The 144,179-nt window shown below is 41.8% G+C and overlaps 1 protein-coding gene across 1 annotated transcript; it reads right to left on the reverse strand.

The window, feature by feature from the left end:
- Positions 1-40,702: 40,702 nt before the first annotated feature.
- COTL1 (coactosin like F-actin binding protein 1) lies at positions 40,703-105,013 on the reverse strand. Its single transcript, XM_043989544.1, has 4 exons — positions 104,635-105,013; positions 104,138-104,220; positions 78,076-78,233; positions 40,703-42,055 (listed from the first exon to the last, which is right to left on the reverse strand). The coding sequence occupies exons 1-4, from the start codon at positions 104,709-104,711 to the stop codon at positions 41,945-41,947; spliced, it is 429 nt and encodes a 142-aa protein (XP_043845479.1). The 5' UTR covers positions 104,712-105,013; the 3' UTR covers positions 40,703-41,944.
- Positions 105,014-144,179: the final 39,166 nt, after the last annotated feature.

A 144,179-nucleotide genomic window follows, 5' to 3' on the forward strand; every position in this document is an offset into this window, starting at 1 on the left:
TAGCTGTCTCTTGGTCTCTAGACCCAAAAGGTTACTGTCAAGGGCAGAAAAATTACTTTCTCTGTCACATTAGTCAATGACCTGTGTGCAGAGAAGAAAATAGCAAGGTGGAAGAACACTGTCAGAGAATGGGCTCACTCAGGAAAGCACGTATTCCTGCTACCATGTGCTTATAGCCTCCTTACTTCCAGCCAAGGGGGAGAAAGTATTGAGAGACTTGTCAGAGAAAAGCCTAAAAGAAAGTCCAGAAGGGTGATGTCATTGTAATATTCCTGCTGGCTGTGGCTGTGCAATGTCTTGATTGTGAAGCCTCTCTCTGTTATGAGCTTCTGGGCTATCTTCCTAGACTGCTAAGAGAAGGAGGCTCCTGGACAAGAGTCCATCTACCCTAACACTCAAGAGACAATAATCTTTGACACAACCCCAGCAGATAGAACTTCAGTCACTGGGGACCAATGAGGAGTTACTGTCATTTACTGGCACCTAGGTGGCACGGGGGATGGATGACTGGGCCTAGTGTCAGAAAGACCTGAGTTGAAATTCAGCTTCAGACACTTACTAGCCATGTGACCCTAGGCAACAAGTCATTTAACCTCTATCTGCCTCAGTTTTCTCAACTGAAAAATGAGAGTAACCACAGTACCTACCTACCTTCCAGGTTTGTTGTGAAGATCAAATTATATATATATATATAGCTTAGCACAGTGTCTGGCACATAATAGGTGTATAATAAATGCTTGATCCCTTCCCTTCTTCCCCTTTCCCCTTCTCTTCATTGTAGAAAGGCATATAACACTAAACAGGAGTCCAAGTGAACACACACATACACACATTCAGCTCCATGGAAAATGACAACCCCTGCTATATATATATATATTTTTTGCCATTTGCCAATCCATGTGTACCTATGTTGTTTCCAATTCTTTGCTTCCACAAAAAAAAAAAAAATGCTGCTATGGATACTTTGCTATGTGTGAGGCTTTTCTCTCTGTCTTTGTCCTCCTAGAGGTCATTGCTTTGCTGTGAAACTTCTGTGGCAAATAGAAATTTTAGTCACTTGTTAGCATGGTTCCAAACTGCTTTCCAGGATGATTATATCAATTTACAGTTCTGCCAACTGTATATTAGTATACCCCAAATCACTTTTTAAATTTTTTTTTTTGCAGGGCAATGAGGGTTATGTGACTTGCCCAGGGTCACACAGCTAGTTAAGTGTCAAGTGTCTGAGGCTGAATTTGAACTCAGGTACTCCTGAATCCAGGGCCAGTGCTTTATCCACTGCGCCACCTAGCTGCCCCCTTCAAAATCACTTTTTTTTTTTTTTTTTAGTGAGGCAATTGGGGTTAAGTGACTTGCCCAGGGTCACACAGCTGGTAAGTTTTAAGTGTCTGAGACCGGATTTGAACTCAGGTACTCCTGAATCCAGGGCTGGTGCTCTATCCATTGCGCCACCTAGCTGCCCCCAAAATCACTTTTAAAGGCTACCTTTTCTCATGCAGCCAAAGATTCTCTGGGTCTCAGGGGCTCACTGCTTTTCCCAGAGTTCCCTGCCCATGTCCCACTGTGACTCTTTGAATTTTTCATGCAAATTAAAAGAAGGAAGATGGCAAGAACAAAAACCCAGGTGAAATCACAAGAATATAATATTGTCCATGTCAGTTCTCTGTTCCACATTCTTGTCTTTATTATCTATATGTGACCAACAATAAACATCCCAGGCTTTGGTCCCCAATAAATACACATTAGAAAATTGTGACCCTAAGAAAGATATGACTTGCTTAAGGTTGCACAGGTAGGAAGTGTCCAGAAGTGTGCTGGAGGCAGGTCTTACCAACTCACAAGCCAAGAGCCTATTGCTAAATTTCCATTATGTTTGTACTTTGAGACTCAGTGAATGCTATGAAGCAGGTCTTGACTTATTGTTTTGATTGCCTAGGCTTAAATGACTGATAGAGGTCAATAATGCAGATTAAACTTAAAAGTGTGTTATGAGGATAGAGCACTGGCCTTGGAGTCAGGAGGACCTGAGTTCAAATCTGGCCTCAGACACTTAACACTTACTAGCTGTGTGACCCTGGGCAAGTCACTTAACCCCAACTGCCTCACTAAAAAAAAAAAAAGTGTGTTATGAGTATAGTTGGTTTTTTTTCTTTTTCTGAGAACCATTTGTCAAACTATTTGTCAACGAGTTGCGGTATATGATTATGATGGAATGTTAGTGTACTGTAAGGAGTGGTGAGCTTGATGATCTAAGAAAAACAGATAGACAAGCACAAAATAGTGAAGATCAAAATGAGCAGAACCAAGAGAAAAGAGCAATATTATTTTAAGAGCAACATTGAGTGACTAGCTCATTTTGACTATTATAAACGACCAGTTTAACTACAAAGGACATATGAAGACATATGAAGGTTTCTGCATCCAGGTAAAGAATTGAGAAATAGAAGCATGTATAGAATGATTTTACATATATATACCTATTTGTGTCTAATGGTAGCCATCTCTAGGGTAGGGACAGGAAGGGAAGAAAAAAGGGCAAAAAAGAAATTTACGTGATAACTTTATCATATATCTAAAAGGAATAGAAAAAATACCCCCCAAAAGCATCACCCTTTCCATGAAGACCATATTTCCTTTCCAGGGGGAATTATTCCTGCCCAGCCCAACCCAACCCAACCCCTCCCAGGTCAGCCTGCCTGCTTCAGGGAATTATTGTGAAATACAATGAGACTATATGTGTGGAACCCCTCAAAAAATCATCACCACCACCACCACCACCATCATCTTCTCCCCTACCCCCTTCTCCTCTTTTTCTTTTGCAATCGAGACATGAGGACTTATCATTCTCCATGTTTGGAATATAATATTATACACTTGTACAACCCTTTGCAAATCTTGGGAGATTCTGTGAGGAGCAGAGTACTACCTTTAAATAGACAAGAGGAAGAAAAATAAATAAATAAAAATAAATAGGCAAGAGGAACCATAGTAAAGAGGAACCTGGGGAAGGCCAACTCAACTTGAAAGAGAAAGACAAGAGAGAAGATAGTCGAGGCTTCTCCTTCCTGTGAGTAAGAATATGTGCCCTATTGTGAAATGAACCTCATATTTGTAATATCCTCCTACTCCCAATGGCATGACTTTGCTCAGGAACTTCCCCTTTAACTGAATTTCTGGTATTGGTTTAAAGGAGACATTCATGAACTCATCCACTTGCTGACTAGACTGCTGAACTGGCTCATTATGAGACAAAAATACTCTGAAGCACAGGCTTGCTGAAGGTTCCAAAAAGAATTTCCCAGAGTTCCAAGCAAGTAAATTTTGAAAAGACAGGGCTTGTCCTCCAGAGTGGACAGTGATTATTTTCAGTGCCATCAGCCTCTATTTCCAGGCCTCTTTGTCCCTTCTTAGTGGCACGGCCTTCCATATCTATTCCTTCTGCCCATCCCAGGGATTGTATAGACATCAGTTATATAACTAATCTCTTCCCCTGTTTTCACACAATCATAGAATCTCAAAGTTGGAAGAGATCTCTAATCCTTTTTAAAAATTTAATTTATAAAATAACACAAGCATTTCCATAACAAAGTAGAATTTAAAAAATAATTGCCCAGTGGATAAAGCACTGGCCTTGGATTCAGAAGTACCTGAGTTCAAATCCAGCCTCAGACACTTGGCACTTACTAGCTGTGTGACCCTGGGCAAGTCACTTAACCCCCGTTGCCCCACAAAAAAAGAAAGAAAGAAAGAAAAAATAATAATTGCCCATGAAACTGCAAGTCTATTATGTACAACTTGCTATTCCTTTTAAATACATAATAAAATTATCACGTAACTCTTTTTTTCCTTCCCTCCCCCACCCTGCCCTAGAGATGGCTACCATTAGACATAAATATGTGTGTGTGTGTGTATATATATATGTGTGTGTATGTGTAAACTTATTCTATATATACTTCTAATTATCAGTTCTTTTTCTGGATGCAGATAGTGTCTTCCTTTATGGGTCCTTTGTAGGTAATTTGGGTATTTATAATAGTCAAAATGACTTAGTCGCTCAAAGTCGTTTTTAAAAAACAATATTGTTATTATTGTATACAGCATTTTCTTGGTTTTGCTCATTTCACTCTTCATTATTTTGTGCAAGTCTATCCATGTTTTTCTACAATCAATGAGCTCATCGTTTTTTATAGCACAGTAGTATTTTAATCCAAACCATCCTTAAACAATAATCCTCTCTGAATCATACCAGAAAAGTGATCATCCAGCCTTTGCAGGGAGAACCCACTCTCTCCTGAGGCAGTGCACCCTATGTTTGAATAATCTCATTATAGTATATCAAGGCTAAATGTGTGCCTTTGCCACTTTCTGGTCATTATACCTAATTGTGCTGTCTGGGATCAAAGAGAACAAATCTAATCTTTCTTCCATGTGATAGCCTTCTAAATACTTCAGAATAGCTATTATGTTCTCCCTAAATCTTCCTTTTTCAAGGCTAGACCCAGAATTTCTTCAATCCAAGGGTTCTTAACCTTTTTTGTGTGTTATGCCCCTTTGGCAATCTAGGGAAGTCCATGGATTCCTTCTCAGAAATCAGGTTTTTAAATGCATAAATGAATAATACATAGGATTATAAAGGTAACTAATTATATTGAAATAAAAATATATTTTTCCTATACAAGTTTACAGACCACCGAGATCTAAGAACCCTTACTTCAAGCCATCTTTATAAGACAATATTAATTCTTTTCATCATTTTCATCGTCCTTCTTTGGAGATGCCATAGGTAATGAAAGTCCTTCCTAAAATTGGCTCTCAGAACTGTAAACAATACTCCAAATATAGTTTGACCAGGGTAAAGTACAGCCTAGAGTGTTATCTTCACCACCTGAGACACTGTTAATTTTGCCAGAGATTGCATTAGGTTTCTGGGCTTCCATATCACACTGTTGAGACATACTGAGCTATCCATGGTACCTTCTTTTTTTCCCCCTCCTCTTTCAATTTGAGGTCATGGAAAAAAACCAAAACATTAGATTGGGAAAATTAGATTTGGATGTCAATCCCAAGCATGTTACAAACTAGCTGTCTGACTTTTGGCTGTCCCTTTCCCTCTATGGACTTCAGTTTCTTCATCTGTAAAATGAGTATATTGGACTAGGTGGTGAAACCCTGGATTCACAGAGTTAAGAGCCAAAGATCCAAGAGACTAGGTGGTGTTGGGATGACTTGTGAGTGAATCAGATTTAAGCGAGGCAGAGTTACACAGTCATCAGCCTCACTCTCTCTTCCAGAGTCACTGAAGTCCAGTGGCAGGATAAAAGTCAGGACAACTGGGAATGGCTTGGGATACAGTAGCTGACATTTTCAGTGTCTGACCAAGCTCCACAGAAGTGGTTTGCCATTTTCTTCTCCAAGTGTCATTTGTACCTTTTCTTTAAGCACATCTGGGACTGCGATGGTAAAGCAAAAGTGGTAGTACTACTCTCCTTGAAGAAGACAGTTGGTGATAATGATTTTGACATCTTTTCCATTTTTTTTCTCCTTGTAGTCCTCTTTTCATTTTTATCCTTGAGTGCTCTTGGGGTGACTTTACTTAGATAGCTTGCCAAGATTTCTTTGAATTGGTTTTATCCTTCACTGCTTCTATTTTATAAGATAATATTAGTCATAATCCCACACTGGTCACACAGATAGCATTTTTATAATGCTTTAAGGTTTCTGAGGGGCAGCTAGGTGGTACAGTAGATAATGTGTTGAGCCTGGTGTCAGGAAGACTCCTCCTGTTCTTAGACACTTAACAACTGTGTGACCCTGGGCAAATCATTTAATCCCTGTTTGCCTCAGTTTCCTCATCTGTAAGATGAGCCAGAGAAGGAAATGGAAAACCATTACAGTATCTTTGTCCAGAAAACCTCAAAAAAGGATCATAAAGAATTGTACATGACTGAACAACCTAAGATTTCCAAAGTGGTAGAGAATTATGATTTAAGTTAATAGAATTATAAATAAGACATAGTCCCTGCCCTCATGTAACTTAGACTTTGGAAAAGGCATATGAGACACGTAGAAATAACTGTAACATGAAATATAATGTGATTTGTTGTTTGTTTGTTTTTCAATCAAGTCTTCCTCTTTGTGACCCTGTTTGGCTTTTTGAGGGGGGGTGGAATTCTTGGCAAAGATACTGGAGTGGTTTTCCATTTCCTTCTCCCGATTATTTTACACATGCAGAAACTGAGGCAAAATGGAGTTAAGTGACTTGCCCAGGGTCATACAGCTAGTAAGTATCTGAGGCCAGGTTTGAATTCAGGAAGATGAATTTTCCTGACTCCAGGGCCATTACTCTATCCACTGCACTACCTAGCTGCCCCCATAATATTATTAGCATATTAAAAATACTATGTGCAAACAGCAAGGGAAGGTCATCACTGATAAGAACAAGGGGAATGTCAGGGCAGGTTTCCTGGATTGAGTGTCAAAGAATAAGCAGGATTTTGACAGGTGAAGATGAGGATAAAGGGATTTCTAGGTATTATCATCCTCTTCAGCTTCATCACCATCATCTTCACTCATGTTTACAAGGTGCTTTAAGGTTTTCAGAGCAAAGGTACCAGAGCTATAAGGAATAATGTGAGCAAAGACAAGTAGGGGAGCAACTCCTGCACATGTTTAAGGAACAGAGAGTAACCCAATTTGGCTGAAAGGTAGAGAGTATGGGTGGGGAAATAAAGTAAAATGAAGTTGGAAAAGCACCACATTGCTGACTTACAATAATAGAACTTATATATTTTGTTTTGTTTTTTGCAGGGGGGGCAATGAGGGTTAAGTGACTTGCCCAGGGTCACACAGCTAGTAAGTGTCAAGTGTCTGAGGCCAAATTTGAACTCAGGTCCTCCTGAATCCAAGGCTGGTGCTTTATCCACTGTGCCACCTAGATGCCCCCACTCATATTATATTTTAAAGTTTGCAAAACACTTTACAAATATATCCCATTTTATCCTTATAGCAACTCTGTGAAGTAGGTACTATTATTATCCTCATTTTACACTACTGCCCCTTGGCTCTCCTAACATTTGAATTCTTCTACGTGCTCCCAGGTCTCTCAGCCATGTAGCCTCCCTGAGAATATAGAAGTAGGGAGAGGGACTGTATTTCATTAGTATAGGGAACTCCCAGGTGAGGGAACTCCCTCCATCAATTCAGGTAGCACCTCCCTCTCCATCTTTTCTTAGACAGCTACTTAGAGCACTGAGAGATTAACCCACTTGACCTGGACAAAGCCAGTATATGTCACAGGTAGGAAAAGGTCAGGGTTTAGAACAGGAATTCTTAACCTGGGATCTGTGAATGTTTAAAAATATTTGATAACTATTTAAAAGTAATTGGTTTCGGGGGCAGCTAGGGGGCACAGTGGATAGAGTACCGACCCTGGAGTCAGGAGGACCTGAGTTCAAATCCGGCCTCAGACACTTAACACTTACTGGCTATGTGACCCTGGGCAAGTCACTTAACCCCAATTGCCTCACTAAAAAAATTTTTTTTTTAAAAAGTGATTGGTTTCTTTTGTAATCCTATGTATTTTATTGTATGAATCTGAAAACCTTACCCTGAGGAGTCGCATAGGTTCCACCAGACTGACAAAGGGGTCTGTTATACACCCACACCCACCCCCCAACCCACACCCCACACCCACCCACAGAGTTAAGAACCTCTGATTTTAAAAGATGGCTTTTGTGTCAGGGAACAGTTTGAGATCAAGAGTTATCCTTCAATGCCTCGTTCATTTTAGCATGAAGAAGACCCTGGGTTCCTGAAGGCTAGACCAGCAGAACAGACACTAGCCTGTTCTTGCAGACTGGAATTGTTTTGAGTATGAGTTTGGAGACAAACTGTGTGCCATCCAAGGACCAACCTAATTCAGCATGGAGAGAGTCTGTGTCAGCAGGCTGCTGACTAAGTGGGGAATTCTTTGGCCAAAGTGACCTTTGAGGCATTGAACAGAAAAGATGCCCCCACGCCCACACCTCCCTCCCCCTTCCCTGCTTCCAGGCATACAGGCACACGGACAATGTCACCCACAAAACTGAACTCTCCTTCCTATTGTCCAAAAAGAGACCTGATGAAAAGCAGGTGGCCTGGAATCTTGCCAGTGAATCTTGCCTGGGTCACCAAGGAGAGATATAAGCCCTTAATCCCTCTCCTGTCTAAGGGCAGAGCCTGAACTCCAGAGATCTCAAGGCTGATTATACACACAGGGGAAGCTGTCACAGCCCGCACCACCTGTAAGCTGCTAGACACTTAGGGGATGATAGGATTTAGAGCGCCAAGGGTCCCTTAGAGATCATCTTTTCTAATCTCCTGGTACAGAAGAGGACACTGAGGCCCAGTGAAGGGAAGGGACTTGGCCAGGGTCACACAGCCATGTAAGTCAGTCACCTAGCATTATTATACCTAGCATTGTGCTAAGTGCTGGAGATACAAAGAAAGGCAAAAGACAGTTCTTGAGCTCAGTCTAATAAGGGAGACAAAATGCAAACCCTGGGACTGCTAGGTGGTAACACAGTGCACAGAGCACTGGGCCTGGAGTCAGGAAGACTAATCTTTGTGAGTTCAAATCTGGTTTCAGACATTTCCTGGCTGTGTGACCCTGTGCAAGTCGATTCACCCAGCTGGCCTCCATTTCCTCATCTGTAAAACGAGCTGGAGAAAGAAATGCTAAGCCACTTCACTATCTTTGCCATAAAAAAATCCAAATGGGATCACAAAGAATCAGATATCATTGAAGAACAACCGAACACACCCATACAAATAAGATTTTTTTTTTTAGTGAGGCAATTGGGGTTAAGTGACTTGCCCAGGGTCACACAGCTAGTAAGTGTTAAGTGTCTGAGGCCGGATTTGAACTCAGGTACTCCTGACTCCAGGGCCGGTGCTCTATCCACTGTGCCACCTAGCTGCCCCCAAATAAGATTTAGACAGAATAAATGGGAGATAATCAACAGAGAGAGGGCACCAAGATTTATAAAGATTGGGAAGGCTTCTTCTTGTTGTTGTTCAGTCATTTCAGTCCTGTCTGACTTTTCATGACCCCTTTTAGGGTTTTCGTGGCAAAGACATTGGAGTAGTTTGCCATTTCCTTCTCCAGCTTGTTTTACAGATGAAGAAACAGACAAACAGGATAAAGTGACTTGCCCAGGGCCACACAGCTAGGAAGTGTCAGAGGCCAGATTTAACTCACGAAGATGAGTCTTCCTGACTCTAGCCTTGGCACTCTATCTGCTGTGCCACCTAGTTGCGTCTTATAGAAGGTATAATTTTAGTTGGACCCTGAAGAAAGCCAGAGAAGCCAGGACCAGAGAGGAGGAAGAAGAGCACTCCAAGCATGGTGACTAGCCAGTGTAAATGCTGAGAGTCTGGAGATGGAGCGATTTGTGCAAGGGAGCCGGTGTCACAGGATCAAAAAGTATGCGGAGGTAACAGCCGCGTTGTATGATGATCAACTGCCATAGACTTGGCTTTTCTCAGCAGTGCAATGACTCAAGGCAATTCCAGAGGACTCATGATGGGAAATGTTCTCCACATCCAGAAAAAAGAACTGTAGATTCTGAATGCAGATTGAACCATACTGCTTCTACTTTTTTTGTTGTTTATTTTTTCTTCTCTTTTGAGCTTTTTTCCCTTTTGTTCTGATTCTTCTTTCACAACATGACTAATGCAGAAATGTGTTTAATGTGGTTGTACATATGTAACCTATATCAGATTGCTTTCTCTCTTGGGGAAGGGTGTGGGAAGGGAAGGAGGGAGAAAAATTTGGAACTCAAAGTCTTATAAAGGGGCAGCTAGGTGGCGCAGTGGGTAGAGCACTGACCCTGGATTCAGAAGGACCTGAGTTCAAATCCAGCCTCAGACACTTAACTATTACTAGCTGTGTGACCCTGGGCAAGTCACTTAACCCCAAATGCCTCACCCCCCCAAAAAATATTATAAAAACAAATGTTTAAAACTATCTTTAGGGGCAGGTAGATGGCGCAGTGGATAGAGCACCAGCCCTAGAGTCAGGAGTACTTGAGTTCAAATCCAGCCTCAGACACTTGACACTTAACTAGCTGTGTGACCCTGGGCAAGTCACTTAACCCCAATTGCCTCACTAAAAAACAAACAAAAAAACCTATCTTTACATGTAACTGGAAAATAATAAAATACTTTTATGATTAAAATTTTTTTAATTATGTAGAGGGATATAAAGCATAAGAAGACTGTAAAAGTAGGTCGGGGTCATGTTCACTAAGCAGGATTCATATTTGATAATGGAGGCAGTAAGTTGATGCTAGAATTTATTGAATAGGTGAATGGTTTGGCCAGACTTGTACTTTGGAGAGATCAATTTGGCAGCTGAATGGAGGGTGGGCTGGAGTGGGGAGAGACTTGAGGCAGGGAGACCCTCCCGAAGGCTGTTGCAATAGTCCAGGAGTGAGGTGATGAGGGTCGGCACCAGGGGAGGCAATGTTAGAGGAGATATGGGAGCCTATGGAGAAATATTACAAAGGTAACAATAACAAATCTTAGCATCTGCTTGGATATGGGGGTGAGAGAAAGTCAGGGGTGGAGAATGACATCTAGGTTGCAAACCTGGGTGACTGGAAGGATGGTGGTACCCTCAACAGTAGTGATAGGGAAGTTAGGAATAGGGGAAGGATTGGGGGAAAAGATGATGAGTTTAGTTTTAGACATGTTGAGTTTAAGACATCTATGGGATATTGAGTTCAAGATGTCCAATCAGCAGTTGGAAATGGGAGACTCTAAGTCAAGAGAGAGGTTAGGGCTGGACAATAGATCCGAGGGTCATCTGCATACAGACAAAAAGTCAATCCATGGGAGCTGATGAGAGCATCCAATTAAACATTAGGGAGGGAGAAGAGAAGAGGGCCCCAGACAGAGCCTGGGGACCTCCACAGCCCAGCAAAGGAGATCCAGAATAGAAGACAGAGAAGGAGTGGTCAGACAGGCAGGAGGAGAACCATGGTTCAGCAGTGCTGGGGAAAGTCTGTGGCAATCTTCCCAGATACTGAAAAGGAGCAATTCCCACAAAGTAAATCTGCTTAGAAGGCAAGCTATTTATAGAGCTAAAGGGAAGATTTGACTTGCCTCAGGTCAAAGAACCAAAAGACACATTGTAATAATTTTTAAACAATGCCTTATGACTGGTAGATGGAGGGAGAAAATGGTTTTGTCTCTTTTTCCTTTTTCCTTTTTTTATTTTTTCCTTTTCCTTTTCCTTTTCCCTTTCCCTTTCCCTTTCCCTTTCCCTTTCCCTTTCCCTTTCCCTTTCCCTTCCCTTTTCCCTTCCTCCCCTCCCCTCCCCTCCCTTCCCCTCCCCTCCCCTCCCCTCTCCTCTTCTCCTCTTCTCCTCTTCTCTTCTCTTTAAAAAACAAACAAACAAACAAAATGAAGCTATCCAGGAGCTGTCTTCAGTCCCTTGGAGTCTTTCCAAGTGACCCTGCTAGTCTCTCAATCATTTCCAACCACCAACGGCTTGAAAGTGGGAGGCATTGTATCTCCAGCTGCAAAAGGCTGGGATATAACCGCTGGTTTGCTCTGGCTTCCCTACTTCCAGACCTCAGAGACAGGCTCATGGAAAAGGCCTTAGAGTTCATCTAATCTGAACCCTTCATTTTACAAAGTTAAAGAATTAAGGGAGGCTCCCAGAGAGGAAATGACCTATCCAAGGGCACACACTCCAAAAGTTGTAAGTAGGTGAGTTGGGATTTGAACTCAGATTCCTTTCAAATCCAGGCCCAGGATATGCTGTCATCATAATCTTTCTCCATTTAGTGGAATGGGGGTTAAACTCAACCAATCAATAAGTATTTATCACCAAGTATCAATTCATCAATCAATTAAGCTCCTCTTATGTGCCAGGTTCTATGCTAGGTGCTAGAGATACAGAGAATGAAATAATTCCTGCCCTCAGGGAGTTTACAATCTATCTGGGGAGATATCATGTATATAAGTTGTTGTTCAGTCATGTCCTACTCTTTGTGACACCATGGACCATAACATGCCACTACTGTCCATGGGATTTTCTTGGCAAAGATACTCAAGGGGTTTGCAATTTCCTTCTCCAATGGATTAAGGCAAACAGAAGTGAAGTGACTTGCCCAGAGTCACACCTGTGACTGTCTGAGGTCGGACTAGAACTCAGGTATTCCTGATTCCAGGCCCAGCACTCTATGCACTATGATACTACCTAGCTGCTTCCATCTATATAAGTACATACATAATAAATACAAGGTAGCTAAAGACAAAATAGGTAGGGAGGGAGACCACCAGCAGTTGGATGGGGGGAGGGGATCAGGACAGAAGTCATGTAGAAAGGACAGTCAAGTCAACAAGCATTTAAGTGTTTATGCCTGGCATTATATGCCAGGTACTGCTGCTAAATTCTGGAAATAAAAATACAAGCAAAAAGAAAGCCTGCCCTCAGGAAGATTACATTCTAATGAGGGAAAACAGCATGTAAAAGAGCTGTAAAGGGGGAGGGAGAGAGAAGATACTATGAAGGAAGAGGTGGAGGAGACTGTAGAGAGGCAGGGGCTGAGTGAAGGAGTCAACATAGCCATACTGGGCACTTCCTCAAAATGGAGGTTCTAGGAAAAATTCACCAATTATAGGGAGCCACAGAGGGAGAGGTGAGGAGCGAGTGCATTCCAGGAATGGGAGATGGTAACTTCCAAATCATGGAAATGGGCCTGCCATGTTTTCAGAAAGACAAGAATAAATGGACCAACTAAATCAAACTCAGAGAAGAAACAAGGAGAAAGGCTCCATGTGTACTATCCCAAAGGTTGTTCTTGTTTGTCCTTTGTTACTGAAGAGGACCATGACATTGGGGTGATAACATGATTTGCAGTGAATTGGATTAAAGTGAAGGAGGGCTGTGCAAAGTCATTGGTCCCACTCTCTCCTCTGGAGCCGTCTGGATCCAGTGGCAAGATATAGATCAGGACAACTGGAGGTGGCCCTGGATGCAGTGGGAGACCTTGGTCTTTTAAGCAAAGGTCTTTCTCAGGCCACAGAGGTAAACAATAGCTGGAACAGGGTGTGGGGCAGCTGGAGAACTGGTTTCAGAGACCAAGCTCTGCAGCATAACCTTAACCTTTTGGAGACTCCTTTTCTTAAAAATCTTTTTTTTTTTAGTTCCAAACTCTCTCCCTCCATCTAGCTCCTCACTCAGTTCATCAATTCTCTCTCTGGAGGTAGATCTCATTTTTCATCATGGGTCCTCTGGAATTGTGGAGACTCCATTTTTTTTTTGTGGGGCAATGAGGGTTAAGTGACTTGCCCAGGGTCACACAGCTAGTAAGTGTCAAGTATCTGAGGTCAGATTTGAACTCAGGTCTTCATGAGTCCAGGACCAGTGCTTTATCCACTGCACCACCTAGCTGCCCCATATCTATCAAGATGTTTAAAGCAACTGGGGTTAAGTGCCCAGGGTCACACAGCTAATAAGTGTCTGAGATGAGATTTGAACTCAGGGCCTCTTGACTCCAGGACCAGTACTCTATCCACTGTGCCACCTAGCTGCCCCTCCATTTTCTAATCTGTAAAATCTTGCTCTATCCTTCTCATTGGATCATGGTGAAGAATAGAGAGTGAATGAATGAATGAATGAATGAATGAATGAATGAATGAATGAAGTCAATAAGTGAGTGAATGAAGGAAGGAAAAGAAAACCATTTATTTAGTTCTATGTGCCAAGTACTCTGTGCAGAGTTCCAGGAGAACACAAATGCAACTCCCTAACCCCCAAAGATCTTACATAAGGAGAAGCAACAGGTGTATAGGATTGGCCAAGCAGGGAAATTTTGGTTTGAAAAGTTACAGAGATGGCTAGTAGAGACAAAGGGGAGGCTATTGCTTGATGCACCCCTGCCAGGAATGAGGACAGTATTGATGTATGTTTCTAGAACTAGAAATGGGTTCGAAGAGAGAGCGACTCCTAGGGAGAAGTCGGGACAGTGAAATAAAGTGTAGCAAGAGCCCACTCAATTGTAGCAAGTGCCTGAGAAAGCTGCCACTCAGGATAGCGGTAGCCCCCGGGACAGGAATTCTGGACAGGAAAGAGTTAATCCCTCCAGGGCTTGTTTTCTGGCCCAGATGAGAAATCCAGGGAGTAAAGCATTGAAGTGATGGAGAAACTGCTTTATAAATGTAAACTCTTAGCATTAGATAAAAGTGAGGGAGTCATTATTGCTAAGAACTCCAGGTGGTCTGTCCCAACTCTCATCTGTTTTTCAAGGTCATGCTACATATCACTATGGCACATCATAAAGGTTTCATTTCTGCTGCATTAAGGCCATCATTGAGAAGCTGGGCTCTTTCAGGAAGACAGGAAGTAGCATCCCCTTGACCTGGCTGTTGTTATGGGGCTGACTTCATCTTTAGGCATTTACAAAAATGAATAGGACTCCCTGACGCTGGCTTCTCTGGCCTCTCTGTATTTTTAATCCCCTGGAACAATGTTAGGGGGTTCCTAGGAAGCCATGAGGCTTACTTCAAGATTTCAGTCCATGGGGATCTTTTAGGAGCTTAGACCCAGTCAATCAATCAAAGAATATTTATTAAATACCTACTGAAGAATGGTTAGCATTTATAACACTTTAAAGTTTTTAAGTTCTCCCCCCCAAAAAAAAGGCTGGTTAAGGAGGTAATTCACATGTCCTCCCCATTTGACAAATGAAGAAACTGAGGAAGAGAGAGAGAGAGAGAGAGAGAGAGAGAGAGAGAGAGAGAGAGAGAGAAGCTGTCATGGGGGAAATGTGGTAGGGGTCCTTAGGTATTTCTCAATAAAGAATTACACTCTTGAACACAGCCCAATTAGAATTAAAGTAGTTTTTAGGGGCAGTTAGGTAGCATAGTGGATAAAGCACTGGCCTTAGATTCAGGAGGACCTGAGTTCAAATTTGGCCTCAGACACTTGACACTTACTAGCTGTGTGACCCTGGACAACTCACTTAACCCTCATTGCCCTGCAAAACAAACAAAAAGTAGTTTTTATTCAGCACAAGGGGATCTGGCTGGGAGGGAAGTCTAGAACTTTAACCTCCTCAAAACAGATAAAGGGCAATGCTTTTATAGAAGATAGATGGGGTGACCACCTGTAAATGGAAAGTTCCCTTTTTGGGTGGGTTGGGGAAGGCCTGGATACTTGTCATATTCCTGAGAGTCAAGAGGGATTTTTTTTTTTTTGAAATGATGGTCCTGACCTTTGGGGTTATCTCTGTCTCCTAGCTCAGTTCAGGCAGTAGCCACACCTAATTGCCTTTCCTGCTGTAGAATTTTATCTCCCCTTACTTCCTAGGTGTTTCTGTCCTGATGCCTAGTTGGTCATTCTAAACTTTAATAGTCCCTTGATTGCTCCATATGTCTGTCCTGTTATCTGGTCATCTTTAGCTTTGCTTCTCACAGGAGAAACTTCTGATTCCCAGTTTCTTTCCAAGTTCAGCTCAATGATCACTGTGAGAAATGGGTAGTTGTCTCCTCTCAATGTGGATATAACAAGTCAGTCATACTCCTCCTGACCTGTTTGTAGGACAGAAGTCTCAGATCCCCTCCTCCCCCTCAGGTTAGCAAGGTCACATGGTTCAAGGAGCCCTGGTCTCAATTAGGTCCTCTCCAGAGTTCTGTCCATATAAGGAAGTATAAGGTCCACTCCTGAGTCATGCCCATACAAGGAAGAGGGGTGGGAACACTGCGTTGGATTAGCTAGTTTTTGCGCATAGATTGTAACCCCACCAGTGATGAAAAAGGGGAAGGTCCATTCGCGTTAGGGACTAGGATATAAAACAGGGCCTGCGAGCCCCCTTTCTGGGCACCCACTATCTGCACACTAGGGTGCCTCCTTCCCTCGCTGCTGAGTTCCTGAGAATTATTGAGAAGAGGATGGATTTTTCCCTCACAATCACCTATATCAGAGGTTCTTAACTATAGACTGCAAATTTTTAAAAATCAGTTAACCTTTAAAAATATTTTGATAGGGGCAGCTAGGTGGCAAAGTGGATAAAGTACCACCCCTGGATTCAGGAGAACCTGAGTTCAAATCCAGTCTCACACACTTGACACTAGCTGTGTGGTCCTGGGCAAGTCATTTAACCCTCATTGCCCTGAAAGAAAATATTTTGATAACTGGATTTCAGTAAAATTGATTTCCTTTATAATCCTATTTATTTTATTTTATTTTATTTTTGCATAGACTTCACTAGATTGCCAGAGGTGTACATGATACAAAGTTAAGCACCCCTGTTCTACTGTAGGATGTGACTCTGTTAAGGGCTAAAATTCTAGCTAGTCTGTCTAAAATATCTAATGAGTGGTCGCCAATAAATTATAAGCTTTAGCAAGAGTTAGACTTTTAAGCATTTATTAAGGAGAATAAGAGTTTGGTAAAGAGAGAGAAAAAGGCCTAGATTCCTATCTATTAAAGGGAGAGCACATTTCTAGCTCCCTTCTCCGCCAGCGTCCAAAGGAAAGAGCCCGAGACTGAGCGCCAGTCTCTTCCTTCCTCCTCCCACTAGCCCGCATCACTTCCTGACTCCTGGTCTTGCCCTCAAAGACCTTCGCTTCATGGGCAGAACTCTTCTACAGTAAGTCTCCAGCAGGTGGCGTCATTCCAATCGTTACAACTCACTGGAGGCCAGAATCTCTATTGTCTTCTTCCTACCCTTCTCTCCAAGAGAGACTTTCATTCCTGCGGTGAGGGGAAGCAGGAAGTTGGGACCAGAAGCTTCAGAGAGAATCGGAGGTCAGGCTGCAATTCTATCTGCCTGCTCCCTTAAATATTGTGAGTCTAGGGGATGTCATTTTGAGGTTCAAGGGAACTCCTGATCACTATTTCCTCAATGGGGAAAGCCAGGTTCCAAGGCCTAATCCTTTTCCTACCAGATGATAGTTCCACAAAGAACAATATTATAAGTAACCACAACAACAACAAAAATTTATCTAAGTCAATAACAAAAAAGAAATCAAAGAACATATACTTGGGAGCATATATGCCAGATAATACAGACTGAAAGAGCTCCCCCATTGGGAATGAGGTATTTCAGCTCAACCTAGAGAGAGTCCCAGATCTCACTCTAGGGAAATTTCCTGAAGTCTCCAGTGTAGAAAATAGAGAATAAGAACATGATGGAAGTTCTGCATGTTGGCTTTGTCTTCCTGGATTCTTAGCTCCTTCCTGGCCCTGAAGAACAGGTGGCATCCTTCACATCTTTTCTCTTTATGCTGGAGGCCAAAAGACAGTAAAGAGACTTTTCTATCTCCTGTTTTGCCAATTCCATCTGCCCCTCATGAGGGCATGGGGCACTGATCTACACCAATGAGGGAAAAGTCACACATAATTGGCCCCTCAAGCCAGAATTATGCTGCGAGAAGCATGCCCTTCTACCTACTAGTGCCCTCTTCCCCGACTCATTTTGTCTATACTTTGTACATATCTGTTTATGCACATGATATATGTCTTTCCCCCTGCCCATAGTTCTTTTTTTTTAAATTAATAAAGTATTTTATTTTTTTCCATTACACGTAAAGATAGTTCTCAACCTTTGTTTATACAAGCTTTACAATTTCAGATTTTTCTCCCTCCCTCCCCTCCCTCCCCCCTCCCCTAGTCAGCAGGTAATCTGATATAGGTTATATATATATATATATACAGACACAGACACACACATAATAACATTAATCCTATTTCTGCATTAGTCATGTTATAAGAGAAAAAAAAATCAGAGCAATGATGGAAAACCTCAAAATAGAAAAAAAAACAACAGCATCAAAAACAAAAGAAATAGTATGGTTCATTTAGCATCTATACTCCGCAGTTCTTTTTTTTTTTCTTCCTGGATTTGGAGATCCTCTTCCATCACGAGTTCCCTGGAACTCTTCTGTGCCATTGCATTGGTGAGAAGTGCCCATAGTTCTTTAAAAGCAAGGACTTTCATTTTTGTCTTTGTAGTTCCAGAATCTAATACAATGTCTAACATGCAGTAGGCACTTAATGATTGCCCAGGGCCAGAGCCAGAATGTGAGCCTAGGTCTTGCCTGAGCCAAAACTCTGGCCAGTGCTGCCACTCCAAATAAACAAATGAAGGGAAGGAGTGGAAGGGAACAAATACACACACACACACACACACACACACACACAGATAAATAAATGGATACATATATACATATATGTGTGTATATACATGTATATATGTATATATTTATGTGTGTATATATATCATTTATATATATACACATATACATATACACACATACACACCTACAAATATTATCTCATTTGATCAAATGACAACTAACCCTGTCTTTCTCTCTCTCTCTCTCTCTCTCTCTCTCTCACACACACACACACACACACACACACACACACACAATGCTCAAGTAAGTTAATACATCATAATAAGCCCTCAAAAGAAGAAACACCCAGGAGGCTGATAGAGGCATTGACATCAGAACAAAGTGACCCCTGTCTGTGGGAGATATGAAGAAACTTTCTCCCATTACCCATTCATTTTCTCTGCTCATTTTGGAATCATGCAGTCACTGGATCCCAAACTGGAAAGAATGTCTAGTGATCATCTAGCCCAACTCCCTCATTTTACAGAAAAGGAATCTGAGGCCCAGGGACGTAATGAGTCCCCAAGCCAGGATGTCAATGCACATCTTTTCCCTTCAAATCCAGGGGTCTTTTCATCACATCTGCCACATTCTTTGCTTCCCTCCCCCCATTCCCATACAATCAGATAACACCAGGCAGAGTGCAGAATGGACACAGGATGGGGTGCCCTCATTAAAGGCCTCTGTTCCAAATGTGAATCAGCCTCAGATTTTCTACAAAAGACCAGCAGAGCAAAATTTATGGCTATCTTTTGGTCGTCAGGCTCTGGGGAAAGTCAGACAATAAACTTCACGTGGCTAAGTCTCAGTAATTCATGGAGCTGGTGCAGCCTGATGGCAAGCTTAAGTCTCCACTCAAGCCAGAGTTCATAACAGTCATTTTTAAAGAGACTTTCAGGGAATCCAATTGTAGACAAGTCCTGGGAAGAAAGGTGGTTTCCAGAAAATGCTTAGGAAGTGAATCTGAGAAATACCCAAAGATTTACAGTATTGAGGCAAGTAGAGATAAGAGCAGGAGCCAAACAAAGCCTGGACTAGTCTGCCAAGACTCGCAGAGAGCTTAGTCTTTAAACCATTTGGTCACAAAAAAGGATGAAAATTAGAGGTCTATTCTGGTCGTCCGGAAATAGTGATCTCCTATATCAATCAACACACAGAACTATCTATAGCATGAAGAGAAATACTGTGGAAGAAGCAAGTTCAATTCAAGAAACCATTCAAGTAACAGGGAGTGAACCTGAGATTTGGGGTCAGAGGACTCCTAAGAGTCAAATGTGTTAAAATACCTGCTCTACTAATTAGTCCCCGCTCCCCCACTCTGTCAGGTAGATAGATAGATGATAGATAGATAGATAGATAGATAGATAGATAGATAGATAGATAGATAGATAGATAGATGGATGGATGGATGGAAAGAAAGAAAAGAGAAAGCAAGCAAGAGAGAAAACAGAATGGAGAAAGAAAAGGAAGGAAGGAAGGAAGGAAGGAAGGAAGGAAGGAAGGAAGGAAGGAAGGAAGGAAGGAAGGAAGGAAGGAAGGAAGGAAGGAAAAAAGAAAGAAAGAAAGATGGAAGGAAGGAAGGGGGAAGGAAAGGGAAAGAGAGAGTAGATAGAAGAATGGAGAAAGAAAAAGAATGTGTAGATAAAAGAATGGAAAGAGAAAAAAGAGTGAAGAAAGAGAGTGGGTAGATAGAAAAATGGAGAAATAAAGAAAGAGGGAGGAAGACCACTTACCATGTGCCCTGCATAAAATGACAGTTGCAGTCCATGTTGCCTAAGTTCCCTTCCAGTTCTAAATGCTACAATAAAGCCAATCACTAGGACTTGTCTATTTGTGGTAAGGCTTGTGTTAGGGCAGAAATTTGGTGTTACCAGAGACCTAGTATCAAATGAGGCCCCTAGCATAGAATAGCTGTGAGACCATGGATATGTTATTTAACCTCAAGTTTTAGTATGAAAAGGGATGATGATAGGCAGCTAGATGACAGAGTGTATAGAGTGCTAGAAGATCCAAGTCCAATTCCAGCCACAGACACTTACTGTGTGATCCTGGATGAGACATTTGTCAGCATCTGTTAACTCTCTTAAGTCTCTGAGAGACTTAACTTTTCTCAGCCTCAATTTGCTCATCTATTAAATGGAGATAATAATCGTACCTACCTCCCAGGGTTGTTGTGAAGATCAAATGAGATAATGTTCATACAATGTTTCCCTAATATTTAATTACTAGATAAATTCTGACCAAGACCAGAATGCTTCACTGAGTTGTCAGTGGCAAAAGCTCTGGATCTGGAGTCAGAATAACGAGGTTTAAATTGTAGCTCTGTTATCTGATACCTGTGTAACCTTAGGCTAGTTAATTCTCTGACTCACTTCCCTCATTTCTAAAATGAAAGAGGATGGACTAGAAGTTTTCTAAGGTATCTTCCAATTCTAACCCCATGGAAAGTACCTTTCTTTCCCCTCTCCTCCCCATTCCATCACCAAACACACTTAATACTTTCTTAAAAGCAGAGTAATAATCAGGGATGGGCAGTTGGATGACACAATGGAGAGAGAGCAGGTCCTGGAGTCAGGAAGACTTACTCATTTCAAATCTGGCTGTGTGGGGGCAGCCAGGTGGCACAGTGGATAGAGCACCGGCCCTGGAGTCAGGAGGACCTGAGTTCAAATCCAGCCTCAGACACTTAACACTTATTAGCTGTGTGACCCTAGGCAAGTCACTTAACCTCAATTGCCTCACCGGAAAAAAAAAGAAATAAAAAGAAATAAAGTAATAAACATTAAAAAAAATCTGGCTGTGTGATCCTGGGCAAGTCACTTCACCGTGTTTGCCTCAGTTTCCTCATCTGTCGAAAGAGCTGGAGGAGGAAATGGCAAAACACTCCAGTATCTCTGCCAAGAAAATCCCAGATGGGCTCATGAAGAGTCAGACATGCCTGAAAATGACTGAACAACAAAGAGAAAAGTAACCAGGGATATCTTAAACCTATGAAGTAAGTACCATTATTCCAAGAAGCAAGTGGTTCATTTCCCTTTTTGTTTATTTTATAAAATTGCTTTGAGATAGATTGGGGCAGGTAACACTGAACTGAAATGTAGAGAAGTCATGCCTTCCTACCAAAGATCTCCTATTGATACAGAGAAAATCATCACAGTTCCTGCACAAGGATGTCTCCTCAATTGATCAATATTGCATATTTTTAGGTGGGGCAGTGGAGAGGGTGATTGGCCTGGACTCAGGAAGACCTGAATTCAAATCTAGCCTCAGACACTTATCAGCAAATCATTTTTTTGTTTTGTTTTGATTTTTGTTTTTTTTTGGTGAGGCAATTGGGGTTAAGTGACTTGCCCAGGGTCACACAGCTAGTAAGTGTTAAGTGTCTGAGGCCGGATTTGAACTCAGGTACTCCTGATTCCAGGGCCGGTGCTCTATCCACTGCGCCACCTAGCTGCCCAATCAGCAAATCATTTAACTTGTCTGCCTCAGTGTCTTTATCTTTAAAAAGAAAAAAAGAAGAGATCATATGAGAGAGTTGAAAAGGACCTCAGAGACAACCTAGTCCCACCCCATATTTTTACAAACTGTCTCAGGTCCCATTCCAATCTAAAGTCCAGTGATGGGGCATTTATGGTCCTCCACCTACCTTTCCTACCTTTTACTTACACACTCTATCTTCTGGCCACACTCAGAAGCCAAGTTCTTCTCTGACTTCATACATGTACACAGGCCATTTCCCATGCCTGGCATACATACCTCCTGCCTTTCATATTCCTTATCTTTCTCCAGGACTTGACTCAGGGGCCACCTCCCCTGTTTATCCTTCTCTGATTCCCAACTTCCTTTCCCAACTGCTATCTCTCAGGACCCCCTCAAACATTCCTGGAGTTCTTTGAGTTTGACTTTCCCCGCCTTTGCTCCCCACCTCATAGTATGCATCTCTGTGTACATACTGCCTCTGCCCCACCCTCACAGAAGTACAATGCCATGCAAATAAGTTCATCCAATGTTCCTTGGATTAATTTCATCCTCAAATGAGTTTCAAGGAGAAACTGCAGGAAAACAGAGAATGGAACAATTAGGATGAGAAATATAGCTCACATTTTTATTTGGCTTTAAAATTTACAAAAAATTATTTACATTTTAGAGGCAGCTAGGTTGAACAGTGGATAGAACTCTGGGTCTGTTTATATCTGACCTCAGACACTTAATAACTTGTGTGACATTAGAGGAAATTGTTTAACCTCTGTCTTCAGTTTCTTCATCTATAAAATGGGGAATAATAGCACCTATCTACCAGTTGTGAGGATTAAATTTATAAAGCACTTAACCTAGTATCTGATACATAGTAAATCCCCCCCCCCTTTTTAAGGGCAATGAGGGTTAAGTGACTTGCCCAGGGTCACATAGTAAATGTCAAGTGTCTGAGGCCATATTTGAACTCAGGTCCTACTGAATCTAGGGCCGGTGCTCTATCTACTGCACCACCTAGTTGACCCCTACATAGTAAATTCTTAATATTTATTTTCTTGTTTCCTTTACTTTGCTTCCTTCATTGCTTTCTTCTTCCTTCCTTCCTTCATCTCTTCCTTCTTTCTCCATTTCTTCCTTCCTTCCTTCTCTCATCTCTTCCTTCCTTCTTTCTTTGCCCTCTTCCTCCCTCCCTTTCAATCTTCTCTTTCTTTTTTAGCTCTCCCTTCCCTCCTTCTTTCCCTCCTTCCTTCTCTTCTTCTTTCATCCCTTCCTTCCTTCCCTCCTTCTTTCCTTCCTTCCTTCCTTCTTTCCTTCCTTTTATCTGCAACTCTGATTCTTTGGTAATTGTGGTATTTTGTGCTTTGTTCCCATATAACATTACCAGAAGTGTATTGACATTAAAAAGATGGGGTTTGGGGTCACAAAGCTCTTATAGTCATTGAAAATGCCGCATAGTTTTTTTGGTTGTTGTTGTGTTGTTTTTTTTTTAATTTTAGTGAGGCAATTGGGGTTAAGTGACTTGCCCAGAGTCATACAGCTAGTAAGTGTTAATTGTCTGAGGCCGGATTTGAACTCAGGTCCTCCTGACTCCAGGGCTGTACTCTATCTACTGTGTCACCTAGCTGCCCCTGCATAGTTTTAAAAAGGTCATTTAGCCTTTTCTCCTTCTATGAATTCCATCTAGGCCAAGCTCATTGTCCGTTAGCAGTGCTGTCCTCCAAGAGATACTTACACGTGGTGTTTACTTTAGCAAATAGTTTGGAGTTTGTGTTCTGTTGGCCTTGTTATTAAATCGACAAGAAAAAAATTTTTTTAAAGAAAAGTAGCCCACAGATGAGGACAAGTGACATTGGAAACATGTGTTTGGGACAAGAGAGTTTCTTTCAGGGATCCGTGAGTGGATTATCTATCTGTATGTGAGCTTCAGGAATCTGAGAGGTTTTTGGTTTGCTTTGGTCTTGTTCTATTCCTAGCAGATAAAGGTGCTCCCATTTGTCTCTCCTGCAGGTCCAGCTGCCTTGTCTCTGTCTAACTGGTTAACAACAAAACTGGAATTAATCAAAATCTCTCATATATTTACAGCAGCACTTAGTTTTCCAAGTGTTTCAAATACATGGTTTCACTTGGTCTTCATCACGGTCTATAAGGTGAGCACCTCTGATCACAGACTGGGGACCTTTACAGGCCATGGAGTCCAACCCTGCTCATTTTACAGCAGAGAAAACCCCAGCCCAGAGAGGTGAGTGGGTCAGTCAATAAACATTTATTAAGCCTCTACTATGTACCAGGCATTGTGCTAAGTAAGCACAGGGGATAAAATGAAAGGTAAAAGACAGTCCATTCTTTTAGTCTAATGGGAGAGCCACGACATTCAAGCAATTGTGTACACAGGATAAGCTTGAAATAATCAAGAAGAAGGAAGGATCTAGAATTAAGGGAATTGAGAAAGACTTCTTATAGAAGGTAGGATTTGGGGTTTTGTTTTTTATTTTATTCTTAGAAGGTGAGATTTTAGCAAGGACTTGAAGCCAAGAATTCGGGTGGTAGAGATTAGGAAGGAGATAGCTCCAGCTAATGGAGACAGTACATGAAAATGCTCAGTTGGGAGACAGAGTGTCTTGTGCCAAGAACAGCAAGGAAGCCAGTGTCGCTTGATTCAAGAATATCTGGGGGAGATCTGGGTGTGCTTGTAGGCTACAGGGAAGCAGCCAGTAGTGGAAAGGGAGAGAATGAAGATTAGAGAGAGAATGGAGATGAGAATAGGGGATAATCTGCTGGAAAAGACTACAGTTAGACAGCACCAACAATGGAAAATACTTCAGACTTTAGAGAGTGTCACTGTCCCATGGTGCTTGGCAAATGACTTGATTTGGACACCTGAGCTGATCCATGAGACCAAGGTATGCTAAACCCATGTTCTGTTCCACAGCATTGTAGGCCCATAATTAGAGCTAGCAGAGATTTTAGAGTTTGTGTAGCTCAGGGCTCCTTCAACTTTTTCCACTCACAACCCCTTTTTGCCAGAGAAATTTTTACACAACTCCAGGTACATAAAATAGGTATAAATGACCTTTTACTGTTGTCAAATTCTTCACTACCCCCACATTCAGTTACACCACCCAATATGGTCATGACCCACAGTTTAAGAAACTTTGATCTAGACCAACCCCCTAATTTTACATGGGAAGGGACTGAGGCCCCTGGAGGTTGTTAAGTGACTTGCCCAAGGTCATACGGATAACAAATGGCAGAACCAGGATTTGATTTTACCTACAAATCTAATGCTCTTTCCATTGTCCTGCGCTCCCTCTCTAGGATCTCAAAGATGTATAATTCACAAAATTCTTAAGGATAATTTAAACCACTGGGGGAGGGATGGAATCACCAAAACTAACCCCAAAGGATACGATGTCCCAGTTCAGGGAAACATAGGGTTTCCTGAGCTAGTCCCTTTGGGCTAATACTGTATCTCTTTCAGATAGATGGAAAACTGCTCTTAGAAATCCCAAAGGACTGCCCTCTCTAAACACCGCCTGCTGGCAGTTTGGATCACATGGTACGTAATAAGTCTCCAGCTTCCCTAGCCTTAATACTCAGGTCCCCAAGACCTGACAAAGAGTGATTATGACATCACTCCAGGACTCCCTACTGTGAAACTGACTGACCAGCAGCTGCTGTAGTAATCCAGCGTTGAGTCTCCTTTGGCTCACTGACACACATTCGGAACAATTTTCACTCCTGAGTCATGGCCACATAAGGTTTTCAGGGTATAAAAGAGAATTTGCTTTGGTGAAACAATGTACTTTTTACAAAGTTTAATACCTTTGGGGGTTTCCCCCCAACATTTTCCAGTAGAAAGCATGTCCTTCTCTCCATCTCTATGCCCTTGGCATCTTAAACTCTACCTTGTAACAAAAAGTGAAGCAAAACCGATCAACAAAGCAGGTCTATTTGGTGTCCTACCCAAAGGAAAGAGACTTATTTGGTCATCTTTTTCTCCAGCACCAAGGCTGGCCACTGTATCTAATGAGCTGAGCTATATCGTAACATTGTTTACATCTGTATCATAGTTACTGTGTAAACTGTTCTGCTTTTTTCACTCTGCATCAATTCATACAAGTCATCCTGCAGTCTCCTGAATTCCTTATGTTTTGCATATGTCTTGGCACAAGAACTTTCTTCAGTGATGCTTGAATCATAAGTAGCCCCTATGTAGAAAACAGTAAACATAAGTACATGAGGTTTACACAATCTGTGTTATGAAGTAACCTATAGCTGGAACATCATGGTATCACAGACTGTTTGAGCTATAAGAGACTCTATTAGAATCTAAGTCCCTTAGAGGGTGCAATGGATAGAGCGCCCCATCTTGAGTAAAAAAGATCTGAGTTCAAATTTGACCTGAGACACTTCCTAGCTGTGTGAGCCTGGGCAAATCACTTCACCCTGCCAACCTCAGTTTCCTCATCTGTAAAATGAGTGGGAAAAAATTAAAAAAACAAAATGAGTGGGAGAAGAAAATGAAAAACCACTCCAGTATCATTGCCAAGAAAACCCTAAATGAGGTCACAAAGAGTTAGAAATGACTAAAACTATTCAACAACAACAACTTTTATTATAGAAATGAGAAATGTAAGCCCAAGGTCACAGTAAACTGCAAAGGTAGAATTTGAACCTATGTCTTCCAACTCCCCATCAAATGTTCTTTCTACTATACCATGCTAAGTAAAGTCTCTGTCATGTGACTTTTCTCCCCTTACTCCACTCAAATCCTGTCCCTGTGGAGCCATGAAGCATAAACTCCATCTAACAAGGGACCAAGTCACATACTGGCATCTGAAGCCATCGCCAGTCATCTTGACTCTTGTCTTGCCACTGGACTCCAATGACTCTGGATGAGAGATGGAGGCTGATAACTTTGCACAGCTCTGCCTCAATTAAATCCAATTCACTCACAAGTCAAGACATCCCCCTCATGATATCATTTGTCCTCTTTGAGAATGAAGGATGAACAAGTCTCATACTGAGAAAAGAGGTCAAAAAATAGAAATCCCCCTGAAGGAAACAGGCTGTCAATGACTAATGTCAAGGCGTTCCCAGGGATTACATTTTTGAGAAGGAGAAGAGAGTTAAGACATTGGATCCCTGAGGAGAGTGTGGTCTGGGGAGGTGGGAGGGGAATACACAATGTGTAAATATACATTAAAAAAAACCCTTAAGACTATCAGCAGTAATAATTACTGTTAAATTAAAAACCTTCATAGCATAAAGTATTTGGGGGTACTGTTGAATAGACAGTTTATATTTCCCCTTAGCTCTGAACTGTCCAAACAACTCCCTGCAGGTCCATGTCTTCTGGCAAGCCACACTAGGACTTGAGCTCACTCTTTTGTCTATGATTATCTTCTCTGATGAAGAAATTCTCCCTGTTTACATAGCTCCTGCTATGAATGTGGGACTTCCAATCTGTGGAACTCACAAGGTTCTACTAGGTCTATACCACAAAGAGATCAAAGAAAAGAGAAAAGGGGGCCGCTAGGTGGCACAGTAGATAGAGCACCAGCCCTGGAGTCAGGAGTACCTGAGTTCAAATCCGGCCTCAGACACTTAACACTTACTAGCTGTGTGACCCTGGGCAAGTCACTTAACCCCAATTGCCTCACCAAAAAAAAAAAAAAAAAAGAAAAGAGAAAAGGACCTTTTTGTACAAAAATACTTATAGTGGCTCTTTTTGTGGTGGCAAAGAATTGGAAATTGAGGGGATGCTTATCAATTGGGGATTGGCTGAACAAGTTGTATATGATCATGATGGAATATTATTGTGCTAAAAGAAATGACAAAAATAGTAATTTCAGAAAAACCTGGGAAGACAGGTGAGATGATGCAAAATAAAGTAAGCAGAACCGGTAACAGCCATATTGTAATGATGATCACCTGAAAAACTCAGCTACTCTGATTAAGACAATTCCAAAGAACCCATGATGAAAACTGCTATCCACCTTCAGAGAAAAAAAACCAATGAACTCTGAGTGCAGATTGAAGCTTACTTTTTAAACTTCATTTTTCTTGTTTGTGTTTGTTTTCTTTCTTTCTTTTTTTGAAGGGCAACGAGGATCAAGTGACTTGCCCAGGGTCACACAACTAGTATGTGTCAAGTGTCTGGTGCTGAATTTGAACTCAGGTCCTCCTTAATCCAGGGTCAGTGTTGTGTGTGTTTTCTTTTGCAACATGGCTAAATATGAAAGTGTTTTGGGGAGATGGAGCCAAGATGGTAGAGGAAAGGCTGTGACTCTCCCACACTCCCAACAAATCTGTCCACATAACTCCAAAAATGCCATAAGACAACTCCTGGAGCAGCACCCATAAAAGAACAGTGAGACTATTTTCCAGCCAAACATGGCTTAATTAGGCGACTGGGGTCATCTGCTGTTTGGGGTGATAGAGGAGCTCAGCACGTGGCACAGATTCAGCCCCAGGCAGGCTGCACCTCCAGAGCCTCAGAATCTTCAGTGGCTTCTTCTGAAACTTGGCTCATGGACAGGTGAGGGGGTCCAGTGGTTGGCCAGGGGGAAATAGCTATGGTCTCTGCTGGAGCTAAGTGGCAGCGGTCCAGTGCAGGAGGGGCACAGGCACGCCAAGCTTCAGACCATAGAGAATCAGATTTCAATCAGACTTCTGCTTCTGGGTTAAAGAGAAAGCAGGCCATGGTTATGTATAGGCCAGGTAGATTGAGAACGTACCTAATCACACCCCCTGGGATCCGCTGTAGCTTGGGTCAGTGCATCCTAGAAGCAGTGCTACATATTAAGAAGGACTTAAAAGCCAAGAAATAGGTGGTCAAGATGAGAAAGCAGTAGACCTTCGAAAGCTTCTTTGGTGGCAAGATAAATCAAAATACACCCTCAGAAGAAGATAACAAAGTCAAAGCTCCTACATCCAAAGCTTCCAAGAAAAATATGAATTAGTCTTAGGCCATGGAAGTGTTCAAAAAGGACTTTGAAGATAAAGTAAGAGAGGTTGAGGGAGGGGCAGCTAGGTGGCACAGTGGATAGAGCACCGGCCCTGGATTCAGGAGGACCTGAGTTCAAATCTGACCTCAGACACTTAACGCTTACTAGCTGTGTGACCCTGGGCAAGTCACTTAACCCCAATTGCCTCACAAAAAAAAAAAGAGAGGTTGAGGGAAAAGTTAAAGAGGTAGAGGAAAAAATGGAAAGAGAAATAAGAGTGATACAGGAGGGTCATGAAAAAAAAAGTTAACAGCTTGAAAAGCCAAATTGCCCAAATGGAAAAGGAGGTACATAAATTTTTTGAAGAAAATCATTGCTTAAGAATTAGGATAGAGCAATTAGAAGAAAATGTTTTCCATGCCTTCACATGTATAATCAAGATCATATTGCTTGCTTTTCTTAAGAGGTTCGAGATGGGCAGGAGGGAAAAAATTTGAAACTTAAATTTTTTTTTGTGGGGCAATGAAGGTTAAGTGACTTGCCCAGGATCACACAGCTAGTTAAGTTTCAAGTGTCTGAGTCCATATTTGAACTCAGGTTCTCCTGAATCTAGGGCCAGTACTTTATTCACTATGCCACCTGGATGCCCCGAAACTTAAAATTTTTTAAAGGAATGTTTAATATTTTATATGCAATTGGGAAATATTTAACAAATAAATAAAAAGATATTTTTACAAAAAGAACTCACAAAGTTGCCTGTTGTTCTGGGCTAGAGCTGAGTCCATCTGGCCCTGTGACTTAGGATTGTGATTGTGATGAAATGAGATATTCATGGACCATTTTAACAGAAAGAGATTTACTTAACCAGAGCATGGAAAAAATATTCAGGAGTTCTGGCTAAAGGGCTGCTTGAATAGAGGCAGGCAGCCCAACTCCCACATACCTTTTCCAGCAAAACACTAAAAATAGCATCAGACCAAATAACACTCAAAAAATCTAATTAGCAACTCAACAGCAAATGACTTTATTCACTCCAGAACAGCACAAAAAGGCCATGGACCATAAGAAAGGGGCCCACCAGCAAAGCCAGAGACAATGTAGGTAACTGAGTTCAGAAATGTCATAGCCAAAACAGAACTTTCAGATCAAAGGAAAAATACTGCAAGCAGCCAGAGGGGAAGAAAGGAGGTACAAGAACAAAGAAAACCCAGTCAGGATCACACAAGATCTGGAATTTTCAACTGGCACAAGGGGAGAATTCATGAGGTCCCATGGACACTCCCATCCTAGAATACTTATTCACCTAAGATTAGGAACGAATAAACCAAAGTCAGGGTCCGGCATCTTCTTATCACTGCTATGGCCAAGAGGAAGGCTGGGTCGTCTTCCTTCTTTATACCTGGCTCTCAGTGACAATTCAAAGCAGTCTTGCTTTCTTGTAGCCAAAAAGAAAGGTAATGATGGAGGGCAGGAGCCCCGCTTTTGTATACCCATCTGTCTCGGCAACCCCTAAGGCGTCAGCTCTCCTGGTTCATGGTAAAACATTTTTTCATCATTACACAACACAACCCCTTCAATCAGACATGGCTGGAAACAGGCTTCCCTTAAATTTCCTCATGGTTGTTTTAACTGTAACCAGACAACATGCTCCAAGGAATGGCCCCCATAGGGATAGTGGACCAGGGTTCAAATCTTACCACTGACATCTGCAAGCTTCCAGCTATATATGGGCCTCAAGGCATTTCACACGGCCTTCCCTGAGCCTCAGGTTCCTCATGTGGAAGATGACAATAATAACGCTTGTCCTACCTGTCTCACTGGGTTGCTATGCGAATCTGATGAGATAATGAATAGAAAGTGTTTTGCAAATATTAAGGTTCTCTATAAATGTCAGCTATTATCATGAGAAAATTTGAGTCAAGCAAGTTGGTGGTTTTCCCAGGGTAGCACGGCCAATACAAGTCACAGTTAGGAATGAAGCCCAGGTCTCCTGATTCTGCTTCACCTCGTTTTCTCTCTTTTGGAATTTGGGAGATTACTGATGGGAAAGTACTTAGGAGAGTTAACAGCACTGCCCAAAGGGAGGCATTCTCATCAGTGGTCACTTTGCAGGTAGGGGAATCCTTTTAGGAACAGGTGCTCAAAGATCCGGTTTTAAAAGCCGATTCTAAAGTATGTTAGAAGGAAATGCTCTCTCAGTGCACTTGTTTCAGCAAACAAAATGCAGGGCAAAGGCTTAATGTGGATAGAGCCTGGAAACACATGAAAGGATTTACTTGGTGCTGAATTGCTGAGTCCATCAGAGACTTGTAGAGAAGAGACTAAGCTCCTATCTTTGCTACCAATTCATGATGTAACTTTGAACAAGTCTGACCTTTTTCTCTTCTTGGGGCTTCTGTCTCCTTATCTGCACAATGAAGAGGTTGCATGTGGGTTGTTGTTCAGCCATTTTCAATCATGTCTGACTCTTCATGACCCCATTTGGGTTTTTCTTGGCAGAGATACTGGAGTGGTTCCTTCTCCAGCTCATTTTACAGATGAAGAAACTGAGGCAAAGAGGGTTAAGTGACTTGCCCGGGGTCACACAGCTAGTAAGTGTCTGAAGTTGGATTTGAATTCAGATCTTCCTGACTCAAGGCCCAGCACTCTATCCACTGTACCACCTAGCTGCCCCATTATTATATTGTTCAGGAAAAATTATTGTATGGTTTAAATCCAACCATATGTGATTAAAGATTGTCCACACTCAGAATGTCACCTGATCCCAGTAACTCTCTAGGAATGATGAAGATGGCTATAAGGGATTTGGGGTTCCCTTAGGTACTGAATCCACTCAAATCGTTTTGTTTTGGGTTACCACATCTAGCACTTGTGATGATTCACCTAAGCTTTTGTTTTGTGTTCTCTTGTGTTTTGGTCATTTCCCTCTCAGAAAAATTGTTTTATTGTCTACTTGTGGTTCCTGTGTGGGAAACCTTTGTTAAAATTCTATATAATGTAAATCTTCCACAAGCTGGGAAGAGAAAGTCACTCTATTTCCAACTCACTCTCCTCTACCAAATGACTTAATAAATTTCTTCCTAAAATGATTTCAGATTTTTTTGGGAGTATTCCCATAAACAGAAGTAGATAGACAGGCAGAGACAGCAACAACTGTAAATAATAAAATGATTATAACAATAGCAACAAAATCTACAAAAATACATAGAAGAAAAAAGCTATTTGTTTTTTCTGCTTGGTCCCAAAGGACAGAACCAGGAGCAATGAATGGGTAGATGGTGAAAAGCAGATTTAGGCTCATTGTAAGGAAAAACTAATTAGAGCTATTTAAAAGTGAATTTGGCTGGCTCAGGAAGACTTGTTGTTCAGTCCTGTCCAACTCTGTATAACACCATTTGGGGTTTTCTTGGCAAAGATATTGCAGTGGTTTGCCATTTCCTTCTCCAGCTCATTTGACAAATGAGGAAACTGAGTCAAACTGAGGTGAAGTGACTTGCCCAGGGTCACACAGCTGGTATGTGTCTGAGGCCAAATTTGAACTCAGGTCTTCTTGAGGCCAGAATCATGGAGTATGCTTTCCTTTGTTGCCATTATAATTTATATAACTGAACGCAAGCCATGAAGCAGCAAGGCTTGTTTACTGGAAAAGTCTTAGGAGCTTAAGACCTAGAAGGCTGGGAAGGAACTTAGAGGTCAAATCCAATCTTCTCATTTGACAGCTGAGGAAACTGAGGCAAAGAGAGTGCCATGATTCAGATAAGGTCAGAAGGATCCATATATCCAATCTTGTGGCAAAACTAACAAGGTGATCTTTGCTTCAGTCTCTTTCCTTAGACTTGAACTAAACAGTGATACTTTAATTTCTGAGTGTGCAAGGAGTTTTGAGACAATACACAGATGAAAAGTACTGTGGTAATCCAGAAAACTACTATGGTTTTCTGGGCCTAAACTTTCTCTCAGTTGACTTTCTCTGCTCTAGATATATTCTTCCCTTCTTTCCTGGACCCCACCACCAGCCCAACTTTCTTGATAAACCCAAGATAGACTCTCTCTCCTGACATAACCTAATAACCATTTTGCCTTCAGGCCCAAGGGCCTCTGGTCACATCCCTGTTTATATTCCTTCCTTCCTTGTCTATCTCTGTCCCATTTTGGAAGTGCTAGATACCATTCTAATCCTTCCTTTGTTGCCTAGCCTCCTCTTTTGTGCTTCTGCCCTTGGTGTCCCAAGTCAAACCACATGGCCTTCTCTTTTGTAAGTTACAATACTTAAATTGTTTTAATCATTGAAGAACTGCTTTCATTTTTCTACAAAGTCCCCTTTAAGTCCCAAGAACCATTGCAATGTACTGGGCCTGAGGATTTTTCACAGGGATCACTCCGTCCTTCACTGTATGGATTAGGAAGTCCTTCTCTGGAAGGGCCTTCAGAGTGTGTTTTATGAGGCACACAAGGAATCAATTGATTGCCTTATTTTTAGTCACATCTTTAAAAAATTTTTAATGTGCTTTTATTGATGTCTTTTTTTTACATCTTCATAGTTCTTCCCAGGGTCTCTTCTGTCTCCACTCCCAGAGTACCATCTGGTATAATAAATAATATTTTTAGAGACAAAAGAAAAAAGAGGAAAAAAATCAGCATTAGTGATCTATACTTTGAATGAGTCCAAAAACATATAACATCATTTAAAAATTTTTCTTTGTGGGGTTGTTCTTTCCATTTACACTGTTGCAGTTATTGGTATGTTATTTTCGTGATTCTACTTACTTCATTCTACATCAGTTCATGTAAGTCTCTCCATGCTTCTCTGAATTCATCATTTTTTATAGTCCAGTAATACTCTATGACATACATAAACAACGAAATTGTTTAGCCATTTCCCAATTGAAGGGATCTTTTTAAAAAACCAATAGTGATGTGCTAGTCTAATTGTGGACCTTACTGTACTTAGCTTTAAAAGAGTTTGGAGAGTTTCTGGATGTGAGGTTATGAGACAAAACCCCTTTCAAATTTTTTCCATTTTTTATGTCTTAAGTGGCATCTTTTACATATTAAAAGACCAGGAATTCACTGAGCAGTTACCTGACACTCCGATTTTGTTTCTTGGGTATAGATTGCCTCTGTACATTTCCCTTGAGCACTCATTTACACTGGGTTAGTGAGAGAAATTCAGGGAGCAAAAACTAGGGGTCATCTGATCACTTTCTGGGTTTTAGCTTGGACTGCAAAGAAGTCTATTGGTTAGTTTTCATAAGCTAAAAAAAAAAAGGTCTCTGACTAAAAACTACCTAGCCCAATACCAGAAAAAGAGTGCAAGGAAAAAGGCTAAGTCTGAGGGCAAGAAATAATCTGCTGGATGACTCAATATTTTGTTTTAAAGAGCTTGGCACCAGAGGTAGGGAATCTCTTGATAAAGAGATGAAAAGCTTCTGGGCCAAGACTTCAAAAGAGGAAAACAAGGGAGATTTACACTCTTCTCTGTCCAAGATGTCCATGGGTTTTGTTTTTGTGGTTGTTGTTGTTTTACTTCTAAGAGAGAAGGCTAAAAGAACATAGCAGTACCCTTGCCAAGGACTTCAGCAGAGCAGCATCAGGGTTCAGTTGAGATCTAGGTCAATGAGGTACTCATATTAGGGAAGCATGCAGTGTTAGATGCTGTTATTCTGCTTCCATTGACCTAGATCTCAACTGAACCTTCTGTATGGTCACTCTTCCTGCTGAAGCTGTGTGTGCTTATGGAACAGTTTTTCTTAGGTTTATAAGAAAGATGTTATGTTTTTTATTTGCCATTTTAGTAAATGCTTTTTCTATGAGCCAGTTGCATCATTTGCCTGACTATTAAAAAGGGAACACATTGGTGGGGGCTCATGAGCTATAGTTTTAGGGGTACGAACCCACATCATACCTTGAACCTGGAATAATTGTCCCCTGAGAAACCTAACTTTCAAATGATGGCTGAAGAGAGTAACAAATAGGGAGAGTCATATAAAAATTAAAACTACATTCAAGGGGGCAGCTAGGTGGTGCAGTGGATAGAACAACAGCCCTGGAGTCAGAAGTACTTGAGTTCAAATCCAGCCTCAGACACTTAACACTTACTGGCTGTGTGACCCTGAGCAAGTCAGTTAACCCCAATTGCCTCACTTAAAAAAAAAAGTTTAAAAAAAAACTACATTCAAAAGACAAAGATTTGCCACCACAGAGGAAGTTGGGAAGGAAAAAAAAAAAACCTAGAGCAGAAATATCATGCCCTACAAAATCCTAAACAAAGCCTAAACCAGATTTAAATGCAATTGGGAAATGGTTAGCAAAATAAATTAAAGTATAATACATCATATATAAGTGTTAATTTGTGGTCTTCTAAGTAAATATACAGCCTATCTATTTGAGTTTGATACCACTGAACTAGAGCAACAGCAGGGTCTAACTCCAGGGCTGGTGCTCTATCCATTGGGTCACATAGATGCCCCTCCTTCCTTGTCCCCTCCCAAATCCCTTGACAAAACTTCCTGGAGAGTCATGCAGCAACCCGAGGGCAATGAGGCTGGTCCTAGTCTTCCCCTTCTAATTCAACTTTCCTCTTACAGGGACTGGACTCATTCCAACCTAGGAGAGAAGCTGAGAGAGGGTCACAAGCCCAGATCATAGGATTTAGACTTGGAAGGGACCACCCTGAGATCACCTAGATCTTTACAGATCACCTCTCTCCCTCCACTCCCCCACCTCATTTTACATTTGGGGAGATAGAGCCTACAAAGGGGAAATAACTTACCCAAGGCCACACAGGTTCTAAGTAGCAAAGATGAAATTCAAGCGCTTGGCTTCAACTTGACATCCAGTGGTCTTTCTGTCACCCCAAGCTGCCTCAGACAATAGAGGCTATTCTGTTCTGTTTTCACAATGAGAATACAGTCAGTCATCTGCTTTGGCCATTAATGGATGTTTGGCTGGATGAATGAGAGACATGCTGGGATTTAACACATCAAAATATCCTTTGTTTCTCTGGTTCTGCCAAAACCCTGGCCACTGGGAAGAATAGGAAATACATTTGGTCCCTTCCGTACACTTTGCTTCAGAAAAAGCTGGAGTGGGGAGAGTAAGATTTGGCAGCATTGTTTCTTTGGGGTTTGGGTTTGTTTCTTTTTTTGTTTGTTTGTTTGGGATTGTTTGGTTGGTTTGGGGTTTTTTTAATTGTTTTTGGTTTTTTGTCAGGGGAAGGGGGATATGAAAAGGTTAGAGGGCCTTCAGTGGTGTCTAATGTCACCTATCAGTGGGGCACATCATAATAGGTTTGCTACCCATTCTGACTTGCTTTTTGCTTCGACCTTCTCTCTTCTTCATCAGGTGGGCCCTGGGTCTGAAGCACATTCTGACCTAAATAAAATCCTCCACCAAGATTTGGTGTGCTGGAATTCCAGTTACACAATTTCACAACAGAATTCAACAAGGGTGCCAGCAGGCAGTTCTGCCTTTTTAAGGGGGGAAAGGAGGGGGTGGAGGGAGAGAAAAAGAAGGGAAAGAGAGGATGGGAATGAGAAGGGGATGATAATGAGAGGAAGAATGGAAAGGGGAGAGGGAGTGGGAAACAGAAGGGGAGAGGAATGGAGGAGAGGGATGGGGGGAAGAGGCAGGAAGGAATGAAAGAGCCTCCCCTTCAAAAACAAACTAAGGGGGCAGTTAGGTGGTACAGTGGATAAAGCACTGGCCCTGGATTCAGGAGTACCTGAGTTCAAATCCGACCTCAGACACTTGACACTTACTAGCTGTGTGACCCTGGGCAAGTCACTTAACCCCCACTGCCCCGCAAAAAAAACAAAACAAAACAAAAAAACAAACAAACTAAGGAACTAAAGCAAGGGCCCTATAGTCACTTTTCCATTTCTCCTAAACAAATTACAGACATGCTAGGCCCACCTGGGAAGAATCTCAGGGGGATATAGCATGATCTAGTTGAACTCTCCCAAGGGGAATTTTGGCATAAGGGTTAACCAGGATTCAGTTCCTCCACTGTTGTCTCTGCTGCTGAACTTCCCTGAGCAACCCGTGGCCTCCTTGCCTTAGAATTTCTAACCACCCCTGTGACCTTCTCAAAGGCCTTCTCAGCTCCCCCATTGTTGAGTTCCACTTGGGGCCTCCATTTGTGGAGGTGCCCAGGCTGGCTTTCATTCCAATACTGGTCTTATTGCTGGCTTCCAAACTTCATAATCACACTCACGCACTGGGGATCTTCATTCTTCTCCCTTACCCTGGTCGGCTCTCTTTTGTGTATTGTCTTCGATGATATCCTTGAGGGCAGGGATTGCTTATGTTTTTTGCTTTGTATCCTCAGTGCTTACCACAGTGCATGGCATATAGGAAGTGCTTAATAAATGCTGGTTTCCCCAAGTTGCAGTGCATGAATGTAATGGAATACTATGGTGCTGTAAGAAATGATGAGCAAGCAGATATCAGAGAAACCTGGAAGGATTTGCATGAACTGATGATGAGTGAGAAGAAGAGAACCAGGAGAACATTGTCCACAGTATCAACAACACTGTGTGTTGATCAACTGTGATAGACTTGATTCTTCTCAGCAATACAATGGTCCAAGATAGTTCCAAAGGACTCATGATGGAAAATACTCTCCAAATCCAGAGGGAAAAAAAAAAGAACTGTTGAATCTGGATGCAGATTGAACCATACTATTTCTATTGTTTTTGTTGTTGTTTTTCCTTTTTGTTCTGATTCTTCTCTCATAACATGACTAATGCAGAAATATGTTTAATGTGATTGTACATATATAACCTATATCAGATTACTTGCTGTCTTGGGGAGGGGGAGGGAAAGGAAGGAGGGAGAAAAATTTGAAACTAGAAATCTTATAAAAAAACAAATGTTGAAAACTATCTCTAAATGTAACTGGAAAATAATAAAATATTTATATGGAAAAAAAAGAAATGATGAGCAGATGTATTTCAGAAAAAACTGGAAGGATTTACATGAACTGATGCTGAGTGAAATGAGCAGAACCAGGAGAACATTGTACACAGCAATAGCAACATTGTGTGATGATCAACTGTGATAGACTTAACTCTTCTCAGCAATACAATGATCCAAGACAATTCCAGAGGACTCATGATGGAAAATTCTCTCCACATCCAGAAAAAAGAACTGTGGAATCTGGATGCAGATTGAACCATACTGTTTCTACTTTTTTTGTTGTTTTGTTTGTTTGTTATTTGAGGTTTTTCCCTTTTGTTCTGATTCTTCTTTCACAACATGACTAATGCGGAAATATGTTTAATGTGATTGTACATACATAACATATCAAATTGCTTGCTGTCTTGGGGAGGGGGAGGGTTGAGAGAGAGGGAGAAAAATTCAGAACTCAAAATCTTACAAAAACAAATGTTAAAAACTATTTCTGGGGCAGCTAGGTGGTGCAGTGGATAGAGCACTGGCCCTGGATTCGGAAGGACCTGAGTTAAAATCCAGCCTCAGACACTTGACATTTACTAGCTGTGTGACCCTGGGCAAGTCACTTAACCTCAATTGCCTCACCAAAAAACCCCCAAAAAACAAAAAAAAAAAACCAAAAAAACTATTTCTACATGTAAATTTAAAATAATAAAATACCTTAATGATAAATAAATAAATAGATAGACAGATAGATAAATATATAGATAGATAAGTAGATAGATAGATGGATGGATGGATGGATGGATAGATAGATAGATAGATAGATAGATAGATAGATAGATAGATAGATAGATAGATAGATAGATAGATAGATAGATAGATAGATAAATGCATTCATGCTGGTTTCCCAAGTGCTGGTAGGCCCTACCATGCTGAAAAAGCTTGAGACTGGGCCCAGAGCCTGAGCCTGTGTCTGATCAGATTTACAGACTCTCAGATTTGTAAGGGAGCCTGAGTGGGAATCCCCTCTAAAACATAATCCTAAGTAACTGACATTTGTATGTCACTTGAAAGGTGTTCAGAGCACTTTGCATCTTCTTTGAAGTGAGTGTTCTCATAGCATCAGAGGTTTAAAGCTGCAAGGGACCTCCAGTCCAACCCTCTCATTTTACAGATGAGGAGATTGAGGCCCAGAAAGGGGAAGTCACTTATGCAAGGTCACACAGGAAGTACCAGAACTAGAATACCACACCGCCTCTCACTGGGTCCTCACCACAATCATCTGAGATAAGCACCACCAATATCATCCCTGGTTTTACAGGGGAAGAAAAGGAACCTCAGAGGGGCTGAGACTTTCCCATGGCCACACAACTAGTGTCACTGCAGGCAATAAATAATCAGACTCACAACTCTTCTGATCTTCCTGCCATCACACTAACCCTCATACCACACTGCCTTTTGATAAATGTTCATGTAATCTTTGTCTGAAGATCTCTGGTGATGTAGAGGCTGCTCCCCCCCCCCCGGCCCCGCCCCCTGCCCCGGCAGCTCATTCTATTTTGGACAGCTCTTATCGATAGGAAGGTTTTTCTCAAACCAAATTAAACTGATAACCCTTCAAATTACTTGAAGGCAGCTGTCCCATCTTCTCCACTCGTGGCTCAACATCCCTGGTTCTTCAGAGCGATCTCTGTATGGCCTGGTCACTCTGCCTAACTCTGGATATATTCTAGCTTCTGAAAGACTCTCCTACAGGGTGGTGCCCTGGACAGAAACCATATCCCTGATTTGTCCCAAGTAGGGGAGAGTAAAACTAGACTATCTAATCACTTGTTCAATACAATGTGCTTCTCAAGACAGCTTAGAGTAGCATCCCCTAGCCCTGACTTTGAAAAAATATCCATGTCACCTTCATATTGAATTTAGTACCCAACACTTCTTTCCAAAAAGAATGGTTGTGTTTATAGCTTTTTCTTTTCATCTCAAACATAGATCTTTACATTTAGGGCTGTTAAAGTGACCATGAAGGATGGTACATTAAAAGTGGCATAAAAGATAGCATGTGAGAGGCCCAAATAGAATAGGAGATAACCTACAGTAGGCCTCCATGCCCTAAGGGGACTCCTATAATGCTAGAGTTTCTAGAAATATCCAGGATGTTGGTTGGAAGCCGGTGGAGAACTTATCAGGCAGGAACAAAGACTGCACAGGCTAAAGGGTATGTGGGTTACAATCTATACTCTTAGAGGGAATAATAATAATAGCAATAATGTTGTTCATTTGTTTTGTCATGTCTGACTCTCTATAAGATGATGGATGGGTTGGCCACTTCCTTCTCCAGTTCATTTTACAGATGAGGAAACTGAGGCAAAAAAAGTTAAGTAACTCGTCCAGAGTCACACAGCTAGTAAATGTCTAAAGTGGGATTTGTACTCAGAAAGATGTCTTCCTGACTCCACACTTTATCTACTGAGCCAACTAGCTGCCATAATAATAATAATAATAATAATAATAATAATAATAATAATAATAAATAGCTAGTGTTTATATATTACTTTAAAGTTTATAAAGTGATTTACAAATATTATCTCATTTTATCATCACAACAACCCTGGGAAGTAGGTGCTGTTATTACCCCATTTTATAGATGAGGAAACTAAGGCACAGAAGTTAGGTGACTTGCCCAAGATCACACAGTTATGAAGTTACTAAAGTCAGATTTGAATTCAGGATTTCCTGATGCCAAGTCCAATGGTCTGGCCACTGCATCACCTAGCTGCCTACTATGGGATATGGAATACTTATATCCATAAGACTGTTGATCTATCAATGTGAATTCCATCTTACTAGATTCAGTCTGACATTTTTAGGCTGCCAAGATCTTGGATCCCTGTTCGGTGTGAGAATGATTCCCTTTCCCATTCCCCCACTCCCACCCCCACCCCCTATCTTGTGATCCAAGGGAGCAGCCCAAGTGTGGAGGAGGCTTACCACCAGCAATGAAGGGATGAATTTTTTTTTGGCCACAGCAGCTCAGAGAACTGTTGACTAGTTTATAAGGGGTTGGGCGGGGGGGAGGGATGGAAAGCAGATTGTAAAGGAGTGTATACACTGAAGTCACGGATCCTAGAAATAAGAAGGAGATGTAATGTGAATGACTGGTAGGGGAGGGGTAAGAACAGGAAGGTAAGAACAGGAAAACACAACCATTCGTTTTGGAAAAGAAAAAAAATTTATTTATGTAAATTGTTTTTAGCGCCGATATTCTCCCAAACCCCAATACAGTACAATATTTTCCTTAAATGATATGAAAAGAAAGAATATAAAATATGCTCATGAAAAACATGCCAATTTCATCTTTAAAAAAAAAGCCTTTTGAAGTTTCCATATTGACCTAAAGCTATGACTAAAACTGACTTTTGTGTTCTGAAAAGGGCTAGATGATTTTGATTCTTAGAGAACAGCTAAGGCAGGGCTGAGGGGCCTTTGGCTCATGAACTGGGTGTCCCACATTGGGCAGAAGGGGCCTTCTCAGGGGCAAACAGAAGGCAGTTTGACATAGGAAAGGCCAGAAAGGCCCAAGGGTCAACACGACCCTCTCATCTTTGGCCTTTGTCACCAATGCCCTCTCATCCCATGGGGAACTTGGAAACAGGTGTCTCTCCTCCCTATCATTCTCTGTGTCCAGACATCTGCCATTCATAACTGTGGTCATAAGAAGATTCTAATCAGGAATTATAAACTCATGATTCCTTTCCAATATTTTAGGGGCCGGGGCAGGGAGGAGAATAGGAACTAGACATGACAAATCAGGGCAACTGCCAAGCAAGTTTTAAGGCAAGTTTTATTTCTTTCTTTAATTCAGGATTGGAGATAATTTTTGGAAACTACTAAGTCACATTATATCTATTGGATCTGAGCTTAGGCAACTTTGAGTGAGGTATACCTCGGGCAAACTCAGAAGGGTCTGAGCCTTTGGATGAACTAAACGTGTGTGTCTCATGAAGACTGAAAGCCGCTGGAGCAGATCCTGGAATGGTATTTGCCTCGTTGTCAAATGGTAGATGCGAACCCCACCAAAAACCACAATGAGGACACTCAGCAGGCGCTGAAAAGCAATGACATGATTGAGTCGTGGCGTTGCGAGTGCGGACACGGAGGAGGAGGGCAGAAAATGGGAAGGGGCCTCACAGCTGGAGGCACCAGCAAATCTGATTCAAGTGTAATACTTTTGTATCAAATTAAGGAGAAAAAACCCAAAACAAAACCAAAGATGTTTCCCAATAAAGGAATGGAGAGAAGGGAAGGGCATCTGGGTGCAGACACCCATTAGCTGCGTTGTCTCACATCCCGCTTCCCTGGTGAGCTGGCTGGTCAGTCGCTTGCTGGCATCCCTTTGCAGGGGGAGGGGGGAAGCAGGCAGATGATACTGTCGAGATGATATTGACCATTTATTCTGTCTGTGCATCATAATTTGCACCTCCTGCTTTCTTCAGCTCGCTCTTGATGAAATCTTCCTCCAATTCCTTTGGATCGCTGATCACGAACTCTTTTGCAAAATTCTGCCGAAGGAAAATGAAGGGTTTAAAAAACTATTCTTGTTCAGCCAAAAGACTGCCAATATTTGGATCTTTTAAATATCTACACACACACACACACACACACACACACACACTTATGCATGCATGCATATGTGCATGCATGTGCAAAGGTCAAATTATTTAGCATTGAAATTCCCCCATGACCCGGACCCTTCCAATCTTGCATGGTTTTTTTTACACATTACTCCCTTCCATACATGGCAATACAGTATAGTAGACTATTTATTCATGGTCCTATACCCATGATGCTCCAGTTCCCACCTCCAGGCCTTTGCATTAGCTGTGCAATGCTCTCCCTCCCTCCCTCTGTCTCAAGCCCTAGTTTTCTTCTTTTCCTTCTCCGTTTTTTTCCCCTCTCTCTCTCTTTTTTTTTTTGTAGGGCAATGAGGTCACAGGCTAGTAAGTGTCTGATGCTGAATTTGAACTCAGGTCCTCCTGACTCCAGGGCTGGTGCTTTATACTGTGCCACTTAGCTGCTGCCTAGTTTTCTTCAATCTCAGGTCACCTTCTATATGAAACCTTTCTTAATCCTAATGGGTCTTAAAGGAAGTAAGAAGGCAGAGATGAGCAGGGAGAGCATTCTAGGCATGGGAGAGAATTCCAGAGAAAATTCCAGAGACAAGAGATGGAGTGTCTTGTTTGTGGAAGAACCAGGAGGTCAGGGTCACTGGATCAAAGAGGACTTGTCTGGGAGTAACATGCAAGAAAACTGGAAAGAGGAGAAGACTAGGTTATGAAAGGCTTTGAATGTAAAAAAACAAAAAACATTTTGGATTTGCTCCTGGAGATAATAGGGAACCAATGGAATTTATTGAGTGAGAGGGTCACATGATTGGATATGTGCTTTATGAAAATCATTTGAGAGACTGAATGAAGAATGGATTGGAGTGGGGAAAGATTTGGGGCCAGCAGACTCCCCACTTCCCTAAGAAGACTATTGCAATAATACAGGAGTGAGGTGATGAGGGTCTGCAGTGTCAGGATGAGGGAGGGGATATTTGAGAGATGTTGGAGGGGGCAGCTAGGTGGAGCAGTGGATAAAGCACTGGCCCTGGATTCAGGAAGATCTGAGTTCAAATCTGACCTCAGACACTTGATACTTACTAGCTGTGTGACCCTGGGCAAGTCATTTAACCCTCATTGCCCTGCAAAGGGGAGGGGGGGTTTACAAAGGTGAAATGGACAAGCCTTGGCAACAGATTGGATATGGAGCATGACCAGATAGTGAGGAATCCAGGATGACTCCTGGGTTGTGAGGGGCTGGGAGGGTGGTGTTGCCCTCTATAGTAACAGGGAAGGTAGGAGGGGAGGATTTAGGAGGAAAGATGAGTTCTCCTTTTAAAGCATTTAGCCACCAAGGAGAGAAGAGATAGAGGACAATAGTTAGCAGGGATGGAAGGATCAATGAGGGCTTTTTGAGGATGGGGGAGACATGGACGTGTTTATAGACAGTAGACAGGGAAGGAGCCAGTAGATGAGGAGAGCTGAAATTAAGTGGTAGAGTGGGGATGCAGAGGATCTGTCTATTGCAGGAGATAAGATGGAATGAGATTGGGGCAGCTAGGTGGCACAATGGATAGAGCACCAGCCCTGGAGTCGGGCAGACCTGAATTTAAATCTGGCCTCAGACACCTGACTCTTACTAGCTGTGTGACCCTAGACAAGTCACTTAACCCCAAATGCCTCCAAAAAAAAAAATGGAATGGGATCACTTGAGCTGGTCTATATAAGCTGCTAGCATATCTCAGTCCCTTGAACTTCCCCCATTATCTCCTTAAGTTAATGAGCCTCTTAAAATCCAGGACTATTTCTTTTCTTTTTTTTGTTTTCTGCTTGTATTTGTAACCCCAGTGCTTAGCAAAGTGCCTGTCACACTTGGTACATAGCAGATGCTTGATAAATGCATGATATGTGATTGATCCTTCTGGCAGCAATAAGAACAGAACTGTACAGAGATGCCATGCTTCATAATTACAAAGCACTTTGGCAGACCTCTCATTTGGTCCTGACAACAATTCTGTGAGGGACAAAGTGTTGTGATTCACAAAATGTAGGGCAGGGGAATGACTTGCCGGTAGCCAGTGGTTGAGCTGGGATTTGACCTAAGGTTTTTGGCTATAGGAGACCAGTGAGCCAGTGAGCCGTACTTCCTGATGACAATCACTCACAACTGAAGATTTTTAAGAGTTATGAAGGATTTCCCACCATACACACAACCACCACCCTGTAAATAGGTAGTGGTCATACTATCCCTAATTAATAAAGAAGTAAACTCAATTGAAAATGACTTGCTCAAGGTCATACAGTACCAAACCTGGGATTTGAACCTAGAGCCAGTCCTCTTTCCATGACACATTACCTTATCAAATTTTCTATAGCCTCTCCATCCCTAGTGATATACCAGATGACCAGAAATGACTATGCTACGTCTTGTCTTTTCTTTTTTTTTTTCCAGGGCAATGAGGGTTAAGTGACTTGCCCAGGGTCACACAGCTATAGTAAGTGTCAAGTGTCTGAGGCCAGATTTGAACTCAGATCCTTCTGAGTCCAGGGCCAGTGCTTTATCCACTGTGCCATGTAGCTGCCCCCTATGCTACGTCTTTAAAGCCTACCTGTCCAAGATGTGACCAAACATGTTTTGAGAGTTTTTACAAAATAATTTACCCAAGTCAGCTAGCAGATTACACTAATAATACCCAACCACCTCCTTTTGCCCCACCCCCCATACCTAGGAACTTGATTTGCAGCCAAATGTCCCACTAATAGGCTTGGATCAATTAATCACAGAAGGTGCATGCCATTAATCTACAGGATTTTGAGCTGGACGGGAGCTCAGAAGCCATCTGGTCCAACTCCTTCATTTTACAGCTAAGGAAACTGAGGAAACTAGTAAATGGCTGAGGCCAGATTTGAACTTAGAGTCAACAACCATTTATTAGGCACCTACTGTGAGCCAGGTACTATGCTAAGTGCTGGGGAGACAAATGCCAAAAAAGATAGTCCCTGCCTTCAAGGTGCTTACAATCTAATGGAGAAAGAGAACACACAGAAAGAAGCTGGAAAGCATGGGTTGGAGAATGAAGTCCTACAACCAGGGCAAGAAGTGATCTGAGGAGGTAAGAGTTTCCAAGTCATCATCTTGCAGATTAATGAGTTTCTGGAGATGATGAAGTCATTTCGGAAATTTAGGTCTACTGACTCTAAGTCAGTATTCTATCCACTGAACCCCTACTCACTATTCTCTCTCATTCATTCTCTCTCTCTCTCTCTCTCTCTCTGTCCCTCCCTCCCTCCCTCCCTCCCTCTCTCTTTCCCTCCTTCCCTTCCTCCCTCCCTCCCTTCTCCTTCTCCTTTCTCTCCTCTAATGTCTAATGTTAATCACATACAAACACAAATATCTATTAAATACAAACATTATCGATAACTCCCTGATATAAGGGACCTTAGAACATGGACTATCAGAGCTGAACATACATTAGAAAAAAGTACCAAGTCTGACCCCTTTGCTTTACAAATGCAGACACCAAATCCCAGGGAGGAGCTGACTTGCCCAAAGTCCCACATGTACTTTCCTGAAACAAAGCAACAATGCCAAAGATCACACTTAGATGATGGACTGCAAAAGGCCAGCACTGTAACACCTTCATTTACAGATGTAAACATAAAATTCCTGCAGACATGGGCATTCTTATCATTTAGCAACTTGATCAAGGTCATAAAGAACAGAAACGGGATTTGAACCCAGGTTCTCTGACTCACCATCCAATGATCTTTCCACTGTAAATTATTGCTAACTTTAGGTTGCTAAATTATATTCAGAGTAATGGAAATACTAGTGTTAAGGCTAAAATTCTAGCTAAACTGTCTAAAATATCTAATGAGTGGTCGCCAATAAATTATAAGCTTTAGCAAGAGTTAGACTTTTAAGCATTTATTAAGGAGAATAAGAATTTGATAAAGAGAGAGAGAAAGGCCTAGATTCCTATCTATTAAAGGGAGAGCACATTTCTAGCTCCCTTCTCCGCCAGCGTCCTCAGGAAAAAAAGCGAGCCTGAGCGCCAGTCTCTTCCTTCCTCCTCCCACTAGCCCGCGTCACTTCCTGACTCCTGGTCTTGCCCTCAAAGAACTCATGGGCAGAACTCTTCTGCAGTAAGTATCCAGCAGGTGGCGTTATTCCAATCGTTACACTAGTGTGGGCTTCAGGACTAAGGACGAGACTTGCCGTGGATAGAGCGCTGAGCTTGGATTCAGGAGGACCTAAGCTTGAATCTGACCCCAGACATTTACTAGCTGTGTGACCCTGGGCAAGTCACTTAGCCTCTGTTTGCCTCAGTTTCCTCATCTGTAAAATGAAGGGGTTGGCCTCAGTAGCCTTTGGGATCCCTTCCAGCTCCGCATTTGTGATGCTCTTATTAGGTAGGATTTCATGGTTGAGCTATGGAGAAGAGGCATTCCGTGGAATGTAAGAACAGTCTCTGAGCAAAGGTTTGGAGAGTGAAATGGGATTTCCCCATCACAATGATGGAAGGCTCTGTCTCGAGTGGAGGTTTGGTGTGAGAGACAGCAATGGAGCATGGGAGGACTTGAATCAAATGAGGAGTTTGGACTTGAGCCATTCAACAGCACAAACCATCGCTAAGGAAGGATTAGCATGTGAAGAATAGACTCCAAGCGGTTTTGCTTAGCTCTGCATATTTGTTCCCTGAGTTTTGCTTTCCTTTCTTTTTTTTTTTTTAATGGAAGGGGGGAGGGGAGAGAGAAGGGAGATTTTCATCAATTGAAAAAATAGCATTAAAAGACCAGACTGGAGGAAAGAGACCATTAATACAGCTCAGGAAATGTGAAGAGAGTCCCATGAACTGTGGGGGCTGGGGGTACTGGGTGACTATGGGGGAGGAGGGGGAGGAAGAACAATAGATTCCAAAGCTCATCAAATTTGGATGGCAGCAGCTTCAAGGGTTAAATGCCGAGTGGTCTGGGAGTCAGAAGGAAGGAAGGAAGGGGATCAAATCCCTTCTAAGTGTTGTAACAACACTTACTGGCAGCATGTAAACAAGAAAGCCCTAGAGGAGTGGGAGTCATTGCATTTAGTCCACTCATCTATTTCATAAAGGAAATTGAAGGCAAGAGGAAGGGAAATGACTGCCCTAAGGTCATACGGGAGAGCAATTAACAAGTGAAGGTATGTAAAAGACAGAGCAGAAAGGGGAATGAATCAATTGATCATTCAAGAAACATATATTAAGCACCTACTATGTGCTGAGCACTGTTCTAAGCATCGGGAATAAAAAAAAAAAGAGGCAAAGGACAGAGCTCACAATCTAATGGGTGACACAACATGTAAACAAATATATGTATAAGAAGCTGTGTACAGGAAAAATAGGAGATAACAAAGGGAAAGCATTAGAATTGAGAGGGGTTGGGAAAGGCTTCCTGTAGAAGGTGGGATTTTAGTTGGGACTTAAAGGAAGCGGAGGAGGTGAGTAGTTGGAGCAGAGGAGGGAGAATATTCCAGGCACAAGAAACAACCAGAGAAAATGCCCAGAGATGAGAAATGCAGGGTCTTGGTCATGGAACAGCCAGGAGGCTGGGGCCACTGGACTGAAGAGCATGTGATGGGGAACAAAGTTTGGAAAGGTAGGTGGGAGCTGGATTATGAAGGGCTTTGAATGCCAAATAGAGGATGTTGTATTTGCTCCTGGACATGGTAGGGACCCACTGGGGTTGACTGAGTAGGAGGGTGACTTGATTAGACTGTCCTTTAATGGAGGACAGACTGAAGTGGGGAGAGACTTGGGGCAGCAGATGCACCAGCATAGTCCAGGTGTGGGGTGATGAGGGCCTGCACCTGGGTGGGGCCGGCGTCAGAGGAGAGAAGGGGAAATATTTGGGAGATGTTGTAGATGTTGCTCGGGGCAGCTAGGTGGCGCAGTGGATAGAGCACCGGCCCTGAAGTCAGGAGTACCTGAGTTCAAATCCGGCCTCAGACACTTAACACTTACTAGCTGTGTGACCCTGGGTAAGTCACTTAACCCCAAGTGCCTCACTTTAAAAAATAAAAAAATAAATAAAAAGTAGATGTTGCTCAGGCCTTGACAAGGGGGGGAGAGAGAGAGAGAGAGAGAGAGAGAGAGAGAGAGAGAGAGAGAGAGAGAGAATGTAATTAGAATGTAAACTCCTCGAGGGCAGGAATAGATTTTCTGCTTGCATTTGTATTCCCAGTGCCTGACTCTGTAGTAAGTATTTACTGACTAGGTAGCTCACTGAGGCTTCCAGTTTGGGTGATGGAGAGAATGAGACAATTTAATGGAGAAATGGAAAATCAGGAAGAAGGGAAAGTTTCAGAGGGGAGTGGGAAGAGGATGAGTTTACTTTTAGACATGGAGTTGGAAATGCTATAAGGACATCCAACTAGATATGTCCAGCAGGCAGCTGAAAATATAGGACCAAGGGATCTGGGAGGAGGCCAAAGTGATGATAAGAGGTGAAGCAGATAGTGGATAGAGTACTGGGCCTGGAGTCAAGAAGACCTGACTTCAAATACAGCCTCAGACAACTGGTGACCCTGGGTGTTGTTTTTGTTGTTGAGTTATATCTGACTCTTTGTTATCCCATTTGGGGTTTTCTTGGCAAAGATACTGGAGTAGTTCTTCATTTCCTTCTCCATCTCATTCGACAGATGAGGAAACTGAGGCAAACAGGGTGAAGTGACTTCCCCAGGGTCACACAGCTGGTAAGTGTCTGAGGCCAGATTTGAACTCAAGAAGATGAGTCTTCCTGATTTCAGACCCAGGGCTTTATCTACTGTGCCACCTAGCTGCCCCCAAGTGACCCTGAGTGAGTCACTTAACCTCTGCCTCAGTTTCAAAGAATTAGAGACTTAGGGTGGGAAAAGAACTCAGAGGTCAGTAAGTCCAATATTCATATTTCAGATGAGGAAAAACTAGAAGTTAAGTGATTTTGCCTGAGATCGCATAGCTAGTAAGTGTTCAAGAGTGGAATCTGAATTGGCATCTTCCTCTAATTATGTAATAATATCCCCACTCTCTCATTTATCTTCAACTTATTAATAATATATATCTATATAGAATTATATATAGAGAGAATAATTATATATATAGAATACAGACTAGGCGCCAGGCACTGCACAAAGCACTTTATAATTACTATCTCAGTAAATCCTCCCCCTGGGAGGTGGGTGCTATTATTATCCCATTCCACAGATAAGGAAACTGAGGCAAGCAGAGGTTTGTGACTTGCCCAGCTAGCAAGTGACTGAGGCAAGATTTTCTTACCTCCAGACCCAAAGCTCTAATCAGTGCACCTCTGGCTGCCTCTCCAAGCTGGGTTCAACGGCCCAAAGAGCAACAGATGCTTCTTTTAATTCCTCTTAGTATCAATTTCTTACCATGCAGCCTGCCAGATTGGGGAGGGGGGTGGGAGGGGCAGGGGTTTAGGGTGCAAGGAGCGGAGGGCAAAAAAAAATGTTGATGTTGCTCCATCTCCCCTCAAAGAGGACTGGTGTCCAAGGAATTGGGTTTGACATGGGAGATGGGGCAGGGGGTGGAGGTAGGTTGGGGGGGTAGAGAAAGATTATTCCACTGGTCTGGCCCTTGGGTCTCTTCTCTGTAAAAATGAGGATTTGGGGAGAGGTCTCAGGTCCCTCTAAGCTCTAAAGGCTTCAATCCTATGACCCAGAACAACCTGTATTTCCCCTCCAGAGCACTGTCAGTATGTGGGCCTTCAGGGAGGCAGCTATGATATACTGTTGGATTTGAAGCCAAAAGGACCTGGGTTGGAAGCCACTCTCTTTCAAGCTGTGTGACCCTGGGCAAATTGCTTACCTTCTCTGGGCCTCAGTTTCCACATCTGTAAAAGAGGAGGTTGGATAAAACCATGTCGAGAGCTTCTTCCAGTTTTATGTTCCTTTAGCTTTGGTTTGTTGGCATTTGCCCTGTACCCTTCCCTACCAGCCTGGCACTGCCCCTACAAATTCTACTTCCCTATCTCTTATATCTGCCCCTACCACTAGTGAGTAGGGACCATGAAGTGGTTAAACAAAACCTTATCATATGGTAGTGGTTATGATGATGATAAATTGTTATTGTTATCCAGCTGTGTCCAGCTCTTTATGCCCCCATTTGGGATTTCCTTGGCAAAGATACTGGAGTGGTTTTCCATTTCCTCCTCTAGCTCATTTTACAGATGAGGAAACTGAGGCAAACAAGGTTAAGTGATTTGCCCAAATTTTAAATAGATGATAACTATCACTATTGCTATTATGGCCGTAGGCCCCACCAGAAGTCCCAAGTTAAAGTTCCCTCGGTACAATGCTCTTTCCACTGGGCCATGTTGCCTGGGACACTTCCTGTCCATCCAATCAATACTGAGGACATATGGCATCAGGAACGTATCTCAGCATCATAGACCTAGAGCTGGAAGGGACCTCAGGGAGGCTGACTACAACACCACCCCATCCCCCCTTTTACAGATGAGAAAACTGAGGCTCAGAGAGGGGAAGTCACTTGTCCAAAGGAATCCAGGGAGAAATAGTGGAACCAAAATTTGACCCCAGCCCCTCTGCCTCCAGAACCAGCGCACTTTCCCCTGCATTCTGTCTCTTGGGCCAGCTCTGGATCCATTCGGGACAACTTGCTCCCCTGATGGAAGCATTTTATTTTTTAAAGTTTGTGCTTTAGGAACACTTTCTTCAAAGCCTTTGATTCAAGAAAAACTGAATGTACGTTTTATCCAGTCACCCGGGGAGCAATTTTTCGGGGATTGTTCCTGATTCTTAAGCCTCCTTCCAACCCTTCAGGGGAGAAGTGAGCACCAGCTGGATGTGGGCGTATTTAGTTTTTTTTTTTTTTAAAGGCAGAACAACAAAAGCTCTCTCCCTAGGGCCTAGGAAGGCCCACCCTTATATGGGAACACTGCCAGAGAACTCACTAGCTTGGGGAAGAGAAAGCAGAAGTGTTTAAGACACCACAGCTTAGAAACCCGTAAGTCCACCCACATCCCCTCACAAAAACCTCCTGTGAGACACACACAGACAGAGTGGGAGGAGAGGTGAGAAGGCACAGAGATGTCTTAGTGGCCCAGCAGACGCCACACAGAAAAACATTAGGGTTGGAGGCACACTCATACATTGTTGGTGAAGCTGTGAAAACTGAAGGCCTTGGGATCTGGAGAAAGTCACGTATTCTCTCTTAGCAAGTGGCCTGAGTTTGCAAAGTGCTTATGGTTGCTCTGGCACTTATTCCTTACTGGTTTTAAGTTCATTACCTCATTGCCTTCATTGCCTCAGTGGGCTTTAGTTCAACTGCAGAGTAAAGTCTTCTGGCCTTGTCAGAGTTGAATTCTAAATCCTGCCTTCTTTCCATATAAATTAAAGAGCTGTTTCTTTCCTTCCTTCTGCTATATCTCAATATGGGATCTTTAAAAATCTGAAATCTTGAAAGATTCCAATGAAATCAGGGAGTTCAACCTCTCTGGACTCCAGGTTCCCTATCTGGGAAATGAGGAGGGTGGATGGGGATGATCTAAGTCCTCTTTAAGATCTAAATCTGAAAATGCTGAGGACCTATAAGAACATTGCACAAGCACGGAGCCAGAGTGTGGGGCCACTTTAGCATTTCTGGGGTGTTGGGAGTTCTGTCAGCAGAGTATAAGTGCATTGCTCTGAGAGGAATGAGGAAACAGGGAACTGGATGCAACAGGAAGATATAGGAGGAAATAGTGCTGGCTACTCAAAAAGCAACAGAGAGAGAAGCTAAATGGGGGCAATAGCCCCACTTAGGCTCATTTCCCCACTAAAAACATTCTCCTCCCCTACCTGCAAAACCCCTTTGCTGAAGGTTTCCAATCTCTGCTTTAACAATAATCATTTTGTCTGTTTATCCTCATTGCCAATGCATGCAACTGAAAATGGCCCCAGATCTGAAAGAGGGGATCTAGATAGCTAACAGGACTCCCTTCACTTTAAAAAAAAAATGAACCCAATGGGAAGTAATGGGTTCCTTAAAATTATTTGTATCTAGAAAAGCCTAATAAGTACTTCATGTTATGATGAAAAAGAATGGAATGACTTTGCTACTCTTTCATTCTACAAGGGATTTGCTTCGTAGATTTTGTTCAGTTTCCATTTAATCATATAAAGGAGTTCTTGAGTTGCCCTTACCACCTAAGTGAGCCCCATAGCCTTGGGTTCAAATCTGAGCTCTGATTCCCATTAGCTGCATGACCTTGGACAAATTGTTTCTCATTGGACTGGAGCCCCTTCTGTAAGATAATAAGATAGGTTCCTTGTAGTAGGTACCAAATCCCAAAGAGTGGTGTGAGAGCAGGCTGGAAATAGGAAAGCATTAATTATGTGCTTACCATATGCAGAGCGCTTTCTTAGGAGTGCTCCATCAATCCCAGTTATCAATTTGATAGCGCAAATGAAATTTCCATGTTGCCTCCTGGCTTCCTTCAAGTCCCAGTTTAACCCCCCACCCACACCACCCCCCTTACAGGAAGCCTTTCTCAATTTCTCTTCATTCTAGTGCCTTTCCCCTATTGTTTACTTCCTATTTATCCTGTATATACTTTATTTGCATGTGGTTTACACTCAGAGTGCTTTGAGGGTAGAGATTGACTTTCACCTTCCTTTGAATCCTAGCTTTTACTTATCACATTGTTGTCCTACTCTGGCTTCATGGACCACACTATCCATGGGGTTTCCTGCACCATTTCCTTCTTCAGCTCCTTTGGCAGATGAGGAAACTGAGGCCAACAGGGTGAAGTGACTTGCCCAGGGTCACACATCTAGGAAGTGTCTGAAGCTGGATTTTAACTTCCTGACTCCAGACCCTGCTATGCATCAGCCATCTAGCTGCCCTGCTTTACATGTATTAGGAGCTTAATAAATACTTATTAACAGACTGTGTTAGAATATGAATGCCTTAAAGGCAGGGGCTTAGTTTCATCCTTTTTTGGGAAAGGGGGGGATATTCCTGGCACTTATAACAGTGGCTAGCACACAGTAGAGCTTAATAAATGCTTAATGACTGACTAGGTGTGTATGTCTGTTCCAGTCCTGTTGTTTGGTTGGTGATGAACCACCAGACCAAGGCAGCATCTCTTCCTTCCAAGGTCCAGTCCAAGTCACTGCTGTTGAAAGGAGGAGAGCTGGGGGCAGCTAGGTGGCACAGTGAAGAGCACAGACCTTGGAGTCAGGAGGACCTGAGTTCAAATCCAGCCTCTAACTTGACACTTACTAGCTGTGTGACCCTGGGCAAGTCACTTAACCTCAACTGCCTCACAGAAGGAAGGAAGGAAGGAAGGAAGGGAGGGAGGGAGGGAGGGAGGAAGGAGGGAGGGAGGGAGGGAGAGAAAGGAAAGAAAAGAGAAAAGGGAAAGGGAGAAGGAGGTAAAAGGTCAGGGAAGGAATTCTAGTTAGGCTAGGAAATGAAAGGTAAACTCTATAATTTAAACCCCCCACTCCCCTCCCCCACCCCCAACTGCTTCTTTCAAAAAGTGAGATATTCACAAGCACATGGAGGAACTTTCTTATACCTGCTTGCCAGATCTCCTTAGAAATCCACCTCAGCCTGGGCAGATCACAGGCTCCCACCTAGACATCAAAATTCCTACCCATCCCTCAAAACAGCTCATATTTCATGTCTTCCATGAAACCACCCTTGACTACACCAGCCTATGGGGAAAAAATTTCCTCTCTACACACTGAAGAGGAAAGGCAGAATAGGGCAATGGTATCAACACTAGACTGGGACCCAGGAAATCTAGGTTTGAGTTCCAGTTTTCTCACTAAGTAGCATTTTTATCCCATAGCCTGTCACATCACTGCCTCCATTCAATCAACTTCAGTGGTTCCCTATTGCCTCCAGGATCAAAAATAAAACCTCTTTTTGGCTTTTAAAGCCTTGTCACTCCTCAAACATGACTCGAAATCTTCCTACTTGAGGGTATTTGGGGGGGGGCAATAGGGGTTAAGTGACTTGCCCAGGGTCACACAGCTAGCAAGTGTCAAGTGTCTGAGGTCAAATTTGAACTCAGGTCCTCCTGAAACCAAGGCTGGTGCTTTATCCACTGCACCACCTAGCTGCCCCTGGGGGGATATTTTTATTGGCTGACCCTCATGCCTGAAATTCACTCCTTCCTTGTCTCTTCTTCCTGGCTTCCCTCAAGTCTCAGCTATAATTCCACTTTCTTCAAGAAGCCTTTGCAAGGTCTTCCTTAACACCTAGTGCCTTTCCTCTCTTGGTTCTCTCAAGTTTATCTTACTTATAGTTTGTTTATAAAGAGTTTTTTTCCCCATAGGCTGGTGTAGTCAAGGGTGGTTTCATGGAAGACCCTGGGCAAGTCACTTAACACCCATTGCCCTGAAAAAAAAAAAAAGCCTTGGAAAGTGACCGGTAACAGTAGTGACCAGTCTAGGTAGAGGAGTGCTCAGACTGAACCCACCAGACCCAGAGGTCCCATTGTCCACAGCACTCTGCTCTTCAATGACACAGAGGTATCTAAAGATGAGCACTTTGAATCTCAAAGATGGAAGCAAGGAAAAGGAAGCTACCAGCAATCTTAGCACAGACACACCCTGGAAGGTGGAGGGCAGAAGAGGAACCCAAGCGACCCAGGTCAAGACCAAGCAGGGCTGGCTACTTCCTCCAAAAGTACAGCAGGCAAGGGGGACTGGCTCAGGCACAAAGCTCAAATCTGGGAACTAAGGCTAAACATATGAGTAACATTTTAAAAAATGAGCATACTATAAAGTTATTATAGATTACAGATACACACAAATCCAATGTAGGAGACAGTGAGTCTATAACTATTTCAAGCTGACTCAAAGGAAAAAAACAAATTTTGCATAAGGTCTATATGAATACTTACAAGAAGTGAAGGAAAAGATTTTTTAAAATGAAATAAAACCTCTGGAGGAAAGCATTAGAATAGCTTAGAATGGAAAATGGTAAGCCTTACCGCAGTAATGGACTCCCTGAAAACTAGAACAGACCAAAGAGAAATCAATGATTATGTGTGACTAAAAGAAATATTAAAACTAAATCAAGGGCAGCTAGGTGGCACAGTGGATAGACCACTGGCCCTGGAGTCAGAAGTACCTGAGTTCAAATCCGGCCTCAGACACTTAACACTTACTAGCTGTGTGACCCTGGGCAAGTCACTTAACCCCAATTGCCTCACTTAAAAAAAAAAACACACAAAAAAACCCCTAAATCAAATAGTTGAAAAAATAGAAGAAAATATAAGGCATCTATTATGAAAAACTAACCTGGGGGGAAAGTCAAGAGAAGTTAATTTAAGAATCATTTGAATTCCCTGAAAAGTGTGAAAAGTCTCAACACTATATTTCAGGAGATCATAAATAAGTACTGCCCAAATCTATTAGACTCAGAGGGAAACATGAAAATAGAAAGAATTAAATGGTTACACCTAAAAGAAACTCCCAAAAGCAAAATCCTAAGAATGCTATAGCCAAAATCCAGAGCCTCTAGGTCAAAGACAAAATGCTATAAGCAGCCAGAAAGAAACAGTTTAAGTACCAAAGAATTACTGTCATAATCACAGAAGACCTGGCAGCTGCTACTATAAATAAAAAGATAGCATGGAATACAATATATCAAAAAGCAAAAAGATATCAGCTTATAAGCAAGAATAATTCTCCTACCAAACTGAGTATAATCAATAGGATTAAAAAAGAAAGAAATCTTTCATGGAATAGAGCTGAGTCAAAAGAGAATTAGAAAGGTGGATTTATTCAAACAGTTGGAAGGGGCTACGCAAAAATGATAATGATAATGATGAAGTGCTAACATTTTAACAGAAGGAGAAGAAAGTGCCTTTTATAGAACCTTCATGTCTTCAGAGGTAGTTAAATAAGAAGTAGGTAACTGAAATAGTTAAATAAGAAAAAGGACATGGATTGGTTCTGTTCTGATGGTTGTAAAAGGGGAAAGCAAAAGGGGTGGGGGTGGGGTAAGAGGAATCCACTAGGGTAAGAAAGGAGGAAGAAGAGGGTGGAACTTACTATTTCTCAAAATTGTGGTGTGATACTATATAGAAAGGGAGCAAGAGGTCAGAGGGGAAGAGCACTAATTAACTTCATTGTTTTATGAACTAGACAATGGAGAGTTGAACAAACACACACATAGCATTTGATGTAGGGATTTATCAAACTCAACATGGAAACTTGGGAGAGAATAAAATAAATTTCAGCTATAGAAAGTAGATACTGAAAAAGAGATTAAAAGGAAAAAGAGGAGAGGAGAAGGAATGAGGGGGAAGAGGAGAGTTTTTCCTTCTTTCATTCTCTTGGTTAGTTTTTAAAGAGCACAGAAGAGAATAGAAGGAAGTTCAGGAGGAAATAAAGAGAAGTTTTAAAATATTTTAGAATTTGTTATATACTTTTATTTATTTATTTTGGTGAGGCAATTGGGGTTAAGTGACTTGCCCAGGGTCACACAGCTAGTAAGTGTCAAGTGTCTGAATCCAGATTTGAACTCTGGTACTCCTGAATCCAAGGCTGGTGCTTTATCCACTGTACCACCTAGCTGCCCCTGTTATATACTTAAAAAAAAAAAGAAAGTAGTATGAAAAGGAGATTCACAGTTTTATATAGCATCCTCTTTTTGCATTTCACTATGAGTATGGAAATGCTCCCTTTTGAATTTAAATTCAGAATACACATTTTTTTTTTAATTTTAAAGGTAATTTTTTTTTATTGACTAGGTGGTCTCAGATTCCCCTTCCAGCCCTAAACAGCCTATGATCCTTCAACATTCTCCATACAATAAAGAGAATAGTGAGGCCCTAGAAGTGCTCTCTGAATGGTGGGGACTGTTTGGTCCTGACCTCCAAAGAAAGCTGTAGTCTCTTATGGTGGCTATCTTAAGTGGGCAAAACTAGTAAAGGTTAGCATGGAGAAGTGGCTGAGTAACATGTGTTGGGGGGGGAGGGGGGAGGTGTACCTTGTACAATGACCTTGACAAAATGGCTTTTTCCAAAGTGGATGTAGATCAAAATACCACCAAGCAATTAGAGTACTTAAGAAATATAAGTGTGGCAGCACACCAAGCCCCTTGCCAGAAACAGGAACAGCCTCTAAGGAACAAAGGACTGGAAAGGCTAAGCCTTGAACTTCCCTGGAACTTCAGTGCCAATCTGTGTCTACCTACACCCTCCACCTCTTCCCCACCTACTGGCATACTGAAGAGTTCAAAAGAAGATTTTGAAATTCTATCAGCAAGGTGCAATGGAGGGGGTGGGCAGGAGGGAGCTTCCTACCATGATGAGGTAAGTTCTCATGAGTCATCATACAAAAAACTGCCTATTAAAAAAAATAACAAAACACAAAACTCTCTTTACTACTCCAGAAACTTTCTCCTGAAGATCTTTTCTTTTTTACTTTTCCTTCTTTTTTTTTTGGTGGTCTATGCCCAAGCTTCCTTTTTTTTTTTTTTTTTTTTTTTGGCAGAGCAATGAGGGTTAAGTGACTTGCCCAGGGTCACACAGCTAGTAAGCGTCAAATGTCTGAGGCCAGATTTGAACTCGGGTCCTCCTGAATCCAGGGCCGGTGCTTTACCCACTGTACCACTTAGCTGCCCCCTATGCCCTAGCTTCTTAAACTGTGGGTAACTGAATGTGGGGGTCTTGAAAAAATCTGGCAACAGTAAAAGGTTAGGTATACTTATTTTATATACCTATATACCTGGGGTCATGTAAAAATTTCTTAGGAGAAAAGGGGTTTCGAGTGGAAAAAGTTTAAGAAGCCCCTGATCTATACCTGTGATATTATCCAGTGTGGAAAATATTCCCTGACCACCCCCCTCCCTATGCCGATGGGCATCTTCAGTCTTTGAGAGCTTCCTGAGAGGTCAACTTGCCCACGGTCATCCACCTAGAATGGGTCAAGAGCAAGACTAGAACCCAAGGCTGTGTGACTCCAAGGCTGGCTCTCTATCCACAGTCCAACGTGGACTCATTTCCTGGCATTACTGAGCAGTGAAGAGACTACTAAGGGAAGAGAGATAGCTATCCTAGGCCTGGTACTAAGTAGAAATGACTCAGAGACCATTGATGATCTCTCTTCCCTAGGGCCCTCCTAGGTCCTTAAACTACTCATTCAATGGCATTTAAGGCCAGAGGGGTAATCCATACTCAGCAGATCCTTAAGCAGTTTGAATCATCAACACAATCATATTAGTTCTCCATTTTGTTTTGTGAACAAACACAGCCTCAGAAAACTGCAGGCAGTTAAAAAAAAAATCATTAAATGCCCAAGCAGGCTGTATTATTAGCTGATGTGGAGATTAGTAGATGCTCTGCAGAATCTAAAGAGGTGATTTTTTTTTCTTCTGAATTTCATGAATTCATTTGATTCAGTCTCTGCTGGTGTTATGGTAGTTGACTTTGCTGCTGTTTGGTAAGTCCCGGACCCCAGCTTGGGAAAGCCCTGCCCCAGCAGCATCACCAAGAGTCACTGAACAGGGCAAATCCATTCAAGCACAGAGTCCCCAATGGGAAGCTGAAGACCTGGGCTCCAATGCCACTAAATCTTTCGTCCCTAATCTACTTTGCCACCCAGGGTGAACAACTTCTCCAGGTCTTACCTTCCTTCCTCTTCTATAAGATAAAACCTATTTTTTATATCCAGCCCTATGTGTTATTGTTCTTCTCAAACTCTATATTCCAGCCAAACTGGACTGTTCCCCAAACTCAACCAGCCATCTCCTTCCTCTGTACCTCTGCATATCCACCATGCCTAGAATGTACTCCCTCTGGATCATTGCCATCAAAGTCCTGATCTTCCTTCAAGACTACCTCAGTTGTCATGTCCTGTGGGAAGTTCCCTCTGCCCTCCTTTGTCAGATTACTATGTATTTACTTACCTGTACATGTTGTATCCCACCCATTACCCCAGTACACCTTAAGCTCCCTGAGGCCTTTGTTATTATCCAGTCATTTCAGTCATGTCCCATTCTTCATAACCCCATTTGGGATTTTCTTGGCAAATATACTGGAAAGATTTGCCATTTCCTTCTCGAGCTCATTTGACAGATGAGGAAACTGAGGTAAACAGTTTTAAGTGATTTACCCAGGATTGGAGGGTCTAAGGCTAATCTTGAACTCAGTAAGATGAGTCATCCTGGTTCCAGGCCCTAACTCTACAAACTGAGCCAAGTAACACACTATATAAATATTACATATTATTCTTATTATTAGCTAAAGTAGTAGTGTCAAACTCAAATAGAAATGAGGTCACTAAACTGTACATATGGATCCATGAAGGCAATATATCAATTCAGAAAACCACATATTAGCATCATCTATGTTCTTGTGTATTTTTCTTTATTTTACCCACTATTTTCCAATTATATTTTAATCTGGTTCAGGCCAGTTGTGGGCAGCATGAGGTCCTAGGACTACCTGTTTGGCACTTCTGAGTTAGAGCATTCGGTCTGGAAGGCCTTAGTTTAAATCCTGCCTCAGATACTTAGCTATGTAACCCTGGGCAAGTCACTTAAACTGTTCTGTGCCTCATCTGTTTCCTCATCTGCAAAATGTGGAAAATGATACCTACCTCCCAAGGGTTGTTCTGGGGATCAAATTAGAAAACATACACGGGGGGCAGCTAGGTGGCGCAGTGGATAGAGCACTGGCCCTGGATTCAGGAGTACCTGAGTTCAAATCCAGCCTCAGACACTTGACACTTCCTAGCTTTGTGACCCTGGGCAAGTCACTCAACCCCCATTGCCCCGCAAAAAAAAAAAAAAAAAATCATACACACACACACACACACATATGCATGTGGATGGATAGATAGACAGACAGACAGACAGAGAGAGATCTGTAAAATGAGCTGGAGAGGGAAATGGCAAACCACAACAGTATCTTTGCCAAGACAATCCCAAATGGAGTTGGATATGTCTGAAAAATTACTGAAAAAAAAAATCCTAATCACAAATGATGTTAAGAAATAAAATCAAACCGCTTAGCCCAAGGCAAATGACATATTAATTCAGCTAAACAGGCAATCTGTGGTGCATAGGATAGGATGCTGAGCCTGGCATCAGGAAGACCCAAGTGCAAATCCAGCCAAAGACACTAGCTTGTTTGCTTCAGTTTCTTCAACTATAAAATGGAGATAATAGCACCCACCTCCCAGGGCTATTATGAGGATCAAATGACATAATCATTGTATAGCACTTAGGATAGTGCCTGACACATCAACGCAGTCATTTCTCAGTCTTGTCCAACTCTTTGTGACACCCCCGCCCCCTGCCATTTGAAATTTTCTTGGCAAAGATACTGGAATGGTTTGCTGTCTCCTTCCCCGGCTCATTTACTAGCTAGTAAGTGTCTGAGGCCAGAACTCAGGAAGATGAGTCTTCCTGACTCAAGGCCCAGCACTCTAACCCCTGTGCCACTTAGCTACTTGCCTGGCACACAGTAGGCCTTTAATGAATACTTGTTCCCTGCTCCTCCCCCCTCAAAGAAATTATTTTAAAATCCATAAAGAAATAGTCCATCATATCCAGAAAGGAAAGCCCCTGGTCTTTTCCTAAGCCCACTACCTCAAATCCAACACTATTATTCAGAAATTCTAGGAACTAACTTTGGAAGAGAAAAAAAACAAACCCAACCCTGCACTAAATGACTCACCATAAAAACAAAACAGTCTGAAGCAGTTTCAAGGACTAATACACCTCTTGAGAACAATCAAGAACCATATATGCTCACAGTTAGCGTCTGAAGGCACAAATAACTATGCAGAGGATGCTAACAGTCCTATAAAGAGTTCGGTAAATAGGACAGGTCTGCCTTCAGCTTCAACAAAAGTGCTTTTGGCTGCACCACTCCACTTCCTAAACTCTCTCTTTTTCTGGACACCACCCCCCCTCGGAATTTTCACAATGCCTATCGCTGAAAAAGACCATTGTGTGAGTAATAAATCAAACCCCCTTTCAGGAATGTACAAGAGGAGGTTGCAAAAGGCATCCTAGGGTAGATCATGTTTTATAGAGTAATTTTTTAAAAAGGTCCCTGTGCCATAATTTAGCCTTTTGGCAGGTGTAAGTGTTCTTTTCTTTTCTCTTCCTTCCTTCCTTCCTCCTCCTCCTCCTCCTCCTTCTTCTTCTTCTGTGTGTGGGGCAATGAGGATTAAGTGATTTGCCCAGGGTCACACAGCTAGTAAGTGTTAAGTGTTTGAGGTCAGATTTGAACTCAGGTCCTCCTGAATCCAGGGCCGGTGTTCTATCCACTACACCACTTAGCTGCCCAGGTGTAGGTGTTCACAAATCAGGTTTACTTAAAGTGGGATCCATCTAGAATCAGCCCAGAAAGCTATACATTCAATATCACCCTGAGTTAGCATTCTGTTCAATCATTTTCAGTCCAGTCCAACTCTTTGTAACCCAATTTGGGGTCTTCTTGGCAAAGATACTGGAGTGATTTCCCATTTCCTTCTCCAGCTCATTTTACAGAAGAGGAGACTGAGGCAATCAGGGTTAGATGACATGCCCAGGGTCACACAGCTAGGAAGTATCTGAGGCTGGATTTGAACTCAGGAAGATGAGTCTGTTAGATGACTCCAGGCCTGGCACTCTAGCCACTGTACCACCTGGCTGGCCAGGACTTAGAGACCATGTAGTAAAGCTCTATTTGCTTTACAGGTAAGGAAACTGAGGCTGAGAAAGGACAAGGGATTTGTCTGAAACCAGAGATGACAAAGCTGTGGGCTGCTGCTGCCCACATAACTGCATTATGTCTACATTCCTAAATGAAACTAGCCAAAAAATGGAAAAAAAAAGTTGAATGACAGTTTTCATCACTTACTAAATAGCCAGTTTCCCCCCCTCACTGCATCAATTGATTGGCTGAACATAGTAGCTATTTTACCATCATGTAGACCTAGCTCTTCTGTTTTTTAATTTTGCAAAGGAAGGTGAAGTTAATCACTTATGATGATCATAATAATGGCTAGAATTTATATATGGCTTTAAAAAGTACTTTACTTAAGTTATTTCATTTGATTCTCATTACAACCATGGGAGGAAGATGCTATTTTATCATCCCCCATTTTACAGATGGGAAAACTGATTAACAGAGAAGTAGTTACCCAGCTGGGAAGTCTCTAAGATGAGATTAGAACTCAAGTCAAACCGATTCCAAAAACCCTTGATCCATCCACTGTACCATCTAGCTGACTCAATCACTATTTACACAGGCCATCACAGCCACCAGCAAGCAGCTCACAGCCCATGCCAAAGGCAGTCATGGAGAGATGGGCAGCTGCAGGTAGCTCATTTCCTCATTCTGATCTCCAAGGTATTACAGAGTAACTTATCTGATCAAAGTAACATCAAGGATCCAATGTTTACTGAAATACAGAGTGGCTATAAAGCCTTTGTACCCACTTTAGACTTTAATACCTTTAGAAGAACCATGTAAATGACAGATAGAAGGTGAATTCTTAAAGCATTTTTAAATGTATTTACATTTTTCATTTGGGGTTCATTTTTATTTCTTTTCACAACCTTCTTGACATTATTATATTGTTCCAGGATAGCAGAATCCAAGGTGTGATTCTCTCTCTAGCCACTGGCCCTAAAGGCAAGCTCAGTCAAAGTCATAGGTTCATCCATCTAGAGCCGGAAGATGCCAATTGGTCATGCTCCCCTCATCTGACAGATGAGGAAACTGAGGTGCATGAAATTGCCAAATGGTAAATGGGTTTGAAAAGTGTACAACTATCATTATGTTGAAGGTTAAAAATAAAATCAAACCATATTGCTTTCAAATGTGAAGATTTCCACTTGCCCATGGCATGTAACAATGTGATTCTATCACGTGAATGTCTAAAATGATGAAGGTCCAAAGCTACGAAAGGACTCCCTAACAGCCTTCTGGAAGAGGGATGCCCTCCCTGCCACCATCTCCCAGGGCAGGCTGCTTCTCCCTGCTCCTTAGCCTGCTCTTCTCTGGAGTCACCTAAACTCCAAACTGTCTCCCATCTCATGCCCTCTTTCTGATCTTCCAGATATTAGAGAATAACTATCTGATGAAATGAACTTATCCCAGGTTCCTGACTGCTCATTCACCCTTCTCAGAGGACATTTCCATTTTATTTATTTATTTATTCATTTATTCATTCATTCATTCATTTATTTATTTGTTTGTTTGTTTATTTATTTTTGCGGGGCAATTGGGGTTAAGTGACTTGCCCAGGGTCACACAGCTAGTAAGTGTTAAGTGTCTGAGGCCGGATTTGAACTCAGGTACTCCTGAATCCAAGGCCAGTGCTCCCTCCACTGCACCATCTAGCTGCCCCCGACATTTCCATTTTAAAAAGGAGAAAGACTAATAATTTGGAGTCAACGGTCCTGGGCTATAATCCCTACTTGAATTAGTTTAAGGGAGACAATGATCTCTGTGGGCTTCAATTTCCTCATGTATATAAAAAAAAAAATACTGGTCTAGCGGTTCACATACATTCTCCTTGGAGAATCACAACAAAGCTGTGAAGACCAGTAATAGGCTGTTTTAAGTTCCATTTTCAATTCAATTTGACCAGCATTTACTAAGTGTTAGGTGGTGAAGTGAATACCAGCCTCAGTCACTTGCTAGCTGTGTGACCTCGGGCAAGTCACTTAACCTCTGCTTCCTCTGTAAAATGAGAATCACAATAGCCCCTACCTCCCAGGATCCAATGAGATGAAGTGCTTTGCAAGCCTATATAAATGTTAACTATTGTTAGTTACTATGTGCCAGGCATTGTGGTAGATACTGGGGGGATACAGTCAAGAACTCAGCATTTTACAGATAAGGAAATTGAGTAAAATGACTAGATTAGACTAGATTATTCATGACTTTCTAATTGATGGTACTTGACAGAAAGTACTTTGCTCTTACAACCCACCCCCACCCAAGTAATCATATAGGGCACAGATTATTTGCATGAAGGCATACATGCATGTGCCCACATATACATGTATGGAAGAAATCCATATATATTCTACATCTAAGACCCACTTAGGAAATTTAAGAGGCTGGAAGGTGTGTGTGGGTGGGTGGGGGCGGGGAATGGGTAGGTCAGTGAGCAGGAAAGGACTTGGTGAAACAAAAATGGAGACTGAGGGGCAGCTAGGTGGCGTAGTGGATAGAGCACTGGCCCTGGAGTCAGGAGTACCTGAGTTCAAATCTGGCCTCAGACACTTAACACTTACTAGCTGTGTGACCCTGGGCAAGTCACTTAACCCCAATTGCTTCACTTAAAAAAAAAAAAAGGAGGCTGAAATAGCAGTGTGGTTAGAATAATACTCTTAAATGCAAGTACTACATTCCCTTCTACTCCATTGTTATCGGCTGCCCTGAATGAATCTCCCTGGTTCCTGTACTCACCTGATTGCCTGGTAGTATCAGAGGGGTTAATTATTGGGCTCTGAATACCTGATTGGAAGGGGGCAGGGGGTGAAGAAACTAGAGAGCTCTCTGGAGAGTACAATCTTTTTTTTTTCTTAGTATTTTTTTCCAATCCCATATAAAGATAGTTTTCAACCTTCATTTTTGTAAGATTTTGAATTCTGAATTTTGGAGAGTACAGTCTTGATTCTCACTAACAGTCCTCTCCCGGTCCCTGAGCTCTTCTCTGGTTCTCTTCTCTGGAGAAATGAGACCTCTAGAGAAAAATTAGCAAGGGCCACTGAGCTGCCTTCTTGCTATTAATATATTGTAGTCCTTGGATCTCAGAATCCAGATTGTGGTTCTCACTAGCCTGTTGAGTTTAGTCAAAGTCACAGACTCATCCATCTAGAACTCAAAGGTGACCCTTAGAGGCCAGTTAGTCCCTGTTCCCTCTTATTATACATGATTTAACCAAGGCCCAGGGTTCAAATCCCACCTCTGACTTGGTCAAATGGCCGCAGTTTCCCTATCTGTAAAATGAGGGAACTGGTCTAGTTGGCCTCTGGTATTGCTTCTACCTCTTCACCTTTCACCATACAATGTTGCCCAAGCATTAAATTTGAGAAAGGCCCTTGTTTTTAGAGGAAGCAGCTTAGGTGTAGAATAGATATGACCTACCCCTAAACCCAGCCCAGTAACAGAGCTGGGATTTGAAGGAAGGTCCTCTGCCTGAAAATCTGGGGCTCTTGCTACCACCATAGAGTCAAATCATCTAGTCCCCATTTCTTCTCTAGAACCAACTGGGCAAAAGCCATCAGCCACAGTGAGGTGTTTAGTCACATGGGCAGGCCTAGGGATGAGCCTCTGAACACCAGGATAGGCATGGGACCACCAAAATTTCAATAAGCACAGAATTAAAGGAGACTTCAGTCTACCCACACACAGCCAAGCAATTGCTTACTCGGCAACCAAAGGGAATAGGGTGTTCTAATTATGTATAGCAAACCAGCATAGACATCAGGATACCTCTAGATAAACACTTGGTGTATTGGCCCTGCTGGGTTATGGTGGGCTCTGCTTCTTCATTATTCTAGAGAGATGACAACAGGGATCTGAGGGAAGGTGGCCTGTGTGTATCAATTTGGGGGAGGGGGAGGAACAGAAGAGCTCAGATTTTAAAATGATCCCTATGTCAGGAACTTAAAAGAGAGACAGGCAGAGACACTCATCAGCTGTGCCCACACGGAATGGGCCATACATAAATACCTTCCTTGCTCAATATCTCCCTAGAGCAAATGCACCTCAGCAATTTTTTTTTTCCCAAAGCTGCAAACAGAGAAGGTGTTCTCTGGTTACATAGTTCCAGGGAAGGGGGAAAGAATACCCATACAAAAAACACAACACAACATTTTACAAGAGACAACTGCTATGTGCCATTAGATAAAATCTGGCCTTAAATCAAGATGGCTTTGTCTCAGCATGGAAAACACCCATATTAGAGGTGTTTGCATTGTTCCTGCAATCCCCTGGAGGCAGAGTATGACAATAGAACATGACACGTTCTTTGTCCTAACACTACGCCTGAGTTCCAGAGACAGACAGCTATAGTGAAGTAGTCATGCATAACATTCACTGGCTTGCTTCAGATCTGGGCAATTACAATTGCTTAACCTAAATTCTCCTGGCAGTTGACACAGGCCTCAGACTCTTCTTCCTGGTCGACTTTCCCCCCCCCTAAGTTACATAGCCTCATTTCCAGAGAAGAGAACCATATTTAGCCAAGATACTAAAGTGTTATCTTTTACACCTTAATCCAAGTAGATGAGCAATGAACAAAGCAATCCCAGGGAATAACAAGGTTTCCACCATTCATCGACTGTAGACATACAACAAAACCTCATTAAATATCAGGAAGAGAGGGTTTGCTACTAATTCATGGTAGTTAAGTAACTAGAAAGGTAAATGTCCAACAAGGCCAGGCTGAGCAAACAAACAGCACAAGTGTGATTTCGTGGGGAATATTTAAGCTGTTCAAAGGAACAACCAATCAATTATTTATTACATACCTACTATGTGACAGGCACTGTGCTAAGATGCTTTAGAAAAGACGACAACCCTCTACAAACAGGATGCGCTGATTATAAATTGTTTTTTGTTAATTCTATTCCTAAAAGATGTTTCCTGAAACTCTCTATTAGGCAGTACTATATTTAGTCTATCTCTGGCCAAGGCCCCTTCCATTTCTAAAAGTCTCCAAATTTGTGGGTTTTAGGGTAGTATTGCATAGGGAAAAATTGTGTTTTTTCAAAGATTAAAAAAACAACAACACATAGAATCATAGACAGAATTTAGTAGGACCTTGGAGGTCCCACTACTACTTGAATCTAGTCCAATTTCTTATTTTACAGATAAGGAAACTCGATGCCCAGAGAGAGAGGAAAGTGAATTGTTCAAGGCGAGGTCCGCCCTCGCACGCGAGCTCTCTCTCTCTCTCTCTCTCTCTGGCTTTCCCTCCCTCCCATTCTCTTTCTCTTTCTCTGACTTTATCTCTGTCTCTATTACACACACATTCACTCTCTCTTTCTCTTTCACACATACACATACACTCATTGTTTCTCTTACTCTCACACATAAACATTTTTTCTCTCTGTCTCCGTCTCTCTGTCTTTGTCTCTCTCTCTCTCTGACTTCCTCTTCCTCCCATTCTCTTTCTCTTCCTCTGACTTTCTCTCTCTCTAGCTCTCTGTCTTTGTCTTACACACATACTCACTCTCTCTCACACACATACACTCACTGTTTCTCTTACTCTCACACAAACATTGTTTCTCTGTCTGTCTCTCTGCCTCTGTCTGTCTGTCTGTCTGTCTCTCTCTCTCACACACACACACACACACACTCACAGAGCTAGGATTCTAACCCAGATCCTTTTGATGCCAAATCTCAGACTCTTTTCACTGCTTTCATGATTGTATTCACTGATTCATAGTGGGATTCTCTTAGGTTTGCTCCAATTTGGAAGCTTTACTGTGTTTCCCCAGTGCTCCCGTCAGACTCTCAGGATAAGTAGGTCACCTGCCACAACTGAATTTTTGAAATGAATTGTTTTGAGCTCCAAAGTACAAGAAATACAACTGCTTCTCTCACAGACTATTTCCTTTCAGAAAAGAATCCAGGAAAAGGTTAGTCTCTTGGATCTCACCCAAGAGGAATTCTAGTTCCTGAAGGAGTTAATCTTAAGGTGAACTTACCTACAAGCCAGCCAGGTGGCACAGTAGATAACAGCTTTATACCTGGAGTCAGGAAGACCTGAGTTCAAATCCAGTTTTAGATACTTATTAGCTTGGGTGACCCTGGGCAGGTCACGCTGTTTTGCCTCAGTTTCCTCATCTGTAAAATGAGGATAATAATAATAGCACCTACCTCCCAAGGTGGTTGTGAGGACCAAATGAGATAATGTTTGTAAAGTGCTTAGCACAATGTGTGACAAAAAAAAAAAAAACTTGTTATATCTAAAGAAAACAAAACCAAAAACCTCAAGCACAGATTGCAGCCATGACGAGCCTTACAGAACCAAAATTAAAGAAACCTCATACTGACAAAGAGGAAGAGTAACCCAGGAAATCCCCAGAAATGTCCTAATGCCACAGAGAGCCAAAATACTAAAGAGATCCCTTTAAAGCCTTATAATCCAAGCAGAAGCATGAACAAAGCAATCCCAGGTGAGAACAAGGTTTCCATGACTCACTGACTGATAAACTAAGAATTTTGCCCAAAGAGACAATTTTAAAAGACAGAGGAAACTGAGCAATGACCTACAAACCCGAGTGATCTACACTGAGTCCCGAGGCCTGCCAGAGAAGTGATAGACTCAAGGTGCAGAAAAAGACACACAATTTTGCACCCGGCCGGCATCCAATCTGTTTTGCTTAATTCTACATATTTATCCCAAGGACTTTGTTTCCATTTATCTTTTTTTTTTAATGAGAGAGAGGAAGTAGGAGGGAACAAAGATAATTTTTGCTTGTTGAAAAAAATTTTAATTTCATTAAAAATAGCCTCGCCAAAAGGCCATCAGCTTTGCCCAGTGAAACATCAGTCTCCCAAACCTTCCCTTATGGATTCTCTCCTTGGCTCGGTGTAGTGAAAGGAACATTGATTTGGTAATAGAACTCTCTTTAGATGCCAACTCTGCTCCTATTAGCTATGTGACCTTGGGAGAGTCACCTCTATTCTCTGGGCTTCAGTTAGAAAGTCCTGACCAGCTCCAAATCCTCTGCCTTTCCCCCTTCTCCACCCTGGGGTGCTGCTCAGCTGCTAGTGTGGGTGGGGACAGCAGCTGAAAGGGTAGAAACCAGGAGAGGGCATTGTGTCAGCAGTGGGATTGCACCCCTGACTAAGGGTCATGGAGCTGACTATGAATCAGACAGAGGGAAAAAAAAAAGCAACAAGGGCCTCATTTATTACAAGTTCTTCTGAAGGCCTCCAACACTTCCTGCTGGCAGGGCTCACTCAGCACTTCATTCACAATGCCTTTTATGGTATTCTTACAGACACCTTTCCATCAGCATCTTCATCTCCCCTCCCCAGTTAGTGTAAACAACCTAAGGGCCGGATCCTAGGACTTGGACATTCAAATTTAGCCAGACCCCCTTGGTTTTAGACAGAAGGGAAACTGAGGGACAGAGATAGTAAGGACTTGCCTAAAGTCATGCAGATAGCAGGCAGTAAATAGGTGGAGCCAGGATTCAAAATCAGTTCCATGGCTCCAAACCAGTGTTCCTCTGCACTATAGACAAGGGATTCTTAACTTTGTGTTTGTGTCATGGACTCAAGGGTGTGTTGGAGCCAGCTTGAACCATTCTTGAAGAGCTGGTTGTTAAATTTTCAGCGTGAGCACTGATATTTCAGAAACTGAAAAATGCTACAAAGCAGGGTTTGCTTTATTGTCTTGTTGATTATCTAGGTTTAAGAAAGTGATGGAGAAAATGTTAATAAATCATATTAAATTTTAAAGTGTGTCCTGTATACTCTTTTTTTGGGGATGGTTAGTTGTTAAATATTTATCAGCATACCCGTGAATGGACCCTTTGGGCAGTCTGGTGAAACCTATGGACCCATTCTCAGAATAATGTTTTTAAATGTATAAATCAAAATGCAGAAGACTATGAAAGAAACCAATCATACTGAAATATAATTATCAAAATTTTTTTTTAATCCCACATTCCTGGACCCCAGTATAAGGATCCTTGTACTACACTCTGCTGTCTCATTATGTCTATTTAAACAAAAAGCATTTATTACGGGGCAGCTAGGTGACACAGTGGATAGAGCACCGGCCCTGGAGTCAGAAGTACCTGAGTTCAAATCCGGCCTCAGACACTTAACAGTTACTAGCTGTGTCACCCTGGGCAAGTGACTTAACCCCAACTGCCTCACTAAAAAAAAAAAGAAAAAAGAAAAAGCATTTATTGAGCACCTACTAGATGCCAACACTATGCTGAGGATGCAAAGACAGTATTACTCCCATAGTCCCAAATTACCTTCAAAGAGGAAGGGAGCTTCTCAGTAGTGCAATGACCCAAGACAATTCCAAAGAACTCATGATGGAAAATGTTCTCCATATCCAGAAATTGTGAATTCTGTGGATTCTGAATGCAGATTGAACCATACTGTTTCTACTTTGGTTTTTGTTTTTTTGTTTTTTGAGGTTTTTCCCTTTTTTTCTGATTCTTCTTTCACAACATGACTAATGCAGAAATGTGTTTAATGTGATTGTACATATATAGCTTATATCAGATAGCTTTCTGTCTGGGGAGGGGGGAAGGAAGAGAGGGAGGGAGAAAAATTTGGAATTCAAAATCTTATGAAAACAAATGTTGAAAACTATTTTTACATGTAACTGGAAAATAATAAAATACTTTTATGATTAAAAAATAAAATAACAAAGAGGAGGGGAGAAAAGACTCTAAAAGACATTTTTGAAAGGCGTGAAAATAATTCAGAGAAATGACCAGAAACCAGCATGGCTTCTCTATTTCAGATACCAGCAGGTATTCCATCGAAGTTTTCATAATACTTTAAGTAGCCATGACTCAGGAGGAGCCAGGTGGGCCAGGAGATAAAAGTGATAAAAGTGTCAGGCCTGGAGTCAGGAAGACTCATATTCCTGATTTCAAATCCAGTATCAGACACATATTCACTGTGGGACCAGGGGCAGCTAGGTGGCACAGTGGATAGACCACTGGCCCTGGATTCAGAAGGACCTGAGTTCAAATCCGGCCTCAGACACTTAACACTTACTAGCTGTGTGACCCTAGGCAAGTCACTTAACCCCAACTCCCTCACCAAAAAAAAAAGCTGTGGGACCCTGACTTCACCCTATCTGTTTCCTCATTTGTAAAATGAACCAGAGAAGGAAATGGCAAATCACTACAGCATCTTTGCCAAGAGTCAGATACAAATAAAATGACCAAACAGGACTGCACACACACACTCACGTGCGTGCGCGCGCACACACACACAATCTTGACTCAGATTTCTAACAGATCTCATAGGAATTTATGACTAGTCTGCAGGTTAACTTGTCATCTTAATGGGCTTTTAGATAGCATTGCACATGAGGCTGTTGAAGGGATAAAGCTATTTTTTTTTATTACATTAGTTATCTCCGGAAGTAGCTTCCCACCAACCCTTGACTCTTTGATGAACCCTCCCTTCTAAGAAAAACTGTTAAAGCAAAATCAACCAACATAGAGATGGTCTTTGGGTCCATATTGCATTCTGTAACTGTTATTTAAGGACTAAAATTAGTCATTACAATTAGTAAGACGTTTGTTTACACTACCAGAGCCATTGTATATATTTTTCTGGATCTGCCTCCCTCTGAATCCATTCATACAAGTCTCAGAATCAGAGATCTAGAGCTTTTTCTTCTTGTTAAGTCATGTCTGACTCTTTGTGACCCCTAGGGTGGTTTGCCATTTACTTTACCAGGTCATTTCACAAGTGAGGAAACTGAGGCAAAACAGGTGACATGACTTGCTCAGGGCCACTCAACTAGCAAGTGTCTGAGGCTGTATTTGAACTCAGATCTTTCTTACTCCAGGCTGAAGGGTTATATCCACTGCACTACCTAGCTGTCCCAAGAGATTTAGAACTAGAAGGAACTTTATAGGTCATCTAACCTAACTCCCACATTTTACAGCTGAGGGAACTGAGGCCCGGAGCAAATAATTTCCTAAGGTCATGAAGAATACATTGTTGCTTCACCTATTCTCTTAAGGGCAGAATCCAGGAACTGGAGATCCTAACAAGTCCAAATCCAGAATTCTTTCCACTTCGCTTTCCCTACTCATCATTTCTTACACTGCGATAAGATTCCATTATATCCATATAGCACACTTTATTCAGTCAATTCCCCAATTGTTGGACACCATTTTGTTTTCAGTCTTTGCCAACACCAAAAAAAAAAAAAAGTGCTGCTGTGAATATGTTTGTGTACGTGAAGCCTGTCTGTCTTTGCTTTCCTTGAGGGCAGATGTCCAGTAATAAGATTGCTGGGTAAACAATGATGTAAAATTATCTTATGCATAAGGCGATGGCTCATTGTTTTGACACTGCTAATAAGCAGATTCTAAAAATAGTTTTTCAAAATCAATTGCCACAAAGATATCACATTTCCTCGTAAGAAAAACTTCTGATTGATCTCTTTAAAAAAAAAAAACATATTTAGAGTTGAAAGAAGCCATAGAAATCATCTATTCCAACCCAAACTCACATTGATCAGGAAAACCCATGTAAATAAAGCTTTCAGAAACAGAAGCATAGTGTAAGTTTCTATTGACGGTAACCCCTCACCCATCCTCCCAGTCACATAGTGTCAGAACCTGGGAATCTTCCTAAGGTTTTGCTCGCCACCATATTCAGGCATTAAATTGTAGAGTGTCTCTACCTCTGTCCCTTGTATTCATCTTTGTTTCCATTGATAAAGCCACCACCCTGGTTTAGACTTTCCCTCATCAACCCTGGACCATGGAAATAACCACCTAATTATTCTTCCTGATTCTAATCTCTCCCTTCTAACAGTCTACAAAGCTGCCAAAAATAGTTTTAAGGAAGAGCTCCTAACTGATCTTCCTTAAATTAACTCTCTCTCTCTCTCTCTCTCTCTCTCTCTCTCTCTCTCTCTCTCTCTCTCTCTCTCTCTCTCTCTCTCTCCCTCCCTCCCTCCCTCCCTCCCTCTCTCTTTCAGTAGCTTCCTAATACCTCTGGGGTAAAAAATAAACTCCTCAATACAACCTGGCTCCAAGCTACCTTTATGTTCCCTAATTTCCAGTCAAAGCAGACTACTGAGCTACTCTCCAAATTCAATGTTTTATCTCCGTGCATTTATATAAACCTGGAATACCATCCCTCTTCACTTCCACCTTTTAGATCCTGTATCTTCCTTCAAAGTTTAGCTAAGGTACCATTTCCTTCAGGGATCTTTCCCTGACACTCCACCCCTACCTTCACACACGGAGACTTTGTTAATATTCTTCTACTTAAATTCATTTACTTATCTGTGGACATGTATGTCCCAAGTGCAAAGTTGGTTCTTTGAGGGCAAAGGATATTTCTGGATCTACCATACCTAAAACACAATTAGTGCTGTGTATAAGAACTTGTACTCAAATGTTCATTGAATTTATCTCCTTCAGTATATTTAAAATTCCATTTTATGTGATTTGATAAATATCTACTATGGGGGGCAATATCATAAAATGGACGGGGAGCCAGCCTTGAAGCCAGGAAGACCAGACACATTCTGTCTGGATAAGTCACTTAACAGGAAGTTGGTTAACTCTTAAGACTAAGTTTCAGGACAAGTTGTGGTATATGAATGTAATGGAATATTATTATGCTGTAAGAAATGATGAGCAGGCAGATTTCAGAAAAACCTGGAAAGACTTAAGTGAACTGATACTGAGTGAAGTGAGCAGAACCAGGAGAATATTGTACGAAGTAACAACAACATTGTGTGATGATCAATTGTGATAGGATGCAAGAAGAACTCAACAGGCTAAAACATAGGGCCAAGAAGATGAAATGTAAAGTATGAATGCCACATTCCACCTGAGTTCCAAACATTGACTTCCCAAGCACAAAATGGAGGAAGCTATGGCAATCAATACGTAAGCATTTATTGAATGCCTACTGTGTGCCAGGCACTGGGCTAGGTGCTGGGGGTGCAAAGGAAAAGAATGAAACAGTACCTTCCCTCAAGGAGCTTACAAACTAACAGAAGGAACTACATGTCTATGCCAAATCAATACAAGGTAATTTGGAAACACTAGCAGTTTGGAGGTTGGGGATTCCTGAAGATCTGAAGAAGGGAGTGGTGTCTGAGCTGAGCTTTCTCAATCAATCAGCAAGTATTTATTAGGCAATGACTGTACTGTTCTAAGCCCTGGAGACACAAGCACAATGAATGAAAAAATACTTGCCAGGAGTTTACATTCAAATGGAACTTACATTAGAGTTTATTTACTCTAGTTCCTTTTAGCTTTGAAACAAACTCAGGATTATTAGAAGTAGGAGTGAAGATGGAGTACTTTTCAGACATGGAGAACAGCTTGTGCAAAGGTGCAGAGATTGGAGATGACATATCATGTGAGGACTAGCCACAAGGCCAGGTTGGCTAGAGCATAGAGGGGAGAAGGGAACAAGCATTTATTCAGTGTCTACTATATGCCAGACACTGGGCTAAGCACTCAATGAATACTATTTCATTTGATCCTCACAACCACCCTATGAGGTAGGTGCTGTTATCATCTCATTTTACAGTTGAAGAAACTAAAGGGATGTAGAGAGCAAGAAGAGCTGACTTGGAGCCATATCATGAAGGGCTTTAAATGCCAAACAGAGGGCTTTGTATTTCATTCTAGGAGCACATGGGAAACACTGCAGATTCTCAAACAGAGGACTGACATGATCACACTTATGTTTTAGGAAGATCACTGGCAACTCTGTAGAAAATGGAATGGGGGTGGGAGGGGCAGCTAGGTGGCACAGTAGATAAAGCACTGGCCCTGGATTCAGGAGGACCTGAGTTCAAATCTGGCTTCAGACACTTGACATGTACTAGCTATGTGACCCGTGGGCAAGTCACTTAACCCCTGTTGCCCCGCCCCCCCCCAAAAAAAAAGAAAGAAAGAAAAAGAAAAAATGGATTGGAAAAGAGATTTGAAGAGCAGCCAGGTGGTACAGTAGATAGAGCACCAGCCCTGGAGTCAGGAGGACCTGAGTTCAAATCCAGCCTCAGACACTTGACACTTACTAGCTGTGTGACCCTGGGCAAGTCACTTAACCCCAATTGCCTCAAAAAAGAAAAAGAAAAAAAAGAAAAGGTCACTTCACCCTGTTTGCTTCAGTTTCCTCATCTGTCAAATGAGCTGGAGAAGGAAATAACAAACCACTCCAGTGTCTTTGCCAAGAAAATCCCAAACGGGGTCATAAAGAGTCGGAGAAGAGTAAAAAATGACTAAACAGCAATAACAAAAACCAACTAAGAGCCCAGCATGGCTTTTAAGCAGCAGCTAGGTGGTGCAGTGGATAGAGCCCTAGCCCTGGAGTCAAAAGGACCTGAGTTCAAATCCAGCCTCAGACACTGGCCCAGTTGCGCCCCTATTCCCCCCAAAAAGGAGAGATTTGAGCCAGGGAGATCCATCAGGAGACCACTGCATAAATGCAAATGATGAGGGTCTAAATTAGGAGGCAGATCATGGAACTATAAAGAAAGATACTGGGAGATAGTAATAACAAGACTTGGCAATTGGATTTGTGGGGTAAATGAGAATGATAAGTTGAGGACTATTTAGCTATAAACTGTGTGAACAGAAGGATGTTAAGAAACCCTTAATAGCAATAGAGAAGTTCAGAAGGGGTGCCCCCCCCCCCCGGCGTGTTAGGTTGAGGGGGGAGATGATAAACTCTTTCTCTTCTTCTTTACTCCCTTTCACATAGTCAATGATCTGGCATCATTGGTCTTCTGGCACTTCCTTGCATGAAACACTGCAGCTCCTGACTGTAACTTTTTACTGGTTGCCCCCCATACCTAGAATGTTCCCTCTCCTCATCTCTGCCTCCTGGCCTCCCAGCTTTCTGACAGTTCCTCCTTGCTACAATGCTAAAGCCTTCTCCCTAATATTAACTTAAATGCATATACATAGATCTGCCCAATGCTGTCTCCCCTTTTAGAATGTGAGCTCAGGGCAGCTAGGTGGCGCAGTAGATAAAGCACCAGCCTTGGATTCAGGAGGACCTGAGTTCAAATCCAGCCTCAGACACTTGACACTTACTAGCTGTGTGACCCTGGGCAAGTGGCTTAACCCTCATTGTCCTGCAGAAACAAACAAAAAAACAAAGAATGTGAGCTCCCTGAGGGCAGAGGCTGTTTCTGCCCCTTTTTGTATCCCCCAACATTTAGCAGAGTTCCTGGCTTGCTCATAGTAAGCACCTAATAAATGCTAGTTGACTTGACTTCTATTTTGGGATGTCTATAGGACATCTAATACATAGCATTTCATCTGAAAAAAGATCTGAGCATTAAACTCACGCAGCTCTTTTATGGCTTCTTGGATGTAGCCTCACTCTTGGAAATGGATGTTTATGGTACGAGATCCCTATAGGGGGTTAAGTGGGAGTGATAAGTCAGATAAAGACTGGGGGAGGGGGTGGCTAGGGGGTGCAGTGGAAAAAGCACTGGCCCTGGATTCAGGAGGACTAGAGTTTAAATCCAGCCTCAGACACTTCATACTTACTAGCTGTGTGACCCTGGACAAGTCACTTAACCCTCACTGCCCTGCCAAAAAAACCCAAAAACCAAAAGACTGGAGACAGTAATACTCATCCTAGTGAGCAGGAAGAAGGGGGTTCAAAGAGAGATTACATGCCTGTAAGCTCTATTTAGCTGGCTGGCTATTCTGTGTTCCAAAAGTGATTGGTCTCTAAGGCAAGACAATCTTTGGAAATAAAAGCTACACATAACCAAGACTCTGGGAACTGACAGATTCTTCTCCTTATGGATAGAAAGCAGCTGAATGTTATTCCTTAGTCTGAGGGTTGGATGTAGAAGAGCCTATCTCCTTCATTAAAATAACCTGAACCACAAGCTCTGGGTTCTGAGCTTAAAAAAAAAAAAAAAGATGGAAGAACTCATTTCTCTTACTGGAAAGAGATAGTACCTCAGGTGAGAAACAGAGGGAAATTCCACCACCCTGTGCTCAGCAGAGGAACAAGCCAGTAGTCCCTTATGGAAATGACTCACCATATAGGGAAACAGATCAAATGGAAGCAAAAAAAAAAATATTTGAAGGTATTAAATTTGAAGGTCAATGATTCAATGCAATATGGCAGCTGCAAGAGCTCATGCAATCTTAGACTTTGTTAAGGGAAGCATAAACTGTGCAGGACTAGGTAATAGTCCCACTGTACTTTGCTCTGGTCTGACCACATCTGGAATATTAGGCTCAGTGAAGAAGATTATTAATAAGTTGGAATAGTTGAGAGGAGAGCAACAAAGATGGAGGAGTGTCTATGATGATACTGACAGAACTAGGAATGTCTAGCCTGGAGAAGAAAATATATAATATATCAGATAGATGAAGATTTATCATAGGGAATAGGGATTGGACTCATTCTTGGTCCCAGAGGCAGGACCATGGGTAGAAGTTGCAAAAGGTCGGGGGCAGCTAGGTGGCACAGTGGATAAAGCACTGGCCCTGGATTCAGGAAGACCTGAGTTCAAATCCAGCCTCAGACACTTGACACTTACTGTGTGACCCTGGGCAAGTCACTTAACCCTCATTGCCCCAGAAAAAAACAAAACAAAAAGTTGCAAAAGGTCAAATTTCATCGCAATATCAGGAAAAACTTAGTAACAGTGAGAGCAGGGACAGCTAGGTGGCACAGTAGATAAAAGCATCAGCCCTGGATTCAGGAGGACCTGAGTACAAATTCGCCCTCAGACACTTGACACTTACTAGCTATGTGACCCTGGGCAAGTCACTTAACCCTCATTGCCCCACAAAAAACAAACCAAAAAATTGTGAGAAATAAAAGGGGAATGGGGGGTGGGGGGAGCAAGGTTCACAATCATTGGAGATATTCAAGCAAAGATATTCAAACATTTGCTGAATAAATGAATCATGGGGGTGTTTTGTGTGGTACGAGAGAACATAGGCAGCTGAGGTAATCAAAAATAATATCGAATTATTAATATGGAATAATATAATAATAAAAAATTATAATTTTAAAAGCAATGGTGAATGTAGGTTCAAATCCCTGCTCTGCTACTTCCTTAGCTGCATAGCTACGGAAATGTCACAACCACACCCAGACTCAGTTTCTGCATCTGTAAAGTGGGGAGACTGCTTTCATTAGTTTCCTCACAGAGCTGAGGTATTAATCAAATTAAATACCAGGTGCAAAGTGCTTTGTAAACTGTGGTGAAGCACAGTCAAATGTGGGCTATTATGGTGACTATCATGATTTTCACTAGTCAATGGGAGACTTACCTGCACGACTTCCTTCACCAGGGTCTTGTCCGTCCCAGTCTTGGCTCTCTGCAGGCCACTGACTTTCTCCCCGATCCAAGTGATGAGGGCAAACTTGACTCTTTTGCTCATGGCATCCCCCGTGGTAAATCGGACAAACCCAAACAATCGGACGTCCTCTGTAAGAAACAGAGATGCTGATTAAAGATTTGACACAAAACAATCCCCTTAGTAAATAGGGCAGAGAGGTAGTGCAGTGGATAGACCACTGGACTGTGAATCAGGGAGACTCCTCTTCCTGAGTTCAGAGCCAGCCTCAGACACTTCTTAGCTGTGTGACCCTGGGCAAGTCCCTTTACCCTGTTTGCCTCAGTTTCCTCATCTGTCAAATGAGGTAGAGAAGGAAATGTCAAACTATCCCAGTATCTCTGCCAAGAAAACCCCGAATGGGGTTATGAAGAGTTGGACACACCTAAACATTTTTTATTTTTTTATTTTTTTGGCAGGGCAATGAGGGTTAAGTGACTTGCCCAGGATCACATGACTAGTAAGTGTCAAGTGGCTAAGGCTGGATTTGAACTCAGGTCCTCCTGAATCTAAGGCCAGTGCTTTATCCACTGTGCCACCTAGCTGTCCCCTGAATATTTTGTTACAAAACAAGAGTCCCATGCTGAATGTCATTTATTTTATTATACTGTGAAGCATTGGATGAAATGGGCTTTTATGGGAAATGGCACTTGATGACCCTGGACAAGTCGCTTAACCCTCATTGCCCTGGAAAGAAAGAAAGAAAGAAAGAAAGAAAGAAAGAAAGAAAGAAAGAAAGAAAGAAAGAAAGAAAGAAAGAAAGAAAGAAAGAAAGAAAGAAAGAAAGAAAGAAAGAAAGAAAGAAAGAAAGAAAGAAAGAAAGAAAGAAAGAGAAAGAAAGAAATGGCACTTGTTTTTCCAACTCTATGCCAACTACCATCAGGGCTCCAAGCATGGTTATTTCAGAAGAATAGAAGATTCCTGAAAACTACTGGTTTACTGTATTCCTGTTGCCTAGCATGGGCCCTTGATCATAGCTTTTGCTCTGTTTGTTGAATAGATACATTGAATTAAAATCTGTCTGTGTTTGTGGTCATTTTGAGGGATAGAGGTGAGAAGACCCCCCCAGAAAACCTAGCTTATGTGACCTTGGGCAAGTCACCTCCTGTCTGAATTCCAATTTTCTCCTTTGTAATACAAAGGAATTGCACCAAGTGGCTTCTGAGGTCTCCTTGGCCTCCCAACTCTAGGATCCTAGAATTTCTGAGACTATTGACTGAGTAGAGAAATGTGAGGCCTTATGGGTTCCATAACTGTATCCATCCCTAGCTCACACAGTCACTCGGATTATACTGCTTCAAGCAGAGTCTCTAGAAAGAGTTAAAGAAGTTTAGAGTAATAGAAAGCTCTGAGGAAAGACCAATCAGTATGGAGGGAAGGGAATAAACATTTACATAAACACCTACTATGTGCCAAATGGTTTTTACAAATATCTCATTTGATCCTCATGACAACACTGGGTGGTAGGTGCTATTATTATCCCTATGTTACAGATAAGGAAACTGAGACAAACAGAGGTTAAGTGACTTGCCCAGGGTCACACAGCAGGTAAGTGTCTGAGGCCAGATTTGAGCTCTGGTCTTCCTGACTCCAGTTCTACTATGTCACTATGACACTACGTCACCAGTTGCCTCCAAGGCAAGCAGAGGTTAAATGACTTGGAAGGGACCTTGAAGACTATCTCTTTTAGATTTCATTGAATTTGGCTATAATATTCCTGGAGGTTTTCCTTTTGGGATCTCTTTCAGGAGGTGATCAGTGGATTCTTTCAATCTCTATTTTAGCCAAATTCCAGAACTCTCAGGTGAAGGAGAAAATACTGCAAGCAGCTAGAAAAAAGGAATTCAAATACTGTGGAGCTCCAATAAGGATAAAGCAAGATCTAGCAGCTTCTACATTAAAGGACCGAAGGGCATGGAATATGATATTCCAGAGGGCAAAGGAACTGGGACTACAGCCAAAAATCATGTACGCAGCAAAACTGAGTATAATCTTTCAAAGATTTCATTGAAGCCCAGAAAAGGAAAGTGAGTGGCCCAAAGTTCTCTCCATTCCTAATTTTCTCATGTTCTTTCTCCACTATGATCCAGCAGCCAGGAAGATCACTCCACCACTGTGGCTCCTTCCTTTGATTAGTCAGTTCCTTTTAAAGAAAAGTGCCCAGGGGCAGCTAAGTGATAAAGCACCGGTCCTGGATTCAGGAGGACCTGAGTTCAAATCCAGCCTCAGAAACTCAACACTTACTAGCTGTGTGACCCTGGGCAAGTCACTTAACCCTCACTGCCCTGCAGGAGAGGGAGAGGAGAGGGAGAGGAGAGGAGAGAAAAGAAAAAGTACCCAAGCCATCCATGTTTACTCCATTCCTCTCTGAGCTCCACTTCTGACTCACTTCTTTCCCCACCATGACCCAGCTTGGGTAACTCCTTCACTACCTACTTCAGATTCCTTTATGCATTGTCTTCCTACATTGGAATATAAGCTCCTTGAGGGCAGGGACTGTCTTTCTTTTTACTTGTATTTGTATTCTCAGAATTTAGTATGGTGCCTGATACACAGTAAGTGCTTAATAAATGCTTCTTGCCTTGACTGGTTAACTTAGTTACTAATCAATTGCCTTGAATATTAGACCTGTTGGAATCCAGTGATGATGCTACAAGCCCACTTCTAGAACAAACTGTCTGAGATGGAGGGTTTTCCTAATGGTTAGTATTGGCCCACCCATAGTTTCAACAAGTTGGTTTCCATTGTGACTATGGGCACACATTTTTGCAAGACTGTTGGTTTGTGCCAACATATAGTCTGTTTCTATGACTGAATTCCAAAAAACCCCCAACACAAAACAACCCACCCTAAATGTCACATATGGGCATGAGACCCATGACCTTAATTTCATTAGGACCAAAAGTAAATCAGGGGTCACCAGCCAATAAATCATGATCCATCTGTATGTCTTGGACTCTCATCTAGAAGCTATAGATGCCTTCTCTATAGCAATCAGTGACCTAAATTTTTATGCCAACTTTCTCCAAATCACCCTCCCCAACTCCCCACTACTGCCATTGGTCAGAGGAATTTAGGGAAATTCAAAATAGCACTTTATCAGAAAGAGGTCACAGACCTCTAATCTGCTGGTGATCCTGTTACTTGGCCATATTTAAATTATGAACAGTAGATTCCATGTCCTCCCAAAGACATTATCACCATATCTGGTTGTCTGGCAACTCTAATATATCAATTATATTTACAAATGCCTCAAAGGACAATGGGAAAAGGAACACAGTGGGTAGGCTATAGCATGTTACCAACAATAACTTGCATGAGGGAAATGGCATACATTGACAATCAATGACAACATGGTTGATTGGAAAAGAAAGCAGGCAGAACATGTAGTGAGAGATCAAACATCTCTCTGCCTGTGGGCTTAAATGGTATCCAAAAAGTTTTCAACAGAACTAGAGGAAGAACTCCAACATGTTGGGTAGACCCTCTAGGAAGGCTTTATGGAAGGACATGGATGAGAATCACAAAAGAAGAGAAGGAATGGATGGAATGTAATCTATGACAGTAAGAAGGGTATCCAACCCATTGAGAACATGACTCCACCAAAGTACCATTGACAAGCATTTAGCTCCACGAGATTCTTCTTCCAATTCCATCCAGTGCTGTAGAGATGACAATGAAATGCGACCTAACCGGCTTTGGTACGGGGCTGTCAATGGCACATCAGTCATTCCCCGAGGACCAGCCTAGCTAAATCTGGAGGGAGTCAGTACAAAGGGTCGGCCACCAGTCATTGAATTCCTTCAGCCATTGGGACTCACAAAGAGAGTCTAATAAAGGGGAAGGAAGGGGCTATAATCTGCTTCTGTGGAGAGAGTTTCCAGACAAATAAAGTCAGGTTCTTTGAAGGATGTGTGCACATAGGCACACAAACATTTGAGTTGAATTAACCTCTAGCACAAGCAATCTGGAACTGCGCTGAACTGATAAAGTCACATGCTGCTTCGGATGAGGGCACCCATCAGAGTCAAATGTCACCACAATTCCATTGCTGGCAATGGCTATAAGTAAATGTCACCATTTGAAAAAGCAACCAACACCCAGCAGCAGCTAATTACATTCCCCAGGGCAATCAGATCCTCTCAATGTGTGAGCCCTGGAACCACAGAGAAATGCCCCTCCATATAATTCAGTGTAACTAAAGCAAGAAAATCCCAGTGGTTTCCTAGGCAACCACTCTCTTTTCCTTGCTTTAATATTTAACAGAAATACTCACTGGCTTCTGCACTGTGTTTGAAGGTATTCTCACTTCAGTTCTTAAATGCCATAAAATGACCAACAGGCAGATCACAACAACTCAGAAGTCACAGGTAATTCATTAAGAGGGACTTTACGAGGGGGCAGCTAGGTGGCGCAGTGGATAGAGCACCGGCCCTGGAGTCAGGAGGACCTGAGTTCAAATCCGGCCTCAGACACTTAACACTTACTAGCTGTGTGACCCTGGGCAAGTCACTTAACCCCAATTGCCTCACTAAAAAAAAAGAAAAAAAAAGAGGGACTTTACGAGTCATTTTTTCCAACTTCCTCATCTGGCAGAATACACTGGGGCCAAGGGAAGGTAACTTATACAAGAAGACATGGGTAGGCAAGGCTGGAAAGAAGCCTCTGGTTCCTAGACCAGAGGTCTTCCACCAGAATTCACTGCCTTTACTCTTTCCTCACGTGAACTTTTCTCCATCCTAATTACTGATCAAAAATATTTGAGATTTTTCTCAGTGTTCCCCATGTGATCCTCTTTTTGCTCACCATAGTTGGGTCTGATGATGATGGATGATTGTTTATGAGGATAATCATTATCAATAATATTGGGGGCAGCTAGGTGGCACAGTGAATAAAGCACCAGCCCTGGATTCAGGAGGACCTGAGTTCAAATCCAGCCTCAGACACTTGACATTTACTAGCTATGTGACCCTAGGCAAATCACTTAACCCTCTTTGCCCCACAAAAAAATTATTAATAATAATATTGTATATACTCTATAAATATGTACTTTATATAAGTATACTTACTTATAAATATATTTAAATATATTTACATAAATAAATCTGAATTACCAAAATGACTGATTAATGGTTTGTGAATCGCCACATTATATATATATATATATATACACACACATATATATACAGGGAAATAAAGCAGTAGACTGGTGTATGTAAAAAGAAAAATGACCTGGTACAAGAGTGGTTACTGTTAGGATCCAGGTCTACTGTCCCATGTGACCTTAAGTTTATGACATAGGAAGATCAGTTGAAGGAATTGGGAGAAAAAAAAAGATTAGGGAAGGGATATAACCGCTACATCCAAATTTTTGTGGGGAGGTCACATGGAGGAGGCAAATGTTTGTTGACTGACTGAGTGACCCCAAAGGGCAGAAACTGGGAGTAATGGGTGGTAGTTACAAATAGATAAATTTAGGTTTGAGGTCAGCAGAAGCTGCCCCAAAGTCAAATAGCTTCCCTTGAGATATGGTGGGCTCCCCCTCCTAGGAGCTCTTCAAGCAGAAGCTGACTACCATTTGTTCAGTATGCTATAATTGGGAGTCTTTCATGTATGGATGGGACTGGTTGAGTGCTGATATCCCTTCCCATTCTCTGATTCTATGATTTTGTGACCTTGGGCAAATTACTTTGCTACATTTGGTTAGTATTTTAATAAAGGCAAGTTTTAGCATATAATTTGCATTCTAATTATTGGCCTACACAGAAGTCTTTCCTTACTAGATTTTTTTTTTTTTTAGTGAGGCAATTGGGGTTAAGTGACTTGTCCAGGGTCACACAGCTAGTAAGTGTTAAGTGTCTGAGGCCGGATTTGAACTCAGGTCCTCCTGACTCCAGGGCCGGTGCTCTATCCACTGCGCCATCTAGCTGCCCCTTCCTTACTAGATTTTAAGCTACCGGAGGGCAGGAATTCTCTCTCCTTTATATTTGTATCTCGGGCAGCTAGGTGTCGCAGTGGATAAAGCACTAGCCTTGGATTTAGGAGGACCTGAGTTCAAATCCAGCCTCAGACATTTGACACTTAACAAGCTGTGTGACCCTGGGCAAGTCACTTAACCCTCATTGCCCTGGAAAAACAAAACAAAAAATATAGTTGTATCTCGCGAAGCTCTGTGCAATTACTCGTGTTTCCATAGACTTTAAGAACCTTTTCAGGGAGAGAGTGCTAGTATCATCCCATTTAACAGAAGAGAAAATTGAGACTCCAAGACCTGCCTGAGATCATATAGCTAGTAAGTATCTGAGGAGGAAATTGAGTCCAGCTCTTCCAACTTGTCTTACTTCTATGATGCTGGCTCTAAGACACAGATAGGTAATAGGCACTTAATCATTACTGACTGAACTTAACTGGATACGAAAGCATTACACAGTGTCTTTAAGATCTATGAAGAGCTAATATTTATGATTTATCATTCTATAATATTTTCACGTTCGTAATAATAACCTCTCAGTTGTCTCTGCTACTATAGGGAGGGGCAGATCAAGCATCTACCTGCATTAACAAAAGGGAATTCTCTTCCTGGGCATTCTTATGCCAATGAAATAACAGCTTTATAAGAGTCACCAGACTATATTCACATTACTTTTTTGTTTTGTTTTGTTTTGTTTTGTTTTGTTTTGCAGGGCAATGAAGGTTAAGTGACTTGCCCAGGATCACACAGCTAATAAGTGGTGAAGTGTCTGAGTCCGGATATGAACTCAGGTCCTTCTGAATCCAGGACCGGTGCTTCATCCACTGTACCACCTAGCTGCTGCTATATTCACATTAAAGAATCCAACAGGGGAGGCTAGGTGGCTCTGGATAGAGCACCAGCCCTGGAGTCAGGAGTACCTGAGTTCAAATCCAGCCTCAGACACTGAACACTTACTAGCTGTGTGACCCTGGGCAAGTCACTTAACCCCAATTGCCTCACTAAAAAAAAAAAAAAAAAGAATCCAACAGTTCACCCCCAACAGGCAGACCTGAAGGAGAAAAAGATAACAGAGTGAACATTCTAAAAATGCTGAAAGAATATCAGTCATTCACAGTGTAGTGAATGGGACTCTGGACCCAATCCTGCCTTGGGCTCTTATTAACTGTATGACCTTGGGCAAATATCTGAACCTCAGTTTCTTCACCTGTGAAATGGAGATAATAATAGTCCCTACCTCACAGGGTTGTGATGATTAAATGAGAGAATGAATTTAATATGCTTCTTCTTGTAGTTGTTTAGTCATTTTTCACTCTTATCTGACTCTTTGTGACCCCATTTGGGGTTTTCTTGGCAAAGATACTGAAGTGGTTTGTCATTTCCTTCTCTGGCTCATTTTAGAGATGAAGAAAGCGAGGCAAACAAGGCAAAGTGACTTGCCCATGGCCACACAGTGTCTTGAGCTTGATTTGAACCCAGATCTTCCTGACTCCAGACCTGACAAAGCTCAAATTGGTATATGATACAAGCTATTATCAGGGGTGGGCTGGAACCAGCTCCTAATAGATTTACAAAGCTAATTAGATTGCTTGATTTTCAGTGTGAGAATTTCTACCTCAGAAATCAGCTTGATTTATTGATTTGGTCATTGTGTAGACTTAAGAAAGTTGACAGAGGGGCAGCTAGGTGGCGCAGTGGATAAAGCACCGGCCCTGGATTCAGGAGGACCTGAGTTCAAATATGGCCTCAGACACTTGACACTTACTAGCTGTGTGACCCTGGGCAAGTCACTTAACCCTCATTGCTCCGCCAAAAAACAAAAAGAAAAGAAAAGAAAGTGACAGAGAAAATGTTAATAATATAAAGAACTGGGGTTTTATCACTGTGGACACTTTTTTCCCCCCACTGATATAAAACATGATCCTTCCAAACCTTAGTACATGGTCCATCACACACACACACACACACACACACACACACACACACACCCCAAGATCCTTTGCCTTTGAGACTCAGGTCAAATGCTATCCCCTAGCTTTTCCTGTCTCAATTGTGTCCCCTACTCTCTCCCCATCCTGCCACCCAATTACTTACTATTTCCTGCATGTGTTTTTTGTATCTACTTATTTGTGTATTTGTCACTTGCCCCTCCCCCCATGAGAATGCAAATTCACTGAGGGCAGGACCTGTTTTTGCTTTTCTGTCTCCAACACCTGGAACCATGCCAGAAGCATAGTGGGCCCTTGTGAAATTTAATCAAAATGCTCCCAGAATTGTCCTTCATTCACTGCTGTATAAAACACCAATAATTAACTTCTTTTAGGCTTAGGAGTGGGAGAGGGCAGGCAGGGGTTGGGGGTGAGAGGGGGGGTGTCCTAATTTGGAATTCAGAAACTGATATTACTGGGGATAGTCAATTTTGGGGGGAAAAATTTAAACCACATAAACTCATGTATGTCAGTAGCTAGAGGGCTTGATTTGAACAAAATGGAAGAGAGGCTCCGCTGACCAAAACATTCATTTTTTGCCCCACCAAGCAAACTCTTATGAGCTGTTCAAGCAGATCTTATGGATGTCTTTTCCTTAGAATACTTTCCCTGGAAAAAAGTTGAAGCTAATTTTGACTTCCAACTGTTCAAGGAGAAGGTAATAACCCACAGAACCCCACACTCCGTCTTCAAAGGGAGCATCTAGACAAAACTCTCAATGGGTTTGTATGAAACCCTTCCACTGAATTGTATTAAGTGACCTTGAGTTAGTCACTTCCCTTTTCCGGGCCTTGATTTCCTGACCTGTAAAATGAGGAAGTTGGACCAGATCTGAATATCTTATGGTTTTGTTTGTTTTGCTTGACTCTGTATATTTGTTACAAGGGTTTTGTTTTTGTTTTTTTTTTCTTTTTCCCAATGAAGGAGAGAAGGGAAAGAAAGAAAATAAATGTTTTTCATTGAAAAAAAAAATTCTGGGGGCAGCTAGGTGGTACAGTGGATAAAGCACCGGACCTGGATTCAGGAGGACCTGAGTTCAAATCCGGCCTCGGACACTTGACACTTACTAGCTGGGTGACCCTGGGCAAGTCACTTAACCCTCATTGCCCTGAAAAAAAAATTCTACAGTTCCAAAGTCCATCAATCCTTCACTAAATACACAAAGAAAAATTGATTCTGCAATTTTATAGATAGAACATTCAAATTATACCCACAAATATACAGATTATAATTCCACCACCACTTGAGGCTGAATGACTTGAGCAAGTCATTTCACTTATTTGGGCCTCATTTCAAGCAAGGATGCTGAACAGATTATTTCTAGGTCTCTTTCAGCACTAAAAATCAATGACTGTGCAGATCGGTCATGCTTTTGGTCTGAGTGACTTTTCCAAGAACAGCGATGAATCTGCAACACATCCTGCACATTCTCTCCATTTCTAGTCCGTTTTTATGACAGAGGACCAGATGGACTGTGGTCAGCGTGTATACCGTGCATAGAAGGGCAGAAAGTCCATGTGGGGACTGAACCCATGACCTGATGATGTCTCATGAATAGGTCACTTGAACCAAATGAAACTCAGAATTGGAGTCCGAAGCCACAACCTTTAGCCTCTTCCTGTACGGGAACCACAGAGGAAACAGAGTCGCCAATGTGTTTCAGCTGGGCATCCTCAGGTAGCCCTACTTTGCAGCTAGCAAAGACTCATTTCTCTCCCCCCTCCCCCAGTCTATGAGTAGAGATGACAAAGGGGAAGAAGAGTGAGGAAGCTTGTCTAGCAAGGGGGAAGTTGGGAGGCCTCCAGCTGTGCAAATCTATTTCCACCCCTGTGAGGAAGGGACCTGGCCCTAAACACAAAGCCTTGCCACACCAGCCCTCGCCTCCCTCCATTCCCTTCAATCCTGTTTGAAATAAAACATGGACATGAAGCTTCCTGTCTGGTCTAATTTTCTACACTGTCATTTTTACAGTAGGAGAACTTTAATGGGAACATTATAATTTAATGCCTTTTTTTTTTTGTGAGGCAATTGGGGTTAAGTGACTTGACCAGGGTCACACAGCTAGTGAGTGTTACATGTCTGAGGCTGGATTTGAACTCAGGTCCTCCTGACTCCAGGGCCGGTGCTCTATCCACTTTGCCACCTAGCTGCCCCATTCAATGCTGTTTCCATGTCCCTAAGTCTTCCTCCTCCAGTGTCTTATCTTCCTCTCTCACCTCTTCCTTTCTACCTGCAGCTCTGTTCAGGTTCTCACCTCCTTCTCCCATCTGAATGACATCACCCCATTTGTACACACACACACACACACACACACACACACACACCCCTCCTCCTGAGTGCTCCAATCTGGTCTTCTGGGACCTTGTCTCTCCCTATTAATGAGGCACATCACTGCACACTGAATTATGGGATAAATGTTTGTATACCTGTCTAACAACATTAACAACTAACATTTTTCTAGTTCAGCCTTACAAGGCACTTTACATCGGTCATTTCATTTGATCCTCATAACAACCCTGTGAGGTGAGTGCTATTATTATTCCCATGGGGGGGGAGGGGCAATGAGGGTTAAGTGACTTGCCCAGAGCCACAGAGCTAGTGTATCAAGTGTCAAGTATCTGAGGCCAAATTTGAACTCAGGTCCTCCTGAATCCAGGGTTGGTGCTTTATCCACTGCACCACCTAGCTGCTCTTATTCCCATTTTTTTTTTTTTAGTGAGGCAATTGGGGTTAAGTGACTTGCCCAGGGTCACACAGCCAGTAAGTGTTAAGTGTCTAAGGCCGGACTTGAATTCAGGTACTCCTGACTCCAGGGCTGGTGCTCTATCCACTGCACCACCTAGCCTCCCCTCCTTATTCCCATTTTACAGACAAGGAAACTCAGGCCCAGAGAGATTGAATGACTTACCCACATAGCTAGTGTTTGGAGGCAGGATCTGAACTCAGGTCTTCCTGAGTTTCCTTATTTTCCTCCCCCACCCCCAAGTGGTTTGGTTAGTATCAATTTCCCCATCTGTAAAATAAAAGAGTTGGAACAGATGATGCCTGAGGGCCATCTTTGAGCTTTTAAATCTGTGATCTCTCCTGAATTTAAAAAAAAAAAAAAGACTTTATAAGAGCCTAAATGCTAAACTTTATGTTGGGGATGGGGACAGAGAAAGAGAGGAAATAGGAAACTGCTTATAAAGAAGCTGCAGTGTATCACAGACACAAGATTTTGATACAGACTGGGGTGGGGGACATCCCCAACCTAGCTGGCTCACAAGGAGTTAGTGGGTGGCCAAAACTGTATTACCTAAAGAAAGAATGAATAATAAAAATAACAGAAATGGTCTGCAGACAGAGGGGGAGCAAAATGAGCCACCAACTTTGAAGGAAAGGACCTGGCTCCCATGTCCCTTTCACACAGACTCACAAGAGGGAAATCCTAACATCCTGTGAGGGGTGAACAAAACTGCTCTATCAACAAGAGAATCCCAAGTGTACCAGAGCCAGCTGGCTCATTTCCGGTGTCTGATGATGTAGTGACATAGGAGTGTGAGAAGGCAAATATTTGAGAGGGGACGATTGGGAAGAGGGAGGGAGAGAAAAAGAGAGAGAAAATTTTTCTTTTACAAAGAAAGAGGGAAAAAGGAGGATTTGTGTTGGGATTTTTGTTGTTGGAGTTGGGGGAGGAGAAGGAGAAGAGAGACTTGTGTGGCCTGAAGTTGAAAATGAGATGTGATAAACTCTCTCCAAAGAGGGATTAATATTACTTTCTGTTTTATTGGCTGGACTGAACTCCAGGCAAAGATGCAAGAAATAAGGGGGCTGGAATTAGGAGGTAACTCAAAGGTAATCGAGTCCAACCTGTGACTCTATGGCTCTCCCTTCTACAATATACCCAATTTACAACCATAGTATAGTGGAAAGAAGCAAAGAAATTGGCATCAGAAGATCTGGGTTCAAAATAGGCCTCAGACACTTACTAGCTGTGTGACCCTGAGCAACTCACCTAACCTATTTCTGTTTTAGTTTCCTCATCTGTAAAATGAAAACTAGGTGACCATTAAGGGCCCTCCCAGGTCTGAAATTCCAAAACTACCCTAAAACCTTAATGGATTCAGACTAGCAAAAAGGAAGGTTTGTCTAAATTAGGGGAAACTCCAAATTATTTAATTCTTTAAAAATTAAAATCATACTGGATGTTAGAGTTGGAAGGGACTCCAGAGACCAATTCCAAACCCTTTATCTTATAGGAGGAAGAATCAGGATCAGAGAAGCCCAAGGTCACACAGCCAGTATATGAGGTAGGATTCAAACCCAGGTCTTCCTGATACCCAATCCAGTGCTTTATTCACTGCTCTGTGATTGATATCATTGACACCTAAGAAGAGGGGGCAGCTAGGTGGCGCAGTGGATAGAGCACCGGCCCTGGAGTCAGGAGGACCTGAGTTCAAGTCCAGCCTCAGACACTTAACACTTCCTAGCTGGGTGACCCTGGGCAAGTCACTTAAGCCCAATTGCCTCACCAAAGGAAAAAAAAAAGAAAAAAAAGATGTCTGAAAGGCAGATAGAGATGTGAGGTGGAAGGTCAACAGAGATATTGGAGCAGTAAAAGAAGATTTGACAATCATCAGCATGGAAATCATAATTAAATCTGTGGGGGCAGATGAGATCACTGAGTGAGATTGAATAAAGTGAGAAGAGGAGAGGAACATCACTGGTCCTCTACAATCAGCAATGCTTTGTACTTTCTGGTAGGTCATTACATTGAGCCTAGAACATTATACTTTTAAGGATGTAGTTTCTATTGACTCTGACATAGAAGAGTCCTGGAAAATTCTTCCCCTTTGTGTTTACAAGTCTTACCTGCAAAGGAAAATGTATTATAATTGTCAACCCAGCAGCCTTGTGGTTTGAAACGTACCAAGAAAACTCACAATTGTCGGTCAAATGAGTGAATTAACAATGTGAGCTCTGACGTGATGCAATCAGGATTCCAAAGGCATGAGTATCATGTCTACTTCCTACTCTCTGAGAAAAAACCATTTTCCTGGCACAGAATCAGGCAATTAACATCTGATTTCTAAGCATAGTGGTGGCGAGAAACATTAAGTGGCAAAGTAATACCACTGTGTGCAGAAGGCAGCCCCTGGCATCCTGCCCCCCCCCAAGCCAACGCCACAGGCTTGGGCCTGCAAAGCCAATGCATCAAAATTAAGTCCTTGGATAATGCAGTAAATGCTTGGCAAAGATCAGCCAAGCTTCCACCAACAGCCAAACTAAACAGTCATCAGCACAGAGCTGGGCAGACTGCTGAGAAGCACACAGGGAACCAGGAGCCCAGGAGTACAATTTAGGCTGTTTCCTCAGCCATGCTAGGATGTCAGTGTTTCCTAAGGCCAGCTCAGTAATTTGAGAGGGGATCTCTACCTGCATCAGAGGCCAGGACCTCCCACAACTCTACACCCAACCCCTCATTTGGGACACAGAGGGAAGTCGAGAGCTGATGGAGCCTGTACCCTAAGAAGTTGTGTGAGAGAGACAGACATACAGAGACACAGAGAGAGACAAGACAGAGAAACAAAGAGACAGTCACAGTGACAGAGAGACAAGGAGAGAGATAGAGACAGAGGAAAAAGGCTGAGGTGTATAAGGAAAATGGAAGACAGAGGCAAATATGGAGAGATGGAGAAATCTCTACCCCCCTCAAAAGCTACCTCATTAGAAACTGGATAAGAACATTAGCCTGGCAGCCATGAGACTTCTGCCCCACATTAGTTATATTATCTTGGGTAAGTCATTTTCCTTCTCTGGGCTTCAGTTCCTTCATGTTGAAAACAGGAAATACAGTCACACTTATATTAAATGACAGCTATAAAGAAGAGTATCTGCCTTGCTGACTGTATGAAGTTGATAGGATGAGACAGTAATAGATAAGAAGGAGGCAGCCTGGTTTGTGAGAAGAATAGTGAGCTGCCAAGTGCAGAGATTGTGGAGTACTAACTACTCCCACAGCCATTTATTAAAGGTCTCCTCATCATTAGCAAGCATTTATTAAGGGCCTACTATATGCCAGGCACTATGCTAAGCACTGGGGAATACAAGAAAAGCAAAAATGAAGTCCTTACCCTCAAGGAGCTTGCATTCTAATGGGAATGTGAAGGGATCTTCCAATGTATAAAGGTGGCTAGAGTAGGAGAGACCTGGGTGTTTCCAAAAATAATGGGCAAACTTTCTCACTGGTCCTTATATGTGGGGAAAATTGCATTCTTAACGTGTAAAGTACTGCCCTAATCTCAGCCATGCCAACTAATGCTCTGTTGTGCTATCCGGGACCCGAGGCCAATAATTTCATTTCTTCAGGTCTTGTTTGCCTTATCTGGAAAATTTGAGGGCTGCAGTAAATGATCTCTAAGATCCCTACCAGATCTTCCCTTGAGGGGAAGGGAAAGGGCCATTGAGAACCCTCCCCCAGCCAAGCCCAGCTCTCTGCCTATGGGGTAGAGCAGCGGTTTCCAAAGTGGGCGGCCAAACCACAGTTCTAGAGGCCGGATGAGGAAACATGCCCCCAACCTCCTGGCAGAGAGGTAATACACTCGGGGTATGTGCATCCACACACATACATACATCTGCACACATATATATTTGGGAACATGGGCCAGTTCAGGAATTTTTTTTGTTGGCTACATATTCATTACAACAATTTTGTTTTGTATTTTCCTTCCACCCCCCCCCAAAGGGGTGGGGGAAGTCAGAGGAAGAGAAAATAATTTGTGTTAACCAAAAAAAAATAATATTTTAAGTGGGTGGCCTGCTGCCAGGATGATGGGGGGCGGGGAGGGGGATGTGGAGGGTGAGTGTGATCAAGGGTTATAGATCGGTTGCATCTCACCCTCCAGAGATAGTCAATCATGGGTCTTGTCTGGAATGAAAGCACACCTAGCCTCAGCGATCAAAGGCCAACATTCCAACCTTCCAAACTCCATTCTAGCCTCAGCCCAAGCTCCCAAGCTCCCAGCCTTCCTCCTACCAAGCCCTGGATCAATTCCTGGCAGAGTGGGGGAAGGAGCTATAACCTAACTCTTCCCAGCATACAAGGGGGAAAAAAAATAAATTTACTGATAGGGGGATATGATCAAAAAAGTGTGGCAATAACTGGCATAGGGGTACTGTGTACTATTCTAGTTTCGGTTCTGCTTCTAACTAGCTGCATGACTTTCTCCAAGACACTTCATCTCTCTGAGTTTCAATATCTTCCTCTATAGTACTGGGGGGGTGGGGGGGTGGGGGGGTGGAGTTGTTGGTCTAGATGACCTCTCTCTATATTGAGCTATAATGATTTAATTATATTAGAAACAACAAAACCACAAAGAAACTCCCTTGCCTGGGCTCCGAGTGTCTCAGAATGCCTCTGGGGTTTGGAAAAATCAGGTAAGGGCAAATGAGGAAGAAAAGAGCCCCTTTGGGGTCTCAAATATTATAATTATAATATCTAACATTTATATGGTACTTTAAAGTTTGCAAAGCACTTTCCAAATATTATCTCATTTAATCCTCACAACAACCCTGGACCGTAGGTGCTGTTATTATCCCCATTTTACATATAAGGAAACTGAGGCAAACAGACATTAAGTGACATGCCCAAGATAACCCAGGAGTCTCAGGGAGGATTTGGATTCAGGTCTTCCTGACTCCAGGTCTTGACACTCTACCCACAGTGTCTTATAGCTGCTTGTACTACTCAAATGGATATGTGATCTTTTCTTTTCTTTCTTTTCTTTTCTTTTCTTTTTTTTTTTTTTTTGCAGGGCAATGGGGGTTAAGTGACTTTCCCAGGGTCACACAGCTAGTAAGTGTCAAGTATCTGAGACCAGATTTGAACTCAGGTCCTCCTGAATCCAGGGCCAGTGTTTTATCCACTGGGCCACCTAGCTGCCCCTGATATGCAATCTTATCAATTTATATGTTCTCTCCACCACACCTCACCCATACCAGTTTTCCCCATGCCTATGTTGGCCACAGGGAGTCTACTTAACATGCTGGAAACTTTTCTTGCTTTCTCCTGACTTCAAAAGACCAGTAGAACACTGGCTGCTAACAGGTCATTCCTCATCATGTGACCAGCCCAGGCCATCTTCTCTTCCTAGCCTATATACACCCTTTACTTCTGGTTGGTTGTTTTTGCCAAGTCTCTCATTGCTTCCACCTTTCAGCCTGCTTGTCCACACCACAGCAGTCTCCATTGTCCTCATCATGTAGTTTCCTTCAAATCTCTGCTAAAGTCCTCCTTAATCTGAGTGCCTTCCCTCTGAGATGGTCTCCATCTCATCCTGTCTATAGTTTATTTGTACATAGTTGTTTCCATGTTGTCTTCTCCTTTAGAATGTGAGTTCTCTTAAGAGCCGCTGCTGTGTTTTGTCTTTCTTTGTATTCCCAGCTCTTTGCACAGTGCCTGACACATAGTAGGTGTCTTACAAATGCTTGTTGACGGGCAGCTAGGTGGCACAGTGGATAGAGCACCGGCCCTGGAGTCAGGAGTACCTGAGTTCAAATCCGGCCTCAGACACTTAACACTTACTAGCTGTGTGACCCTGGGCAAGTCACTTAACCCCAATTGCCTCACTAAAAAAAAACCAAAAAAAAAACCCAAATGCTTGTTGACTTAACCAGTTAATCACTTTATGCTCTTTGGAGACTATGGTGTTACACCACCACCAGTAGAATATCGGTATTACAGTGGTCAGCCTTAGTTTCCCAGAGAAGCTTGGGGTTGTTAAAGGGAAGCTACAGTGGAGCAAAATCCCATGTTGTTGATTCTAATCCCTTTCCATTTTTTAGCAGCAAGTCGTTTCCCCTTAAATTGTGAATGAAGCTGCACATTCAACATGGTAGTTCTCCAATGACCTGATTTGGGATCATTCCATTATTTACACAGTCGTCTCCTAAGGATCTCCCAGAAAAGGATATAATAGTGATGTTAACATCCCACTTATCTGGAGGTCACAACTTCCTTTGACTTCAACTGGATGGAATCTAGCCACAAATCAGGATGACTGCCCAACTTGCATCTCTTGTCACTTTCTTCTATGGGAGGGGTCTAAAGTTACCCTTAGGGTCACACAAATAAACACAAAGAAAATAAAAAGGGAAATTCGAAGCAGGGAAGACAATGGTGAACACTGAGGAATGGGAACAGAAGAGAAAGAATAAGATTAGGGAAACAGTCCAATGCCGCCCCATGTAGACACACATTCCTACTAAGCGTTCAGCACAGGCCCTAGCACATGTAGGCACTATGTAGATGCTTATTGGCTTCCCTTCCCTACAAAGCTTCAGTAGCCGCCAAAGGGATCAGTATATCACAGCATCATAAAATCCAAGGATCTTAGAGTTTAGATGGCTGAGAGTATGTCCAGTCCAACCCCTCACTTTACAGACAAGAGAAACTTGAGGCCCAGAGAAGGGAATTGATGTGCCCAAAGGCACAAAGTTTAAATTATCATCTCTCTGAGATAAAAATACTTAAAGTGCTTTGCCAACTTTAAACACCGTCTAAATGCTAACTCTTATCGTACAATCCAACTCACTCATTTTTCAAATGGGGAAACTAAACAATCCTGGGATCATAAGTTTAAATGATCAATCAATAAACATTTAATTAAGTGCCTGCTGTGTACCAGGCACTAGAGATAATAAAAGCCATCCAAGCTATGCCTCAAATTTTACAAATAAGGAAACAGAGGCTTGCTCATGGTGACATGAAAAGAAAAAAAAAGCAAAATGCATCTCAAACGTCTGGGAAACTGGGCAGTTGACAAGTCAGCTAGTTAGCGTCAGATGCAGGATTGAAGAGAAAGGGAACAACTTGTCCAAATTCATAAAAGTGAATTAGTGTGGGGCAGCTAGGTGGCGCAGTGGATAGAGCACTGGCCCTGGATTCAGGAGGACTTGAGTTCAAATCTGGCCTCACACACTTGACACTCACTAGCTGTGTGACCTCAGGCAAGTCACTTAACCCCCATTGCCCTGCAAAACAAACACACACACACAAAAAAACCCACAAAAAACAAGCAAAAAAAAAAAGTGCTCTGTAGACCTTCAATCACCATATCTGCATGTACAGCAGCTAGCAAACCCTGAGCCAAAGGAAAAAACTGAACGATGTCCAAGATAATCTTCAAGAAGCTGGGAAGTACCCATTACATTTTAGAAAGACTTCCTTCAAAACAATTCACAAATGAAAAAATAAAAGTTTGGTCATTTGAAAGGTAAGGCTTTGGGCAGCTGGAAAATTCATTTATGACAAATAACTTATTCCAAGAATATCAGATAAATAGGGTGTTCCTGTAATTAAAGACCCAGGAGGGGCCCCAAACTCCCCAGTCTTGTGCCAAAATAAGGAGTTCAAAAAGGTGGAGGCAAATTAGTCCCCATTTGAGTGAGTAAGTGTGTGTGTGTTTGTGTGTGTGTAAGAACTGGCCTGTGATTTCATTGATAAAGGGAACCTCCTATTAAGGAAATTCCCTCTACCAATGCAGGTCAATACCTCGTCTGTGATTTAACAGTCTAAAGAAAGTTTTCTAGAGCAGAGAGAAGTTAAGTGACTTGTCCAGAGTCATGGCCAATATGTGTCAGAGGTAGAACCTGAGCCCAGATCTTCCTGGCTTCAAGACCAGCTTTCTATAGGATATGCCACAATGCTTATCTATTTGCCAGATAGATAGATAGATAGATAGACAGACAGACAGACAGATAGATAGGCAGATGAAAAGAGAGAGAGAATGCTATAGATTGATCAATCAGAAAGATGGATGGATGGATGGACATATACACAGACAGAAAGATGGATAGATAGATGCATAGAGAGACAGATAGACAAATAAACAGAAAGAATGAATGAGATAGATAGATAGATGGATGGATGGATGGATAGATAGACAGCAAGATGCAGAGACAGAGATAGATAGACAGCCAGACAGATGGATGGATGCTTCACTGTGGCATAGAATTGAGTTCACAAAGGCTAGGAGTCAAAACTCTGGAAGACCCTGGCAAGCTAATAAAGCTGAGGGTAAAGGACTGGATGGACAGTGATTGCTATCTGAAAACCAGCTTAGTTAGTCTGGATGATTCATTACCAGAGATTAGTCACAGAGTAGTTTTTTGGGTCAAACCATCTAAGATATAGAGGGAAAAAGTCACAGAAATGAAGTCATTGCACCTTGAAGTATGGAAAAGAATGGGAATAGTAGAAAGAGCATTGGTCTTAGAGTCAGAAGAACTGGATTTAAATCCTAGTACATGGTGCACTGGATGGAGTGCTAGGCCTGGAGTCAGGAAGACCTGAGTTCAAATGCAGCCTTAGATACTTCCTAGCTGTGTGACCTCGGGCAAGTCACTTAACCTGTCTCAGTTTCCTCAACTGTAAAATAGGGCTGTTAATAGCAGCTACATCTCAGAGTTGGGAGGATCAAATGAGACTATATTTGCATAATGACTGACATAGTAAGTACTATAGAAATGCTAGCTATTACTACTGCTACTTTTAAGTCATTTTCCTTCTCTGGCCATGTTTCTCAACCAGATATAATGAATATGTAGGACTCAGTGTTTTCTAAGGTCCACCCCACTTCTAAATTTTATGAAGCCTACATAGTTCTTCATTCCAGCAAGGTCAACCATGTAGAACACAGGCACAATCCTAAGTGTAAGCTACCATGAGTACTGGGTGGGAGGACTGCTATCACAAAGACTATGCATGAGATGGATGGCATGATCCTCAGACCCCAGCTAGTGAGAGGTACCATAAAGTTATTGTGTGTTTTTCCTCTAAACCTTAATTGGTGCAGATTCACACAGGAAGCACTTAACATATGTAAATGTATAAAGTAATAGATCATTCAAGAAATTGAATATAATTACCAGATTCTAAAATTTTAGCACAGTGCCTGTGAATGAGTAGGTGCTGTTTAAATACTAGTTACTATCACTGTCATTATCATGATCAATCATCTTCATTTTCTCTCAAACTCCTTCTAGTTTAATCTTCTATGAACTTAATCCAACAAGTACTTCTTAGGAGTTTGATGCACACTGGTAGAGCTGAAATGCAATACAACCATTCTGGAAAACAGTTTTGATTTATGCAAATAAAATACAAAAATGCTCATGCCCTTTTACCCAGAAATTCTGCCACTAGGATTATATCTCCAAGGAGGCCATTGCTAAGAAGAAAGGATCTAAATACATCAAAATACTTATAGCAGCTATTTGTGATAGCAAAGAATTGGAAACAAAGTCATTGCCCATGGATTGGGGAATGGCTAAACCAAATGTAGTATGTGAATGTAAGGGAATATTATGCTATACTATGCTATTATAATGCTATACTATGCTATAAGAAACAATGAACATGAGGGGCAGCTGGGTGGCACAGTGGATAAAGCATCAGCCCTGGATTCAGGAGAACCCAAATTCAAATCTGGTCTCAGACACTTGACACCTACTAGCTGTGGGCAAGTCACTTAACCCACATTGCCCTGAAAAAAAAAAAGAAAAAGAAAAAGAAACAATGAACAGGATGAATATAGAGAAGCCTGTTAAGATTTACAGACACAGAGTGAAGTAAGTGGAGCCAAGAAAAGAATCTGCACAATGACTGCAACAATGTCAAGCCGGAAAGAACAATCACAAAACTATCAACAATGAATGTTATGGGGCAGCTAGATGGTGCAGTGGATAGAGCACCGGCCCTGGAGTCAGGAGGACCTGAGTTCAAATCCAGTCTCAGACACTTAACACTTACTAGCTGTGTGACCTTGGGCAAGTCACTTAACCCCAACTGCCTCAAAAAACAAAACAAAACAATGAATGTTACAAAATTACAAAGAACAAGCATGTTCCCAAAGAAGAAAGGTGCTTTTCAGAGGTGGGAGGTCCATGCGTTTGGTACACTAACCATTCTCCCAGACTTTTGAGATGCATTTTGCTTTTTTTTTTCTTTTCATTTAAAAAAAATCATTTGTTGGGCAGCTAGGTGGCTCAGTGGATAGAGCACCAGCCCTGGATTCAGGAGGACCTGAGTTCAAATCCGGCCTCAGACACTTGACACTTACTAGCTGTGTGACCCTGGGCAAGTCACTTAACCCCAATTGCCTCACCAAAAAAAAAAAATTTAAAACATCATTTGTTAAATGAGAAAGCTTTCTGGGAGGGAGAAGGATACTGGGGAAATTTTTGGTGATTAAAAAAAAAAAGACAACAGTAAAAAGCTTATTTTATTCAATACCCTAGAAGAGACAAAAGTGAAAAATCAGTCCCTGTTCCCAAGGGGTACGGAGTCTTCTCCTAGTCGGGGAGGGGTCAAGATGTACCTCACCTGAGCAGATTGTCCTTATTGCCTTCTCGAACAGGTTAATGAGCACAAGTCTGAGTTTTTATCTTGACTGTCACTAGGCAACTAGGTAATGCAGGTCACTCTGGCTCTCTGGGGCTCAGTTTCTTTACTTGTAAAATGAAGAGATTACACAACATGATCTCTAAGGTCCTTGTCTAGCTCTAACATTCTATGTTCTAAGATCTTTTCCAGTTCCAAATTCTGTGACTATGATGCTACCAACCCATGCTCAATAGGGCTAGAAAAATGAAAGCTGTGGACCACAAGACCCATTCCAGGATATTACTCATTAAATATCCTGAACTCAGGTATTTAAATGTTGGATTTGGGTTTTTTGTGAAGATCAGGATGATAAATTAAAACGTAACTAAGCTAACAGAAGAAGCATCTAGATTTCTGGAAAAGAAATAAATCCTAGATATATTAAAGAATAGAAAGAAAGCTAGACCTTCTCAGCCTGTTTCTTCATTTGTGAAGGAAGAGGGTGGGGTGAACTAGAGGCTTAATGAGGTCCTTTCCAGGTCTAAACCTACAATCCAATAATTGGGGGTGAGAGTGGGGGGGGGGTGTGAGTGACTGGCCTCAAAGTCAAGAAAACCTGGTTCAAATTCTCCCCCTACCACCTACTGTCTGTGGGATCATGGGTAAGTCATTTAACCTTCTGATCCACCCAGACAGCTCTCTAAAATTATAAACTACAGAGAGCTGCCTATCAGAATTGGTAGAGAGAATCCCCATGCCAAGGAGCATCCCCGCAATGATTCAGTTATAGGTCTGAGTTTTTTTAAAAAGGGGAAAAAATATCCCCCATGATACTTTATCAGAAACCCACCTTGGCAATAGTGAAATCAGATTTTGGCCTTCTCCCTGGCCTTGGTCCTAGGTCTTATTACTTCAAGGTCTTCAGTGCTAGGCTAAGGTGTTATCTGATAACATTCATTGTACACTGATAAAATATCTATCATGTACTATGCAGTGAAAGGCTTATGACACTCTCCTTTCCCCTCTCCCTCCCCCTCTCTATTAAAGGGATCTTAGAAGACTTAATAAGCCACGGAAACCCCAAGAAATGTCTTGAAATGTTGAAATTTCAGGGGAGGCCAATGTGGGAAAGTATACTTTGACCTTGAGGGGAACAAACAGCATGGGGAGGAAGGAAGTTGCTTTCTTGTTTCTCACCAATTTTTCTATGGCTCAATCTTGCTGAGGACCAGTGAGTTTCAGTTATTAAGTCTCCAGAAGATAAGAATGGTGCCCTTTGAAATTCTCTACTTGTGCTTTCCCAAATTAATTATAAACCATATTCAAATAAAAAACTGTATGTCATAGCAAAGAGAGAACAGACTGGAAGCCAAGAAGACCTGAGTTTAAGGCACACCTCTCATACATCCTGCCTTATGTGAGCATGAACCAGTCACTGATTAGTATTCTAGTCACCTTAGTAATCTAGGCTGTGGTATCAAACTCAAATTGAAATAGGGGGTCATTCAAGGGCACATAAAGATCCCTGCAAGTCTCCATATTGACTTAGTTTTAAAATGTAGTATTTCCACTGTTTTATTGTGTTGGGGTTTTGTTGTTGTTGTTGAGTATTTCTCAATTACATTTGAATCTGGTTGGGGCCCCTCTGAGGAGGGTTCTGCCCCATGTTTGACCCCTCTATTCTCGGCAACTCTCTAAGATGTTAAATTGCAGCAACCAGAATTGATAAAGGATCTATTCCTAGCCACCACAACTATATCTCTAGGATTTTTAAGAGGTATCAGAGATTTATGATGATTCTTGATCCTAGAAACAATCTTGCTTCTTTAGAATACTAGACTGGGGGTGGGGGCAGCTAGGTGGCACAGTGGATAAAGCACAGGCCCTGGAGTCAGGAGGACCTGAGTTCAAATCCAGCTCAGACACTTGACACTTGCTAGCTGTGTGACCCTGGGCAAGTCACTTAACCCCCATTGCCTGTAAAAAAATAATAAAATAGAATATTAGAATGTAGTAAACCCCTACCTCAACCCCAAAGGGCGGGGGGGAATCCTCTTTGGGTATTTCAGGGTTTGGTTACCTGAGGTCTTGATGTTCTAAGTTTTACTATTAGTCTGTTAACAAATGCAAGTCCATGTTGACTGAATGAAACAATTCATTTCACTGACCAAAGCCTTACCTTTCCCTTCTATTTTCTCGCCCAGGGATATTGTTCCAAGTGAAGATCTGCCTCTCATAACAAACCTTCAGAAGCAGAAGTTCAGGGAACAGGCGCAAAATTCACTTCACAAAGGTATGTCCCAAGAGGAGGGAGAGAACAGTTGCTATGTGGTTTCTGACTCTATGGTATTCTCTTTGTGAAAGAACTAAAAAACAAACCTGTCTGCCAGAGATGCAGGTTTTCCCATCTGTGCAATTACAGGTTTTCTGGTTTATTTCATAACCAAGGCTTTAGTTCCTACTTTGTGGGCTGTCGAAGAAAGAAGAAGAAGAAGAAGCTAAAGATGTGGGTTCAAGTCCTGGTTTTGCTTTTTACTCCCTGTGAAATCTGGGGCCAATTCACCTACCCTCCCAGGGCTGATGAAGATTAAAGGAAGTCAAAGGGAGTCCTTGCTAATTATGGAAAACTACACTAGACAGTGAAATGTGCCTGGAGACTCCTATGGTTTGTAAGTGACCAACAATTGGGCAAGGACCAAGTGGAGGCTTCAGAACCTCTGATAAAGCCCTCACATAACATTGTGTCACAGAGATTAACTAAAGCAAATCTGGACACTGCCCATGGGTGTGGATGTGGGAGGAGGAGATGGTCTTAAGGATATCAGAGTGAGGGGAAGCTAGAACTCACGCTTTGCACTAGGGTAACAGATGGTTTAGGGAGCCAAAGCAAACCCTTTCTGAGGCAGATTGGGTTTGGGTTTTTTTTTTGTTGTTGTTCTACTTGTCACTTGTAAGGCTCAGCAAACAACAGCCTGGGAAACATTTTTAGCTGACAAGCCGGTGTTGCTCAGCACCACTGCCACAAGAGTGAGGAAAGTGAGCGAAAGGCCATCCCCCTCCCAATCAAAATGAAGAGGGGAACCATCCAGAAAAGGTTCTGTAGGACAGTGCGTCCTGTGGAAAGAGTCCGAGCACTAGAAACTTTAATGAAAAAATTTTAGAGTGGTCCCCCTTCATCCATTGTTAACTCTCTCCCATTTGGCCTGGAGAACAAACCTTATGGTTGCCCTCTCTGGCTTTTGTTTGGGGGTGGTTTTTCTTTTCTTTCTTTCTTACTTTTTTTTTTCTGAGGGGTTGGTTAAAGGCTGAACAGCTTTCAGATGAGACCCGATTCCTGAGCTCATGCATGAGCTCCCAAAGTTCAGTTGGTGAGAAACCTGATCTTCAGTATGTGTTGGGTTGGCATAAACCCCAAAATATTTCTGCATTTACCTGTGATTTGTTAAGCCACCAAAAAAAGAAAGGGGGAAAAACATTTTCCAGTTCATACTCTGAGGTTAGCTCCATTTCACCAGCGGCACAGTTAAGAACCTAGGTTCAGATTCTGGATTGGAGGGGAGGAAGACTCCACCACCTCTGGGAGAAACTAGACATATGTTCAGAGGCATAATTCCAAGAGACATTTCATATGCGATTATAACACTTGGAAACTTCAAGGAACTGCATTTTCACCAATGTCTACTCTCTCCCTCTCAGGGAAGCTACTCTTCCTAGCGTAGCAATTCTTAACAGCCAACACCGGGGGTTGATGGGTCTCTCTTAGCTAAAGTGGGAAGGGCGTGGGTGTCTACCAATACAGGCGGGCTGGGCGCTGGGCTCCACGCCTTTCCAAGGTGGTAGGACCCGCCAAAACTCGAGCTCCAATGGACTAGAGTCTAAGGCTATCTGATGATAACAGCGCTAAGACTCCAAACCAACCACTCCAGGGTAGAAATCTCGTTTAGCTCCATTCCATACTTTAACCGATACCCTGCAGTCTTTTTAGAAGAGAACTCGAGTGCAGCAATTAATACATATTTTTTAAGCCCACTATGTTGCCAGATACTATTGTGCTTTGTGCCAAGCTCTGAGGATACAAAAAGAGGCAAAAGACAGTCCCTGCCCTCAAGGAACTCACAATCTAATGGGGGAGAGAGAACACTGAAGAATTCCCAAAGTCCAAGGAAGAGTTTTGCCCTACCCCTGTATTACTGAGGTTTTGACAGCAAAACAAAAGAAGCAGCAGGTTTTGAGTCTAGGACTTTGTAAATTATGAGTAATCTGAGGAGATGTCGCGACACTATGTAATTTTTCTGATGGCAGAAGTAGGGAAAGGATTTTTAAAAATGATGACCTGAAACGAATACCTTAAGTAGTGAAAGACAATGGGCCAACCTTGCCCAGTTACAAAAGTGACTCCTTAGCCCGCAGTAACGTGAACCCTTGCAGATGCCTCGGAGAGGCTGCGCTGGGGCAGGGAGTCCTGAGTCAGTAACCTCCTAAAGATGTTCCAACCATTGCCTACATATATAGAGGGATAGTAAGAACGTTCTCATCCAGTCCCTCCGCCGCCCATTAGAGGGGCTCGGATCAGGAAAACGGGCGCATTCTGAGTGTGCACAAGCAACTGACAACACGCAGGAATAAATGCACTTGCTGGTGCGGGATCTAAAGACAGGGCTGTAGCGAGCTTACCTGTGCATTCCTGGATAAAGGATTGGTACTCGGTTCCCTGTTCTCCAGGCACAATGGTGGACCCGTTGTATTTAAAAGTCACCCTTCAGGACGAAAGTAAGAAAAAACAAAAAACAAACATTTGGATCTGAATGGTGACAAGCTTCCGAGAGGCCATCAAAATCAAAGCAAAAACGGAGCATTGGCTTGAAAAAAACTGTATTGCAAGGGGGGAATTGAAAAGGCGATTTCTTTACCTAAACCCGTTTACTACCCGAAAATGGTTTAGATGAGCCAGCCACCCCATCCATCATTTTTTTGTTGTTGGGTGGGGGGAAGGGACTAGGGAGGGGGTGGAGAGGCTGGGACCAACTCGCTACTTGTAAAATCAATTACAAGTTCACCTCCGCCTAACGGGAGGTGGGCAGCGGCCACCGGGGCTCAAACTGCATTTCATGCAGTTCTGGATCGCTTTGGTCGGGGAAATCGGGGAACCAGACAAGTACGCTGAAGCTTACCAGATGACATTTGTGCTATCATCCCGTACGAGATTGTACGCCTCCCGGCAAGCTTCTTTGTCGATCTTTGTGGCCATCTCTTGTGACCAGAAACTGGATTCCCAAAAAATGAGAGGAAAGAGTGCCAAAAGGGACGAACCAGTTGGGGAAGAGACAAGGGGGAAGAAACCCCAACGACCTGACAATCCGAGAGGGTGGGAGGGTCTCAGAACTCAGCAGCTACAGCTCTGTCAAGATCCAAAGAGGAGTGAGAGATTGATGCCAGAGTCTAGTGCTTCCAACACCACGGTAGGAGCTAGCACTGCCCGCTGCCTACTGAATGAGCTCTTAAGGAGGCGCTTAACCCGCTCACTGCGGGCTCGCAAGGCGGCTCGCCTTCTCTGCGCCCAGTTAAGTCTTTGTCTATTGGTCCCGAGTTAGCCAGCTTGCGACGGGGAGGCCACAGCCTCTTTTCTGCGTCTCTGCCAATCAGAATGAAAAGCCCTTGGAGAGACACCCCTATCCAGAGCGAACGAATGGTTTTACCTCAACCCTCTCCCTCCCGCCCCCTCTTCGCCCCCCCCCTTCTCCTTCAGCTCCTATTCTTTCTCCTCCTCCTCCCCTTTTGATTCTGGTCTGCTGCAAGGCATTACTGGGATTTCTCTGTTAAGTGATGTAACCGACTCGACCCGGAGAGAGCTGTAAATGCTAGTTTGGCACAGATCAAAATCCACTTATTGGCTTCGTGATTTTGAATAAAGAAATTCGGTAGGCTGAATATTTTCATTCTGGGCCAGGCAGGTATAAGAAACCACGAACTAAATACATTACGTTCTTCATAGGAGAGGGTTGTAACAACTGTTAAGGGATTTTCCAGAACGCCTAATCCAACCCTCTGATTTTACAGAAGGGGAAACTAAGACTAGGAGACATTTAGTGACTGGTCCAAGGTCACTCAGGTAATTGATCCTCTGAACGATGAGCTCAAAGGATGATTTTAAATGTTAGTTTGGAAACCGCATTCATGGTGTGTATCACAACCAATAAGGCAGTGGAAAACTTCCTTGGAAATGACTTAGACGAAGAAAGAGATTCCAGAAGGTTTTGAAAGTAGAAATCCTGGAGATAGCAGTCCAGGCATTCATTCCGATATTTGGTCTGGAAAGAACAAGGGAATATACAGTCAACAAAACATTCGTTAAATGCCTCCTTTGTGCTTGGCTGTGTGAGAGAGCTGTGGGGCTATTAAGATAAGCTGTAATCTCCCTTTTAGGGGTTTAGAAATGGAAGATCACAGTGAGTAGAAGTTATAAAATCATAGACCATGAAAACTGGAAGAGAACTCGAGGTCATCTAACTCAAAAGAGTTGGAAAGTACGTTAGAGGTCATCCAGTGCAGCCCATTCATTTTAGGAAGAAGGAAACAAAGCTCAAAGAGATTACTTAACTTACTCAAAGTCAAATGCTAGTTAGTGGGCAGACTTAGGTTCCCTGAATGCTAATTTCAGTGCTCTCTCCACTGTCCCCTCTCCTCCACAGTTACCATAATAAATCCAAGTTAGACTAAGTTCTCTATCCAGCAAACCCCAAAGAATAAAAGGAAATAAGGGGCATAAGCTAGACAGTTAGCACAGTCGATAGGCCACCACTAGTCTTGGAATGAAGAAGACTCATCTTCTCATAAATTCAAATCCAGCCTGATACACTTCCTAGCTGTGTGTCCCTGGACAAGTCGATTAACCCCCTTTGTCTCAGTTTTCTCATCTGTAAAATGAGCTGGAGAAGAAAATGACAAAGCACTCCAGTATCTTTGCCAAGAAAACCCCAGATACAATCATGAAGAATCAGATACAACTGAAAATGATTCAACAACAGCAAGGCTCATGAAAGGGTTCTAAGTTCATGAGATATAGAGGCAGGTAATATAGGATGAGAAATAAATAAATGTCTTATGTTTATTTGTAGAGAATATATACAGTTTTCAAAGCATTTTCACAATTATTAATCATTTGTACCCCATCATTTAATAGAAGTGTGATCTTGCTCAGGTTACTTCCTTTCTCTAAGGAGATCGGTTTCCTGATCTGTAAAATGGAGGGGTTTTGTGCGAGAAGCGCTTAATAAAGCTGTTGTTGTTCAGTCATTTCAATTGTGTCCCACTTTTCATGGCACTTGGGGTTTTCTTGGCAAAAATACTGGAGTGATTTGTCATTTCCTTCTCTAGGTCATTTTACAGATGAGGAAACTGAGGCAAAGAGGGTTAAGTGACTAGTCCATGGTTACACAGTTAGTGTTTGAGGCCTTGAGACTTTTTCTTGACTTTTTTTCAATTGACAAGCACTTATTTTCTCTCCCTTATACCCTTTTTTGTTCCAATTTAAAGGAAAAACAAAAACATAGTGGCAGATATTCATAGTCAAGCAAAAACAAATCATTAAATCTTTGAGAGGCAGGGGATTTTTTAGGTGAAGAAAGAGATTGAAAGATTTGCCAAGGGGCAGCTAGGTGTGCAGTGGATAAAGCACCAGCCCTGGATTCAAGAGGACCTGAGTTCAAATGCAGCCTCAGACACTTGACACTAGTTCTGTGACCCTGTGCAAGTCACTTAACCCTCATTGCCCCGCCCCCCCAAAAAAAAGTTGCCCAGGGTTGGGGTACCCACAAGTGTCAGAATGGAAGATCAACAACCACATCCCCAAGCTCCCATTCCAATGCAGAGTGAGAGGATCCAAATCATGGAATTTCCCAGTTGGAACGGAATTAAGGGATCATCCAGGCTAAAACATACTTGAACAAGAATCCATCCCCTGCATAACACTCAACCGTGGCCATCTGACCAACCTTGAAGAATCGTAGTGAAGGAGTTCTCAACCTTTTGGGTAAAGTCTATGGGCCCCTTCTCAGATTCATGTTGTTATTAAGAAAAATGCTAGGGCAGCTAGGTGGTGCAGTGGATAGAGCACCGGCCCTGGAGTCAGGAGTACCTGAGTTCAAATCCGGCTTCAGACACTTAACACATAACTAGCTGTGTGTCCCTGGGCAAGTCACTTAACCCCAATTGCCTCACTAAAAAAAAAAAATGCTTAAGAAAATCTCTTTAAAAAAAAAAACCCCGCAAACTCACGACACCAGGTTTAGAAGCTTGTGTTAATGGATCTGAAATTTAGAGTTTGAAACTACCTTTGAGGTCAGTTAATCCAACCCTTTCATTTTCTAGAAAAGGAAGTTGAGGCTTAGACAAGTTAAGTGACTTATCCAAGGTCATACAGGGGACAGAGCCAGGTCCTCGGGCTCCAAAGAAGGAACTACAAGTTGAAACAGCTAGATCCTGATTAAGATCTTGAGTTTGGGGTGTGTGTGTGTGTGTGTACACCTTTATTTCCTCAGGCCAGAGTTACCCAAGCCCTTCCCTTAAGTAACTATACAAGAATGAATGAGAAACTCCTGCCTACTAGCATCTTTCTCCTGGTTGCAACTGACTCCCCCTACTGGCCATAAATTGTAAAGCACCAGTTTTTAGATTGGTCCTAAGATTTGGAGCATCCAGATCTTTTATCTGTCAAGAGTATTAGACTTACAAGAAACTATAGAGACCATCTAGACTACAGGTTCTTAACTTTTTTTTTTTTAGTGAGGCAATTGGGGTTAAGTGACTTGCCCAGGGTCACACAGCCAGTAAGTGTGTGTTAAGTGTCTGAGGCCGGATTTGAACTCAGGTACTCCTGACTCCAGGGCTGGTGCTCTATCCACTGTGCCCCCTAGCTGCCCCCCTTAACTTTTTTTTTAATGTCATGAACCCCTTTGGCTGTCTGGTGAAGGCTGTTCTCAGAAGAATGTTCTTAGATGCACAAAAGAAAATATATAGGATTATGAAGGAATAATACTAAGAGCAACTACTATGCACCAGGTGTTCTGCTAAATGCTTTGCAATTATTATCTCATTTAATCCTCACAACATTCCTGTGAGGTGGGTCTTATTATTTTCTCCATTTTACAGTTTCAGGAAACTGAGACAGATAAAGTGACTTACCTGGGGTCATACAAGTAGCAACTATCTGAAGTCAGATTTGAATTCAGGGCTTTCTGACTCCAGACCCTGTACTCTATCCACTGCCACCTAGCTGCCTGTAGAATAATTATATTGAAATAGTTATCAAAATATTTTAGAAATACATTTATATTTATATACTTACAATAATAATAATGTTATAATAATAATAATAAATTTTAAAAGAATCTCTGCTCTAGATAAAGACCTATATGGATAAAAATATTTATAGCAGCCCTTTTGATAGAGATAAAGAATAGGAAACTAAGGGAAGGGATTCTCATCAGTTGGTGACTAGCTGAACAAGTTATGGTATATGAATGTAATGGAATACTATTGTGTTGTAAGGAGTGACAAAGGGGCTAGTTTCAGAGAAACCTGTAAAGACTTTCATGAACTGATGCAAAATGAGGTAGGCAGAATGAAGTAGCCCTACAAAAATTAACTTTAAAAGACTTAAGAACTCTGATTGACACAATGACCAACCACAATTCCAAAGTAACTTTATAAATGTTTATAGACTGACTGACTGGCTTTGGGATCAAAAGAGTTGGTTTGAATCCCATTTCTGCCATTTGCTACCTATTTGACTTCAATTTAGTAATTTCATTTCTCTATTCTTTCTTTTCTGTTATGCTCTCTGTAAAAAAAAAAAATCGTTGGCCTAAGTCATCTCTAAGGTCCTTCCCTTCCAGCTCTTAAGTCCTATTATTTTATAAAATAAGAATAGAAAGACTTACTGGGCTGTTTTAGAAGGGCCTTAAATGTTAGGTCACAGCTTGGATTTCACTCTGAAGACTTTAATGAATCATTCCCAAATACCCATCATGCTTGGACTGTGTGAACATCTCCATCGTATTTTTCTGCTAACTTTCTAGACACATTAAGCTGTGTGGGTCTGTTGACCCAGGGAATATGACAGACTCTTAAAATACTGTCTTTAAAACAGGAAAATGCAAAAACACTCTATAGTATGTGCATGCATTAAAATGTATTAAGAATAAAAATTCAAGAGCAGCTAGGTGGTGCAGTGGATAGAGCACCAGCCCTGGAGTCAGGAGGACCTGAGTTCAAATCCGGCCTCAGACACTTAACACTTACTAGCTGTGTGACCTTAGGCAAGTCACTTAACCCCAATTGCCTCACTTAAAAAAAAAAGGGGGGGTGGCTAGGTGGCACAGTGGATAAAGCACCAGCCCTGGACTCAGGAGTTCCTGAGTTCAAATCCGGCCTCAGACACTTTGCACTTACTAGCTGTGTGACCTTGGGCAAGTCATTTAACCCCAATTGCCCTTCAAATAAAAAAAACCAACCCCCCCCCAAACAAAACAAAAAGAATAAAAATTCAGAGTAAGCTGCACTGAACTTGTTCAAGCTGCATTCTTGGTTTTGCATTTGTTCTGTTTGTGAAAAAAACTTCCCACCTCAGCTGAAGTCAATGGTTGTAGATGGAGGGTGACCTTGGCATCACTTTTCATCAAAGTCAAAGGCATTTTGAAGCTGATACCCAAAAGGCTGGAGGTATTAATAGAATCTTGTATTTGTAGACTCTCTGTAGTTGATAGCTCACACAAACATTGACACTGTATTACTGTGAAGAAAGATTTTAGAGATAGGGCTCAAGAAAGAATGTCTCCAAGCCAGGGCTGATAACTTGGCTTACCTAGGCAAGTAGGACAGATGCTTCCTCTTTAATCTTTATGGGGCACCTGGCTGACTGTGCATAATATAGTACCCAATAGATATTTAATTGTGCATGGACTTTTTCATTCTATTTTGGGGTGAGGTGGGGCAATGAGGGTTAAGTAACTTGAGCAGGGTCACACAACTAACTAGTAAGTATCAAGTGTCTGAGGCTGGATTTGAACTCAGTTCCTCCTGAATCCAGTGCTGGTGCTTTATCCACTGCACCACCTAGCTGCCCCCTTTTTAAATTTAAATTTTTTATTTTTAAATTAAAATTTTTTTCTGCAAGGCAGTGAGGGTTAAGTGACTTGCCCAGGGTCACACAGCTGGTAAGTGTCAAGTGTCTGAAGTCGGATTTGAACTCAGGTCCTCCTGAATCCAGGGCCAATGATTTATCCACTGTACCGCCTAGCTGCCCCCATTCTATTTTTCTAAGGCATCACATTGGGTAATTTCATTTTCAATTTTGAGATATCAGGGCATAAGGAAAATAATTTAAAATATATATAAATTCCATAATAAAATGATTGTCTAAAATCCAAACTTTCTTAATAATAGCAATAGCTGGTGTGTATATAACACAAAACTCTTCCATGTGTCTTACCTCAGTTGATATTTACAGCAACCCTGTGAGGAAAGTAAGAAAGATATTGTTTGTTTTTTTAATTTTAGGTTTTTTAAAGACATATATTATTATCCTCATTTTACAGATGGGGAAACCAAGGCTCAGATAGGTGAAGTGGCTTGTCCAGGGTCAAATGGTAGATATTGGGAGTGAAATTCAATACAGCATCACACCCAACTCATTTCATTATGCCATTTTGTTTTTCCTTTTAGATCTAGAAGAAGTTTAGAGATTTAGTCCCAACTTAGATGTAACAGAAGGAGAAACTGAGGCTCAGAGAGAGAGAGTGACTTATCTAAGCTCACACAAATAGTAGCAGAACCAGGATCAGACTGAAAATTATATTATAGGGGCAAAATTTCTGGAGAAGACAGGAGCTCTTATACTTCACCACGTTGGATTCCAAGGAAGAGAATATTAACAAAGTATTTGAACAAGTATCTCATTCTATCCTTGTGAACAAGCTGGAAAAATGCAGCCTCACTGGTAGTACAGTTGTTTGTAGCTGAATAATCAGATCCAAAGAGAACTCATTAATACAGTAAGCCAGGAATTTCTCCTTGGCTCAGAGCTATTCAGCATTTCATTAGTGATTCAGATGAGGCTGGGGAATGGCTGGTCTATCCAAACAGCATACACATCAGGGAGGGCCAGCTAATGTGCTAGATGATAGAGTCAAGATTCAAAACTATTTCAGCTGGGTACAGCGATAGGTCAGATGGAACAAGATGGAATTTAATAGGGAAAAGTATACATTTTACAATTGTACAACTCTGGTACGGATATAGCTAGGTGACACACTGGAAACAGTATTTGACTTGGAGTCAGGACAACCTGAGTTCAAATACTACCTCATTTACTGGGTGTGTGTGATCCTAGGCAAGCCACTCAACCTCTCTCAACCTCATCTGTCAAATGGGGATAATAACAGCACCCACCTCCCAGGGTTGTTGTGAGCATCAGATGAAAAGACATATGTAAAGGGCTTTGCAGGCCTTAAAGTGCTATGGAAATGATAGCTGTTAATATTATTATTTTTTTTTTTGGTGGGGCAATGAGGGTTAAGTGACTTGCCCAAGGTCACACAGATAGTAAGTGTCAAGTGTCTGAGGCTAGATTTGAACTCAGGTCCTCCTGGATCCAAGTCCAATGTTTTATCCACTGTGCCACCTAGCTGCCCCAATATCTGTTAATATTAATAACAACAATGAAAACACATTTATTAGGCATTTATTAAATGTGAGACACTGGGTATAAAAATACAAGCAAACAAATCAGACCCTCCCCTCAGAGAACTTCCATGCTAACAGAAGACAACACACAAATGGGAATGGGGATTGGAATTACAGGGCAAATGGCCGCCATGTCCTTTCCAGGACTAGCGCTGTCCATTTAATTACTGTTCTCAGATGGGAGATGGAATTACAGAATTTGAAAGTAGGAAGGGCCCTTGGCTGCTATCTGGTCCTACCCGGAGACAAAAATGATCCTCATTGGAATGTACCCAAACAATCATGGTCCATCGTCTGGTCCAAGAGGGAGGAACCCACCGCCTCACAAGGGAGGGCATTCTGCTTTGGAAAAGCTCTAGGTGCTGGCAAGTTTTTTCCTGACAACAAACCTTACTTATGCCTTTATCATAGCCTTTCAGAAAGTACAACTATCAAATCAAGTCAACAGGCCTTTATTAAACAATTACTATGCACCAGACACTCTGATAAGCTTTGGAAATACAGATATAAGCAAAAAGAAAACCAATACCCACCCTCAAGGAGCTTATATTCTAATGGAGGAAAACCAACACATAACAGGGAGAAAAAACGGGAAGTAGCTGAGAGGGCAAGGGAGTGAAGCCAGGAGAATGAAGGATGGCAGATCCAGGCCTTTCCTCAAAAATGGAGGTTCTGGGAGGAACTCAGCAATGGAGAAGGGAGCACAGGGCTACTGTTCCTACAATCACTCCTCATATGTCACTCCCTCAAGGTCCTTCACCCTCCTTAACATTCTCCAACTTGTCAATGTCATTTTGAAACCATGGTACCCAGAACTGAACACAATACTCCAGATGATATCTGACAAGGGCAAAGGACACACGAGGAAAATCCATGGCCAGGGAACCTGTGTAGTGCTGAGGTCCTCTACTGGCTTATTCTTTCCCTTTTCGCTTTGGATTGACTGTGACTATTGGGGTGCTCCCTGTTGGGTCTCTGCTGCTTCCCCTTCCATCTGCTTTATGACCTTTTTCCTATAGGACTGAGCATCTCAATTCTTTTATATCACAACCCCAAGGACTCTCTCAACACTCTGTGATTCCAACCCACAGTCAGTCTATGGGACAATCTTGTAGGCTTTAAGTCTATCTTGTTAAGTGTTTTTGGGTCACCTCAGCTGTCACTTCTGGAATTCAGTCTACTCTCTGAGCTAGAGTGAGAAAATTTCCTTCAACTCCCATCATGTCTTTGACCCATGCAGATCACCAGAGGAATTTTATCTAACAAGACTGTAAGTGGTTGTTGAGTTGAGTCAGCAACCTCTGTCCTCTTTCCTTGCAAGTGAACAAACCCAAATCACAGAAGCTCCTATACTGTGATTCATATGTATATATGATACATACTTTTTGATCTTCAGATTTCAACAATGTCGGTGTTTGCTACACCACCCAAGATCTCATTCCCCTTCCACATCTTAGTAGAAAGTATGAGTTGTGGTAGCTCAGAAAATTAAGTACCCATTGGTTAACCTCCTGATGATGAACCACTTGGAACTAGGAAAACTGATCCTCAAATATCTGAAACAACGTTCAACTGCTTGTTGGACTTGTCAAAGTTTGCATTCTCCACACACTTTTTGTTCAGTTATTCTTAGTCATGTCCAACTCTTTGTGACCCCATTTGGGGTTTTCTTGGCAAAGATACTGGAGTGGTTTGTCATTTCCTTCTCCAGTTCATTTGACAGGTAAGGAAACTGAGGCCAGCAGAATTAAGTGGCTTGCCCATAGTCAGTCACACAGCTAGTCAGTGTCTGAGGCCAGATTTGAACTCAGGAAAATGTGTGTTCCTGACTCCAGGGCTGACACTATCCATTCTGGTGCCACCTAGCTGCCTTTTTCCAGACATATCCTTCCAGAATATAGGGTCATCCCTAGCCTGGGATAAAGCATGAGAGGAGGTTTTGAATTTTCCATTTCATTATTATCATGATTATTAGCAATAATAACAATACAGTACATATATAGCACTTTTTTATTTATAGTTTTGAGTTCCAATTTTTATCCCTCCTTCCCTCTTTCTCCTCCCCCCTTCCTGAGTTAGCAAGCAATCAGATATGGGTTATACATGTATGATTATGTAAAACATTACCATATTAGTAATTTTTTGTTTGTTTTTTTGTGAGGCAGTTGGGGTTAAGTGACTTGCCCAGGGTCACACAGCTAGTAAGTGTCAAGTGTCTGAGGCCGGATTTGAACTCAGGTCCTCCTGGCTCCAGGGCCAGTGCTCTATCCACTGCACCACATAGCTGCCCCCATACTAGTCATTTTTGTACAAGACTTGAATAAAAGAAAAAAATGAAAGAAAGTGAAAAATAGCATGCTTCAGTCTGTGTTCCATCAATATCAGTTCTTTCTTTGGAGTTGGATAGTATGTTTCATCAATAGTCCTTTGGGATTGTCTGTGATCATTGCATTGTTGAGAATAGCTGTCATTCACAGTTCTTCATCTTGGTTCTGCTCACTTCACTATTCATCAGTTCATACAAGTCTTTCCAGGCCTTTCTGAAGTCATCCTGCTTTCCATTTCTTATAGCACAATAATATTCCATCACCATTATATACCACACCTTGTTTAGCCATTCCCCAGTTGATAGGCATTCCTTTTATATAGCACTATTAAGGTTTGAAAATCCCTGTGTTCACCCTAAACTTCAATCCCTCCCTGTCTCTGACTGCTACCCTATTATCAAACATGCACATGTTTCTCCCAGCCTCAGAAACTCCTCCTTTGATCTATCCATTCCCACTAGCTATCATCCCTTTGTGGATAAACCACTCGAGGAGACTGTTTATAATTGGTGCCTGCACTTTCTCTCCTCTCACTTTCTACAGTCATGTCTGCCATCTGGCCTCTGGCTTCATCATTCAATTTATTTATTTATTTATTTGTTTGTTTGTTTATTTATCTATCTATCTATTTATCTATCTATCTATCTATCTATTTATTTATTTATTTATTTATTTATTTATTTATTTAGTGAGGCAATTGGGGTTAAGTGACTTGCCCAGGGTCACACAGCTAGTTAAGTGTTAAGTGTCTGAGGCCGGATTTGAACTCAGGTACTCCTGACTCCAGGGCCGGTGCTCTATCCACTGCGCCATCTAGCTGCCCCTCATCATTCAATTTAAATGATTCTCTTATGGGTTAACTCCAATGGGTTTTTCTCAATTCTTATCCTTGGGCTCTCTGTAGTCTTTAACACTGTCAATAACTCTCTTCTCTCTAGGTTTTCATAATACTGTTCCCTCCTGATTCTCCCACCTGTCTGATTGCTCCTTCTCCATCTTCTTTGTTGGATCTTCATCCAGATGGATTCCATTAACTGGGAATCTCCTAAGACTCTGTCCTGGGTTCTCTCACACTTTACAATTTTCCTTAACGATCTCATCAGTTCCCATGTTTAAATGATCAGTTCTTTGCAGATGATTGTCATTTACAGATCTATCCGTCCCACTCTAACCTCTCTCCTGGCCTCCAGTCTCACATTTATAACAGCCCATTAGGCACATTCCCACCTGGATGTCCAGACACCTTAAACTCACTATGTCTAAAACAACTCATAGTCTTTCCTCCCAAACCTTTCCTTTTTCCTAACTTCCCTATTCCTAGTAAGGGCACTACCATCCTCCGAGTCACCAGGCTCACAAGCTGGCTCTCATCTTCCGCGCATCCAACCCTTTTTGTCCTCTGACATCCTGGTGCAGTCCCTCAAAATCTCATGCCTGGACTTGCAAAAAGCTGTTGCCTTTAGTCTCTTCCCTCCCCAATCTGTCCTCTTCTCAGCTGTCAAACTGATCTTTCTAAAACACAGGCCTGACTATAGCACTCCTTTTCAAAATACTACATAGTGGTTCCCTATTACTTTCCAGATCAACTATAAAAGCTCCTTTGGCTTTTGGGGGGGTGGGGCAATGAGGGTTAAGTGACTTGCCCAGGGTCACACAGCTAGTGTCAAGTTTATGAGGCTGCATTTGAACTCAGTTCCTCCTGAATCCAGGACTAGTGCTTTATCTACTTCGCCACCTAGCTGCCCCTCCTTTGGCTTTTAAAGTTCCTTCTACTTTTCTACTCTTTTTCCTTTTTAAAAGCAATTAGGGCTCAGTGACTTACCCAGGGTCACACAGCTAATAAGCATCTGAGGTCAGACTTGAACTCATGTCCTCCTCACTCCAGGCCCAGCACTCTATCCACTGAGCCACATAGCTGCCCCTCTGCTCTTCTTACACCTCAGTTCCCTCCCAATATTCTTTGATCCAGTGACACAGACCTCCTCACTATTCCTCAAACTCCATTGCCAGACTCCTACTTTTTTCACTGGCTCTCCCCCATGCCTAAAATGGTCTCTTTCCTCATCTCTGCCTCCTGGTTTCCTTGACTTCCTTTAGTCTCAGCCAAAGTCCCACATGCTGCAAGAAGTCTTTTCAGTCCTCTTTATAATCTTAGTGCCTTCCCTGTGAGACCACCAATAATTTATTCTGAATACATCTTATTTGTGCATAGTTATTTGGGTACTGTCTCCCCCACTGGACCGATAGCTCCATGAGAGTAGGGACTATTTTTCCCCTTCTTTGTATTCATGGTGCTTAGCATGGTGGAGTGGCTAGGTGGATAGAGTGCTGATCCTGGAGTCAAGAGGACCTGAGTTCAAATCTCACTTCAGACACTTACCCTGGGTAAGTCACTTAACCCCAATTGCCTTAAACATCCAGGGCTATCTCCAGTCTTCCTGATGTATATCTTGCCACTGGATCCAGATGGCTCTGGAGGACAGATTGAGGCTGGTGATTTTGCACAGCCCATCCTCACTTAAATCCAATTCAGTACAAGTCGTGACATGATCCTCTTTGAGAAGGAAGGACAAACAACAATACCTTAGCACAGTGCCTGGCACATAGTAAACACTATTTAAATGCTTACTTCCTTCCTTTCCCCTTCTTCTACCTTGCTGACTGACAATGCACTTTATATGTTCTCATTTGATCCTCACAACAGCCCTATGAGATAGAGGCTATATTTTACAGATCAGGAAACTGAGGCTCTGGAGAGAGTAAGTGATTGACCTAAGGGCACAAAGCCAGAAAGTGTCTTAAGTAGAATTCAAACTCAGGTCTTCCTGACTTCAAGTCCAAGCTCTCTAATCACTACACTGACTAGCTAACTTGGAATGCCCAGGACTATTTTAAGGGTTTCCCAAACAACCAACACACAACTTCCTTCCAAAAAATTTTGGAGCTTCAGAGGGGGTGGGGAACCCAAGACTTCATAGAATCAAAAAATATGAGACACAGCAGAGAATCACATGTTCCCTGGTGTGTGGGGACAACTCAAACTCTGCAATGGGGCCAAGAGAATTTTTCCTTTTCTTTTTTCTTGGTGGGAAGATATTCAAGAATAGAATCGCCAAATGCTGACCTACCCCAAGGGAGCTCCTGTCTCCTCCCAGAGATATTTCTGTCATCTTTCTCAAGGCCATTCTTCCTGCCGAGTTGTCTGAGTGTGCTCTTCAGGAAAGCAGCTGCCTCCCTGCAGGAAGTCCCTCAGATAGATCCAGAAAGGAAACCGTCATTTCCAGGAGAGCCAACTCAGTAGCCCTGGGGCAGGAATACTATGTACAAACAGATGTGGAGCCTGGGGAAGAGAGTCCCTTTCCCTCTCAGAACTTTTATGATTCTATGACAAATGATATGTAAATAAGAGAGGAGAGGCCATGCAACATGATGGAAGAGGACTAAATTCAGACTCTGAAGACCTGGATTTGGGTCTCCTATTTATTATTATTATTATTATTATTAATTGTTTTTGCTGGGCAATGAGGGTTAAGTGACTTGCCCAAGGTCACACAGCTAGTGTCAAGTGTCTGAGGCGGCATTTGAACTCAGGTCCTTCTGAATCCAGGGCCAGTGCTTTACCCACTGTGCCACCTAGCTCCCCCTGCGTCTCCTACTTATAAACTGCATGATCTCAAACCAATCACTTCTGCCTCTTGGCTTCAGTTTTCTTATCTGTAAAACAAGGAGATGGGGCTATACAATCTCTAAGATTCCTTCTGGCTTTAAATTCTATGATGCTAGATTTTTTTAAAAATAGCTGTGTGACACTAGTTTGCCTTAGTTTCCTCATCTATAAAATGAGCCAGATAAGGAAATGGCAAGCCACATCAATATCTTTGCCTCGAAAACCCCAAATGGGATCAGGAAGAGTGAGACACAACTGAAACGACACACCACCAACGACCTCAGTGATCATCTAAACAGTTAGGACTGTCCCTTTCAAATTCTCTTGGGTTTTGGGGGGTTTTTTTTGGCAGGGGAGCCAATTGGGGTTAAGTGACTCGCCCAGGATCACACAGCTAGTAAGTGTCAAGTGTCTGAGGCCGAATTTGAACTCAGGTCCTCCTGACTCCAGGGCCAGTGTTCTATCCACTGTGCCACCTAGCTGCCCCTCAAATTCTCTTGTAATTTATTTGTGCCCTTGCTGTGGCTACTATTTTCCTCTCCTCACATAGCCTAGTAGAACTGAAGTTCTTTTATGGCAGCAAAGGGTTTGAGTTTTTTGTTCTTGTTGTTGTTGTTGTTTTTATCCTCAGTGTCTAGCACACAGGAGGTATATAATAAATATTTATTGAATTAATCTATCTAGTCCAACCATTTTTTTTTGCAGGGCAATGGGGGTTAAGTGACTTGCCCAGGGTCACACAGCTAGTAAGTGTCAAGTGTCTGAGGCCGGATTTGAACTCAGGTACTCCTGAATCCAGGGCCGGTGCTTTATTCACTGTGCCACCTAGCTGCCCCTAGTCCAACCATTTTAAAGATGGGCAAACTGAGGCCCAGAGATATTAAATCATTTGCTCAAGGTCAAAGAGCCACAATACCTCTATACATGAAATCTTCCATTCATTTGGATTCAGTCTTCACTGGAGAAAGGCCAGAACTAGACCAAATCTGATCGGAGTATATGCTGAATACATGGTACTGGACTGGATCATAGGACTATAGATTTAGATATAGAAGAGGCCCTGGAAGTTAAGTACAATTCCTTCATTTGACAGAGAACCCAAGGAAGTTGAGTGATTTTCACAGTAAGTAGTGGAAGCAGGATTCAATCCAACTGTCTTGCTGACTCTAAGTCCAGCATTATATCCACTATACAATAGTGCCACACCGCTGGGGTCCCTTCTAGTTGTACATCTATGATTCCTCGGTGTTTTTCATTTGGAAGCTTTCAAAGGTCTTTGAACACAGTTAGCACTTATATAGTACTTTATAGTTCACAAAGTGCTTTTTATAAATATCTCATTTTGTTTTCATGACTCTGGGAAATAGGTATGATTATCCCTATTTTACAGATGAGGAAACCGAGGCACAAAGGGTTAAGTGGCTTGCCAGAGTCACACAATTGGTAAGTGTCTGAAGCTAGTTTCAAACTCAGGTCTCCCAGATTCCAGGTTCAGGGCTGGGTTCACCCCTAAAATGAAGCCACTTCTGGATAGGAGAGATAGAAAACACAAATGGTAAAACAAAGGGGTATACCGGAAGACTTTATGCCAAAGAGGTTGCAGCCATGTTACTACATTTAGGGAAAATACTTCAAAGATTATACCAAGATTTTTGTGGGGGGGCAGGGCAATGAGGGTTAAGTGACTTGCCCAGGGTCATACAGCTGGTGTCAAGTATCTGAGACTGGATTCAAACTCAGGTCCTCCTGAGTCCAGGGCCGGTGCTTTATCCACAGTGCCACCTAACTGCCCCATACCAAGATTTTTAAAATGATTGTTTAGGTCATTGATTTCAGAAGGGCTGTGTAAGCAACTGTCATTTTTTTTTCAACTGAACAATCTTTTAATTCGAAGAAACCAAAGAATGGAGTAGGGTCTAGAAGGTATCTTATAAGTCATCTTCTCTAATCTCTTCACTTTATTCTTTAATCATTTCATTTTACAATTAATCATTTAAATAAATTAAATGAAATCAAGCATTTTGTTGGTGCCTGCTGTTCTTACATCATGGTCATGACCACAAATAGCCTCTGGACCAATGAGTAACTAAGAAATACAACTATTCATCAAAACCAACCAATGGAGTGACTAGGTTTGATAGAGCATGTGACATTCTGTAGTTTAGGTGCCTTACCCTTCTACTGAGGGAAGGGAAGTGCATCTGATCATTATAGTTCCTAAATCTTCAGCTTTGTTTTGTGTTCTTTTCATTAACAATGTTGTAGTCATTGTTTATATTATTCTTCAGTTCTTCCTACTTCATAGTGCAAGTAATCCTATGATTCTCTAAATTCCTCATGTGCTATTTCTTATGGTACATTAAAACCCAACAAAACAGTCACATATCACAGTTTGATTAGCCATTGAGTAATCAATGAGCACCCACTTTGCAGTTACTTTGTTTATTGGTTTGCTTGTTTTGCACAGAGGTGCTACTAGAAATACTTTATTTTGAGCATTTCTATCTTTTATGTGTATATGTACACAGAAGTGGGATCTCTGTATCAAAGGGCATAAAGAGTTTAATGACTAGGTGGCACAATGGATAGAGTGCCAATCCTTGAGTCAGGAAGACCTGAGTTCAATTATGGCCTCAGACACTTACTAGCTGTATGATCCTGGGCAAGTCACTTAACCCTGTTTGCCTCAGTTTTTTCATTTGTAAAATGAGTTGGAGAAGAAAATGGCAATATCATCATTACCAAGAAAATCCCAAATGGGGTCACAAAAAGTTGGACATGACTAAAACAACTGAACAACAACAAATGACATAATTCCACATTATTCTTGGAATACGGAGCAGATTCACAGTTCTACCCATAGTGTATCAGTGTGTTCTCTGCCTGCACCCACTCCAAAATTAACAGTTTTTGTCTTTTATAATTTGTCTCAATTTGCTGGCAAGAGACAAAACCTCCTACCTTAATTTGCCTTTTTTCTTATTACTAGCAATCTTTCATATTAACCTTTTTTGCAGATGGGGAAAGTAAAGTCCAGAGAGGTAAATGATTTGCTCTAATTTATAAGATGTAAATGGCAGAGGTAGGATTTGAATCCAGATCTTTTGACTCCTGGTCCAGAGTTCTTTCCATTATGACAAGTTTCCTGTCAGTCTCACAAGCTCTTCTTATCTTTGTCAAATTGATGGAGTCAGGAATTTGAATTATAAAGACAGGAAATAGCTTATTTAGAGTCACATATTTCTCTCTAGTGTATTGGAAAAAAGAATGCTCATTAGCAGTAACCGGGGTTAAGGAGACTGAGATGAAAAGCTTCTCTGTGCCCCTCATTTCCACATGACATTGGGCAAGTCACTTAATTTGCCCAGACCTTATTTACTGTTTCTGCACAAGGATGACTTAGGACAAGATGATCTGCAAGGTTCCTGCCTGTTCTGCTGGTCTGTGGTTCTGTAATGCTTTATGAAGTATTCTCTCCTCAATAGCCCTGTGAGTTATTGAGTTCAAATATTATTGCCCCCATTTTACAGATGAGGAAACAGCCTCCAAGAGGACAAGTGACTAGCCCATGGTCATCCTGCTGGTAAGTATCAGAGCTATGATTAGAACATAAGTCTTTTTTTTTTTTCCTTTTTGGTGAGGCAATTGGGGTTAAGTGACTTGCCCAGGGTCACACGGCTAGTAAGTGTTAAGTGTCTGAGGCTGGATTTGAACTCAGGTACTCCTGAATCCAGGGCCGGTGCTTTATTCACTGTGCCACCTAGCTGCCCCTAGTCCAACCATTTTAAAGATGGGCAAACTGAGGCCCAGAGATATTAAATCATTTGCTCAAGGTCAAAGAGCCACAATACCTCTATACATGAAATCTTCCATTCATTTGGATTCAGTCTTCACTGGAGAAAGGCCAGAACTAGACCAAATCTGATCGGAGTATATGCTGAATACATGGTACTGGACTGGATCATAGGACTATAGATTTAGATATAGAAGAGGCCCTGGAAGTTAAGTACAATTCCTTCATTTGACAGAGAACCCAAGGAAGTTGAGTGATTTTCACAGTAAGTAGTGGAAGCAGGATTCAATCCAACTGTCTTGCTGACTCTAAGTCCAGCATTATATCCACTATACAATAGTGCCACACCGCTGGGGTCCCTTCTAGTTGTACATCTATGATTCCTCGGTGTTTTTCATTTGGAAGCTTTCAAAGGTCTTTGAACACAGTTAGCACTTATATAGTACTTTATAGTTCACAAAGTGCTTTTTATAAATATCTCATTTTGTTTTCATGACTCTGGGAAATAGGTATGATTATCCCTATTTTACAGATGAGGAAACCGAGGCACAAAGGGTTAAGTGGCTTGCCAGAGTCACACAATTGGTAAGTGTCTGAAGCTAGTTTCAAACTCAGGTCTCCCAGATTCCAGGTTCAGGGCTGGGTTCACCCCTAAAATGAAGCCACTTCTGGATAGGAGAGATAGAAAACACAAATGGTAAAACAAAGGGGTATACCGGAAGACTTTATGCCAAAGAGGTTGCAGCCATGTTACTACATTTAGGGAAAATACTTCAAAGATTATACCAAGATTTTTGTGGGGGGGCAGGGCAATGAGGGTTAAGTGACTTGCCCAGGGTCATACAGCTGGTGTCAAGTATCTGAGACTGGATTCAAACTCAGGTCCTCCTGAGTCCAGGGCCGGTGCTTTATCCACAGTGCCACCTAACTGCCCCATACCAAGATTTTTAAAATGATTGTTTAGGTCATTGATTTCAGAAGGGCTGTGTAAGCAACTGTCATTTTTTTTTCAACTGAACAATCTTTTAATTCGAAGAAACCAAAGAATGGAGTAGGGTCTAGAAGGTATCTTATAAGTCATCTTCTCTAATCTCTTCACTTTATTCTTTAATCATTTCATTTTACAATTAATCATTTAAATAAATTAAATGAAATCAAGCATTTTGTTGGTGCCTGCTGTTCTTACATCATGGTCATGACCACAAATAGCCTCTGGACCAATGAGTAACTAAGAAATACAACTATTCATCAAAACCAACCAATGGAGTGACTAGGTTTGATAGAGCATGTGACATTCTGTAGTTTAGGTGCCTTACCCTTCTACTGAGGGAAGGGAAGTGCATCTGATCATTATAGTTCCTAAATCTTCAGCTTTGTTTTGTGTTCTTTTCATTAACAATGTTGTAGTCATTGTTTATATTATTCTTCAGTTCTTCCTACTTCATAGTGCAAGTAATCCTATGATTCTCTAAATTCCTCATGTGCTATTTCTTATGGTACATTAAAACCCAACAAAACAGTCACATATCACAGTTTGATTAGCCATTGAGTAATCAATGAGCACCCACTTTGCAGTTACTTTGTTTATTGGTTTGCTTGTTTTGCACAGAGGTGCTACTAGAAATACTTTATTTTGAGCATTTCTATCTTTTATGTGTATATGTACACAGAAGTGGGATCTCTGTATCAAAGGGCATAAAGAGTTTAATGACTAGGTGGCACAATGGATAGAGTGCCAATCCTTGAGTCAGGAAGACCTGAGTTCAATTATGGCCTCAGACACTTACTAGCTGTATGATCCTGGGCAAGTCATTTAACCCTGTTTGCCTCAGTTTTTTCATTTGTAAAATGAGTTGGAGAAGAAAATGGCAATATCATCATTACCAAGAAAATCCCAAATGGGGTCACAAAAAGTTGGACATGACTAAAACAACTGAACAACAACAAATGACATAATTCCACATTATTCTTGGAATACGGAGCAGATTCACAGTTCTACCCATAGTGTATCAGTGTGTTCTCTGCCTGCACCCACTCCAAAATTAACAGTTTTTGTCTTTTATAATTTGTCTCAATTTGCTGGCAAGAGACAAAACCTCCTACCTTAATTTGCCTTTTTTCTTATTACTAGCAATCTTTCATATTAACCTTTTTTGCAGATGGGGAAAGTAAAGTCCAGAGAGGTAAATGATTTGCTCTAATTTATAAGATGTAAATGGCAGAGGTAGGATTTGAATCCAGATCTTTTGACTCCTGGTCCAGAGTTCTTTCCATTATGACAAGTTTCCTGTCAGTCTCACAAGCTCTTCTTATCTTTGTCAAATTGATGGAGTCAGGAATTTGAATTATAAAGACAGGAAATAGCTTATTTAGAGTCACATATTTCTCTCTAGTGTATTGGAAAAAAGAATGCTCATTAGCAGTAACCGGGGTTAAGGAGACTGAGATGAAAAGCTTCTCTGTGCCCCTCATTTCCACATGACATTGGGCAAGTCACTTAATTTGCCCAGACCTTATTTACTGTTTCTGCACAAGGATGACTTAGGACAAGATGATCTGCAAGGTTCCTGCCTGTTCTGCTGGTCTGTGGTTCTGTAATGCTTTATGAAGTATTCTCTCCTCAATAGCCCTGTGAGTTATTGAGTTCAAATATTATTGCCCCCATTTTACAGATGAGGAAACAGCCTCCAAGAGGACAAGTGACTAGCCCATGGTCATCCTGCTGGTAAGTATCAGAGCTATGATTAGAACATAAGTCTTTTTTTTTTTTCCTTTTTGGTGAGGCAATTGGGGTTAAGTGACTTGCCCAGGGTCACACGGCTAGTAAGTGTTAAGTGTCTGAGGCTGGATTTGAACTCAGGTCCTCCTGAATCCAGGGCCAGTGCTCTATCCACTGTGCCAACTAGCTGCCCCTAGAACATAAGTCTTTAAAGGCCAAATGCAGCAGTCTTTCCACTCTGCAATTCTCAGTGTGAGATTTAACATGTCAGAACCTTTCCCATCTGCTCAGCACCCTCCCTGACCCTGGAGGGCCCCTGGTCCTCTTTTATCTTGTCTTCTTGTTATTCAGTCATGTCTGACTCTTGTTGACCCCGTGGACCTTACTGTCCATGGAGTTTTTCTTAGCAAAAATGCGGGAGTAACCACTTCCTTCTCCAGTGGATTCCTTTCTCAGGACCTCAGTATCTTCCTGTTCTCCCCATCAAAATCTTTTTTTTTTTTCAGGAAAGGGTCAGAAGTTCCTTCTTAATGTTTCACTCTCTCAGGGGTGTTTGCATTTTAATTAGTCTTCAGCCAATGAAATGCTTTTCTAAGGGTACAATTTCAGAAAGTCCTGATGCTTTGAGATTATAAAAAATAGGGGCAGCTAGGTGGCGCAGTGGATAGAGCACCGGCCCTGGATTCAGGAGGACCTGAGTTCAAATCTGACCTCAGACAGTTAACACTTACTAGCTGTGTGACCCTGGGCAAGTCACTTAACCCCAATTGCCTCACAAAAAAAAAAAGAAAAGAAAAGAAATTATAAAAAATAATAGTAATAGTAAGTATTATGATAATAATAGCTCTACTAGGGGCAGCTAGAGTGCTGGGCATGGAGTCAGGAAGACTCATCTTCCTGAGTTCTGGCCTCAGACACTTACCGGCTGGGTGACCCTGGACAAATCACTTCACCCTGTTTGCCTCAGTTTCCTCATCTGTCAAATAAGCTGGAGAAGGAAATGGCAAACCACTCAAGTATCTTTGCCAAGAAAACCTCAAATTGGGTCATGGAGAGTCAGACATGACTAAAGTGATCAAACAACAATAAAAGAGTAATAGGAATGAAGAGGTATGATTTTTTCCCTCCATCTTTAATCTGGTACTGAGAGTAGGTTAGGTCTTTGAAGAAGACTGATGAAAGGAGAACAACATACTTGGAATTGAATCTGTTACTCACCAGGTGACCTTGGGTAAATCATTGTATATCCATAAACCTCCATTTCTTCATCTCAAAATGGTGGTGGTGGTAATATTCAAACTACCTATCTCACAAGATTTCAGCGGAGGAAGTGTTTTTAAAATGCAATGTAATTGTGTCTTATTCTTGTTTTTTGGTCCAGACTCATGCTTTCATTCATGTGAGGGATTCTAAGGGTCAAACATCCCTCCACCAACACAAAGTGGAAACTCACTTGTAGCTTCCAGTTTTAGAGAATGACCAGCTACACTGAGGGTGACTTCCTCTATGATCCTATCACCAGTCTTTCAGAAACAGTGCTCCAACCCAAGTTCCTGACTCCAAGGCAGGCCTCCATCCACTATGACAAACTGCCTTTCATTGTTACTTGAACAAAAAAGTAGTTCTTAAAATTTTGTCTAGTGAGGGTTAAGCCAGAACATTTTGGCAAAGATGCTAGTAGTTTTTCGGATTCTTGGCTTAGTACTAATATTGTCAAAGCATCTCTTAATTATTGAACCATCAATTGGCCAAAACAACTAAAAACTGGCAGAAGTAAGTGTGGCCAACATTCTGTAAAAACACACTTTTACCAGTGAGAGATAAAACAAAGTAAGAAAATGATAAATCAATATATCTAATGAATATCAACACAAGATTTTTAAATAATATATTTATTAATGAAGAGGCTAGAGTGGTATATAAAAATGTTATGCATTGTAAATAGCTTAGATTTATATCAGGAATGCAGAATAGGCTCCATATTAGGAAAACTAAAACACAATAACAATAAAAACCACATGATTATATCAATAAATGCAGAAAATTTTTTGACAAAATACAATACCCATTTCTGTTAAAAATAATAAAAAGTGGGGGCAGCTAGGTGGCACGGTGGATAAAGCACCAGCCCTGGATTCAGGGGGACCTGAGTTCAAATTCGGCCTCAAACAATTGACACTTACTAGCTGTATGACCCTGGACAAGTCACTTAACCCTCATTGCCCCACCCCCCAAATACTAAAAAGCATAGGAATAAATGAACCTTTCCTCATTAAGGCAAATAATATCTATCAAAAACCAGGATCCCATGTAATATGTCATGGAAATAAACTAGAGGCCTTTACAATAAGATCTGGGGTAAAGCAAGGATGTTCATTGTCAGTGAATCAACAATCACTTAGTAAGTACTTGCTATGTGTCAGGCCACTGGGAATATGAAGAAGGCAGAGACATGGTCCCTGTCCTCAAAAACCTTACATTCTAATGAAGGAGACAACATACAAATAACTATGTACCTATAAGATATATACTGTACAAATGAAAGATAATCTCAAAGCTAAGGCACAAGCAGTAAGGAAGAGGAGACACTGAGAAAGGCCTATTGTAGAAGACAGAAATTGAGCTGTCTTAAAGGAGATTCCAGGCATGGGGGACAGCCCATGAAATCTGTAGGTCTTATTAGAGAAGACAAGTTTGTCACTTGGATAATTGAAACAGTATCATTTGATCCTTGGGTATTTGAAATGTGGAACAAATATTAATCCTCTCTTTTTATCTAGCTAACAATTTCATTGCAAAAGAAAAATGGGCAAATTTAAACTCCAAAAGGCTTCATAGAATCTGGTCCCCCTCAGGTCAAACAAAATGTATGTTTGAATTAGAATTTGTTATTCCTGTTTTGAAATCCCAGCCTTCAAGGCTCAATGCAATGGACTGAAATTTTTCCAACCTGCCCTATTACAGGGGATAGTGTGATTCCATTGATAGCCCTATCACAACTATTATTTGATATGAGGTTGGAAATGCTAGCTATGGAAATAGGATAAGAAAAAAAATTTGAGGGACTAAGCAAAGATGAAAGGGAAATGAAATTATAGCTTTTTGTAGATAATATGATAACTTGCTTCAAAAACTCTAGAGTCAACTAAAAATTAATTGAAATAATAATTTCCACAAAGTTACAAGATAAAAAATAAAGCTATATTCCAAAAAAAAAGCAAAAATAAAGATACAAAAATAAATTACATTCAAAATCATTAAAGAATGTATAAAATATTTGGCAGGCGGGGCAGCTAGATGGCACAGTGGATAAAGCACTGGCCTTGGGTTCAGGAGGACCTGAGTTCAAATACAGCCTCAGACACTTGACACTTAACTAGCTGTGTGACCCTGGGCAAGTCACTTAACCCTCATTGCCCTGCACACACACACAAAATATTTGGCAGTCTGCCTATCAAGATATAAAGAGTAACTATTGTGAACATAACTGCCAAATACTATAAAATATAGCCACAAATAATAGGAAAAATATGAATTGCTCATGGGTAGGCTGAGACAATATATTAAAAATGACAGTGATGCCTAAATTAATTTAGTTATTCAGTGGATTGCCAATCAGAATTACCAAAGGATTTTTTTTTAAAGACCTAGAAAAAATAGTAAAACTCATTTGGAGGAACAAAAGGTGAAGGGAAATGAAGGAGGGAAATGGGAAGGAAACCTCACACTTAATTACAAAGCCATATCTATCAAAATACTTTATTTGGTATGGATTAAAAACAGAAAGGCCAATCAGTGGAACAAGTTAAGTATGGAACATACAGAAAGAATTAAACATGCCAACATAGTGTTCAGAAAACCCAAATATCCCATATATTGGGGTAATGACTTACTATCTGACAAAAACAGCTGGGAAATCTGAAAAGGGGTCTGGAAAAAATTAAGTTTAACCCAAAAACATACTATATACCAAAAAGATACATGACTTGGAGATGAAAGATCACAGTAAAGAAAAAATAGGAGAGGAAAAAGAAATTACTTTTTAGAATTAAGGATAGGGGAAGAGTTCATGACCAAACAAGACATAAAGAGGATTATAGCAGATAAATCAGACAATTTTTATTATACAAAATTCAAAATTTCTACAAAACCAATGGAGTTAAAAATTAGAAGGGAAATGTTAACTAGGAATTAATATTTGTAACAAAATTCTCTGATAAAGGTCTCATTTCCAAAATATATTAAGGAATAAATTTAAATTTATGAGAACAAGAGCCACTTCCCAATAGACAAATGATTAAAGATATGAGTGTGTAGTATTCCAAGGAAGAAGTTCAAGCTATAAATAGCCAAATTTTTAAAATGCTACAATCACTAATAATTAGATAAATAAAAATTAAAACATTTCTGAGCTTCTACCTCACATCCTTCAGACTGGCAAATTGTTGAAAGGAAAATGACAATTGTTAGAAGGGCTTTGGGACAACAGGCACACTAATGTACTGTTAATGGAACTCTGAATCAGTTCAGCCATTTTGAAAAACAATTTGTTTAACTATATCCAAGATATCACTAAATGGTGTATATTCACTAGACTGAATATTTTAAGTCAGCCTATACCCCAAAGAAATGAAAGAAAAAAGAAAAAGACTCATGTATACAATATTTATGGCATCTATTTTTGTAATAGCAAAGAAATAGAAATTATAGGAGTTCTCACCAATGGTAAATGTCTGAACAAATTATGGTATATGAATGTGCCATACTGAGTGATGAAAGGAACAATCTTGGAGAAATTTGGGAAGACTGATATGAACGAATGTAGAATGAAATGAGCAGAAGCAGGAGAATAATTTTTACAGTAACAACAAGAAATGCCGAGGAAATGCTTTTCTAAGGGTACAATTTCAGAAAGTCCTGATGTGTTGAGATTATAAAAATAATAGTAATAGTAAGTATTATGATAATAACAGCTCTACTAGGACAGCTAGGTGATGCAGTGGATAGAGCGCTGGGCATGGAGTCAGAAAGACTCCTCAGACACTTACCAGTTGGGTGAAACAGTTCTAGATCAAACATGATCATTGTATTCCTGTCTACAGATGCTCCTGCAACATTGCTGGCCAAATACCAGTGTCCAGAGGTTTCACCAAAGGTCTACCAAAGGGGTCCATTGAGGGGAAAAGAACTGATATTTACTAAGTCCCTTCTACCTGGCAGGCACTATGCTAAGTGCTTTATAAATATTATCTCATTTGATTCTCACAACAATACTCTGAAGTAGATACTATTATTATTTTTCACAAATGAGGAAATTGAGGCAAACAGAGTGACTTACCCTAGGTCACAGACACTTGTCTGAAGTCAGATTTGAATTCAGATCTTCCTGACTCCAGGCCCAGGTTACACTCTATGCTTCCTCACTGCTCTGACAGTACTAGCTAGGTGGCTCAGTGGATAGAGCACTGGCCATGGAGTTAGGAGAACCTGAGTTCAAATCTGGCCTCATACACTTACTAGCTGTGTGACCCCAGGCAAGTCCCTTAACCCCAATTACCTCAAACATCCAGGGCCATCTCCAGTCATCCTGATAATACATCTTGCTACTGGACCCAGATGGCTCTGGAAGAAAGAGTGAAGCTGGTGACTTTGCACAGCCCTTCCTCATTTAAATCCATTTGATTGCAAATCATGACATTTCTCATCATCCTCTTCAAGAATGAAGGACAAGAGGCAGTGGATAGAGCACTGGCCCTGGATTCAGGAAGACCAAAATTCAAATCTGGCCACAGACACTTGACACTTACTAGCGGTGTGACGTGGGCAAGTCACTTTACCCTCATTGCCCTGCAAAAAAAAAAAAAAAAAAAAAACCAACCAAACAGAAACAAAACAAACAAACAAAAAAAGAATAATGGACAAACAGCAACAGCCCTGACACACACACAAAGGTTAAGAACCTTTAAAAATTTAGACAATTGTTTTGGACAGTGAACTTTTGTTCCTAACTGTTCAAATCTTCCCATTTCAGATGTGGATGTTTCTCTTGGTATTCACTTAAGAAAACAAAGGTCCTCTGATCAAGTCTCACTGCTGGGGGCCTGCTCTGAGGATAAATTGGTTGGTTTGAAGGCCTCTCTTTGCACCACTTAGAGGATGAGTTTCATTGACAGGAGCTGCTGAAAATGAATTTATTAGGGGGCAGCTAGGTGGCACAGTGGATAAAGCAAAGGCCCTGGATTCAGGAGGCCCTGCGTTCAAATCCGGCCTCAGACACTTAACACTTACTAGCTGTGTGACCCTGGGCAAGTCACTTAACCCCAATTGCCTCACTAAAAAACAACAACAACAACAAAAAATATATTTGCGATTTTTCTCAGTGATCCCCATGTGGTCCTCTTTTTGCTCACGATAGTTGGGTCTGATGATGATGATGATGGATGATGATGATTGTTTATGAGGATAATCATTATCAATAATATTGGGGGCATCTAGGTGGTACAGTAAATAAAGCACCACCCCTGGATTCAGGAGGACCTGAGTTCAAATCCAACCTCAGACACTTGACATTTACTAGCTATGTGACCCTAGGCAAGTCACTTAACCCTCTTTGCCCCACAAAAAAATTATTAATTATAATATTGTATATACTTGATTTCAGAAAGGCCTGGAAAGACTTGTAAGAATGATGTATAGTACATCACTACGGATTTTACAATTTATATAGGCACAAATTCTTAAGTTCTGAAAGCCATGGGCAACTTAGTAATTTGGATGATTTGTATTATAAACCAAGAGTTAGAATGTTAAATTACACATAGGTGTAAAGCTCAAACATCTAATGTGATGTAAGTTTTTTTAAAAAAACAACTAAAATGTTTCTAATTTAAATATAGAAATGTAAAAAAAATCAAGTGTGTTTGTTTAGGTTTATTTGATAGAAATTCTGTAAATTGTATTTTATATTGCAAAGTATATCACTGTACATTAAAACATAGAACTTCATAGGTTTTTGTTACTGTAAGTAGAATAAACATCTACAAAACATTTATGAATCTGTTATCATTACCTGATCTCTACCACTTTTTCTAGAAAATTTTGCAATAAAATGTAATAGTTTATTTAAAAAAAAAAGAATGATGTATAGTGAAGTGAACAGAACCAAGAGAACATCGTGCACAGAGATAGTGATGTTGTTTGACAAAGAACTGTGAATGATTTCACTATTTTCAACAATGCAATGATCAAAGACAATCCCAAAGGACTATCGATGAAACATATTATATATGTGTGTGTGTGTGTGTGTATTGTAACAATTGGAGTAATGCCACCTGCGGGAGAGTTACTGTAGGAAAGCTCCGCCATGAAGAGAAGGCCTCTGAGGGCAAGCCATGTGGTTTGGAAGGTCAGTTCCTTGGCATCAGGAAGTAACGTTTGCTCGTGGGTACTGTCTATCAAAGCTACCAGCCAATTAGCTTGGAACTGTGTATGTGGAGGGGGTGGGGGGGTTGGGAATGGGCTGTTTCGGTTTTTGAAAAGAGGCTTCTGGGAGGAAGAAGGAAGCATTGGGTCCTTTTTTGTTCCTGACCTCGCCATGGCAGGTCAGATGATGGGATCTCTTAGAAATAGTTAGATTTTTACTTTTCTCTCTGATCATTAGATCCTAATTCTCTTTAATAAATACTTAAATACTCTTGCTAAAGCTTCTAATTTATTGGCGACCACTCATTAGATATTTTAGACAGTATAGCTAGATAGCAACTTTACAATATATACACACACAAATATGTGTGCATGTGCATACATATACAGTATATGTATATATGTGTGTGTGTGTATATATATATATATATATATACACCTGCAAAGAAAGAACTGATATTGATGGAACACAGACCGAAGCATGCTATTTCACTTTCTTTCATTTCTTTCTTTTATTTAAGCTTTCTTGTACAAAATAACTAATATGGTAATGTTTTACATAATTGTACATGTATAACCCATATCTGATTGCTTACCACCTGGGGGGGGAGGAGGAAGGATAAAAATTGGAATTCAAAACTATAACTAAAAATGTTTACTACTTAAAAAAAACAACATGGGATCCATGAACTTGGTTTTTAATATTTTGCTAACTGTATTTCCATATAATTGGTTTCCTTTGTAATCTATATTGTGTAAACCATAATCCTGAGAAGGGGGTCTATAGTTTCACCAGACTGCCTGAGAGGTCCCTGACACAAAAAGGGGTAAGTACCACTGGACTAGATGCTCTTAGGGTCCTTTCCAGTTCTATGTACTATGACAGTAAGTTGGAAAGAGCTTCAGAGTTCCCATCATCCAATTCATACCTAAGCTAAAATCCTCTTTATGGCAAAGTAAATAACACCATCTCCCCAGGTAGTCCCTGTACTTTCAACTCTCTTTACCTCACATAAGTTTTGTGTTTTTTAAAAACAGACAGCTGAATAAAGCACCGGCCCTGGATTCAGGAGGACCTGAGTTCAAATCCGGCCTCAGACCCTTGACACAAGCTGCGTGACCCTGGGCAAGTCACTTAACCTTCATTGCCCCACCAAAAAAAAAAAAAAGGTAATATAAAAACAGTTAGCTGAAAGTTGTCTCTCTGCCACTTCCCAGCAGAACAAAGCTGTTTGCTCCCACATGATATCACACAAGGCTATTGCTCTGCCCTATCATTCTCTGTTCTAAACATACCCAGTTCCTTCCACCAGTCCTTCCATGGGCTGTTCTGCAAGCCTCTCCCCATCATGGATGCCCTCTTCTGGATCTGTTCCAGTGTGTCAATGTCCTTCCCCCTTCCTTTTATTCCCCCAAAGCATTTACTAATAGGACAAGACCCTATTCTAGTAAAAGCTTCATTGATAGGGGAAAGCCGATACCTAGTGAGGCTCCCTCTCTTTATAAATCCAGCCATTCTTTAGGTAATGCTCCTGGCAGCTCATTAATAGCCTCTTTCAATTATGTTCACAAGGGAAGAGAAGAAATACCTTCCCTCTTGGTAACAGCAGCAGCCTACTGTGCACTGGGCACAGTTCAGAGCCATTGAGATTTATCTCTTGGCATCTCAATGGGCTTTTGCTAAAGCAAAAGCACTTTGAATTGATTCAAACTGGCTCATTCAGGGCCTTGTTTCCCAGCTGGTGAGCTGAGACAATGACCTTGCTGTGTCCTGGGTTTCCTCACTTTTTCTTTTTCTTTTTTTTTTTTTGCTTTATTTTAAAATTTATTTCTTTTACTGGCGGTTGAAATGGAGAATGATGTCCCAGCTCTGCCTCTAATGAGACCTGTATGACAAGTCACATTCCCCACTCAGGATCTCAGTTCACTTATCTGTAGAATGAAGAAGCTGGACTAGATCTCTAAGACTTCTTTACATGCTCTCATCTGACTGTAGTTCTTTTTTTGTTGTTTTGTTTTTCATGGTAGTGAGGGTTAAGTGACTTGCCCAAGATCACACAGCTAGTAAGTGTCAAGTGTCTGAGGCCAGATTTGAACTCAGGTCCTCCTGAATCCAGGGCCGGTGTTTAATCCACTGTGCCACCTAGCTGCCCCCATGACTGTAGTTCTAAATGGAGGTAACTAGGAAAAAGAGGAGAGGTGTGGGGGTGGGGGGTTGTATATACCCACATGCTTCAGTTCACCTTTGACTTCTGTGATCTCAACAAGTGCCTCCTTCAATCTCAGAAGGGTAAATGGACTTAGATTCAGGGACCCAGATTTGAATCCAATCTCTGACACTGTCCTTGTAGGAAGAACTAGGTGCAGTGGGTACAAGTTGTAAAGAGTTAAGCGTGGGGGCAGCTAGGTGGCGCAGTGGATAAAGCACCTGCCTTGGATTCAGGAGTACCCGGGTTCAAATCCGGCCTCAGACACTTGACACTTACTAGCTGTGTGACCCTGGGCAAGGCACTTAACCCCCATTGCCCTGCAAAAAAAAAAAAAAAAATTCGGGGGCAGCTAGGTGGCACAGTGGATAGAGCACCAGCCCTGGAGTCAGGAGGACCTGAGTTCAAATCTGGCCTCAGACACTTAACACTTACTAGCTGTGTGACCTTGGGCAAGTCACTTAATCCCAATTGCCTTACTAAAAAAAAAAAAAAAAATAGTTAAGTGTGGAGGCCTCATTCCAGGAAATGGTTCAAGTCTCCACATCCACTCTTCTCTGTCCCCGTGTTTCTCCAGATTTCACCTTCCTATAGTCGCCTTCCCCCACCCTGCCTCTTTGAGGCCAGCAGCAAGTATATAACCATTAATTGTCAGTCATCACAGGTCAATATGGCATCCATGGGACAGGCAATATACAGAACAAAACAAGGAATTTATACATTTTCAAGGAAACAAGGCCAGAATAAAGTTCTTATCAGTGGGAAGCGATGATGATTTTATGTCTCAGGTGAAGAAACTGTCATCTATGCTAGAACAGAGGGTTGCGTCAATAGGGCAGGTCGGGACACAAGTCAATTCCAGGACATGCCAACTGGGAAAACTTTCTAACAATTAGAGCTTTAGGAAAGTGGAAATGTCTGCCTTAGGAAGTGTGACATTTAAAATGTAATGTGTGGTCACCTTTATTACTGTCCCAAGTGTAGGGAAAACTAGCTAGGGTTTACTTATAAATTAGAAGCTTTAGCACCAGTTTTGGGCATTAAGCATTTATTAGTAAAAAGAGAACACCTGGGTCAGAAAGTCAAGAAAAGGCCTATCTAGCCTAGCGTTCAAGCCTTGCCTGGTTCTTCCTCAATTTCTCCTCCACCAGCCTGTTCAAGAGGTGAACTGAAGGGGCAGTTAGGTGGCACAGTGGATAGAACACCGGCCCTGGAGTCAGGAGTACCTGAGTTCAAATCTGGCCCTGGAGTCAGGGCCAGACACTTAACACTTACTAGCTGTATGACCTTGGGCAAGTCACTTAACCCCAATTGCCTCACTAAAAAAAAAAAAAAAAGGTGAATGAGAGAGGAAGCTTCCTCTGTGTGCCAAGGAGAGGTGGTCCTTCCACACTGCTTTAAGCTAATTGTCTAGTATCACCCAAATCCATTGGTTCACTGGACATGAGGGTGGTCCTGTGTTGAGGTGAGAGCCCACAGCTTCTGAGAACATACCGTCTTGAGGGCCAGGCAGGTGTGGCTTCAAGTGAATTCACTTTAAGTTAGTCAGCAGAGTCAGTCAATCCAATCAATCCAAATCAATGCCCTTGAGCTGGGGCCTTTGGGCATTGGCAAAACCCATTATTTTTTCACAGAAGCAATTTGTGGGTTGTCCCTTACTGAAAATCTTCAAGGAGTAGCTGGACAATCACTAGTCAGGGATACTTACAAAAAAAGTATGGGGCAATTAAGTCAATTCAATAAGCATTTATTAAGCGCCTACTATATGCCAGGTACTATGTTAAGTGCTGGGATGGAAGAGATGACTTAGGAGCTTCTTCTAATTCCGTGACTTACTAGCATAGTGCATTTTTTGTTGTTCAGTCATTTCAGTTGTGTCCAACTCTTCATGACCCAATTTGGGGTTTTCTTGGTGAAGATACTAGAGTGGTTTGCCATTTCCTTCTCCAGCTCATTTTACAGATTAGAAAATGAGGCAAACTGGATGAAGTGACTTGCCCAGGGTCACACAGCTAGTAAATGTCTGAGACTAGATCTGAACTCAGGAACATGAGTCTTCCTGACTCTAGGCCTTGCACTCAGCAATGCTACAAATCAGGGCTTGATTTATAGTTTTATTGATTGGGTAGACTTAGAAAGTGTTAATGATGCAAATTAAACTTAAAAGTATTTGTACATATATCACATTCCTCCCTTCTCCCCTTTTTTTTAGAGAATCTGGTTGTTAAACATTTACCAGCACACCCTGGATAAATGTAACTCCTTATTCTTGGATTAATAAAATAAGTTTTGTTAGTACAAGATAGGGCACAACTAACAGCAGTGTATCCAAGAAAGATCTGGGAGTTTTGGTGGACTGCAAGCTCAGTGAGTTGACGTCATGATATGGTGGGCAAAAAAAGCTAACATGAATAGCATCCGGGAATAAGGAGTTGATAATCCCCTTCACTCATCACTGGTCAGGAGACACTATTAATGTCATGTGTAATTCTGGTTACCACATTGTAGGAAAGGTATTGCCTGGCTGGAGAGCATCCACAGCAGGTCAGCCAGGAAGGTTGAGTGCTGAGTTCCTATCATATAAAGAGCTAGAGACTTAATGGGGACAGGATAGTTGTTTTAAAATATTTGAAAGACTCTCATGGAGGAGAGAGTAGGTTTGTTCTCACTGACACTTGCCATTTTGCTTCTGATTTAACAGACTTTGCCACCATCCTTTGACCACTGTCTGACCCTTCTGGGGCCTCCTTTTCCTGGACCATCCATCCTCCCCTGAGGCCATCTTACCCTGGAACCATGTTGGCCTCCTTCTCCCACTACTGAGTTCCTTTTGGAGCCTTCATTGTGAGGAGGGGTCCAGGGTGGCCAAACTTCATTACCCATCCCTCCCCTCCCCTGGAAATGTTAATGTGTTATATTTATCTGTATGCGTATAATAGCTACCATTTATTTGGATTTTTTAAATTAGCAGAACAATTCATATGCTTTATCTCCTTTGAGCCTCCCAATGATGAGGTAGGTACTAGAGTTATTCTCCCTCTTTTATAGATGGGGAAATGGACTCAGAGAGATGAAGTAACTGACCTAGGATTGCATAAATAGTAAGTTACAGAAGCAAGATTTGAATCCAGCTCTTCCTGACTCCAAGTTCAGTATTTATCCACTATAACATGCTACATCTCCATATGTAGTATATCTACATACACACACACACACACACACTCCACACCATGTTTTTCAAAGAATCTCAACCATATGCTCTGTATGTGTTATGTGTATCTCTTTCTATAGATATATTCAGTATATAAACTTGGGAGGGGGTGGAAACTGTAGCTAGCCCATGGTAGTGGGAGCAGAAAGTGTAGTATATCTACACACACACACACACACACATACTCCACACCATGTTTTTCAAGGAATCTCAACCATATGCTCTGTATGTGTTATGTGTATCTCTTTCTATAGATATATTCAGTGTATAAACTTGGGAGGGGGCTGGAAACTGTAGCTAGCCCATGGTAGTGGGGGGAGGAAGTGTTGAACCATGTACTAAATTTGCATAAAGTAAGACATTCCTGTCACCCTGTGAGACCGAACAGAAGCTTTGCTTTTGGATGAATGCCCAGAGCATCCTCTTCTTTCTTACTCGACATCTCAAAATTCCCTGTTATCCTCTATTCACTCCTCTTTTATTGAAATTTCTAATGAAATTAGACCTTCTTCTAAAAGAGGCCACCCCCTCTACTTGTAACTTTGATCTCAACCCCATTACCCGCCTTTCCTCCCTCTCTTCCTCCTTCTTTCTCTCATTTTCTCCTTCCCTCCCCCTTCTCTTTCTCATTCTTTCTCCCTCCCTTCTCTCTTTTTCATTCTTTTTTCCTTCCCTCTCTTCCTCTTTCTCCTCTTTCTCTCTGTCTCTCTCATCTTTAGCTACTTTTTATTTACTATCTCCTTCCCAACTGTTTACAATCCCAGATTTCCACCATCCTTAAGAACAAAACAAAACAGAAACCTTTCACTTGGCATAACTATACCCTCATTTCCCAACCATAATTCCTGAAAAAGCTCTGTCTTGGTCATTTACTAGAAATGAGGATGGGGATGTGGAAGAGGGTATCCCACATTGGGAACATGGATGACTGAAAGGTAAGTTTGGAAGAGGAATAGGGAAGATAATGAGGGGTGTTCTGAACATGTTGAGTCTCAGATGCCCATGGGACATTCAGAGAGAAACATCCAATAGGCCATGGGCAACACAGGCCTATGTGCTATACTTACTGACTCCATGTCCTCTCCTCTCCCCTCCCCTCCCCTCCCCTCCTCTCCTCTCCTCTCCCCTCCTCTCCCCTCCTCTCCTCTCCTCTCCTCTCCTCTCCCCTCCCCTCTCCTCCCCTCCTCTCCTCTCCATCTCCCCTCCTCTCCCCTCCCTCCCCTCCCTCCCCTCCCCTCCTCTCCTCTCCTCTCCTCTCCTCTCCTCTCCTCTCCTCTCCTCTCCTCTCCTCTCCTCTCCTCTCCTCTCCTCTCCTCTCCTCTCCTCTCCTCTCCTCTCCTCTCCTCTCCTCTCCTCTCCTCTCCTCTCCTCTCCTCTCCTCTCCTCTCCTCTCCTCTCCTCTCCTCTCCTCTCCGTAACTTCTCAACTAACTCCTTGAAGTCTGGCTTTTGAACCCATCTGAAGCTGACCTCTCAAAATGATAATTGATGCTTAATTAGCAAGTCACCAAAGCTGGTTAAGACATCTAGGTGGCACAGTGAAGAAAGCACTGGGCCTGGAGTCAGGAAACCTGTTCAAATCCTGCCATAGCCACTTACTAGCTATGTAATCCTGAGCAAGTCACTTAACACTTTTGCCTCATTTACATACCTGTAAAATGAGTCGGAGAAGAAAATGGCAAATCACTCCAATATTTCTGTCAAGAAAACCCTAAATGATTTTGGGGACAGTTAGGTGGCACAGTGGATAAAGCATTGGCCCTGAATTCAGGAGGACCTGAGTTCAAATCTGGTCTCAGACACTTGACACTTACTAGCTCTGTGACCCTGGGCAAGTCACTTAACCCTCATTGCCCCCCAAAACAAAACAAAACAAAAACCCTAAATGGGTCACAAATAGGCAGATATGATTGAAAAGACTGAACAACCTCCAAAATGGGTATGATAATAGCACCTACCTCCCAGAGTTGTTTTAAGAACCAAATGAGACCATAATCATAAAGTGCTTAGCACAGTGCCTAGCACAAAGCAAGCACTAAATAAGTGCTAGCTATTATCATTGCCCGCTGCCACCACCGAAACTTTGGTCCATTATATTGTTCCTAGTCTCAAAAGAGAATTGTTTTAACTGGATGAGGCTGAGGAAGACAAAGGGAAAGGGGAGATAAGTTGCCACCTGCAACCTCCATAGTAACACCCACAAGCATTACTATAATACTCCCTTCCATTTTCTGTGCAAGTTTGCACAGGCTGTGCCCTGTTCCTGCAATTTGCTCCTTCCTCAACTCCATCTCCTAGAATTCACTTTTCTTCTCCTTCTCCTTCTCCTTCTCCTTCTTCTTTTTCTTCTTCGCTAGGCAATGAGGTGACTTGCCCAGGGTCACACAGCTAATATCAAGTGTCTAAGGCTGGATTTGAACTCAGGTCCTCCTGACTCCAGGGCTGGTGCTTTTATCCACTGTGCCACCTAGCTGCCCCAGAATTCACTTTTCAGTTGTTTTTAGTCATGATCCCGTCAGGGTTTTCTTGTCAAAGACACTGGAGGGGTTTGCCATTTCTTTCCCTAGGTCATTTTACAGATGAGGAAATTGAGGCAAACAGGGTGAAGTGATTTGTTCAGGGTCACACAGCTAGTAAGTGTCTGAGGCTAGATTTGAATTCAGGTATTTCTGACTCCAGGCTGGCACTCTATTCACTGATCCAGCTAGTTTCCCCCTTAGAATTCCTAGTTTCCTTCAAAACTCAGCTCAATGCCATCTCCTACAAAAGGAAGCTTAACATAGTCACTGGCACATAGTGGGCACTTAATAAATGTTTATCGATTGATTGAAGGTCTTTCCTGATTTCTCACAATTCTTTGTGCTTCCCAAATCCCCAAGACAAAAATGGCTTTGGATTCCTTTTGTATTATTTTGTATTTGCTTATATGGGTGCATAGTTTCCAGATAAAATGTAAGCTTGAGATCACAGAATATTTACTTTTTGTCTTGCCGCTATCATGGTACATAGTTGGTGCTTCTAAATGTTTGTGGATTTGTTGCTTGTAGAGTCAGAAATGCTAACAAGATTGTCAATTCAAATCCAGATCATGCAGTGCAAGGGTTCCTAACCTGGAGTCCATGACCATATTTTCTTTCTTTCTTTTTTTCTTTTTGGCGGGGCAAGGAGGGTTAAGTGACTTGCCCAGGGTCACACAGCTAGTAAGTGTCAAGTGTCTGAGGCTGGATTTGAACTCAGGTACTCCTGAATCCAGGGCCAGTGCTTTATCCACTGTGCCATCTAGTTGTCCCCCATGACCATATTTTCAAAAAAGTCTCAATTACTGCATTTTAATAGAATTGGTTTCCTTTGTAACCCTATGTACTTTTATTTTATGTGTTTAAAAACATGATTCTGAGAAGGGGTCCAAGGGCTTCACTAGACTGTTAAAGGGGTCCATGATACACAAATAGCCAAGACTTATAATGAGAATAACTTTTTTAGCTTAGCATAACCTACTCCATTTTGTTTCAAGCCTTCATTTAGTGACTGAATAAGTTATGTGAACTGTTTTTCATTTTTTAGGATAAGCATAACTTGGTAAGCAACATGTGTTCTCCTAAACAAGTAATACTCATGGGTGGGTTCCTGATAGTACAGACCACTAATGGGAAAATAATGTAAACAATTTCAGCATTAGTTTAGTAATAAACCACCAAGTAAATCATGTGGTTAACAAATTAGGTAATGAATTACAAACCAGAACTTTAGTTTAGCTAATTCTTCCCCATAGCTAGAGCTATAGAGACATATAAACCTAGCCAAGGCCAAGTGAAGGGCAAGTCCTGCATTTTCCATCCCCCACACTTGAAACTTTAAGCATCCCTTGTATTCACTTTAGGGCAGTGCTGTCTGATGGAGATTTGCCTGATGATCCCACCACTCAGAAGAAGATATGTAATATCTGGCTGGGTGGAAGGGGAAGTTTTTGGACACTACGTACAAGTCATGCTTATCAGGACCCTTAGGAAATCAAGTTGATGTTCCTAGAGGGGATGGTGTTTGTATTGTTTTAAAATATTAATTAATAAATAAAATTGATTAATATTAAAATAACTGGGGGCACCTAGGTGGTGCAGTGGATAGAGTACCGGCCCTGAATTCAGGAGGACCTGAGTTCAAATCCAGCCTCAGACACTTGACACTTACTAGCTGTGTGACCCTGGGCAAGTCACTTAACCCCCAATGCCCTGGAAAACAACAACAACAACAAAATAACTGGTTGCTAGCATTGAGAGATATAGGTCCAACTGGTGTTTTCATCAGACTAATTAGCATGAATAATGGGAAATCTCTTATAAACATGTACCAGTGCTTTATAAGAACCCCTGCTGTAGTGGAAAGAGAATCCAGTCTGGTGTTAGGAAACCTGGGTTCAAACTGCAGCTCTTCTAGTTACTAGCTTTGTGACCATGGGCAAGCCCTTAGCCACTCTGAGGAGTTCAGTTGCTTCTAGAATTTTAAGGAGGCCTCTAGGCTATCCATTTCTTCTTTATATTTCTCCATCATGATTACTTTAACCTTGGAAGTCATGTTTCATCACTACTGCCTGGCCCTGGTGCCCCCCTCAGATTGGAGAGGATACAGATGGAGATCACCTCTTAGAATCTCAGTAAGGGCACCCAGGGGCAGCTAGGTGGTAAACTACATAGAACACCAGGTTTAGAGTCAGAGGATCTGTGTTCAAATCCAACCTTAGACACTTACTAGCTGTGTGGCTCTGGACAAGTCACTCATCCCCTATTTGCCTCAGTTTCTCATCTGTAAAATAGGGACACACTGGAGAAGGAAATGGAAAACCTTCCAGTATCTTTGCCAAGAAAAACATTGAGTTGGACATGACTGAACAACAACAAGGGCAGCCAGGCAGCTTGCCTCTTCATTTCCCACTACAACACCTTTTTCAGCTTCCTTTTGTGTTATCCTTGAGGGGAGGGATTTTCTTTCTTTCTCTTTGTTTTTTCTTCCTTTCTTCCTTTCTTCCTTCCTTCCTTCCTTCCTTCCTTCCTTCCTTCCTTCCTTCCTTCCTTCCTTCCTTCCTTCCTTCCTTCCTTCCTTCCTTTCTTCCTTTCTTTCTTTCTTTCTTTCTTTCTACTTCTCTACCTTTCTTTTCTTCTTTCTTTCGACTTCTCTACCTTTCTTTTCTTTTCTTTCTTTTTCTTTCTATCTCTCTACCTCTTTCTTTCTTTCTAGAATTTAGAACAGAGCCTGACACATAGTAGACACGTAAATGTTTATTCACTCATTTATAAAATAGGTATGAGAATATTCATGTTTGGTTTTTTGTGATCCATAAATTAATATATAAATGTGAGTTTTTATTGTCAACAAAAATATAGAGGAGCAGTCAACTGGGTGACAAAGAAAAAATAGATTTTCATTTAGCTGAATTAAATCATACTGAGAGGACTACCCAATTAAAGTAGCTTGAGGTAAGATATAAAAGGGGAAATCAGGGATGTATGGGGACAGAGACTAAGAATTTAATTCCTATAGGAACAGCAGGCCAGGAAAGTCTTATGAAGGCCATAGGAAGCTAAATTGACTCAGTGTATAAAGTGTTTTTAGACCTAATCCATTCACCATCCCACTCACCACAAAGGCATTTCCAAATCTTTTCATCTCTACTAAAAATCTTGCATGGATCCCCCTATTCCCATCCTTTCAGCTTAGATCATGGTCTCATACTTCAGTGAAAATACTGAGGCCCTTCAACAAGCACTCTATCTTCTCCCCTCCTGCTCATCTCATATCTCTCAGATGTTTTATGCAACCATGTCCTCCACCCCTCCCTCACATGAACAAGTGGCCTTTCTTGCCTAGGCAAACCCCTCTTCGTGCACAAATTATCCCATTTTAGTCAGGTCTGTCTAATAGATTTTCCCTTCTATTATCCCTACTCATTCACTAATCTTCAATCTCTCCTCTACTGGCTGCTTCCCTTATATCTACAATTATACCCATTTCTCCATATCCTCAAAAAAACACAACCCACCCTCATTTGATCCATCCATCTCCTAATGTCACATATCCCTCCTTTCCTTTCACTCTCTTCCTAACTCTTTACTGTCTGGCTTCTGACCTCATCATTCAACCAAAAAAATCTCTCCCCAAAGTTACTGGTTTCTTAAATGTCAAGTCAAATAGCCTCTTGTCAGCCTTCATCCTTCTTGACCTCTCTGCAGCTTTTACCACTGTTGATCACTGTGACAATTGGAGTGATGCCCCCTACTGGAGAGATACTGTAGGAAAGATCTGCCATGAGGAGAAGGCATCTGAGGGCAAGCCATGTGGCTTGGAAGGTCAGTTCCTTGGTGTCAGGAAGTGACATTTGCTCGTGAGTACTGTCTATCAAAGCTACAAGCCAATTAGCTGGGAGTTGTGTGTGTGGATGGGATGTTTCCGGTTTTCACAGGAGGCTTCTGGGAAGAAGAAGGGGCGAGGTGCTTGCTCTTTCTCTCTTTCGTCAGGACCTCATGGGGAGTGGAGCTAGAAATGCTGGCTCCCTGAGATAGATAGCTGTAGGCATCTAGGTCTCTTTCTCTCTCTTCACCAAATTCTTATGCTCCTTAATAAATGCTTAAAAGTCTT

Source organism: Dromiciops gliroides, chromosome 2 (assembly GCF_019393635.1).
Source record: "Dromiciops gliroides isolate mDroGli1 chromosome 2, mDroGli1.pri, whole genome shotgun sequence".
NCBI classification, from domain to species: domain Eukaryota; kingdom Metazoa; phylum Chordata; class Mammalia; order Microbiotheria; family Microbiotheriidae; genus Dromiciops; species Dromiciops gliroides.

Excerpts from the sequence above, each read along its gene's own strand:
- COTL1 (XM_043989544.1), bottom strand. The coding sequence starts at position 104,711 with ATGGCCACAAAGATCGACAAAGAAGCTTGCCGGGAGGCGTACAATCTC. Across the intron at positions 104,221-104,634 it reads GATAGCACAAATGTCATCTG|GGTGACTTTTAAATACAACG; the intron begins GTAAGCTTCAGC and ends TTCGTCCTGAAG. Across the intron at positions 78,234-104,137 it reads CTTTATCCAGGAATGCACAG|AGGACGTCCGATTGTTTGGG; the intron begins GTAAGCTCGCTA and ends TGTTTCTTACAG.